Raw genomic sequence first — 144,179 nt, forward strand, 5'->3', positions numbered from 1 at the left:
TGCATTTACCTTATCTTCAGCATTTCTCCGAAATTCCTTTTATCATTTGTTGGAGGGCGGGATTTAGAAACCAAGATCTGAGCACTGTGTGCTCATTGTGACTGGGAACCATGGCTATTGAGGACTCACTGCTTCCAAGTCCTCTAAACGAACAGAGCTAAGAGAAGTCTGTATTTATCTGTATCCATGCATGCATTTATATCTACATTTACACATATATGTGTCTATATGAGTGTATTTTAAGATAAATGAGTTCATACTGATATTTGCAAAGGTAATCCAGAAACCACGGGTTTAACCCTATTCTTCCCTGAATATTGTCCAGTAAATCCTTTCTCTGACAGTGAGAAACCTGCCTCCTGTTCTCTATAGTGCATTTATTTATTTGTTCAACACTAACATATATACAAAACAACTTCAGAACTTGCCTATATCTCTTAAAAAAAAAAAAAGTTTACTAACTAGCTTGCAGTGTTTACATGCAAGTAATTTTATTCTTTGTTGTTCAGTCCTTCAGTAGTGTCCAATGCTTTGGGACTCTATGAAGTTCAGTAAGCTTCCCTGTCCATCATCTCACGGAGCTTGCTCAAACTCATGTCCACTGAGTCATTGATGCCATCAAATAATTTCATCCTCTCTTGTCCTCTTCTCCTCCTGCCTTCAATCTTTCCCGGCATCAGGGTCTTTTCCAGTGAGTTGGCTCCTTGCATCAGGTGGCCAAAGTATTGGAGATTCAGCCTCAGCATCAGTCCTTCCAAGGATTATGCAGGACTGATTTCCTTTGGGATTGATTGGTTTGATCTCTCTGCAGTCCAAGGGACTCTCAAGAGTCTTCTCTGACACCACAGCTCAAAAGTATTATTTCTTCAGTGCTCAGCTTTCATTATAGTCCAACTCTTACATCCATACATGACTTGGAAAATCAAGCTTTGACTAAACTAACCTTGGTCAGTAAAATAATATCTCTCCTTTTTAATACACTGTCTAGGCTTGTCTTTCAAAGAGTAAGTGTCTTTTAATTTCATGGCTGCAGTCACCATCTGCAATGATTTTGGAGTCCAAGAAAATAAAGTTTATCACTTGTTTTCATAGTTTCCCCATGTATTTGCCATGAAGTGATGGGACAGGATACCATGATCTTAGCTTTTTAAAGGTTGGGTTTTAAGCTACTTTTTCACTCTCCTCTTCCACTTCATCAAGAGGCTCTTTAGTTCCTCTTTATTTTCTGCTATAAGGGTGGTGCCATCTGCATTTCTGAGCTGGTTTATATTTCTCCCAGCAATCTTGAATTCAGTTTGTGCTTCATCCAGCCCAGCATTTTGCATGATGTACTCTGAACAGGAGTTAAAGAAGCAGGATGATGGGATTCAGTCTTAACGTACTACTTTCTCAATTTTGAACCAGTCTATTGTTGTGTGTCCTCTTCTAACTGTTTCTTCTTGACTTGCATATAGGTTTCTCAGGAGGCAGGTGAGGTGATCTGGTATTCCCTTCTCTTTCAGAATTTTCATAGTTTGCTGAGATCACACAGTCAAAGGCTTTAGTGTAGTTAATGAAGAAGCAGTTGATATTTTTTCTGGACTCCTCTTGCTTTTTCTGTGATCCAGAGGATGTTGGCACTATGATCTTTCCAACTTGAGTTCCTCTGCCTTTTCTAAATCCAGAACATCTGGAATTAATCAGTTTATGTACTTTTGAAGCCTAGCTTGGAGAATTTTGAATATTACTCCCCCCTCATTTTATTATTAGAATTTTTATTCAGTTGAAATACAGATTTCCAAAGTCCTTAGGTCATCTTCTTTTCTCCCACTTTCTTTGGTGACATTTTTAATGCATTTAGATTCATTTATTGCAGAATTCATTCCATCCAAGGATCCTGATATTGATTTTTTTTTTATAATTTACATGTCATAAGTTTTACTCTTTGTGATGTACATCTCTATGTGCTTTGGCAAACACATAACTTTGTTTCTAATACTTCAGTACAATACATATATATATATATATATATATATATATATATATATATATATATATATATATATATATATATATATATATTTTTTACCCTAAACATTTCCTTGTGAATCTTTATTAAGTAAATTCATTTACATTTGTTACCAAAGTGCAAGTCCATCTGCCCAATGATGAGCAGTGAAACCATACAATACCAGAATGTTGGAGTTTGTAACAGAGAGAGCTTTATTACAGCGTCTTGAAAGGAGATGAATGGGTCATGACTTAAAAGCCACAAACTCCCCTAAAACTTTTCACAAAACCCTTTTATAGTAAAGATGAGGGAGGGATGTGGTCAGTTGTTGCAAATTTCTTAATGTCAGATCCTTTGTTCTTAAGGTTGAGTTATGATCAGGTAAGGATGTTTCTGTAAATCTCTACCAAACAAATGTTATTCTCTGTTCTGACAAGTTTCAAGGTACAACTTTCACTCTCCAGAGTCCTGGTCCTGGCTTACAGGAGGTAGATCTCAGTTGGCAACATCCTCAGGGGCAGGTTCTCAGACCCTGACCCACTGTAATCTCTGAGTGAGCCAGAAGCTCAAGCCAACTGGCCCTCAGGCTCTTCAGGCCACCCAAATAAGGATGGGGGAGGACTCAAGTCCCACAGACTTGGACCAAGGAAGACTGTAACTGCCATTTTGCCGCAGAGACAGGGATGAGAAAGAGGTTCACTACTGCCTCAAATCCTGGGCCAATGCTAGTCAGTGACCTTGATGAGGGCTCTGAAACTCTGCAGGACACAGCCCCCAGTCTGTTCCGTGGTCCTCCCAGTTCACCTATTGGCCTAAGGCCAAGGAACAGGCTGGAGGGCCCCAGCAGAACGCCGGGATCCAGCTCTTACATCCCTCTCCACCTCACAACGATCTTTCCACTGCTATTGGCTGAATCACCTCGCTAATTATACCTCATTGACAGTTGGCTGCTTTTGGGTGGGGCCCACTGGGACATCAACCAATTACCTAGCATGGACTTTTGCCTGGTAACAGGGTACAGGGTACTGACACACAGAAACAGCTGCATGCTAAAGGCTGCATTCACTATATTATACTTTCATCAAACATGAATCTGTTTTCTGCCTCTCTTATTTTGACTTTTTCTTATTGTCACACAAATGTAATTAAACCATATGTAACTTTTTGGGTTTTGCTTTTTTCACTTAGGAAAATGTGTTGAATATTCACCCATGTTGCTGCTTGTGTCAACAGCTGTTTATTTCTGAATAGTATTCCATTACATGGATACATGAGAGTTTGTTTGGCTATCCATCTATGAAAGATACCTTGGTTCTTGTGAATCAATCTTCTTTAAAAATCTATGTTCAGGCTTCTGATGAAACAAAAGTTTTCAATTTTGGAGAGGGAAATGGCAATCCACTCGAGTATTCTTGCTTGGGAAATCCCATGGACAGAGGAGTCTGGAGGGCTACAGCCCCTGTGATTTCAAAGAGTCGAATGTGATTTAGCAACTTAACAACAAAAAATGTTTTCATTGAATAGGGTAAATATTAGAAAGAAAATTTCTGGGATTTATTGTAAGTATGTGTTACACTTTATAATAAATTTTCAAATAGTCGTATCATTTTGCTTTCTTACTAGTAATGGATGAGATTTCCTCTTATTCCCACATAAAATTTGATTTTTCTATTAAATATTAAAACACTGAGAAAATATTGTTTGTCAACAGTATATATTTTTAAAATAATAGTATCACTTTTCATCTTTTAAATGCTTTATGCTGCTGCTAAGTAACATCAGTCGTGTCCGACTCTGTGTGACCCCATAGACGGCAGCCCACCAGGCTCCCCTGTCCCTGGGATTCTCCAGGCAAGAACACTGGAGTGGGTTGCCATTTCCTTCTTCAATGCATGAAAGTGAAAAGTGAAAGGGAAGTCACCCAGTCGTGTCCGACTCTTCGCGACCCCATGGACTGCAGCCCACCAGGTTCCTCTGTCCATGGTATTTTCAGGCAAGAGTACTGGAGTGGGGTGCCATCACCTTCTCTGCTGACTAATTTATGTTTCAGTTCTCTCTGAATATAGAAACCCAGTGAAATGTCATAGATATTTTTATGATTGTGTACTTAGCCAGCCAGTCATGTTTGACCCTTTGCAACTCGAGCAGGGTTTGTAGCCGAGCAAGTTGCTCTGTCCATGGGATATTTTTCAGGCAATAATACTGGAGTTGGTTGTAATTTCTTCCTCCAGGGGATATTCCTGACTCAGAGATCGAATCTGTGTCTCTACTTTTCTTACACTGCAGGTGGATTCTTTACCCACTGAGCCATGGAGGATATCCAGTTATTTATGTGCTGATCAAAAGAATTGTTGATCTAGGGCTTCTCTGATAGTTCACTTGGTAAAGAAATCATCTGCAATGCAGGAGATCCAGGTTTTATTCCTGGGTCAGGAACATCCACTGAAGAAAGGAAGGATACCCTCTCCAGTATTCATGGCTTCCCATGTGGCTCATCTGATCAAGAATCTGCCTGCGATGAGGGAGACTGGGTTTGATCCCTAAGTTGGTAAGATGCTCTGAAGAAGGGAAAGGCTACCCACTTCAGCATTTTGGCCAGGAGAATTTCATGGACTGTATAATTCATGGGGTTGCAAACAGTGGGACACAACTGGGCGAGTATAATTTTCACAATGTTAAACTTAAGACTATTAACATATAAATTTGATGCATGTTTTCAGATCATGATTTACTTATCTGAAAATCAATCCCTTCAGTTAATTCAGTTCCATCACTCAGTCATGTCAGACTGTTTATGACCCCATGGACTGCAGCAAGCCAGGCTTACCTTTCCATCACCCACTCCCAGAATTTACTCAAACTCCTGCCCATTGAGTCAGTGATGCCATCCAAGCATCTCATTCTCTATCATCCCCTTCTCCTCCAGGATTCACTTTTTCCCAGCATCAGCGTATTTTCCAATGAGTCAGTTTTTCACATTAGGTGGTCAAAGTATCAGAGTTTTGGCTTCAGCATCAGTCATTCCAGTGAATATTCAGGATTGTTTTCCTTTAAGATCAACTGGTTGGCTCTCCTTGAAGTTCATAAGACTCTCGAAAGTCTGCTCCAAAACCGCACTTCATAGGCATTAGTACTTCAGTACTCAACTTTCTTTCTAGTCTAATTCTCACATCCATACATGACTAATGGAAAAGCCATAGTTTTGACTAGATGGGCCTTTGATAGCAAATTAATGTATCTGCTGTTTAGTATGCTGTCTATAATGGTCATAGCTTTTCCTCCAAGGAGCAAGTGTCTTTTAATTTCACGGTTATAGTCACCATCTGCAGTGATTTTGGAGCCCAGAAAAATAAAGTCTGTCACTCTTTCCACTGTTTGCCCATCTATTTGCCATGAAGTGATGGGACCAGATGCCATTATCTTAGTTTTATGAATGTTGAGTATTAATCCAGCTTTTTCACTCTCCTCTTTCACTTTCATAAAGAGGCACTTTAGATCTTATTTGCTTTATGCCAGAAGGGTGGTGTCATCAGCATATCTTGATTCCAGTTTGTGCTTCTTCCAGCCTGGAAATTTGTGTGATGTACTCTGATAGAAGTTAAATAAGTAGGGTGACAATTAGCAGTACAGCCTTGACAGATTCCTTTTCAACTTGGAACCAGTTCGCAGTTCCATGTCCTATTCTAACTGTTGCTTCTTGACCTGTATGTGTTTCTCAGGAGACAGGTAAGTAGGTCTAGTATTTCCATCTTTTTTCGGAATTTTCCTCAGTTTATTGTGATTCACACAGTCAAAAGCTTTGGCAGAGGCAATAAAGCAGACATAGATGTGTTTCTGGAACTCTCTTGCTTTTTTGATGATCTAGTGGATGTTGGCAATTTGATCTCTGGTTCCTCTGCATTTTCTAAATCCAGCTTGAACATCTGGATGTTTATGGTTCATGTATTGTTGAAGCCTGGCTTGGAGAATTTTGAGCATTACTTTGCTAGAATGTGAGGTAAGTGCAATTGTGTGGTAGTTTAAACCTTCTTTGGCATTGCATTTTTTGGGATTGGAATGACAACTGAACTTTTCTATCCTGTGGCCATTACTGAGTTGTCCAAATTTGCTGGCATATTAAATGCAGCAGTTTAACAGCATCATCTTTAATGATTTGTAATAGCTCAACTGGAATTCTATCACCTCCACTAGCTTTGTTCATAGTGATGCTTCCTAAGCCCCACTTGACTTTGCATTCCAAAGTGTCTTCCTGTAGTGATCACACCATCGTGGTTATCTGAGTTATGAAGATCTTTTTTTGTATAGTTCTTCTGTGGATTCTTGCCACATTTTCTTAATATCTTCTGCTTCTGCTAGGTCCATAATGTTTCTGTCCTTTATTGTGCCCATTTTTGCATGGAATGTTCCCTTGGTATCTCTAATTTTCCTGAAGAGACTCTAGTATTTCCCATTCTACTGTTTTCCTGTATTTCTTTGCATTGATCACTGAGGAAGGTTTTCTTATCTCTCCTTGCTATTCTTTGGATATCTGCATTCAAATGGATTTTTTTTTTTTTCTCCTTTGCCTTTAGCTTCCCTTCTTTTCTCATCTATTTGTAAGGCCTCCTCAGACTACCATTTTTGGTTTTTTGTACTCCTTTTTCTTGGGAATTGTCTTGATCCCTGTCTTCTGTACAGTGTCATGAACCTTCATCCATAGTTCTATAGGCACTCTGTCTATCAGATCTAATCCCTTGAACCTATTTGTCACTTGCATTGTATAATCCTAAGGGATTTGACTTCGTTCACACCTGAATAGTGTAGTCATTTTCCCTACTTCAATTTAAGTCTTAATTTTGCAATAAGGAGTTCATGATCTGAGCCATAGTCAGCTCCCAGTCTTGTTTTTGCTGACTTTATAGAGCTTCTCCATCTTTGGTTGCAAAGGATATAATCAGTCTGATTTCAGTATTGACCATCTGGTTATGTCTTTTGTTATTGGAAGAGGGTGTTTTCTATGACCACTGTGTTCTCTTGGCAAAACTCTGTTAGCACTGTCCTGCTTTATTTTGTGCCCAAGGCCAAATTTGCTTGTTACTCCAGGTATCTCTTGACTTCCTACTTTTGCATTCCAGTCCCCTATAATGAAACAAACACTTCTCCTCTGAGAACTCCAAAATTACAACTCACTGTTGAACAATTGTCAACAGGAGAAAGTTGGATCCCACCAAAAAAAAAAAAAAAAAAAAAAAGCCCCACGTCCAAAGGCAAAGGAGAAACCTCAGGAAAATGGAATGAAGGGTGAAACTGCATTTAGACTCTAACCCCAGACTCACCAGAGATGCTCAGAGGGCTCAAACAAAACGTGGTGCACACCAGGAAACCTTATAAATTGAGCCAGACCTTCCTTTGAGTGTTTGAGTGTCTCCTGCAGAGTTATGGGTCAGCAGTGAACTGCTGTAGGGAAAGGGGGTCTGAGTACAGCAGACCTGGGTATGGCATAAGCCCTCTGGGAGGAGATTATCATTAACCCCACCAAAGAGCCACTGGACTGGAGAATCACTTAAACTGGACTGGAGAATCACTAAGAATAAATAATATATTGGTTTCTTTTATTTATTTTCTGGTTAGTCGGACAATATAGGCCATAAAGCATCACTAGAATGTAATGTGTACTTATATACATAAGTTTGTAATGTAGCTGTGTACTTTTATACACACATATGTATACACACACACACACACACACACACACACACACACACACACACACATATATATATATATATATATATATATATATATATATATCTCCAAGTAACCAATCATCCTAAATTTAGATACTCCCAAGATACCAGTTAGAGGGTAACTGTGAATAATTTTGTATGATTCTTTGTAAAATTTAGGAAACAAAATAGCCACAGAGCTTACTTGTTGTGAATAAATATACTTGGAGACTACATCTGGGTCCACCAGTCATAATACATTTATAACTGAAAAATCTAAGCAGATATGACAGCTCCATGAAAAGTAAGACAAATATCCAGTAAAAAACAAAAAGAAAACTTCTATGGCTTTAATGACTTTGTATAACACCTGCACATATTAATATTCCCACCACCTACATAGTTAACTACAGTATTGTAATTTGTGTTGTTCCCTTGGTGAGGAAGTAGTATTTCAGTGAATTAGTTAGGGATTTGTTAGCACTTAACAGGCAAACACTAAAACACAATGACTTGATACAATGGAAGTTTATTTGTTTTCACAACTAGTTACATAATCAGGATTTCAGAGTAGTGAGAAACTCTTCTTTGAGTGATAGATTAAGAACACAGACCTTTTTACATTTAGGGACTACAACACTTCCAATATATGACTTGTAAGGTCATGACAGAACCCTGCATCAGAATTGAGGAAGGAGAAGAGCTCAGAGAGGAACAGGTGGATGGGCAGGGTGAGCTTTGAAAGTGGTGCAAAATTAACTGCAGGCCTAAAATTTGTAGTCTACATGTATTCTTAGAAATGAAATGAGATGGGACAGGTGTTTTCTCCCCTTGTAATCAATATAATTTTGATGACAAATACTTTCTTAAAATATTATCAAGTTAACCTAGCATCTATAGGAAGAGTAATAACCACTAGCCATCAGTCTAGTCCCAGCCTTGAATTTGAATGGAGGTAGACCCTGAAAAAAGAACCCTTGCTGTTTAGAATCCATTAGTGGCTAAACTTACTGGATCAAGTCATCAAGGGATGCTGCCCTGAGTATGTTCTGATGTATGCTTCTCATATACCCTTGGTTGATTGTTTGCCTGAGGTTATCTTATTGGTTTCTCAAGGAAAAGCTTTTAGTCATGAACTCTACTTGAGTTCTGTGCACACTCGAGAAATACTGCACTGATTCAGAAACCATTAAACTAAAACCAATAAAATGTTCATCATTCCCTTTTTATCCGCATTTATATCCTGGTAAAGCAGAATTAAAAAAAAAAAAACATGGAAATACTCCATTTTCTGAAGAGAGAGTGAAAATGAATAAAGGAAAACTCATTTAAATAGAGTTAGGAAGTCCAGTGTGTCTTGGGAGAGAAGGGGGCTCTCATTAATACACCACTCACCACAGCCTACAGAGCCCAGTAGGAAGAATGATTTCCTCTGACCCTGTCAAAAGCCACTCAATGCCTGCAGCCAATGAAAATCCCCACAGTCCTCTCCAGTTTCCTCCTTTCCTTGATAAGAGCAAGCCCCTCTCCTCTCTTCTCCAGACTCGTGTACTATTCTCCATAGTATGTCCAGAACTGAAATTATCAGGTATTCCAAAACAAACTCATTTTGTTGATAAAACGACCCACTCCTTCGCTTTTTAAATTCAACAGAAGACAATACAGCACAAATTGAGTAAAGTAAGTACCTGGGCTAAGCTTAAGGAGTTTAAGTTTTCCAGTAGGTTGCTGAAAAGGAACTAAATCTTTATATTTGAATTGCACATTAGGCTAACACAAAGAGGAGGAGCTACAAAGGTAATAATCACAGGTAAAATGTGTGAAACTTGGAATAATATATGCCAGTGTCTGCTGTCTCTCAACAGACTCAACTCTAGAGACTTATGTCCTATATTCAGATTATGAATATTTTTATCCAAATTAGGGGAATAATGTGCTCAGTCACTTAGTCCTTTACAACTCATTGCGACCCTATAGACTGTAGCCCACCAGGCTCCCTGTCTATGGGATTCTCCAGGTAAGAATACTGGGATGAGTTGCCGTTTTCTTCAAGGGGAATAATGACCAATAAATTAACCTAGAATTAGTTATAACAAAAATTTTGCAAGTAATTAAGCCAAAGAAGAAACTTGAAAAATCTTCAAAATAGTTGAGAAAGATTTGATAGATCCGCCAGTGCCCTGATTTCTCTCAGTAAGTAAAGTCCTCTTATTCAGGATCCACATTAACTTGTTGCCTTGGTGCTGGTTAGATCACATTATACTTCTTTTAGATAACTGTCATACCTGTCTTCCTCAGTTTTTAGTGATCATTCACCTAGAACCAGACATCCTGGAATGGGAAGCCAAGTGGATATTAGGAAGCACCACTATGAAAAAAGCTGGTGGAGGTGATGAAATTCCAGTTGAGCTATTTCAAATCCTAAAAGATGATGCTGTTAAAGTTCTACATGCCAGCAAGTTTGGGAAACTCACCAGTGGCTTCAGGACTGAAAAAGTTCAGTTTCATTCCAATCCCAAAGAAAGGCAACGCCAAAGGATGTTTAAACTACCACACAATTGCACTCATCTCACACTCTAGCAAAATAATGATCAAAATTCTGCAGCCAGGCTTCAACAGTATATGAACCATGAAGGTCCAGATGTTCAAGCTGGATTTAAAAAAGGCAAAAGATCCAGAGATAAAATTGCCAACATCCACTGGTTCATCAAAAAAGCAACAGAGTTCCAGAAAAAAACATATATTTCTACTTTATTGACTCTGCCAAAGTCTTTGACTGTGCGGATCACAACAATCTGTGAAAAATTTTTCTTTGCATTTTATCAGTTTTAGATATTACCTCTTAATGAACACAATCCTAGTCGCTAGAAAAAACTGAAACATTTCTCTTTTCAATTCTGCTGGTGGTTACTGCCATATTCCCAAAATGGTCCCCAAATAATCCTGATTTTAAATTAAAGCATTCAATTGCCTTATCTCAGTAAAATGTCTGGAGCATGATTAAACAGTTCTTATGTCAGCCCCTGAGCTTTGCCCTACCAGCATCTCCTGTAATAACAACTTTGCCACAAATTCTGAGGTGACTGAGAAATAATATATTGCCCCTGGCCTGGCTTTGGTTCATTTACAGAGATGTACACAAGTGACAGCACTAGTGAAGATCAGTTTCTACATTAGACCTTCTGTCTTCTCTTGATACCAGCCCACCAGTATTCTGTTTCCTTCGTCTATGTTTAAGTGCCATGTCTAGGCTGGGTTCAAGAAGCTGCTTTCCGTCCCATAATAGTTTCAAACTTCTTTACTTTTGCCACCCCTCTTCCCCAAAATCCTGACCCTGGTGCACAACCAAAGGTTCTCTAAAGAGACATGCTACTGCTGGGGATGTCCTCCACTGTGGATTGCTTGAGCTGTCGTCTGCATCTTCCTCCGTTGATGTGGAGACTCTGCGCTTATTATTCAGTCTATTCTCTATCCCTTAGTCTACCTGCTTGCCTGAACATCCTTGGTTCTTTAAGCCGGGTCTCTTCCCGAATGCTGCCCCTTATTAGAAATAACAAGAAAAAACTAAACATAGGGCTAGTTCATGCTATAAATATTAAACAGTTGGCTGAGAGCATAAATTATTTGTGAAATTTCATTAGTTTCAAAAATAGCATAATAGAAAAAAAAAGCAAAACAAAACAAAATGCACAGAGGACCAAAACTATGTTTCTGGAATTGAAAAAAATCATTCAACACAAGAACGAAAAAAGAAATGTGATAAGTTTCCCTAATCTTTGTTTTTTTCAATGTCAGAAAAAAAAAGTATTTATATAGAACACCTCCAGAGCTACTCAACTCTCCTCAGAATTGATTCTATTATTTTTTAAAAACATTTTTAAATTGAAGTATAGGTGATTTACAATGTTCTGTTAGTTTCAGATATATAGCAAAGTGTCAACTAAACATGAGTATAATTATAACATATATATTCTTTTTTTACATTCTCTTCCATTTTAGATTATTACAAGATATTGAGTAGAGTTCCCTGTGCTATACAGTAGGTCCTTGTTGGCTATCTCTTTTATATATAGTAGTGCATATGTCTTAATCCCAAACTTCTAATTTATCCTCCATCTTCCTCTTTGGTAACCATAAACTTGTTTTTTATGTTTGAGTCTTTTTATGTTTTGTAAATAAGCTCATATGTATCATATATGTTTAGGTTCCAAGTATAGGTATCATATGATGTTTGTCTTTCTCTCTCTGACTTCCTTCCTTCTGTATTATAACATCTAGATCCATCCCTATTGCTGAATATGGGATTATTTTATTCTTTTATTATGACTGTCACTCCATTATCCTTGTGACATTTCAAAGCTGTGCACCTGGACCAGCACTGCCCATTCTCTTTATGGCGGTCAGGTTTATATCCTGCTAATGGAGACAGCCGTGTCTAGAATACCTTCATTTTGGTAAATCGTTAAGCTACTTCAGCAAAAGATTTTCCAGGACTCTTTCTGTTCACTCTTGCCATGACTTATTAATTACAGAAAGAGTCAAATTAAATGGAAAGTCCAATTCATGTAGTATACCCTGACTTATTTCTGTAAGTTTTTACTTTTGTAGATTATTTTAACTGCTCTTGTAAATCAGTCCAAGATGTGCATATGTTTTCCAATGAGGTAGATGGAATTAGTGCCTGTAAAAGAACTATGACTTTCAGGTTCCATTTGTCTTTCCCATCAAATAATTACTAATGTAGAGCTTAGACTTTGACAGAATGGACAATAAGAGCTACTTGCTTAATTCACTTGAACAGGTAAAATCATTATGAACAGATGTCACCTGTCTGTGTGGAGCAGCCCAGTTGCCAGTTCAAGCACATCTATGAAAATGACAGGCTCAAGACACTGTCTTTATGTAACATTGCTGCCCTTGGTTTCCCAGCCTGGTGTAGTCATTTTCCTTGCTCTTGTGATTGAATGACTTAGGGAACACCAGACTTTTTTGGGGGGTTGGGGGGTGGGAGAAATGTGTCCTTTGTTCCTCAGCTTCTGAACTGATATACTGGTTCACATTGGATAAGGAACTTGAACTTTACTGTATTTTTGTATCTTTATTTGCAAAAAGAAAAGATGCATCTTTGCCACTTGCTTTACAAGGTATGACAGAAAAAAATAAATTTTAATATTGGTACTTTAATATTTTCCCCATGGGGGAAAATACATCCCCGCCAGCAATTCTTTGTCACCTTCTCTAACATCTAAAAATGAATTATAAGTACTATAAAAGTGTTTACAAAAGTATTAGAACTCCTTAAATAATGCTGTGTATATGTACTACTACATCTTTATATTCTAATTCATGAATAAAATGATTAAATATTACCAAAACTCTAATAGTCATATCATGGAAAGTGTTACATTTGAATTTGATGTATCACTGCTATTCTCATATGTTAGAACGTGGGATGGATTGATACATTACTTTTAACGTTTGTCATAGGAAACCAGCACGCATGGCCAGATCATCCTGAAGCACATTTAAGCACACACTGTGCTTGAAGGCTCAGCCTACAAGTATCTGCTGTGCCATGTTCTGTCTCATTTACTACACCTCTGCTTCAGAGGCTGGGCATCCAGAGTCAGGCTACCTGCATTGACCTTCCACTAAACAGTTGGTTGGCACATAAACAATATGATTATAAACTCCAGGCAGCCTCTGGAGCCATTTCATTCCATGGTGTGATGGTTAAGAAGTTCATTTCCTTTCAGCCAAAATATTTCTCTTGTTCTTTTTTTTTCTTGGAAAACAGAGCCTTTTTCCACAGCTTTTACAGTATGAGTAAAACCTTAAGGTGAGCTTGAAACCCCAAGTCAATAAGTTTTGAATATGGCTATTTTATTAGGATTCTTCAAAGAAACAGACCAATTGTATATATTCATAAGTATATATGCAAATATAATTTATATTTATAAATAATTTAAGTGTAATTTATATGCAATTTAATGATAATTTCCATTTATATATACCATCATTTATTTTCAGAGAATTGGCTTTTATCCTTTGGGGAAATAACAAGTAAATGAATACATTTATAATTTAACTATGCTTACTGCTAAATAGGCTTCCCTGGTGGTTCAGAAGGTAAAGGATTCACCAGCAATGTGGGAGACCTGGGTTTGATTCCTGGATTAGAAAGATCTCCTGTAGAAAAGAGTGGCCACACCCTTGAATATTCTTGCCTGGAGAATCCCATGGACAGAGGAGCCTGGCAGGCTACAGTCCCTGGGTTAACAGAGTTGGAAACGACTTAGCAACTAAGCACAATGCTGCTGCTGCTGCGGCTGCTGCTGCTGCTAAGTCACTTCAGTCAGGTCGCACTCTGCAACCCCATAGACGGGAGCCCATCAGGCCCTCCCGTCCCTGGGATTCTGAAGGCAAATACAGTGGAGTGGGTTGCCATTTCCTTCTCCAATGCATGCAAGTGAAAAATGAAAATGAAGTCACTCAATCGTGTCCTACTCTTCGCGACCCCATGAACTGCAGCCTACCAGGCTCCTCCGTCCATGGGATTTGCCAGGCGAGAGTACTGGAGTGGGTTGCCATTGCCTTCTCCAAGCACAATGCTAAAGGGGAAAAATAACAGGATGTTGTAAAGACGAATAACAGTGCTGAAGGAGGAACAGGAAATTAATTTTGATTTGGGTGGTTTAAGGGTATCTCTTTATGGAAAAACTTCTGGGAATTATAAAGGATGAGGATAGGCCAAACTTACTGAGAATGGAAATAAACAATTCGAGATAATTTCATATTGAAAACTGTAAGGTGAAAAAGAGCTTGAAGTTTCAAGGCATGCAAAGAGTTACAGGTTTAGATATAGGATGATAGGTAAGCCAGTGAATGACAGCTGAGCAGACTGGTCATGTGAATGATGAGACATGAGTCACTGCAGGTGTCTGGAATTAGTACCTGTATGGTTAGCTCTGTTCACTAAAATTAGAAAGATAAGGTCTGTCTTCTGAAATGCAGACCACAAAAATAGGTTGGGAGGGACCATATTGGAACTCCTAAGAAGATCAGTCCTAGGTGTTCTTTGGAAAGACTGGTGCTAAAGGTGAAACTCCAATACTTTGGCCATGTCATGTGAAGAGGTGACTCATTGGAAAAGACTCTGATGCTGGGAGGGATTGAGGGCAGGAGGAGAAGGGGACAACAGAGGATGAGATGGCTCCATGGCACCACTGACTCGATGGACATGAGTTTGGGTGAACTCTGGGAGTTGATGATGGACAGGGAGGCTTGGCATGCTGCAATTCATGGGGTCACAGAGTCGGATATGACTGAGCTACTGAACTGAACTGAACTGAAGGTTATATTTTATATAAAAAATATGTAAGCTACTCAAGTGTAGCTAACAAGGATGCACTTAGACACAGCATTCTAGATCTCAGAAGAGAGGTCTACAGGACACACAATCTGGACAGGTGTTGATAGAACAGTGATGATGTGGTCCCCCAGGAAAGGATGATCTCACCTTCCTTCATGTGGTCTATCACTGGTATGGTGAACTTGTTGCTAATATTAATTATTCATTTCTAACTAAAAACATAATTTTAATAATTATAGTTATTTTAATGAATTTTAATGATAAATCTATTAATATAGAAACTTTAAAATGAGACCAATGATCTAGGTTCAAATATATGAATTTGGGGAAATTATATTGAGACATTCACTGTCTATATTCAGGTTAAAAAATAATCTCTATCTATCTATCAAATAATTTACTAAGTACCAAACAGCTGATAGATTTTCCTCTCAGTGAATCTCATATTTTTCTTTAGAATTTGCCAAACTATCATTGACAACCTTTTTAACAAAGTATTTTATTTAGCAACATTTACTTTTTAAACTTTCAAAATCGAAGCTATATGCATACTGAAAAGTCACAAATCACGTCATTTCATGAACCCAGATACATTTGCTAAAACTGAGATCACTCAGGTAACTGGCAGTAGACAAAGAAAAAGCACCTGGAAACAGTCTTCACCTCACCACTTCTCATCAAGAGTACCCAATAGCTGGGGTACTCCGAGTCTGGGTTACTTTTGCCTTCAAATATATATGTTTGCTATGTATAAAATATACTTATTCAAATAAAATATAATCACTCCCATTTAGACTATACCTAATAACACTAGCCAGTAGAATATATTTTTCTCTTCCAAGATGATTGGGTTATAACTTTCACCTATGGAAAATTCATTATTCTAATGCTAAGATATCATATATATATATATATATATATATATATATATATATATATATATATATATGGAGAAAGAAATGATCATCCTCTCCAGTAACTCCAGTATTCTTGCCTGAAGAATCCCATAGACAGAGGAGCCTGGTGGGATACATTTCATGGGATCACAAAGAGTCGTACACGACTAAGTGACAAACACATATGCATATACATGCTAAGAGGAAAATCCAAGATGATAATTGTTATTATAAAGAACAAAAAACTTGTGATAACTTTGTCATATGAAATAAAGTGGTGAATATTTACAGTAAGAAATATTATTGTTTTTTAGGAAACTATTAAATTTTACCATACTTACAGTTCTTAAATAAAAAATTGTGCAGTAGTCAAGGTTTTACTGTGGTTTGTTTTATCCAGTAATGGAAAAAAAAAAATGCAAGATGTAACTCTCTTTGGGGTATTTCAAGTTCAAATGAAGCTGGTTCACTGTTTTCATATTTATAAAAGTGTTCCCTCGGTGCCCCGTGGATTCTGCTTGGAGCTTGGAACTGCTAATTTATCTCTAAGCCCCTATTTCTTCCTGGGTAAAAGGAGAAATAGCACCTGCTTTCAAGGGCCTTTGAATTTTTGAATTAAGCACTGTAGTGCAACACAGAAGCTTATGTTAAATTTTACATTATGAAGAGCCTATTTATTATTTTTGTAGTATATGAAGCATATTTTCCACTGAAATTCAGGTCTTATCAGAGCAAAATGGACATGTAGCTCAGGGTTTGCAATGCACACCAGTGGCAATTGTCTAATTCATATATGTGTCTGATGCCATAGAAATTCATGTCTAGCAGTAGGGGTATAGACAAGTGATGTGGAGTCTGTGTCCCAAAGGTGTTATTTCTTTCTCTCTATGATTCCATCATCCCTAAGACCAGCTCCTCTGCTACTCTTCTATCATTTAATTATGCAAATTTTAGTGATGGATAACCATTGATTCTCATAACAAGTTGGAACCAGAAACCTAGCCTATAGGAAGCCATCAACAAGAACCATGTGACATCCAGTTCCCATCTCCTCTAAATATAAGATGATGATATTTACAGCACAATTGATTTTCCTGTGGCCATGTAAGACCAAATTGCTTGCATTTTTATTTCCATATTTTCCTTTTAATAAACCTGCAGAGCATTCAAAGTTCATTCAGGTATTCTCAGCAGCCATATAAATTCAAAGAGACATTATTTTTTTCATGTTTCACTGGCCTTATATTCACAATCATAGAGTCTGTGAGCATAACAAGTTAATATAAGGCCACAATGATGTACCATTTCACACCAGTCAGAATGGTTGTGATCCAAAAGTCTACAAGTAATAAATGCTGGAGAGGGTGTGGAGAAAAGGGAACCCTCTTACACTGTTGGTGGGAATGCAAACTAGTACAGCCACTATGGAGAAGAGTGTGGAGATTCCTTAAAATACTGGAAATAGAACTGCCTTATGACCCAGCAATCCCACTGCTGGGCACACATACCAAGGAAACTAGAATTGAAAGAAACACATGTACCCCAATGTTCATGGCAACACTGTTTATAATAGCCAGGACATGGAAGCAACCTAGATGTCCATCAGCAGATGAATGGATAAGAAAGCTGTGGTACATATACACAATGGAGTATTACTCAGCCATCAAAAATAATACGTTTGAATCAGTTCTAATGAGATGGATGAAACTGGACCCGATTATGCAGAGTGAAGTAAGCCAGAAAGAAAAACACCAATACAGTATACTAACACATATATATGGAATTTAGAAAGATGGTAATGATAACCCTGTATGCAAGACAGCAAAAGAGACACAGATGTACAGAACAGATTTTTGACTCTCTGAAAGAGGGAGAGGGTGGGGTGATTTGGGAGAATGGAATTGAAACGTGTATAATATCATATAAGAAACAAATTACCAGTCTAGTTTCGATACAGGATACAGGATGCTTTGGGCTGGTTCACTGGGATGACTCAGAGGGATGGTATGGGGAGGGAGGTGGGAGGGGGGTTCAGGAGTGGGTACTTATGTACACTCGTGGCAGATTCATGTTGATGTATGGCAAAACCAATACAGTATTGTAATATATATATATATATATATAATTAAATTTTAAAAATAAACATAAAAACATTTTGTATAACATTATTTTAAAGATCTTGGTGAGTGATCAAACAGATATTAAAAGCTATTTATAAAAAAGAATGCATTTGAGTTAGTTCTAATGAGATGGATGAAACTGGAGCCTATTTTACAGAGTGAAGTAAGTTAGAAAGAGAAATACCAATACAGTATATTAACACACACATAATGGTATTTTAAAAGATGGTAATGACGATCCTATATGCAAGACAGCAAAAGAGACACAGATGTAAAGAACAGACTTTTGGATTCTGTGGGAGAAGGCAAGGGTGGGATGATTTGAGAGAATAGATTTGAAATATATATACTACCATACATAAAATAGATGACTGATGCAAGTTTGATGCATGAAGCAGGGCCCTCAAAACCAGTGCTCTGGGACAACCCAGAGGGATGGGGCGCCGAGGGAGGTGGGAAGAGGGGTCAGGATGGGGGCACATATGTACACCCATGGTTGATTCATGTGGATGAATGGCAAACATATCTGCAATATTGTAAAGTAATTAGTCTCCAATTATAATAAATATATATATATATATATATATATATATATATATATTTTTAAAAAGCATAACTATCTGAAAAGAGGTTTCCACCTAGTTTTAAGTCTTTGTGAGATCTTTCAGGTTCAGTCATAGGTAATTACAGACTTTTCCCAGAAAGGCTCATAGGAAGACTGTACTCCCCACACCTAACTCAGTGCACAGTCGGTGCCCTGCAGGCTCTGAAGAGAGCTGAAATCAGTTGAGGAATCCAGCTCTGAACTGATGATGGTCTTTATATATGCACATTAATAACTTTTCACTTTCTTTTTAATAGAAGCATAGTTAATTTACAATATTGTGTAAGTTTCTGAGTGTACAACAAACTGATTCAATTAAATACATTTGTTTTCAGATTTTTTTTCCACTATATGCTATTAAAAGATACTGAGTATAATTCCCTGTTCTGTATAGTAAGACTTTACTGTTTGCCTATTCTGTATATAGGAGTATGGATGTTAAACCTAAACTTATAATTTATTTCCCAGTTCAGTTCAGTCATGTCCGACTCTTTGTGACCCCATGGACTGCAGCACACCAGGCCTCCCTGTCAAATACCAACTCCCGGAGTAGACATTATCCCATTGAGTCAGTGATGATATCCAACCATCTCATCATCTGTCCAGCCCTTATACTCTCACCTTCAATCTTTCCCAGCATGAGGGTCTTTTCAAATGAATCAGTTCATCCCATCAGGTGACTGAAGTACTGTAGTTTGTTTCAACATCAGTCCTTCTAATGAATATTCAGGACTGATTTCCTTTACGATGGGTTGGCTGGATCTCCCTAAAGTCCAAGGGAATCTCAAGAGGCTCCTCCAAGAGGCTCCTCCAATACCACAGTTCAAAACCATCAGTACTTTGGCACTCATTTCTTTATAGTCCAAATCTCACATGCATACATGACTACTGGAAAAAAAAAAAACAAAAAAAAAACAAAGTTTGAATAGATGGATCTTTGTTGGCAAAGTAATGTCTCTGCATTTTATTATGCTGTGTAGGTTAATCATAACTTTTCCTCCAAGGAGCAAGCTTCTTTTAATATCATGGCTATAGTCATCATCTGCAGTGATACCGGAGTCCCCCAAAACAAAGTATGTCACTGTTTCCATTGTTTCCCCATCTGTATGCCATGAAGTGATGGGCCAAGATGCCATGATTTTAGGTTTCTGAATGTTGAGTTTTAATCCAGCTCTTTCATGCTCCTCTTTCACTTTCATAAAGAGGATTTTTCATTCTTTGTTTTCTGTCATAAGAGTGGTGTCTTCTGAATATCTGAGGTTATTGATATTTCTGCCTGAAATCTTGATTACAGCTTTTGCTTCATTCAGCCCTGCATTTCTCATGATGTACTCTGCATATATGTTAAATAAACAGGGTGACAATATACAACCATGACATACTCCTTTCCCTATTTGGAACTAGTCTGTTAGACTTCTGACAGAACGTGGTGCACTGGAGAAGGGGATGGCAAACCACTTCAGTATTCTTGCCTTGAGAACCCCATGAATAGTACGAAAAGGCAAAATGATAGGATACTGAAAGAGGAACTCCCCAAGTCAGTAGGTGCCCAATAAGCTGCTGGAGATCAGTGGAGAAATAACTCCAGGAAGAATGAAGCGATGGAGCCAAAGCAAAAACAATACCCAGTTATGGATATGACTGGTGATAGAAGCAAGGTCTGATGCTATAAACAGCAATATTGCATAGGAACCTGGAATGTTAGGTCCATGGATCAAGGCAAATTGGAAGTGGGCAAACAGAATATGGCAAGAGTAAAGGTTGACATTCTAGGAATCAGCCAACTAAAATGGACTGGAATGGGTGAATTTAACTCAGAAAACCATTATTTCTACTATTGCAGGCAGCTATCCCTTAGAAGAAATGGAGTAGCCATCATGGTCAAAAAAGAGTCCGAAATGCAGTACTTGAATACAATCTCAAAAACGACAGAATGATCTCTGTTCATTTCCAAGCAAACCATTCAATATCACAGTAATCTAAGCCTATGCCCAAACCAGTAATGCTGAAGAAGCTGAAGTTGAACAGTTCTATGAAGACCTACAAGACCTTTTAGAACTAACACCCCAAAAAGATGTCTTTTTCATTATAGGGGACTGGAATGAAAAAGTAGGAAGTCAAGAAACACCTGGAGTAACAGGCAAATTTGGCCTTGAAATATGGAATGAAGCAGGGCAAGGCTAATAGAGTTTTGCCAAGAAAATGCACTGGTCAGAGTAAACACCCTCTTCCAAAAACACAAGAGAAGACTCTATACACAAACATCACCAGATGGTCAACAGCAAAATTAGATTGATTATATTCTTTGCAGCCAAAGATGGAGAAGCTCTATCCAGTCAGCAAAATCAAGACCGGGAGCTGACTGTGGCACAGATCATGAGCTCCTAATTGCCAAATTCAGACTTAAATTGAAGAAAGGAGGGAAAACCACTAGACCATTCAGGTATAACTTAAATCAAATCCCTTATGAATATACAGTGGAAGTGAGAAACAGATTTAAGGGCCTAGATCTGATAGATAAAGTGCCTGATGAACAATGGACTGTGGTTCATGACATTGTACAGGAGACAGGGATCAAGACCATCCCCATGGAAAAGAAATGCAAAAAAGCAAAATGGCTGTCTGAAGAAGCCTTACAAATAGCTGTGAAAAGAAGATAAGTGAAAAGCAAAGGAGAAAAGGAAAAATACAAGCATTTGAATGCAGAGATCGAAAGAATAGCAAGAAGAGATCAGAAAGCCTTCCTCAGTGATCAATGCAAAGCAATAAAGGCAAACAACAGAATGGGAAAGACCAGAGATATGTTCAGGAAAACTAGAGATACCATGGGAATATTTCATGCAAAGATGGGTTCCATAAAGGACAGAATTGGTGTGGACCTAACAGAACCAGAAGATATTAAGAAGAGGTGGCAAGAATACACAGGAGAACTGTACAAAAAAGATCTTCACGACCAAGATAATCACAATTGTATGATCACTCACCTAGAGCCAGGCATCCTGGAAGGTGAAGTCAAGTGGGCCTTGGAAAGCATCACTACAAACAAAGCTGGTGGAGGTGATGAAATTCAAATGGAGCTATTTCAAATCCTGAAAGATGATGCTGTGAAAGTGCTACACTCAATAAGCCAGCAAATGTGGAAAACTCAGCAGTGGCCACAGGGCTGGAAAAGGTCAGTTTTCATTCCAATGCCAAAGAAAGGCAATGCCAAAGAATGCTCAAATAACCTCACAATTGCACTCATCTCACATGCTGGTAAAGTAATGCTCAAAATTCCCCAAGCCAAGCTTCAGCAATATGTGAACTGTAAAATTCCAGATGTTCAAGTTGTTTTAGAAAAGGCAGAGGAACCAGAGATCAAATTGCCAACATCCGCTAGATCATGGAAAAAGCAAGAGAGTTCCAGAAAAACATCTATTTCTGCTTTATTGACTATGCCATGGCCTTTGACTGTGTGGATCACAAGAAACTGTGGAAAATTCTGAAAGAGATGGGAATACCAGACCACCTGACCTGCCTTTTGAGAAACCTGTATGCAGGCCAGGAAGCAAGTGTTAGAACTGGACATGGAACAACAGACTGATTCCATATAGCAAAAGTATTATGTCAAGGTTGTATATTGTCACCCTGCTTATTTAACTTATATGCAGAGTACATCATGAAAAACGGTGGGCTGGAAGAAGCACAAGCTGGAATCAAGTTTGCTGGGAAAAATATCAATTACCTCAGATATGCAGATGACACCACCCTTATGGCAAAATTGAAGAGAAACTAAAAAATCTCTTGATGAAAGTGAAAGAGGAGTGTAAAAATTTTGGCTTAAAGCTCAACATTCAGGAAGTGAAGGTCATGGCATCTGGCTCCATCACTTCATGGGAAATAGATGGGGAAATAGATGGGGAAGCAGTGGAAAGAGTGCAAGACTTTATTTTTTGGGGGGCTCCAAAATCACTGCAGACGGTGACTGTATCCATGAAATTAAAACGCTTACTCCTTGGAAGAAAATTTATAACCAAGCTAGAGAGAAGATTGAAAAGCAGAGACACTACTTTGCCAACAAATTTCCATCTAGTCAAGGCTATGATTTTTCCAGTGGTCATGTATGGATGTGAGAGTTGGACTGTGAAGAAACCTGAGCACAGAAGAATTGCTGCTTTTGAACTGTGGTGTTGGGGAACACTCTAGAGAGTCCCTTGGACTCAAGGACATCCAACAAGTCCATTCTAAAGGAGTTCAGGCCTGGATGTTCTTTGGAAGGAATGATGCTAAAGCTGAAACTCCAGTACTTTGGCCACCTCATGTGAAGAGTTGACTCATTGGAAAAGACTCTGATTCTGGGAGGGATTGGGGGCTGGAGGAAAAGGGAATGACAGAGGATGAGAAGGCTAGATGGCATCACTGATTCGATGGACATAAGTTTGCATGAACTCCGGGAGATGGTGATGGATAGGGAGGTCTGGTGTGTTGTGATTCTTGGGGTCGCAGAACGTCAGACACGACTGAGGAGCTGAACGGAACTGAACTGTTGTTCCATGTCTAGTTCTAACTGTTTCTTCCTTACCAGCATAAAGATTTCTCAGGAGGCATGTCAGGTGGTCTTGTAACCTCATTTCACATCTCTTGAATCATTTTTCTAAGTTTGTTGTGATCCACACAGTCAAAGGCCTTGGCATAGTCAATAAAGCAGATGTAGATATTTTTTGGAAGTCTCTTTCCTTTTCCATGATCTAACAGATGTTGACAAATTGATCTCAGGTTTGTCTGCATTTTCTAATTCCAGCTTGAACATCTGAAAGTTCATGTATTGTTGAAGCCTGACTTGGAGAATTTTGAGCATTACTTTGCTAGAGTTTGAGATAAGTCAGTTATGCTGTATTTTGAGCATTCTGTGGCATTGTGTTTCTTTGGGATTGGAATGAAAACTTACACTTTCCAGTCCTGTGGCCACTGCTGAGTTTTCCAAATTTGCTGGAATATCGAGTGCAGCACTTCGACAGCATCATCATTTAGGATTTAAAATAGATCAACAGGAACTTGTCACCTCCACTAGTTTTGTTTATACTGATGCTTCCTAAGGCCCATTTGACTTCCTTTTCCAGGATGTGTGGTTCTACGTGAGTGATCACACCATTGCGGTCATCTGGGTCATGAAAATCTTTTCTGTATAGATCTTCTGTGTATTCTTCCCACCTCTTCTTAATACCTCCTGCTTCAGATAGGTCCATACCATTCCTGTCCTTTGTTCTGCCCATATTTGCATGAAATATTCCCTTGGTATATCTACTTTCCTTGAAGGGATCTCCCATTCTATTGTTTTCCTCTATTTCTTTGCATTGATCACTGAGGGAAGCTTTCTTTTCTCTCCTTGCTATTCTTTGAATCTCTGCATTCAAATGGGTATATGTTTCCTTTTTTCCTTTGCCTTTGACTTTTCTTATTTTCTCAGCAATTTATAAGGCCTCCTCAGACAATCGTTTTGCCTTTTTGCACTCCTTTTTCTTGCAGATTGTCTTGATCCTTTTCTCCTGCAGAATCTCACAAACCTCTGTCCATAGTTCTTCAGGCAGTCTGTGTATCAGATCTGATCCCTTGAATCTATTGCTCACTTCCACTGTATAATCATAAGGGATTTGGTTTAGGTCATACCTGAATGGTCTAGTCGTTTTCCCTACTTTCTTTAATTTGTGTCTGAATTTGGCAATAAGGAGTTCATCATCTGATCCACAGTCAACTCCCAGTCTTGTTTTTGCTGACTGTATAGAACTTCCCCATCTTTGGCTGCAAAGAATATAATCAATCTGATTTCAGTATTGACCATCTTGTGATGTATACGTGTAGAGTCTTCTCTTGCATTGTTGGAAGAAGAGTGTTTGCTATGACCAGTGTGTTCTCTTGGTAAAACTTTATTAGCCTTTGCCCTGCTTCATTCTTTACTCTGAGGCCAAATTTTCTGTTACTCCAGCTATTTCATGACTTCCTACTTATTCATCCCAGTCCCCTGTAATGAAAAGGACATTTTTTGGGGGTTCTAGAAGGTCTTATATACCTTCTTACAACCGTTTAACTTCAGCTTCTTCTCCAGTCAGGGAATAGACTTGGGTTACTGTGATATTTAATGGTTTGTCTTAGAAAAGAACAGAGATCATTCTGTCATTTTTCAGATTGCATCCAAGCACTGCATTTCAGACTCTTTTGTTGACTATGAGGGCTACTCCATTTCTTCCAAGGGATCCCTGCCTGTAATAGTAGATGTAATGGTCATCTGTGTTAAATTCACCCATTCCGTTCCATATGAGGTAGCTGATTCCTAAACTGTCGATGTTCACTCTTTCCATCTCCTGTTTGACCACTTCCAATTTGCCTTGATTCATGGACTGAACGTTCCAGGTTCCTGTGCAATCCTGCTGTTTACAGCATTGGACTTTACTTCCATCACCAGTCACATCCAAAACTGCATGATGATTTTGCTTTGGATCTGTCTCTTTATTCTTTCTGGTATTATTTCTCCGCTGATCTCCAGCAGCATATTGAGCACCTACTGACCTGGGGAGCTCATCTTTCAATGTCCTATCTTTTTTTCCTTTTCATTCTGTTCATGGGGTTCTCAAGGCAAGAATACTGAAGTGATTTGCCATTCCCTTCCCCAGTGGACCACATTTTGTCAGAACTCTCCACCATTACCTGTCTGTCTTGAATAGCACTACACAGCATGGCTCATAGTTTCATTGAGTTACACAAGGTTGTGGTCCATGTGATCAGATTGGTTAGTTTTCTGTGATTGTGATTTTCAGTCTGTATGCCCTCTGTTGGAGAAAGATAAGAGGCTTGTGGAAGTTTCCTGATGGGAGAGAGGGATTGACGGGAAAACTGGATCTTATTCTGATAGGCAGTGCCATGCTCAGTAAATTTTTAATCCAATTTCCTGCTGATGGGTGGGGCTTTTTTCCCTCCCTGTTATTTACCTGGGGCCAAACTATGGTGGAGGTAATGAAGATAATGGTGACTTCTTTCCTCCCAACCCTGCAACAGGACACCACAGACCCATGCCTCTGCAGGAAACTCTAGGACACTCACGGGCACATCTTGGTCAGTCTCTTGTGGAGGTCACTCTCCTTTCTCCTGGGTCCTGGTGTGCACAAAATTCTGTTTGTGCCCTCAAAGAGTCTGTTTCCCCAGTCCAATGTAAGTTCTGGTGGCTCTCTGGTCCAGTTAATGGCTATCTCCTCCAAGAGGACTAATGCCATACCCAGTACTGCTGCACCCAGAGACTCTGCCCCTATGGCAGTCCAGTGCTGATCCATACCTCTGCAGGAGACACTCAAACTCAGTTCTGTCTCAGTGTTTGTGGGGGTCTCTGTGTTCTGGTGGACACAATGTTTATTTGAGCCCCTGAGTGTCTCTGGCGGGTATGGGGTTTTATTCTGAACATGATTTTGCCCCTGCTACCATCTTGCTGGGCCTCCCCTTTGCCCTTGGACATGGAGTGTCTCCTCAAAATCGCTCCAGCACAGCACAGCCACTGCTCCTGTGCCTACCCACTTGCTGGGGCTTCTCCGCCCTTGGACGTGGGGTATCTCCTCACAGTTGCTCTAGTGCAGTGCAGTCGCCTCCCCAGCACCTTGCAGCCAGCGCTGCCCCATTACCCTGTTATTCCCTTTATTAATCATGTTTGTTTCCCATGTCTTTGAGTCTATTTCTGTTTTGTAAATAAGTTGAAGCTCTGCCTTCAAGGAGTTTAAAACCTTCACTTCTTTTTGGGGCCTATCTCAGGTTTAGGGCAGAGGTCTTCTTCAGGTGCTTCTGTTGAGATGAATTTATGGGGCAAAGTTGGGGGGGCATCCTGTGAACAATATTTCCCACTCTGACTCAGTACCCAGTATTTTCTACTTCTCACCTCTCCCAGGATTCAGAAAACTTCAGGAACTCTTTTATTTGGAGCTCCTCATTGGTGACAGGAGCCCCAGGTCTGGGGAGTTTTCCCTGGCCCTTAACAAGTATGCCAGGCTATAGAGATACACAGAACATCTTTAGGTTTTAGACGTGCCTGTTCCACTTCAGTGAGTGATTTTAATTATTTAATCATTTTAATAATTTAATTATTTCATTCTGGAATGTTGCTTTCATTGGCCAATCTGACACTTGATAGCTCAGCAGAGTGCCTGACACTACCAAACTACCCTCTCTGTTTTGACAAGTTGAATATTTCTTGGACATTTCTTAGTTAATATTATGGACTTGCTCAAGTGTAAATCACTAAGAAACTGAAATTCTAGGTTCTTTCTGATCTGCTGCTTCTTTAAACTTTTTATCATTTTTTATACTCACCTGTTATTTTTTCCCAGGTCAATGCATTCATTTGAATATCTAAATTTTCGACAGACATAAGGAAAACATGAGAAATTATTAAATGGAAATAAGAAAGTGAAGGAGAAAAGTCCTGGAAATTTTTAAATAAATAAATAAATAAATGTAAAAGCAACTCTCTAGCCTAAAATATCATTTACTTAACCTAGGTTCATGCAGTTAATATGAAAAATTGTTTACAATACAGGTAATAATTAATTGATTAATTAATTTATAGATAAATGAGCTTCATTGATTATATAGGTAAAATAATAATTTTGTCTTGTTGTTTAGCCCCTACGTCCTATCTGACTCTTTGTGACCCCACAGACTGTAGCACACCAGGCTCCTCTATCCATGGGTTTTCCCAGGCAAGAGTACTGGAGTGAGTTGCCATTTCCTTCTCCAGGGGATCTTTCTAACTCAGGAATAAAACCCATATCTCCTGCATTCCAGGAATTTTCTTTACCACCGAGCCAATATAGAAGACTGAAGTTAATAATACTATTTTTGATAATAATAATACATGTCCATGACTTACTCATAGACATGCTGTAAGCTAAAACTCAATGTTTTAATTGCATTTACATGTTAATTTTATGAATTTACAGTGTGGGCTTAAAAACAAGGCCCCAGGAACCAAACTGCCCATGTGTGTACAAGTCCCAGCCCTACTGAAATTGAAGGACACACTACAACATCAGCTATGGAAAGTAGAAAGTCTTTCTCAATTCCATGACAGTATTATAAGGAGCATTAAGTTAGTTACTACTAATAAATTTCCTGAAATCATTTGTTGAAGAACTTGAATATAATACCTCACTTTAGTGTGCTTGGAAGATACTGAATCTTTCACAAATTGAAAGTGCATCATAACTCTGCATTTAACAAGTCTGTTTGGGCCATTTTCTCAACAGTGTTTGCTCACTTCCTGTCTCTGGGTCACATTTTGGCAATTCTCACAATATTTAAACTTTTCATTATTCTTATATTTATTATAATGCTCTGTGGGCAGGGATCTTTAAGGCTATTATGCAAAAGGATTCTGTGTCACTGAAGGCTGAGGTGATGAATAGAAAATTTTAGCAATAAAATATTTTTAATTAAAGTCACCTATATTGCTTTTTTAGACATAATGCTATTTCATATTTAATAGACTACAATGCAGTGTAAACATAAATTTTAGATGCACTGGGAAAGCAGAACAAATCACTACTTTCTTTATTGCAATGTTTACTGTATTGTAATGGCCTGGAAGGGAGTGAGTAGCATCTGTGACACCTGCCTGTACCTGTTTGGAGCAAAATCTTTATCTATTTCTGTACTGCAGTATACTCATCTCTGCTTCTGTATTATTTTGTTCCCCAGGTGAGATTCTGAGGGCTCAAAAGTGATTTGAATTGTATGGATTATTCCAGTGACTTCAAACTTTACTTGTAGTGACATATATGATTTATATGTTTGATGCCTTATTCTTGCTTTTGATTTATAGTTTACATATATAATATATAAACTTGAAATTTATTTTCCAAAATGGGACAATTTTGAAATTGAAAGTGGGCACTACTAATACAGTCCCACTGGGATGACTAGTCTGACCAGGAATCTTTACATGTATTTACATTTTTTCCTCTACTGTATTTCAGGGTAAGTGTGACATCTATTCTTTGATGTATTCTCTTTTTTGAATCATGTAGATTAATGAATTTAAGGATGTACTCAGTGGATGCTGTCGGTGTCCTACTTACATATCCCTGGCATTCATCTTTCTACAAGTCTGCATCCTGTCCCTTCACTCATGTAAAACTCTTTGTGACTCACCAGGCTCCTTTTTCCATGGTCTCTTCCAGTCAAGAATATTGTTGGGTTGTCATTTATTCCTCCAGGGGATCTTCTTGATCCAGGGATCAAACCTGCATTTCTTACGTTTCCTTCATTAAAAGGCGGGTTCTTTACCACTAGCAACACCTGGGAAACCCCTCTACACAGTAGACTCCTGCAACTCTGCTTGATTTGTTTTTCTTTCTGCAGGGACATGCAAGCCAGAGTTTAAGATTTAGTGTTCCTAGAAACAGCTCACTGAGGGATGGAGAATTGGAGAGTAAGAAACCCAGCCTCCTCACCTCCCAGCTGGAATAGCCTGAAATCCTGTTTCCCCACATCTCCAGCAGTGTCACATGGCAGCTGTCAGGCAAGACAGTACAACCTCTTTAGCCCCTTTTTTCCTGTCTCCCTTCTCTGTGGGTCTTCCCACCACAGTACCCTTCCTCTACAGTAAAGCACATACACTGGAATCTGGGTCTTCAAGTTGGCTTCTGCAGAAATTTAAAACAAATATATTAATAAATACATGTATTGGGCAAACCTCAAGGATAAGGTCACTAGGCAACTCAAAGGAAAGCCATTCATGTAAGTTTCAGACCCATTAGTCAGGATATAAAGACATAATATTTCAGAAAAAATGATTTACGTTAAATTCAGCACTCAAATTCAAAAAATTATTTCCTGTGTGTGGTCTGTTTGAAGGTGCGTGTATGTGTGTGTAAGTGTGGCAAAGAGGGAGAGAGATCAATGATTACAGATCATTAAGAGGATAATCTTAAATTTCACTAAACTGAATAAAGATTTTTAACAAAGGATGAATTAGATTAATTTACCTAAAGAAGGAATCTGAAAAAAAAAAAAAAAAAAGAAGGAATCTGACAGCAGCCTTTCTTTTCTTTTCTGCCCCCCTTTACCTGTTTTCTCTGTTTGCATCTAATTGTTTCACTTACTACAAGCTTTCCAGAAAATAAAGATTTCAAAACATGGTGGAAGGGCTTCAAAATCCTGGGAAACTTCATGCCTCAGGAGAGAAAGGTCAGCATGTTTCTAATTTTCCTAGTGGCTGAACTATCACCTTAAGTAAAATGCAACGGAATTGGCATCAGTATCACCCAGGTTTCCTCAGTTGAAATTGTTTTGTTTTGTTTTTACTAAATTGTGATATAATTCACACACCATCAAAGTCAGCATTTTAAAGTGTGCAGTTCAAGTGTTTTTTTATTACATTCACAAGTCTGTGCAACCATCAGCACTATCTTTGCTGATGATTCAGACGCTAAAGCATCTGCCTACAATGCGGGAGACCTGGGTTCAATCCCTGGGTCAGGAAGATCTCCTGGAGAAGGAAATGGCAACCCATGTATTCTTGCCTGGAAAATCCCATTGACGGAGGAGCCTGGTAGGCTACAGTCCATGGGGTCGCAAAGAGTCAGACATGACTGAGTGAATTCACTAATACCACTATCTAATTACAGATGTTTCCTCAGACCATATTAATTTAAGGTGTAAAATATAATGATTTACTAGAAGTGTATATTGCAAAGCGATTGCCACCATAAGTTTAGTTAACATACATCATCTTACATGGTTACAAATGGGCACAGTCTGTAATTCTTTTGTGTATATACTTAGGGATGGAATATTTTTATTACATGGTAAATCATTTATTTGCCTTTCTGAGGAACTACCAAATTGTTTCCCACAGTGGGTGAAGCATTTTATATCCCCACCATCAATGTATGAGGATTTCAGATTCTCCACACCCTACTTGTGTGCTGAACTGAGTCCTCCCAAATTTATATGTTGAAGGCCTAACTCCCAGCACCACACAATGGGACTGTAGATATAGGATCTTTCAAGAGCAGATGATATTAAAATGAATCCATTAGGGTGGGTCCCAATCCATTAAGGTTGGTGTCCTCAAATGAACAGGAAATTTGGACACTGAGACACACTAGGACCCAAGTGCTCATAGGTAATGTCATGTGAGTAAACAGCAAGAGTAAAGCCATCGGCAAGTCTAGGTGAGAGGCTTCAGAGGAAATAAACCATGCTGACACCTTGATCTTGGATTTTTAGCCTCTACAACTGTGAAGAGTAAGTGTATCTTCTGTAAACCACATAGTCTTCTGTGGCTTGTTATGGCAGCACCAGCAAACTAGCACATTCCCCCTATTTTTTCATTTCCTTAAAAATAAATCCAACTTATTAGAAGTGAGGTAGCATCTCATTGTGGTTCTGATCTGACTAACAATGACTAAAAGTGTTAAGTGTTGTTTCATCTGCTTGCTAGCCATGTGCATATGTTCTTTGGAGAAATGTGAACTCAAATTATTTTATTTATTTATAACTGTATATTTGTCATTAAATATTTGTGAGAAGTCTTTTCGTTTCTGGATATTTGACCATTAGCTATAAATATCACAGATGCATTCTCCCATTCTTTGGATTACCTTTTAATGTTGCAAATAGTGTTCTTTGGCACACACAACATTTTAATTTTGGTGAAGTCCAATTATCTGTGCTTTTATCTTTTATCTGTGCAATATCTAGGAAACCATTGACATCCATAGTCAAAAGGATTTACATTTTCTTCTAAAAGTTTTATAGTTTTAGCTATTACTTTTTGCTCTTTGATCCAATTTGAATTAATTTATAGATAGATAGATAGATAGATAGTGTGAGGGATGACTTCAAATTCATTCTTTCACATGTAGATATACAGTTGTTCCAGTAACATTTGTTGAAAAGACTATTCTTTTTTCTTGAATGATTTTGGAAAATTGTCAAAAATCTTGAGTGTATTTCTGCACTTTCTATTCTATTTCCATGCTCTGCATGCATATTCTTATAACTGCTCCATTATATCAACTCCTGCAGTTTTACTGTAATTTTTGAAATGTGGAAGTGTATGAACTCATTTTTGTTCTTTTTTGTTTCCCAATATCATTCTGACTAGGCTAAGTCTCTCTTGCATTTCTACATTTATTTTTTATATCAGGTTATACCTTTATGCAAAATAACAGAATTTTGATAAGAATCACATTGGATCTTGAGAATATTATCCTCTTAAGATCACTGAATCTTCCAATATATGAATACAGGTTGTATTTCTATTTATTTAGATTGTCTTTGGTTTATTTCAGTAATATTTTGTAGTTTCAGTGCATTAGACTTGCACTTGTTTGGTTAAATGTGATCCTAAGTGTTTTACTGCTTTTATTACTTAAAATGGAATTGGTTTCTAATTTTATTGTCATATTGTTCACAAATATATATATATATATATATATATATTGATCTAGTTTTTGGCTACTTTGGTGTACTCATTTATTAGTGTAATTTTTTTTTTTTTTTTTTTTTAGTGTCTGGGGTTATTTACCTCATCCATGTTGCTCTTATTCTACCAATGACCTAAATAATCCTAGTATAAGGAATTTATCTGGTTTAGTCTAACTTTCTGGGATTCTTCTTCTTCTTTTTTTTTTTTTTTTCAGTCTACTTTTGTCTTGTGTCTTCATTCCTTGTATAATGCAAATCTGTGCTATTGCTGTTATCAGAGCAATAACACCTTACTGAAATGTATTACTGATCCTCTATTTTAACCTAACATATTAAAAGGTTAAAACTTTAGGTTAAAAACTAAGTGTTTAATTGCATTTGTGTGTGTGTGTTTGTGTGTGTGTGTGATTGGAACAGTTCAGTGATCTTCCCCATCTTGATTAGGTAATTTACTGAAGATTTTGAGGCCAATAATTGCTTTTTTATTTTTTTTAATGAGGATACTGGAAAGTGAGCTTGTAATTAATCTTTTACATTTAAGTTACACTATGCATCTTTAACTGTGTTTTACTAGATGCAAATATATCTTGTAGCAACTATCAACATTTAATTTAATGTTAACTTAAGAACTTTGAATATATATGTAATAATTTCAAATACAAATTCAAATATTCAGTTCAGTTCCTCAGGCATATCCAACTCTTTGAGAACCCATGAACTGCAGCACACCAGGCCTTTCTGTCCATCACCAACTCCTGAGTTCAACCAAACTCATGTCCATATCTTCTGTCGTCCCTTTCTCCTCCTGCCCTCAATCTTTCCCAACATCAGGGTCTTTTCCAATGAGTCAGCTCTTCGCATCAAGTGGCCAAAGTATTGGAGTTTCAGCTTCAACATAAGTGCTTCCAATGAATACCCAGAACTGATCTTGTTTAGGATGGACTGGTTGGATCTCCTTGCAGTCCAAGGGAGTCTTAAGAGGCTTCTCCAACACCATAGTTCAAAAGCATCAATTATTTGACACTAAGCTTTCTTTACAGTCCAACACTCACATCAATACATGACTCCTGGAAAAGCCATAGCCTTGACTAGAGAGACCTTTGTTGACAAAGTAATGTCTCTGCTTTTCAATATGCTATCTAGGTTGGTCATAACTTTTCTTCAAAAGAATAAGTGTCTTTTAATTTCATGGCTGCAATCACCATCTGCAGTGATTTTGGAGCCACCCCCCCCCCCAAAAAAAAAGAAAGAAAGAAAGTCGGACACTGTTTCCACTGTTTCCCCATCTATTTCCCATGAAGTGATGGGACCAGATGCCATAATCTTCGTTTTCTAAATGTTGAGATATAAGCCAACTTTTTCACTCTCCTCTTTTAGTATCATCAAGAGGCTTTTTAGTTCCTCTTTAATTTGTGCCATAAAGGTGGTGTTATCTGCATACCTGAGGTTATTGAGATTTCTCCCAGCAATCTTGATTCCAGCTTGTGCTTCTTCCAGCCCAGTATTTCTCATGATGCACTCTGCATATAAGTTAAACAAGCAGAGTGACAATATACAGCCTTGATGTACTCCTTTTCTTATTTGGAACCAACCTGTTGTCCCATGTCCAATTCTAACTGTTGCTTCCTGACCTGCATACAGGTTTCTCAAGAGGCAGGTCAGGTGGTCTGGTTTTCCCATCTCTTTCAGACTTTTCCACAGTTTATTGTGATCCACCCAGTCAAAGTCTTGGCATAGTCAATAAAGCAGAAATAGATGTTTTTCTGGAACTCTCTTGCTTTTTCCATGATCCAGCAGATGTTGCCAATTTGATCTCTGATTCCTCTGCTTTTTCTAAAACCAGCTTGAACATCTGGAAGTTTACAGTTCACATATTACTGAAGCCTGGCTTGGGGAATTTTGAGCATTACTTTACTAGCATGTGAGATGAGTGCAATTGTGCATTAGTTTGAGCATTCTTTGGCATTGCCTTTCTTTAGGGTTGGAAGGAAAACTGACCTTTTCCAGCCCTGTGGCCACTGCCGAGTTTTCCACATTTGCTGGCATATTGAGTGCAGCACTTTCACAGCATCATCTTTCGGGATTTGAAATAGCTCAACCTGAATTCCATCACATCCACTAGCTTTGTTCATAGTGATGCTTTCTAAGGCCCACTTGACTTCAAATTCCAGGATGTCTGGATTTAGGTGAGTGATCACACCATCATGATTATCTGTGTCTTGAAGCTCTTTTTTTGTACAGTTCTGTGTATTCTTGCCACCTCTTAATATTTTCTGCTTCTGTTAGGTTCATACCAATTCTGTCCTTTATCTAGCCCATCTGCATGAAATGTTCCCTTGGTATCTTTAATTTTCTTGAAGAGATCTCTAGTCTTCCCCATTCTATTGTTTTCCTCTATTTCTTTGCATTGATCACTGAGGAAGAGTTTCTTACTTCTTTTTGCTATTTTTTTTGAACTCTGCATTCAGATGCTTATATCTTTCCTTTTCTCCTTTGCTTCTTGCTTCTCTTCTTTTCACAGCTATTTGTAAGGCCTCACCAGATAACCATTTTGCTTTTTTGCATTTATTTTCCATGAGGATGGTCTTGATCCCTGTCTTCTGTACCTGTACAATGTCATGAACCTCCATCCATAGTTCATCAGGCACTCTGTCAGAACTAGTCCCTTAAATCTATTTCTCACTTCCACTGTACAATCATAAGGGATTTGATTTAGGTAATACCTGAATGGTCTAGTAGTTTTCCATACTTTATTCAGTTTAAATCTGAATTTGGCAATTTGGAGCTCATGATCTGAGCCACAGTTAGCTCCCTGTCTTGATTTTGCTGACTGGATAGAGCTTCTCTATCTTTGGCTGCAGAGAATATAATCAATCTAATTTCAGTGGTGACAAACTGGTGATGTCTGGCATAGTCAATAAAGCAGAAGTAGATGATTATCTGAAATGCTCATGCTTTTTTGATGGTTCAACAGATGTTGGCAACTTGAACTCTGGTTCCTCTGCCTTTTCTAATTCCAGCTTGAACATCTGGAAGTTCACGTTTCACATATCAGTGAAGTCTTGGAGAATTTTGGGCACTACTTTACTAAGGTGTGAGATGGATGTAATTTTGTGGTAGTCTGAGAATTCTTTAGAATTGCCTTTCTTTGACATTGGAATGAAAACTGACCTTTTCCAGTCCTGTGGCCACTGTTGAGCTTTCCAAATTTGCTGGAATATTGACTGCAGCACTTTCACAACATCATCTTCTAAGATTTGAAACAGCTCAACTAAAATTCCATCACTTCCACTAGCTTTTTTCATAGTGATGATTCCCACGGCTCACTTGACTTCATATTTCAGGGTGTTTGGCTTTAGGTGAGTGATCATGCCTACATGATTATCTGTGATATAAATTTATATTTGTATAGTTATTTAATGTATATTTGCCACCTCTTCTTAATATCTTCTGTTTCTGTTCGGTTCATAATGTTTCTGTTCTTTATTGTGCACATATTTGCATGAAATGTTCCCTTGGTATCTCTATAGATCAATTGTCTTTCCCATTCTATTATTTCCTCTATGTCTTTGCATTTATCACTGAGGAAGGCTTTTTTTTTTTTTTTTTTAAATCTCTCCTTGATATTCTTTGGAGCTCTGCATTCAAATGGGTATATGTTTCCTTTTCTCCTGTGCCTTTAGCTTGTCTTCTTTTCTCAGCTACTTGTAAGGCCTCCTCAGACAATCATTTTGCCTTTTACATTTCTTTTTCTTGGGGATGGTCTTGATCCCTGTCTCCTGTACAATGTCACGAACCTCCATCCATAGTCCTTCAAGCGTTCTACTATTAGATCTAATCCCTTGAATCTACTGCTCACTTCCGCTGTATAATCATAAGGGATTTGATTTAGGTCATACTTGAATACTCTCATAGTTTTCCCTACTTTCTTCAATATAAGTCTGAATTTGACAATAAGTTAATGATTTTAGTCACAGTCAGTTCCAAATCTTGTTTATGCTGTCTGTATAGAGTTTCTCCATGTTTGGCTGCAAAGAATATAATCAATCTGTTTTCAATATTGACCATCTGGTGATATCCATGTGTAGATTCTTCTTTTGTGTTGTTTGAAGAGGGTGTTTGCTATGACCAATGTGTTGTCTTGATAAAACTCTACTAGCCTTTGCCCTGTTTCACTCTGTACTCCAAGGCGAAACTTGCCTGTTACTTAAGGTATCTCCTTCTTACTTTTACATTCTAGTCCCTTATAATGAAAAGGACATCTTGTTTTGGGTGTAATTTCTAGAAGGTCTTATATGTCTTCATAGAGTCATTCAATTTTAGCTTCTTAAGCATTACTGTCAGGGCATAGACTTGGATTACTGTTATATTGAATGGTTTGCCTTGGAAAAGAAGAGAGATCATTCTGTAATTTTTGAGATTGCATACAAGTACTACATTTTGGACTCTTTTGTTGACTATGAGGGCTACTCCATTTCTTCTAAGGGATTCTTGCCCACAGTAGTAGATATAATGGTAATCTGTGCTAAATTCCCCCACTCCATTCCATCTTAGTTCTCTGATTCCTAAAATGTTGATGTTCAGTCTTGCCATCTCCTGTTTGACCACTTCTAATTAGCCTTAACTCATGGACCTAACTCTAGGTTTCTGTGCAATGTTTCCCTTTACAGCATGGAATTTACTTCTATTATCAGTCATATCCTCAACTGGGTGTTGTTTTTGCTTTGGATCTGTCTCTTCATTCTTTCTGGAGTTATTTCTCCACTGATCTCCAGTGGAGATATTAGGCACATACCAACCTGGGAAGTTCATCTTTCACTGTTTCTCTCTCTCTCTCTCTCTCTCTCTCTCTCTCTCTTTTTTTTTCCTTTTCATTCTGTTCATGGATTTCTCAAGGCAAGAATACTGAAGTGGTTTGCCATTCCCTTTTCCAGTGGACCACATTTTGTCAGAAATCTCCACTATGACCCATCTGTCTTTGGTAGCCCTATTCAGCATGGCTCATAGATTCATTGAGTCAGACAAGGTTGTGGTCCATGTGATCAGACTGGTTAGTTTTCTGTGATTGTGGTTTTCAGTCTGTCTGCCCTCTGATAGAAAAGGATAAGAGGTTTATGGAAGTTTCCTGATGGGAGAGACTGACTGAGGGGGAACTGGGTCTTGTTCTGATGACTAGGCCCATGCTCAGTAAATCTTTAATCCAATGTTCTGTTGATGAGTGGGGTTGTGTTCCCTCCCTATTATTTACCTGGGGCCAAACTATGGTGGAAGCAATGTGGATAATGGCCACCTCCTTCAAAGGGTCCCATTAATTCACTGCCACACTCAGTTCCCCCAACCCTGCAGCAGGCCACTGCCAACCTGTGCCTCTGCCAGAGACTCCTGAACACTCATGAGCAAATCTTGGTCAGTCTCTAATGGGGACACTGCTCCTTTCTCCTGGGTCCTGGTGCACACAGGATCTGTTTGTTCCCTTTAAGAGTCTATTTCCCAGGCCTGCGTAGGTTCTGGTAGTTGGGATTAATGGTGACCTCCTCCAAAAGGGCTTATGCCATAACCTAGTCTGCTGCACCCAGAGCCCCAGGCCCTATGGCAGTCCACTGCTGACCCGTACCTCCACAGGAGATACTCAAACAATGTTCTGTCTCAGTTGCACACATGGGTTGTTTGAGCCCTCTTAGTGCCTCTCGCTGGTATGGAGTTTGATTCTAAACGCGATTTTGCCCCTCCTACCATCTTGCTGGGGCTTCTCCTTTGCCTTTGGACTATGGGCATCTCCTCAAAGTCATTTCAATGCCATGTAGCCACCACACCAGCACTGTGCAGCTGCTGCTCCAGCTCCATGCAGCCCCCATATGAAAGCATGACCCTAGAATCAGTCTCTCCCATCTGAAAGCTTCCATTAGCCTCTTATACTTGTCCCTCAGAGAGCACATAGAATGAAAACCACAATCACAGAAAACTAATCAAACTGACCACATGGAACACAGCTTTGTCTAACTCAATGAAATTAAGAGCCATCCATGTAAGGCCACTGCAGAAGGACAGGTCATGGTGGAAAGTTCTATAAAAGATGGTCCACTGAAGAAGGGAAAGACAAAACACTTCAGTATTCTTGCCTTGAGAACAGTATGAAAATGTAAAAAGATAGGCCACTAAAGATGAAATCCCCAGGTCTCTAGGTGATCAATATGCTACCACAGAAGAGTGGAGATATAATCCCAGAAAGAAGGAAGACACTGAGCCAAAGTGAAGACAATGCCAGTTGTGGATGTGACTGGTGATGGAAGCAAAGTCTGATGCTCTAAAAGACAATATTCTATAGGAACCTGAAATGTTATATCCATAAATTAAAGTAAATTAGAAAAGGTCAAACAGGAGATGGCAAGAGTGTACATCAGCATTTTAGAAATCAATGAAGTAAAATGTATTGGAATGGGTGAATTTAATCGAGATGACCATTATATCTACAACTGTGAACAAGAATACCTTAGAAGAAATGGAGTAGCCTTCAGAGTAAGCAAGAATCTGAAATGTACTAATTTGGTGCATCCTCAATTAATGACAGAATGATCTCTGTTCATTTTCAGGCAAACCTTTCAATACCACAATAATCTAAGTCTATACCCCAATCAGTAATGCTGAAAAAGTTAAATGGTTCTATGAAGTCATACAAGATATTCTAGACTTAACACTCAAAAAAGATGTACTTTTCATTATAGGGGACAGGAATGCAAAAATAGGAAGTCAAGAAACACCTGGAGCAACAGGCAAATTTGGCCTTGGATCACAAAATGAATCAGGAAAAAGGCTAACAGAATTTGGCCAAGAGAACACACTAGTCATAGCAAAGCCCCTCTTCCAACAACAGAAGAGAGTACTCTACATATAGACATCACTACATGTCCAATACCAAAATTAGATTGAATATATTCTTTTTGGCCAAGAATGGAAAGGGTCTATACAGTGAGTAAAAACAAGACCTGGATCTGACTGTAGCTCAGATCATTAATTTTGTATTGCCAAATTCAGACTTAAATTGAAGAAAGTGGGGAAAACCACTTTCCCATTGACCATTCAGGTATGACCTAGATCAAATCCCTAATGCTTATACAGTGGATGTGACAAATAGATTCAAGTGATTAGATCTGGTAGACAGCTACCTGCAGAACTATGGTTGGAGGTTCATGACATTGTACAGGAGGCAGGGATCAAGATCATCTCCAAGAAAAAGAAATGCAAAAATCATGACTGTTGCTTGAGGAGGTCTTACAAATAGCTGAGAAAAGAAGAGAAGCTAAAGGCAAAGGAGAAAAGGAAAGATATACCCATCTGAATGCAGAACTCCAAAGAATAGCAAGGAGAGATGAGAAAGCCTTCCTCAGTGATCAATGCAAAAAAAAAAAAAAAGAGGAAAATGACAGAATGGGAAAGACAAGGGATTTCTTCAAGAAAATTATAGATACCAAGAGAATATTTCATGCAAAGATGGGTACAACAAAGAACAGAAATTACATGGACCTATTAGAAGCAGAAGATATAAAGAAGAGGTGGCAAGAATTCACAGAAAATCTATACAAAAACAAAAATGCTCATGGCTCAAATAACCATGACGGAGTGATCCCTCACCTAAAGTGAGACATTCTGAAAAGTGAAGTCAAATGGTTCTTAGGAAGTATCACTAACAACAAAGCTAGTGGAGGTGATGGAATTCCAGCTAAGTTATTTCAAATCCTTAAAGATGATACTATGAAAGTGCTTCACTCAATATGCCAGCAATTTTGAAAAACTCAGCAGTGGCAACAGCACTTGAAAAGGTCAGTTTTCATTCCAATCTCAAAGAAGTACAATGCCAAAGAATGTTCAAACTACTGCACAATTGCACTCATCTCACATGCTAGCAGCAAAGTAATGCTCAAAATTCTGCAAGCCAGATTGCAACAGTACATGAATCATCCAGATGTTGAACCTGGATTTAGAAAATGCAGAGCAACCAGAGATCAAATTGCCAAAATCCGTTGGATTGTGTAAAAAGCAAGAAAGTTCTACAGAAACATTTACTTCAGCTTTATTGACTATGCCAAAACCTATGACTGTATGGATCACAACAAACTGTAGAAAATTCTAAAAGAGATGGGAATGCCAGGCCACCTTACCAGCCTCCTGAGAAATCTGTATGCAAGTCCAGAAGCAGTAGTTAGAACTGCACATGGAAAAAAAGATTGATTCCAAATTGGGAAGGAAATATATTGTCACCTTGCTTATTCAAGTTCTATGCAGAGTACATCATGCAAAATGCTAGGCTAGATAAAACACAGTCTGGAATTAATTTGCTTTGAGAAATATCAATAACCTCAGATTTGTAGATGACACCATCCTTATGGCAGAAAATGAAGAACCAATGAGTTTCTTGATGAAAGTGAAAGAGGTGAGTGAAAAAGCTGGCTTAAACTCAGCATTCAAGAAACTATGATCATGGCATCCAGTCCTATCACTTCATGACAAGTAGATGAGGAAACAATGGAAACAGTGTGATATTTTATTTTGGGGGGCTCCAAAATCAGTGCAGATGGTGACTGAAGACATGAAATTAAAAGACGCTTGCTCCTTCTGAGAAGATCTATGATCAACCTAGATAGCATATTAAAAAGCAGAAACATTACTTTGCCAACAAATGTCCATCTAGTCAAAGCTATGGTTTTTTCAGTAGTCATGAATGGATGTAAGAGTTGGACTATAAAGAAAACTGAGTGCCAAAGAATTGACGTTTTTGAACTGTGGTGTTGGAAAAGACTCTTGAGAGTCCCTTGGACAGCAAGGAGATCAATACTAAAGGAAATCAGTCTTGAATCATTGGAAGGACTGATGCTGAAACTGAAGCTCCAGTAACTTGGCTCCCTTATGTAAATAATTGACTGATTGGAAAAGACCCTGATTCCTGGAAAGATTAAAGGCAGGAAGAGAAGACAACAGAGGATGAGATGGTTGGATGACATCAGTGACTCGATGGATATGACTTCAAAATGTCACACATGACTGAGTGAGTGAACGCACTATTTCAGAAGCTTACAGAAGGCTCTGATTCTCATCCAGCAGAGGGCAGAGAGAGGAAATATGACTTCAAAGAGTTACACATGACTGAGTGAGTGAACTGAACTGAACTGAGAGCAAGACCCACTTTTCTCCACAGTGAGTCACTACTCAGTAATACAGAAGCTTACAGAAGCCTCTTATTTTCATCCAACAGAGGGAAGAGAGAGGAAATAAAAAACTACAGTCCTGTCAGCCTCCACAACTAATACCACAATCGCAGAAAGCTTCCCAAAATGAAAAGAAATAGGAATGAAGGAAAAAGATCAATATGCAGAAGAAAAACTAAATGAAATGATCGGCAATCTTCCAGAAAAACAGTTCAGAATAATAATAGTAAAGATGATTCAGGATCTCAGAAATAAAGATTGGAGGCAAAGATTGAGAAGATACATGGAATGTTTACTAAGGACCTAAAAGATCTAATGAACAAACAAACGGAGATGAACAATATACTAGAAGGAATTAATAGCAGAGTAACTGAGGCAGAAGAAAGAATAAGTGACCTGGAAGATAGAATGATGGAACTCAAGGCTGCAAAACTGAATATAGAAAAAAAGAATGAAAAGACATCTAGAAGCTTAGCAAAACTTTGAGACAACATTCAGTTCACCCATATTCATATTGTAGGGGTCTCAGAAGGAGAAGCCAGAGAGAAAGGGACCAAGAAAATATCTGAAGATATGATACCTGAAAAATCCCCTAACATGAGAAAGGAAACAAGTCATCCATGTCCAGATACCACAGAGAGTCCCAGGCAGAATAAACCCAAGGAGGAACACATCAAGACACATAGTAATCAAACTTACGAAAATTAAAGACAAAAATAAATTATTAAAAATAACAGTGGAAACAAGGAAAAAAACGTACAAGAGAAAACTCATAATGTTATCACCTGATCTCTCAACAGAAACTCTACAAGCCAGAAGGGAATTGCATGACATATTCCAAGTGATTAAAAGGAGCCTACAACCAAGAATACCTAGCAAGACTCCTTCAGATTTGAAGGAGAAATAAAAAGCTTTCCAGACAGGCAAAATTTAAGAGAATTCAGCGCCATTAAGCCAGTTTTAAAACAAATGCTAAAGGAACTTCCCTAGGCAGGAAACACAATAAAAGGATATGATCTGCAAAAAAAAATAAACACAAAACAACTGACAAAACAGTAACAGGATCATATTTATTGATAATTACCTTAAATGTAAATAGAAAAAAAAATGCATCAACGAAAAGACATAGACTGGCTGAGTTGATGAAAAAACAAAACCCATATATATGAGTTGTCTATAAGAGACCCACTTCATACCTACAGACACTTAAGAGCCTGAAAGAGGATGGGAGAAGGTATTCCATGAAAAATGGAAATAATAAGAAAGCTGGAGTTGCAATACTCATATCAGACAAAATATACTTCAAAATAAAGACTTTTATATGAGACAAAGAATACGATGTAATGATCAAGGGTTCAACCCAAGAAGAAGATATAACAATTATAAATATGTACCCAAGAGAGAAGTACCTCAGTATATAAGGCAAATGCTAAAAACCATAAATGGATAAATCAACAGTAACACAATAATAGTGGAGGACTTTAATACCCTACTTCCATCAATGGACAGATCATCCAGATAGAAAATGAATAAGGAAACACAAGCGTTAAATGACACTTGAGATAATTGGACTTGATTGATATTTATAGGGAATTCCACCAAAAAGCACCCAACTACACATTTTTCTCAAGTGCACATGGAACACTCTCCAATATTGACCACATACGGGACCACAGGGTGAGCCTTGGCAAATATAAGAAAATCAAAATCATATCACACATCTTTTCTGACCACAACACTAAGAGATTAGAAATAAACTACAAGAAAACAACTCTAAGAAACATAAACAATATGGTGGCTAAACAATATGCTACTATCCAACCGTTGAATAAATAAATAAATAATTAACGAAAATACCTAGAGACAAAGGAAAATGAAAGCACAGTGGTCCAAAACTTATGGGATGCAGCAAAAGCTGTTATAAGAGGGAACTTTATAGTGATACAATCTTACTTCAAGAAACTAGAAAAATTTCAAACAAACATCCTAACTTTACACCTAAAACGACTAGTGAAAGAAGAATAAACAAAACCTAAATCTAGTAGAAGGAAGGAAATCATAAAGATCAGAACAGAAATAAATGAAATAGAGACAAATAAAACAGTCATAAAGATCAATGAAACTAAATGTTTGTTCTTTGAAAACATAAGAACAAGATTGGTAAATTATTATCCAGTCTAATCAAGAAAAAAAAAAGGGAGAGGACTCAAATTTGTAAAATGAGAAATTAAAAAAAAAAAAAAGTTACAACTGACTATACAGAAATACCAAGAATCATAAGAGACTACTATTAACAACAGTATGCCAATAAAATGGACAACCTGGAAGAAATGGACCGATTCTTAGAAATGTATAGTGTTCCTAGACTGAACCAGGAAGAAATAGAAAATGTGAACAGATCAATCACAAGCTCTGAAATTGAAAGTGTAATTAAAAATCTCCCAACAAACAAAAGTTCAGGGCCTGATGGCTTCACAGGAGAATTTTAGCAAGTATTTAGAGACGAATGAGCACGTATACTTCTGAAACTGTTCCAAAAAGTCACAGAGGAAGGAAAATATCCCAGGAAATTTTATGAGGTAATCATCACCCTGATAACAAAACAGACAAAGATATGACACACACACACACACAAAGAAAATTACAGGCTAATATTACTGATGAACATAGATGTAAAATCCTCAACAAAATACTAGCAATCTATATTCAATAATACATTAAAAAAAAAAAAAATCACACATGATGGTCAAGTGTGATTCATCCCAGGGATGAATTTAACAATCCCAGCGATTCTTCAACACTGGCAAATCAATCAATATGATGCATTATATGAACAAATTGAAGAATAAAAACCATATGATCATCTCCGTAGATACAGAAAAGAATTTTGACAAAATGAGTCTGAGTCTGAAGTCGCTCAGTCAAGTCTGACTCTTTTTGACTCCATGGACTGTAGCCTATCAGGCTCCTCCATACATGGGATTTTCCAGGCAAGATTGCTGGAGTGGATTGCCATTTCCTTCTCCAGGGGATCTTCCTGACCCAGGAATCGAACCCAGGTCTCCCGCATTGCAGACAGATGCTTTACCGTCTGAGCCACCAGGGAAGCCTTGACAAAGTGAAGTACCTGTTTATGATAAAAACTCTCCTGAAAGTGGGTATAGAGGGTACATACCTCAATATAATAAATGCCACATATGACAAACCTACAGCTAGCATCATACTCAATGGTGAAAAACTAAAAGCATTTCCTCTAAGATCAGGAATAAGACAAGGATGCCCACTCTTACCACTTTTATTCAACATAGATATGGAAGTCCTATCAACAGCAATCAGAGAAGAAAAAGAAGTAAAGGGACTGCAAATTGAAAAAGAAGAAGTTAAACTGTCACTGTTTGCATATGACATGATACTATACACAGAAGATCATAAGGATGCTACCAGGCAACTACTAGAGCTCATGAATGAAATTGGTAAAGCTGCAGGTTGCAAAGCTAATAGAGAGGAAACTATTGCATTTCTCTACACTAGCAATGAAAGATCAGAAAGAGAAATTCAAGAAGCAATTCCATTTACCACAGCATCAAAAAGAATAAAATACCTAGGGATAAACTAACCTAAGGAGACAAAAAAACCTGTATTCCCCAAACTACAAGATATTGATGAAAGAAATTGAAGAAGACATAGTTCAGTGACTAAGTAGTGGCTTCCCTGTCCATTACCAACTCCTGGAACTTGCTCTAACGCATATCCATCGAGTCGGTGATGCCATCCAACCATCTCATCCTCTGTCATCCCTTTCTCCTCCCGCCTTCAATCTTTCCCAGCAACAGAGTCTTTTCAAATGAGTTAGCTCATCACAGCAGGTGGCTAAAGCATTCAAGCTTCAGCTTTAGCATCAGTCTTTCCAATGAATATTTAGGACTGATTTCCTTTAGGATGGAGTGGTTGGATCTCCTTGCTCTCCAAGGGACTCTCAAGAGTCTTTTCAAACACCACAGTTCAAAAGCATCAATTCTTCAACACTCAGCTTTCTTTATAGTCCAACTCTCACATCCATACATGACTACTGGAAAAACCATAGCTTTGACTACATGGATCTTTGTTGGCAAAGTAATGTCTCTGGTTTTTAATATTTTGTCTAGGTTGGTCATAGCTTTTCTTCTAAGGAGCAAGCATCTTTTCATTTCATGTCTTCGGTCACCATCTGCAGTGATTTTGGAGCCCCCCAAAAGAAAATATATCACTGTTTCCCTTTCTATTTGCCATGAAGTGATGGGACCAGATTCCATGATTTTAGTTTTCTGAATGTTGAGTTTTAAAATGGAACGATATATCATGTTCATGGATTGGAAGAATCAATATTGTTAAAATGCCTATACTAGCCAAAGCAATCTACAGATTAAATCCAATCTGTATCAAATTACCAATGGCATTTTTCACAGCACTAGAATTTAAGAAAATCTAGAAATTTGTATGGAGACACAAAAGACCCCAAGTAATCAAAGCAATCTTGTAAAAGAAAAACAGAGCTGGAGGAAATAGGGTCCCTGACTTGAGACTAGAAAGCTACAGTCATCAAAACAGTATGATCTTAACACTAAAATAGAAATATAGACAATGGAATAGAGTAAAAAAGAAAAAAAAAAAGAAGAAGCCCATTCAACAAAGGAGATAAGACTACACAATGTTGGAAATACAGTCTCTTGAAAAAATGGTGGTTGGAAAACTGGACAGTCACATGTTAAAAAATGAAATTAGATCATTCCTTAACTCCATGCAGAAAAAATAAGTTCAAAGTGTATTAAAGACCTAAATGTCAGACTGGACACTATAAAATTATTAAAGAAAAATATATGCAGAACATTTCCTGACATAAATCACAGCAACATCTTAATCAATCCATCACCCAGAATAATAGAAATAAAAGCAAAAGTAAACAAATGAGACTTACTTACGTAAACTTGAAAGATTTTGCACAGCAAAGGAAACAGTTAAAAAAAAAAAAGCAAAGATAACCCACAGATTTGGAGAAAATATTTGCAAATATTGTGAATGTTAATGTATTAGTCTCCAAAATTTACAGTTTATGACACTTAATAGCATCAAAACAAACAACCTACTCAGAAAATGGACAGTAGACCTGAATAGACATTTCTCTAAGGAGGACATACAGATGACCGATAGCCATATGAAATGATGTTCAGCATTGCTAGCTATTAGAGAAATGCAAATAAAACTATAATGTAAATATAATAGAAATGAAATACAAAACTCACACTGGTCAGAATGGCTATTATCAAAAATCCGCAAACAAAAAATGCTGGAGAAGTGTGGGGAGAAACGATACCTCCTGCCTTGTTGGTGAGAATGTAAATTGGTTCACCCACTATGAAGAACATTATGAAGATTCCCTAAGAAAACTAAAAATAGAGCTACCATATGACCCTGTAATCCCACTCCTGGGCATATATCCAGAGAAATACATGGCTTGAAAAAAAAAAAATTATTGCAGCACTTTATATAATAGCTAATACATCGAAACGATACAAATGTCCATCAGCAGAGGAATGGAGAAATAACATGTTGTACATATATACAATGGAATATTAGTGTCATTAGAAAGAATGAAATAAGGCCATTCGTAGCAACATGGATGGACTTAGAGAGTGTCACATTGAGTGAAGTCAGTCAGACAGAGAAGGAGAAATATCATGTTTCTTATATGTGGAATCTAAAAATAAATGATACAAATGAGCTTACCTACAAAACAGAAAGAGACGCAGACTTAGAAAATAAATTCATGGTTGCCGTAGAGGAAGGGATAGTTATGGACTTTGGGAAGGTCATTCACACACTGCTATATTTAAAATGGATAACCAACAAAAGCCTATTGTATAGCATATGGAACTCTGCTCACTGTTATGTGCCAGCCTGGATGGAAGGGGCGTTTGTGTGAGAATGGGCACATGTATGTTCATGGCTGAGTCCCTTCACTGTTCACCTGAAACTATCACAACATTCTTAATTGGCTATACCTGCCCCCCAAAAAACAACAACAACAACAACAACAAACTAAACACAATTCAAAAGTCAATTTTATTTCCATAACCATGCTTTATTTTTAAATACCCATTTTATTCTCATTGTATCAGAAGTGGTACATAAAAAAAATGGAAACTACTAATTTTATTATGGCTGATTTCCTAAAATTTATTGGACTTTGAGAATCATTATTTTCCATAGAATAGCATAAAAAATAACAAAACATAAAAACTCAGAAATAAAAACATATTGTTAAATGATTACTAATGAAAAGTGATTGAGAAGGAAATAGAAGGAAACATATTTTATAAACAAAAATTAAATAATATTATTGAATTTCATTATAATAAGTAATCTGTGAAAAAGTTCTATCTTCAAAACAGAGAACATGTCAATCACTATGTGAAAGAATTATCAAGATACTGGTAATTCAAGTTTCTATAAATTTGTTCACATATAGTGTTGTTGTTGTTGTTGTTTTTTCTCTTATATGCATGAAAATTTAGGAGCAGTATTTTTTTTCAGTCAGTTTAATTAAGCATAATTTATACATAGTAAAATACAACCTTTTGAATGTATTGTTCTCTGCTTTCATAAACATGTATAATCCTGTAACTATCACCATAGTCAGATTATAGATCAGGTACATCTCTGCACAGAAAACTCTGTGGTGGCCCTTTGAAGCCAACACCAGGGTCCACATTCAGAAAATATCTATCTGCTGTGATTGAGTTGTGAGAGATCTTTGTTTATTCTGGATATAAAACTGCTATCAGAAATCTGTGTTTTATATATTTTCTCGAAGGTGTACCTTTTTGTTTCATTTTTTGACAGTGGCTTTTAAAGACCAGAATATTTTAATTTTGGTGAAGTCTAGTTTATCAAAACTTCAAATTTGCAGAAAACGTTATTGGTATTGTAGCTCAGAAATATTCATCTAACCCAAAGCTAAAATTATTTTATGTTTTGTTTTCTTCTAGAAATGTTATCGTGTTTTAGTTTTTACACTTAAGCATATGATTGATTTTTAATTTGTATTCTAAGAAATATATATCAAGGCTTGTTACTTTGCATATGGATGTCCAAATGTTCCAACACATTTGTTGAAAAGACTATCTTTTCTCCATTTAGTAGCTTTGCATTTTTGTTGAAAACTAAACAGCCATTTATGAAAACAAACATTTATTTTTTCTGGATTCTCTATTATTTTCCTTTGATTCTGTGAATATTCTTTCATTAATGTCAGACTTTCACTGTTAGAATAAGTCTTACTTGAATATGGTGCAACATATAAAACTTGTAAATTGTCTTTTTTCCCTTTCAGTTCTGTCAGTTTTTAACTCATATATGATGAAGCTCCATTGTTAGGTACATACACATTTAAGATTATAATATCCTTCTTAAGAATTGATTTATTTATCATTAGATAATCTGCCTGTTTATCTGCTGATACCTTCCCTTGATTTGAAGTCTATTCTATCTGAAATTAATATAGCTGCCCCAGCTGTGTTTTAGTTAATGTTTGTAAGGTACCTCTTTCCCTATCATTTTAACTCATTTATGTCTTTATGCTTAAAGTGGATTTTTTTAAAGTAACACTAAACTTCTGTTTTTAAAATTGGTATATTTAGATCATTTAATCTAATAAAAATGTTGGTTTATCTGATAAAAAAGCCTAATGATATGATTTGCTGTATTTTTAAATCTCTTCTTTGACCACTGATTCCCTTGTTTGTCTGCTTTTGGATTTTATGATTTAATTTTATCTCTACCACTAACTCATCACTTTTACCTCTTTATTATAGTTTTCAATTGTTGTGTCAGGATTTGCAATGTGTATTTAAATTAATCATAGTCAAACATCATGGATATTATGCTGCTTTATGTACAGTATGAGAGTCTTAACATAGTATAGTCCTTATTACTCTATGTTTTATTTATACTATTTTGTCATGTTTTATTTTTATTTATGCTACAAACCCACAAAAGTTTGCTACTCTTTTTGCTTTACGCAATTATATTTTATACAATATTTTAATTTTAATCTTATTTTAACAGTTTTCTAAAGGTGTTCATATATTTATCTTTGTGTAGACTTTTGTTCATCTAATAAAATATCTGTTTTTAAATGCATTAATTGCTTTTATCTTTTTTTTTTTTTTGTATTTTAGTTTTCTATTGTCTTCTGGGATAGATGCTTTCCAGTTTCTGCCCATTTTCATCTGTCTTCACATGAGGATTGAAGTTGTAATTTGCTGTGCTTTCTCAGAGATGTGAAGCCATTATTATGTATGAGAGAAAGGTCCAGACAGGGCTCCTGGCTGATTCTGCAGCAGTGGTCACAGCCTTCTTTCAGGCCTGTATGACAGAGGGATGCTTTCTCAGATGTCCACACCCTGTAGTGCTATAACCTAAAATTAGGTTACTATCACTGCATCAGAAATGACCTAAATTTAGGTTATAGCACTCTACACACACTAACTCATAATTTCTATGAATAGGAGTTCAGGTTTTACTTCCTGGGGCCTATGTATCAAGAGCTCTTGCAGTTTGCACTTGACAATTGTGCTGCGCTGCACTTTCACCTGAAGACTCAACCTTATTCCAAGCTCACTCCCAAGGTTGGCAGGATTGGATTCCTATAGACTGTTGAACTGAGGGCTTCAGTTCCCTGATGATAGTTTGCCAGCAAGCAAGACTGAATTAATATTCTTTTATAACCTAATTTTGGAATTCAAATCTGTTTTTCTGTTATAGCTATTGTGACAAAACATTATGGACTCAGTGGCTTAAGCAGCAATAGTTAATTCTCTCCCAGTTATGGAGGCTGAAAGCCAAGATCACGGCAGGATTCTAATAAGTGTGCTGTGCCCGCCTTGTGGATGGCCATGTGCACACTGTATCTTCACATGGAAAAAAAGAGAGGGCAAGTTTCCTGGTACCTCTACTGATTAAGAGCACTAATTCCATCATGAGGATCCCACTTCATGATCTCATAACTCTACTTACATCTTAAGGGCTCCACCTCCAAATGCCATTGCATTGCGGATTAAAGCTGACACAGGACTTGGTGAGGGGATGAACATTCAGTCTACAATAACATCCTATCACTCTTTCTGTATTTTAATAATTAAAAGCAAATCACTATATCAAGACACCCAAAAGGAGAGGTTGCTCAAGGGGGTGGATGCTAAGAGGTGGGGGATTCTTAGAAGCCAATTTAAAAGCAGTTTCCCAACACCTCCCCACAATATTTTCCATCTTTTCTAAGCACAAAATACATCACTTCCTCATGAAAACCTTATTCATCTTATTCTGGGAGAATGTTAATAATCTCAGTATTTAAGTCAAGTTCACATCTTCAAGCTGATTCATGGAAAACACTGTGAACTTCCCTTGAATCTGTGGCTACCAAGTTTACTGTACTGTCGTGCTGGTCTAAAAAACATCCACTAAAATTTTATGGATTTAGTAAATTTTTTTTTACTTGCTTATGGGTGCCATCCATGGAGAATTCCCTTTCTCTGACACAGGTGGGCCAAATATGCATTTCATAGTTGTTAGGAGGAACTTGTCTTTCCTGCGATTTCAGGGTATGTAACTGCTCTAACAGAGAAGGCAATGGCACCCCCACTCCAGTACTCTTGCCTGGAAAACAACATGGACGGAGGAGCCTGGTAGGCTGCAGTCCATGAGGTCGCTAAGAGTTGGACACGACTGAGCGACTTCACTTTCACTTTTCACTTTCATGCATTGGAGAAGGAAATGGCAACTCACTCCAGTGTTCTTGCCTAGAGAATCACAGGAACAGAGGAGCCTGGTAGGAGGCCGTCTATGAGGTCGCAGAGAGTCATACACGACTGAAGCAACTTTGCAGCAGTGGCAGCATCAACTGCTCTAAACTCCAGCTTTCTGATGGGTTCAGAAAATTATCAAGTTGCATAACATCCAGTGTTATGTGTTAGTTTTAATGGAAACCACATCCTTTCTAGCTGTCTGCATTTTTGGTAGAAGTTTGAAATTTGAGCTGTAATTTTTTATTTTATCTTACAATATTTAAAAAGAATATTCAACAGACTTATATTTCCATGTTTTTATTTTGACCTGTCTATTACTTTATGTCTTGAGTACATTTCCCCAACCTCCTCAAATAAGATTAAACATTATAGAAACACATGCCTCAGATATGGAGACAAATTGGATTGTCTTGACTTGGTGTTTTCTGAGATATTTGGTTCACTCAGCAGACTTTCTTAACAAGCATCTTTATTTGAAACATAGCTCCATTATGGAAATAAGTACAATAAAGCTTAAGTGTCAGACTAGTTAATATGTATCTTTCTATTTTTTTCCTGGAAGGATTGTGAGTATATCTGGAGTATGTTTCTCTTAAATTTCAATTTATGCTCTATTTTATTGAATACTTTTTAAAATTTCCAGTTGACTTAATTTCTTGAAGAATGGCTAAAGTGATAAGAACTTAGAATATATAATTTTGAAGTATATAGTTAGCATTAAAATTGTGAGACTAGGAACAATAATAAGGCTACATATAGTATAATTTCAGACTGAAAGTGATGAATGAAAGATTTTGACAAACTATGCAATGTGATTTGGTGATATATAATTCATAAAAAATAAATGTTAGCCATATAAATAATGTTTTTTAGTTTATTGAAGACCAAAAAATATCAAATTTGAAGCTTGTGTAATCACATGAATTCTTAAACCATTGTCTTAAAAGATCAGTTGCTATCATATAAAGTTGTCCTCTGATTAGTATTCAGCAAAGTGAAGGAAATAAGTACTCAGCAAAGTGAAATATTTAAAAAGGTGAGTAAGTTGAATAAATATTCTGTTTCATAAAACAGAATCTATGTATTAAAAATTTGGATGTTTGGGACGTAGTTGTAGGTAACAAAGCATTCCCAGTTTTTCAGCCGCTGAAACATTTGCATTTGAGTCAGACCTGTACAGTTATCTTTGGCAGATTCTGCTATGTTCAGTCTCACAGATCTTGTTGTTTTGTTTATGTTTTTATTCTTATGTATTCTTGTGGTTTAGAACATTTCTGTTAGGGTCAGGGGCAGGGTTTCTGTGGTGGTTCTTGCTTCCTGCTTAAAACTTGCAGCTACTGCCATAATAAGTAAGAAACATTGGACATTTGCATTAGTGTTAATACTCAGTCTAGGTATTTAATACAGACACTCCAGAGGTTTGGCAAAATGGCAGTGGATGTTGCATATTATTGAATTTCTTCCATCTCATCAGTGGATCATATTAATAGAATCTTGCTTGTTTCAAACCAAAGTGACCCTAAAGGAGAACTTTAAGGCCATTTTAAAATCTCCTAAGATCATTCAAAAAATTAGGGCCATTTAAAAATATCTCTACCCCTAGTAAAGATGTCATGATTCACACATCATTCTTTGCTTCAGAATCTGGCACTGTTTCTATGTAGTCTAGTGATACCTACGGTCTGCCCCTATGTCATTATTTAGTACTCATCTAGTAATTTGAACTTGCCCTCCGACTAAAATGCTATTTGCAAGTCATAACTTAAGTTCTTTATTCATACTGTGCTATATAAGCATTTCTTTCTCATTAATGAATATTCCAAATGACCATGATTGAGAAAATTAATTAGCATCATTCAAGAAATAGCTAGAAGCCTCCCATTACGCTATGAAGTAGTTCTTAAAACATTTTAATAAAATATACACAAGGGAAATATACACCATCACACTGAGCATTGTGCTGCATATATTATGATGGTATAGACAGGAAGTTCAAGTTACTAGATGAATACTAAATAATGCCATAGGGAAAGACAATAGGTATCTCAAGATTACATAGAAACAGTGCCAGAGTCTGAAGCACAGAATGATGTGTGGGTCATGACATCTTTACTAGGGGTAGAGATATTTTTAAATGGCCCTAATTGATTTTTTTAATGATCTTCAGTTCAGTTCAGTTCAGTTCAGTTCAGTCGCTCAGTCGTGTCCAACTCTTTGCGACCCCATGAACCGCAGCATGCCAGGCCTCCCTGTCCATCACCAACTCCTGGAGTTCACTCAGACTCACGTCCATCGAGTCAGTGATGCCATCCAGCCATCTCATCCTCGGCCGTCCCCTTCTCCTCCTGCCCCCAATCCCTCCCAGCATCAGAGTCTTTTCCAATGAGTCAACTCTTTGCATGAGGTGGCCAAAGTACTGGAGTTTAAGCTTTAGCATTATTCCTTCAAAGAAATCCCAGGACTGATCTCATTCAGAATGGATTGGTTGGATCTCCTTGCAGTCCAAGGGACTCTCAAGAGTTTTCTCCAACACCACAGTTCAAAAGCAGCAATTCTTCGATGCTCAGCCTTCTTCATAGTCCAATTCTCACATCCATACATGACCACAGGAAAAACCGTAGCCTTGACTAGATGGACCTTAGTCGGCAAAGTAATGCCTCTGCTTTTGAATATGCTATCTAGGTTGGTCATAATTTCCTTCAAAGGAGTAAGCGTCTTTTAATTTCATGACTGCAGTCACCATCTGTAGTGATTTTGGAGCCCAAAAATGTAAAGTCTGGCACTGTTTCCACTGTTTCCCCATCTATTTCCCATGAAGTGATGGGGCCACGTGCCATGAACTTTTTCACTCTCCACTTTCACTTTCATCAAGAGGCTTTGTAGTTCCTCTTCACTTTCTGCCATATGGGTGGTGTCATCTGTATATACGTGGTTATTAATATTTCTCCAAGCAATCTTGATTCCATCTTGTGTTTCTCTAGTCCAACGTGTCTCATGATGTACTCTGCATATAAGTTAAATAAGCAGGGTGACAATATACAGCCTTGACGTTTGAAACCAGTCTGTTGTTTAATGATCTTAGGAGATTTAAAAATGGCCCTAAAGTTTTCCTTTTTGGTCACTTTGGTTTCAAACAGCCAAGATTCTATTAATATGATCCACTTATGAGATGGAAGAAATTCAATAATGAGTAACATCCACTGCCGTTTTGCCAAACCTCTGGAGTTTTGTATTAAATACCTAGACTGTGTATACACACCAATGCAAATGTCCAAAGTTTCTAATTTATTATGGCAATAGCTGCAGGATTTAAGCAGGAAGCAAGGTTCTTTGGAAGGGATTTTGCTAAAGCTGAAACTCCAGTACTTTGGCCACCTCATGTGAAGAGTTGACTCATTGGAAAAGACTCTGATGCTGGGAGGGATTGGGGGAAGGAGGAGAAGGGGACGACTGAGAATGAGATGGCTGGATGGCATCACTGACTCGTTGAACATGCGTCTGAGTGAACTCCGGGAGATGGTGATGGACAGGGAGGCCTGGTGTGCTTCGATTCATGGAGTCGCAAAAAGTCAGACACGGCTGAGAGACTGAACTGAACTGAACTGAATTGAACCTCTACTCTAGATTTTTAATCTTTCCTTTTTAATATTTATTATGAATTTTGAACTTTAAGAAACCAATCTTCAGTACCCATTTTTACTTAGGAGTGTGATTACTGGCTTGATTGCCCTTTTAATTCTCCTTTTTGTCCTGCTGGTCACCTCTGTCTCCTCCCTCTTTCTCTTCTCTACCCAACTCTGTGAATCACTTTGGGTATTCCAGGCTGTGAGTAACACTTAGGGAACTGATTGCTGGCTAAATCTGTCTCTACCCTTGTGATTCTCCCTCTTCTCCTCTTAGTAACCTCTATCTCCTTCCTCCTTCTTCTCTTCTCTATGTAACTCTGTGAACCTTTCTGGGTGTCCCAGACTGTGAAGAGCACATAAGTAATTGATTACTGGCTAGATTGTTCTCTCCCCTTTTGGTTCCCCCTTTTCTCCTCCTGGTCACCACTATCTACCTCCTCCCTCTTCTCTTCTCCATGTAACTCTGTGAACATCCCTGGGTGTCCCTTACTGTGGAGAATCTTTCCTCCATTAACCTAGATGTTTTACCATCAGTGCTGTATGAATGGAGAAGTCTTGAGGCAACTGTAAGAATAAGACTGAAAACCAGAGGCAGGAAGTTTAATTCAAAACTTGAGAACACCAGAAAACTCCTAACTCTAGGGAATATTAATCTACAAGAGCTCATCCAAAAATCTCCATACCTACACTGCAACCAAGCTCCACCCAAGAGCCAGCAACTTTCAGAGCAAGACATACCAAACTAAACTGCAACAACACAGAAACATAACCCTAAGCATTAAAATGAAGTAAAGTGAAGTGAACTTAAGTCACTCAGTCATATTAGAATCTTTGTGACCCCATAGACTGTAGCCAAGGCTCCTCTGTCCATGGAATTTTCCAGGCAAGAGTACTGGAGTGGGTTGCCATGTCCTTCTCCAGGGATCTTCCTGACTCAGGGATCAAACCTGGGTCTCCCACATTGCAGGCAAACACTTTACCTTCTGAGCTATGAGCGAAGCCCCCAAAGTATTAAAATATAGGTGGAAAAAAGTCACATCAAACCCATAATCACCTCAAAACTTACTACTGGACACTTCATTGCACTCCAGAGATAAGAGATCCAGGTCCACCCACCAGAACACAGATGCAAACTTCCCTAACCAGGAAAACCTGACAGGCCTCTCATCCAGCCCCACCCACAGGGAGGAATAAAGATGAAGACAAACTTCTAGCATGCAGAAAGGTCACCCCAAACACAGCAATCTAAACAAGATGAAAAAGCAGATAAATATTCAGCAGGTAAAGGAACATGATAAATGCCCACCAAATCAAACAAAAGAGGAGGAGATAGGGAATCTACCTGAAAAATAATTCAGAATAATGATAGTAAAAATGATCCAAAATCTTGAAAACAAAATGGAGTTACAGAAAAATAGTCTGAAGACAAGATTGAGAAGATGCAAGAAATGTTTAACAAGGACCTAGAAGAAATAAAAAAGAGTCAATCAATAATGAATAATGCAATAACTGAAATAAAAAAAAAAACAGTCTGGAGAGAATAAAGAGTAAAACTGAGGCAGAAAATAGGATAAGGGAGGTGGAAGATAGAATGGTGGGAGTAAATGAAGCAGAGAGGAAAAATGTAAAAAGAATTAAGAGAAATGAGGACACCCTCAAAGATCTCTGGGACAATATCAAACACCCCAACTTCGAATTATAGGAGTCCCAGAAAAAGAAGAAAAAAAGAAAGGCCATGAGAAAACAATTGAGCAGAGAATAGTTGAAAGTGTACCTAAAATGGGGAAAGAAATAGCCATCCAAGTCAAACAAACCCAGAGTCCCAAACAGGATAAACCCAAGGTGAAACACACAAAAACACATATTAATCATTAAAGAAGATCAAACACAAAGAACAAATATTAAAACGTAGCAAGGGAAAAACAACAAATAACACAAAATGGGATTCCCATAAAGATAACAGCTGATCTTTCAAACTTTTGGACTCAGAGGGAGAGGGAGAGGGTGGGATGATTTGGGAGAATGGCATTCTATCATGTATACTATCATGTAAGAATTGAATCGCCAGTCTATGTCTGACGCAGGATACAGCATGCTTGGGGCTGGTTCATGGGGATGACCCACAGAGATGTTATGGGGAGGGAGGTGGGAGGGGGTTCATGTTTGGGAACACATGTAAGAATAAAAAAAATAAAAAATAAAAAAATAAATAAAAAAAATAAAAAGAAAGAAACTCTTCAGGGCAGAAGGGAATGGTAGGACATACTTAAACTGATGAAAGAGAAAAAGCTACAACCCAGATTACTGTACCCAGCTAGGATCTTATTCAAATACGAAGGAGAAATCAAAAGCTTTACAGACAAGCAAAAGCTGAGAGAATTCAGCACCACCAAACCAGTTCTTCAACAAATGCAAAAGAATCTTCTCTAGACAGGAAACACAGAAAAGGTGTACAAACTCGAACAAAAAACAACAAAGTAAATGGCAAAGGAACCATTCTTATCAATAATTACATAAATTTAAATGGGTTAAATGCCCCAACCAAAAGACAAAGACTGGCTGAATGGATACAAAAACAATATCCCTATATATGCTTTCTATAAGAGACCCTCCTCAAAGAAAGAGACACATACAGACTGAAAGTGAAGGGCTGGAAAATGATATTTCATGCAAATAGAGACCAAAAGAAAGCAAGAGTAGCAATACTCATATAAAGTAAAATAGACTTTGAAATCGGAGAATATAATGGCACCCCACTCCAGTACTCTTTTCTGGAAAATCCGATGGATGGAGGAGCCTGGTGGGTAGGCTGCAGTGCATGGGGTCACGAAGAGCTGAATACGAATAAGCGTCTTCACTTTCACTTTTCACTTTCATGCACTGGAGAAGGAAATGGCAACCCACTCCAGTGTTCTTGCCTGGAATCCCAGGGATGGGGGAGCATGGTAGGCTGCCGCCTATGGGGTTGCACAGAGTCAGACATGACTGAAGCGTGCTAAGCAGATAAACTGCTGCTAAGAAGGAGCAGCAGACTTCGAAATAAAGGCTGTGAAAAGAGATGAAGAAAGGCACTACATAATGATCAAAGGATCAATCCTAAAAGAAGATATAACAATTATACATAAACTCAACCTAGGAACACAAAAATGTATAAGGCAAATGCTAACAAATATGAAAGAAATAGAGTAAATCAATAGAATGGGAAAGATTAGAGGTATCTTTAAGAAAGTTAGAGATATAAAGGGAACATTTCATGCAAAGATAAGGACAATAAAGGACAGGAGTGTTACAGACCTAAAAGAAGCAGAATATTAAAAAAAAAAAAAAGGTGGCAAGAATACACAGAGCTGTGCAAAAAAGATTTTCACGAACCAGATAATCATGATGATGTGATCACTCACCTAGAGCCAGACATTCTGGAATGTGAAATCAAGTGGGCCTTAGAAAGCATCATTACGAACAAAGCTAGGGCAAGTGATGGAATTTCAGTTGAGTCATTTCAAATCCTAATAGATGATTCTGTGAAAGTACTGTGCTCAGTATGTCAGCAAATTTGGAAAAATCAGCATTGGCCACAGGACTGGAAAAGGTCAGTTTTCATTCCTATCCCAAAGAAAGGCAATGCCAAAGAATACTCAAACTATAGCACAATTGCACTCATCTCACATGCTAGCAAAGTATTGCTCAAAATTCTCCAAGCCAGGCTTCAGCATCACATGAACCATCAACTTACAGATGTTCAAGCTGGTTTTGGAAAAGGCAGAGGAACCAGAGATCAAATTGCCAACATCCACTGGATCATCAAAAAAGCAAGAGAGTTCCGGAAAAACATCAATTTCTGCTTTATTGACTATGCCAAAGCCTTTGACTGTGTGGATCACAATAACTGTGGAAAATTATGAAAGAGATGGGAACAACAGACCACCTGACCTGCCTCTTGAGAAGCCTATATGCAGGCCAGGAAACAACAGTTAGAACTGGACACACAACACCAGACTGGTTCCAAATAAGAAAAGGAGTATGTCAAGGCTATATATTGTCATCCTGCTTATTTAACTTATATGCAGAGTACATAATGAGAAACGCTGGGCTGGAAGAATCACAAGCTGGAATCAAGGTTGCCAGGAGAAATATCAATAACCTCAGATATGCAGATAACAGCACCCTTATGGCAGAAAGTGAAGAGGAACTAAAGAGTCTCTTGATTAAGATTAAAGAGGAGAGTGAAAAAGTTGGCTTAAGGGTCCACGTTCAGAAAATGAAGATTGTGTCATCTGTTCCCATCATTTCATGGTAAATAGATGGGGAAACAGTGGAGACAGTGTCAGACTTTATTTTTTGGGGCTCCAAAATCACTGCAGATGGTGACTGCAGCCATGAAATTAAAAGATGCTTACTCCTTGGAGGGAAAGTTATTACCAACCTAGACAGCATATTAAAATGTAGATACATTAGTTTGTCAACAAAGTCCATCTATTCAAGGCTATGGTTTTTCCAGTGGTCATGAATGGATGTGAGAGTTGGATTATAAAGAAAGCTGAGTGCTGAAAAATAAATGCTTTTGATCTGTGGTGTTGGAGAAGATTCTTGAGAGTCCCTTGGACTTCATGGAGATCCAACCAGTCCATCCTAATGGAGATCAGTCCTGGGTGTTCACTGGAAGGATCAACTTTGAATCTGAAACTCTAATACTTTGGCCACTTGATGAGAAGAGCTTGCTCATTCAAAAAAACCCTGATGTTGGGAAAGATTGAGGGCAGTAGAAGAAAGGGACTACAGAGTATGAGATGTTTGGTTTGCATCACTGACTCAATGAACATAAGATTGGGTATACTCCACTAGTTGGTGATGGAAAGGAAGACTGGCATGTTTCGGTTCATGGAATCACAAAGAGTCAGACACCTCTGAGTAACTGAACAGAACTGAAGTGAACAAGTATGAAAGGGGAAATTAAGAGTAGCACAATAATTGTGGGAGACTTTAATACCCCACTCACACCTATGGATAAGTTAGCTGAACAGAAAAAATAGCAAGGAAACACAAAGTTTAAATGATACAATGGACCGGTTAGACATAATTGATATCTATAGGATATTTCCCTCCAAAGCAATAAATTTAACCTTTTTCTCAAGTGCACACAGAATGTTCTCCAGGATAGACCACATCCTGGGCCCTATATCTAGCCTTGCTAAATTTAAAAAAGAAAGAAAGAAAGAAAGAAAGAAATCATTCCAAGCATCTTTTCTGATCACAATGCAATATGATTAGATTTCAACTACAGGAAAAAAAAAAAATATTAAAAATACAAACATATGGAAGCAAAACAACATGCTTCTGAATAACCAACGAATCACAGATGAAATTAAAAAAAAAATCAAAATATGCATAGAAACTAATGAAAATGAAAACACAACAACCCCAAACCTATGGGATTCAATAAAAGCAGTGGTAAGGGGAAGGTTCATATCAGTTCAAGCTTACCTCAAGATACAAGACAAAAATCAAATAAGTAACTTAACTCTATACCGAAAGCAAGTATAAAAAGAAGAAATTAAGAACTCCAGAGTTAGTAGAAGGAAAGAAATCATAAAAATTAGGGCAGAAATAAATGAAAAAGAAACAAAGGAGAACATAGCAAAAATGAACAAAGCTAAAAGTGGTTATTTGAGAAGATAAATAAAATAGACAAACCATTAATCAGACTAATCAAGAAAAAATGGGAAAATAATCAAATCAAGAAAATTAGAAATGAAATTGGAGAAATCACAACACACAACACAAAAATACAAAAGATCATAAGAGACTACTATCAGCAACAATATGCCAATAAATTGGAAAACATTTAAGAAAAGGGCACATTCTTAGAAAAGTATTATTCAGCCATTAAAAACAATACATTTGGATCAGTTCTTATGAGATGGATGAAACTGGAGCCAATTATACAGAGTGAAGTAAGCCAGAAAAGAAAAACACCAATATAGTATACTAACACATATATATGGAATTTAGAAAGATGGCAATGATGACCCTATATGCAAGACAGCAAAAAAGACACAGATGTGTATAGCAGACTTTTGGACTCTTAGGGAGAGGGAGAGGGTGGGATGATTTGGGAAAATGGCATTGAAACATGTATACTATTAGGCAAGAATTGAATCACCAGTCTATGTCTGATGCAGAATACAGCATACTTGGGGCTGGTGCACGGGAATGACCCAGAGAGATGTTATGGTGAAGGAGGTTGGAGGGAGGTTCATGTTTGGGAAAGCATGTGCACCCGTGGAGGATTCATGTCAATGTATGGCAAAACCAATACAGTATTGTAAAGTAAAATAAAGTAAAAATAAAAATTAAAAAAAAAATAAAAAAAAAGAAAAGTATAGCTTTCCAAAACAGGAATAAATTGAAAATCTTAACATACACATCACAAGCACAGAAATCAAAACTGTAATCAGAAATCTTTCAGCAAACAAAAGCCCAGAAGCAGATGACTTCACAACTTAATTCTATGAAAAATTTAGAGAAGAGCTAATACCTATCCTACTTAAACTCTTCCAGAAAATTGCAGAAGAAGTTAAACTTCCAAATTCATTCTATGAGGCTACCATTAGCCTAATACCAAAACCAAAGAAGCCACACACACACACACACACACACACACACACACACACACACACACAATGAAAACTGCAGGCCAATATCACTGATGGACATAGATGAACATAGATGAACATAGAATCCTTAACAAAATTCTAGCAAACAAAATCAAACAACATATAAAAAAGATAATAAATCATTACCAAGTGGGCTTTATCCCAGGGATAAAAGATTCTTCAACATTTGCAAAATAATCTATGTGATATACCACATTAACAAATCTCAATAGATGCATAGAAAACCTTTGACAAGAGTCAACATCCATTTATTATAAAAATCCTCAAGAAATCAGGCATAGAAGAAACATATCTCAACAAAAGAAAAGCCATATATGATAAACCCACAGCAAACACTATCCTCAATGGTGAAAAATTGAAAGTGTTTCCCCTAAAACCAGGAGCAAGACAAGGGTGCCCAGTTTCACCACTCTTATTCAGAATAGTTTTGGAAATTTAAGACACATCAATCAGAGAAGAAAACAAACTAAAAGTAATCCAGATTGGAAAAAAAGAAGTAAAACTCTCACTATTTGTAGATGACATGATCCTCTACATAGAAAAACCCTAAAGACTACACCAGAAAATTACTAGAGCTAATCAATGAATATAAAGTTTCAGGATGTAAAATTAATACAGAAATCCATTGCATTTCTATACAGTAACAATGAGAAAACATAAAAATAAATTAAGGAAAAAATCACGTTCACCATTGCAATGAAAATAATAAAACACTTAGTAATAAATATACCTAAAGAAAAAAAAAGTTATATCTATAGAAAACTATAAAACATTGAAGAAATAAATCAAAGATGACACAAATAGATGGATAAATACACCATGTTCATGGATCGGAAGAAACAATATAGTGAAAATGAGAACACAACCCAAAGCAACCTAAAGATTCAATGCAATCCCTATCAAGCTACCAATCGTATTCTTCAGAAAAATAAAACATATGATTTCACAGTTTGTATGGAAATACAAAAAAACATTGAATAGCCAAAGCAATCCTGAGAAAGATGAATGGAACTGGAGGAATCAACCTGCCTGACTTCAGACTATTCTACAAAGCTACAGTCATCAAGATAGTATGGTACTGGCACAAAGACAGAAATATAGATCAATGGAAGAAAATAGAAAGCCCAGAGATAAATCCATGCACCTATGGACACCTTATCTCTGACAAAGGAGGCAAGAATATACAATGGAGAAAAGACAATCTCTTTAACAAGTGATGCTGGGAAAACTGGTCAACCACTTGTAAAAAACTAAAACTAGACCTTTTAACACCATACACAAAAATAAACTCAAAATGGATTAAAGATCTAAACATAAGACCAGAAACTATAAAACTCCTACAGAAAAACATAGGCAAAACACTCTCCGACATAAATCACAGCACAGTCTTCTATGACCCACCTCCCAGAGTAATGGAAATAAAAACAAATATACATTAAACTTAAAAGCTTTTGCACAACGAAGGAAACTATAAGCAGTGTCAAAATACAGTTTTCAGGGTGGCAGAAAATAATAGCAAATGAAACAATTGACAAATAATTTATCTCAAAAATATACAAGTGGCTTCTGCAGCTCAATTCCAGAAAAATAAGCAACCCAATCAAAAAATGGACCAAAGAATTAAACAGACATTTCTGCAAAGAAGACTTGAAGATGGCTAACAAACACAAAAAAGATGCTCAACAGCACTCATTATCAGAAAAATGTAAATCAAAACCACAATGAGGTACCATCTCACGCCAGTCAGAATGGATGCTATCAAAAAGCCTACAAACAATAAATACTGGAGAGGGTGCAGAGCAAAGGGAACCCTCTCACACTGTTGGTAGGAATGCAAACTAGTACAGCTACCATGGAGAACAGTGTGGAGATTCCTTAAAAAGCTGGAAATAAAACTGCCATATGACCCAGCAATCCCACTGCTGGGCATATATACCAAGGAAACCAAAATTGAAAGAGACACATGTACCCCAATGTTCATTGCAACACAGTTTACAATAGCCAGGACATGGAAGTAACCTAGATGTCCATCGGCAGACTAAAGAATAAGAAAGCTGTGATACATATACACAATAGAATATTCCTCAGCCATTAAAAAGAACGGGTTTGAATTAGTTCTAATGAGCTGGATGAAACTGGAGCCTATTATACAGAGTGAAATAAGCCAGAAAGAAAAACACCAATAGAATATAATAACGCATATATATCGAATTTAGAAAGATGGTAGCAATGATCCTATATGCAAGACAGCCAAAGAGACACAGATGTATAGAACAGTCTTTTGGACTTAGTGGGAGAAGTCAAGGGTGGGATGATTTGAGAGAATAGCATTTAAACATGTATGTTATCATATGTGAAACAGATTGCCAGCCCAGGTTCGATGCATGATTCAGGGTGCTCAGGGGTGGTGCACTAGGATGGACCAGAGGGATGGGATGGGGAGGGAGGCAAAAGAGGGGTTCAAGATAGGGAACGCAGTACACCTGTGGCTGATTTTGTCAATGTATGGCAAAAACTACTAAAATTTTGTAAAGTAAGTAGCCTCCAATTAAAATAAATCAATTAATTTAAATTTTAAAAATATGCAAAGAAATAACTTTGCCAACTAAGGTCTGTATAGTCAAATCAATGGTTTTTCAGGTAGTCATGTACCATTAACAGATTTGAGAGTAAGACTCTAAAGAAGGCTGAGAACCGAAGAATTGATGCTTTTGAATTGTGGTGCTGGAGAAGGCTCTTGAGTGTCCCTTGGATTGCAGGAAGATCAAACTTGAATTATACAACTAATGCTGAAGCTGAAGCTACAATATTTCAGCCACTGATATGAAGATCCAACTCACTGGAAAGGCCCTGATGTTTGGAAAGATTAATGGCAAAATGGAGAAGGGGGCAGCAGAGAATGAAATGGTTAGATAGCATCACTGACTCAATACATAAATCTGAGAAAATTCCAGAAGCTAGTGGAGAACAGATGTGCCTGGTGTGCTGTAGTCTATGAGGTATCAAAGAGGTAGACAAGATTTAGCTACTGAATAACAACAAAAATAGTTAATTATTAGTTTATATATAACTTTAATTTTTATTTTCCAGGCCTATATTATGAAGAAAAATTTAAACATTTGATTCTTCATCTTTTCCTCTAAATTAAAGTCTTTGGTCATATTTCTGCTAAGTGCTGAGAAAACTCTATTCTTGTGAAACTGATTGACTTCTCAAGTCAGGCTACCAAGTTTCTTTGGAAAACTTCACTAAAAACCCCACTTTATGCTTTTGTAAATTTAGGATGACAGATTCTTCTAGGCCATTCTGTCACTTAGCGATTTTTATTTGGCAAGTCACTTGTCTCCCTCATTGTCCAATCATATCTCTGTTTTTCTTTTTTTTTTTTTTATAAGCTTTTCATATGAATTTTTTTTATTTTAATTTTTACTTTATTTTGCTTTACAATACTCTATTGGTTTTGCCATACATTGACTCTGTTTTCCAAATCCACACATTCTCTCTTTATTCTTAGCTAATGAGCATAATTTCTCTGCACTTAAACTATATGGAATCTTCCAAAATTTCACTATCAACTGAAAACTCATCTTTAAATACCATCTTTTTCTTTGATACAACTAAAAGTGTCTTCTATGCAAGGTAATCATTTCTTTTGCTCTTTGGACCTAATGCCTTCCTAAGTTTTGCAATAATCAGGCCTCCTGTGACAGGATACTTCCGGTGTAAATTCTACTTCATTCTGCTTCTTTTCAGGTTACTTTGTCCTCAGCTTGTCCTTCAGTTGTCCTCAGCTTGTCTCTCAATGGTTTCTCCAGTCTCTGCTTCATGCTCTCCTGCTTTGTCCTTAATTTTCTCCTTGAGCAATTTCACCTACATCCTTATCTTCAATTACCACCTGTAGATACATATCTCTCTTACATTTCTCTAGACATTCTCTTCATCTATATATTAAAATTGCCTTTTCTATTTCCATACCTGGATGATTTTCATGCACCTCAACCTGTCCAACACTGATTCACCTTCTCTCTAAAATCTACTTTTCTGATTCCTACTGTGATGAATGGCATCACCATCTCCAAGTTTGCCCAGTTAGCAACAAGTAAGTGATTTTATCTCTTTCCTCTCATTTTCCACATCTAAATAATCTGCTCTGCAATTTTTTTTTCAAATTCTAAGTTTGAATATGATTTTTATATCCATCCACTTTATTCACTTACAACAGACACTGCCATCTCTCACTTAACTTTGTTCAACATACTCATCACTAGCCTATGGTCTCAGGTATTTTTTCCCTCATTCTGCCACTGACTCCTAATACATCCAGAGAGGTCTACACTTAAACACAATATGCAACCTTCACTTTTAAAACACTATAATGTTTCTTTAGCCTTCAGATGCAAACATGACATGGTTGACAATGGTTTGTGTAGACCTGCTTCTTTTTATCACATAGATTGTGATTCACCATTGTTTTCTCTACACGCTATTCCCAGATACACCTAACTATGAATTAAGTCCTTAGGTTTATCTTACTAACATTTATTTTGAGGATTTGCTATACACCTTGTTTGTCCTTCAGTCATGTCCAGCTCTTTGCAACCCCACGGACGTAGCTCACATGGCTTTTCTGTCCATGGAATTCTCCAGAATACTGGAGTGGGTTGTCATTCTCTTCTCCAGGGGTACTTCCCAACTCGGGAACTGAACCCAGGTCTCCTATACTGCAGGCAAACTCTACCATATGAACTACCAGGGAAGCCTCAAAGTTTGGCCTGTTGTCTTGGCTGAGAATCAAACCCTGTTCAACTGCTTGGAAGGTAGCTATGATCACCACTATACCACCAATGCAACACTTTATGTCAGCTTAAAATATTTCTATCCCTCCTTCTCAACAATCACTGATCATATCTGGACATGTTTACTCATGATATTTGGGTAGATGTGGGTTACATTCTCTTGTTCTGTGCCTCTCTAATACTTAGTTTATCCCCTACCCGTTTTTATACTTGTTTTGCTTGAAGAATTATTTGTTCAAATGACAATATTGTAATCTCCCTGAGAGCAGGAGCGTTGCCTGTTTTATGCATCATGTTTATCTTTATACACTGACAGAAAGGAGACACTCAACAATTATAAGTAGGATGAGTTAACTGATTTTTTTCTTCAGCTAGTGTACATAAAGCATATTAATCTTAAGGAGATATTTAACTCTACTAAATATTCAAATAACTTTCAAAAATAACATTCCAGAAAAATAAATTTATTGTATGGTTTTAGAGTACAGAATCAGAATTAGAAAGAAAATCTTATGAAGAAAATTGATTCACTTGAATTCATTGAAGTACTTTCCTCATGGTCAAATGTGTCACAAAATAGAATGTCTGAATTCGGGAGAGTAATCCTCCAAATTAAAGGATGGATTATGACAGTGGAGGAACAGTGTAGAAGGAATTCATTCTTGTATTCAGTCTCACCCACCAAGATTTCACAAAATTATGCTGCATTGTGAATGGTTTTGAGGCATGAGAAAGGTATTGAGTGATTTAAATAACATTATTTCAAATCTTCATTTGGTTTTGACAAATGCAACACTGCAATCTTAATATATATATTTAAAGAAAAACTGTCAGTTTATCTGTTGGTTTACATTAATAGTGGTGTCCCAAAGTTTCAGACTATGACGGCACTACTGGGAATGGAAACACTTATACAATTAAGTCTGTACTGAGACATCACCCAAACATCCACAGTTGAATTGTCATCTCCATGTTCTGGAGATTATTTTTGAGGAGAGTGTTTCAGCTTTTCCAAGACAATGGAGGATATATACTCAAGGCAGGATAAGCGTCATAGGTTGTGGCCAAAGCAGTCACACAGCAATGTAGGCTGAGAGGGTCTCATGCTTATGATTGGAATGCTGTTTGGTTGTTGTCTTGAAACTTTAGTGATTTATCTTTGAGTTTGTGTTTTTTATCTTAAATCTAATAGAACAGTGGAGCATGTGTTAGGCACTCAGAGCCTCAACTTTTGTGTAGTCCTAGATCTTACTGTCCCCTTCCTGCCCCTGCTCTATGACTACTACGGCACTCCACCAGGAACAGTGACCAGGCAGTCTGGGGTGGACACAGCCTGATTCCATCTTCTGCCCCTCTGTGAAGATATGGTCTTCTAGAGGCATTGGGAATCAGGTGTGATACCAGTGGTAGTGGCTATCCCATCCTAGGCTGATGGGGTAATGATGTATGGATCTCTCACCCATTCAAGATGCAAGTACCAAGAGTCTCAAGCAGGGAGGTTGCAATGCCTTGAGGTCAGCTCTTCATCATGGGTTGGAATAGTCGAATTTTGGAAAGGAAATATTAACTTCCTACCCCCCAGCTTGGGTCCAAAATTTTCATTTAGCACTAGGCCTGCAGATTGGGTAGCCAAGAATATATTTACTTAAAAAATAGCTTATAAGTCAATGGAGGCAGGTTAATGATATGCATAGATGTGATTAGATATCCAAATGCTACCTTTTGGGTATAATGAAACACAGTTTCAAATTAATAAGTTTGGAAAGACAAATGGGGAGTCTGAAAATGTTATAATAATGATAGACTCTGTAAGGAAAGAAAGAATCAGAAATATGGACTATTTTCATGCTTGAATTTGACAAGAAAATAAATTCACAAAATATATCTGTTTTAATCAGTCTTTTAGCCAAGGACACTGGAGACATTTGTGGTACTTTTATACTGTGATCCTAAGCCGTTTCTCTGGTTTGTGTTTCTTAGCGATGTTATTTCACAGGAACAGTGTCTTAATTGCACCTGTGGTTTTTGCTATTTCATATTTCTAGAAGGTTATTCAGTTACATAAAGTAATTTCCCAGGTGGCAGAACTGATATGATAAACTTTAGATTATTGAGCCTGTTTCTAAAAATTCATTAAAAAAATAACCTTTAGTTGTTTTGCTGTAGATTATTTTTGCTTATGAGAACCCAAACATTGCCTCTCTATTGCTCTCATCCTCATCTGTGAGGCTTAAAAAAATTGGGCCAACTCCTATGAATACAAATAAACCAGAATTTGTCTGGATAATGTGCATTCCTGTAACTTCCTGTGGAATACTAACTGATTAAATTTCAAGTGCCCAACCACTTTTTCAGTCCATTAGCTCTTGGGAATAATTTGTGGAAATTAAATGATACATTAACTTATAGGTCAAAGTCAAATGTGCCACCCAGACAGGATTTTTGCTTCAGTTTGCCATTCTGCTTTAAAAAAAAAAAAAAATCGATCTTCTTACACTTCTGAAGTCTGAGTCCAACTCCTAAACTCCACGGACACAACATCATAGCCTTCAAGGTAATAAGTTCTCCCAGACAGAGAGCCATGTGCTCTCACTTCTCAGAAAACTTGCTGTTATGAATGTTACCTATTATAAACAGCGGCTTTCCTATGAACTGACCAATTACAAAGCTTTTGTACAAATCAGAATCATGTAGCCAGGCTTGGGAAAGTTTAATTCACCATAGATATTGCTTCTCTTATAATTTTGTTGCTGTGATGCTTTGCAAGACAATATCTACAGAACTATGGAAAGGTGAAGTGTAAAAGCAAACACAGGTTAGCCAAGACTCCCAACAAATTTAGCACTAAAAAATGTATCTTTGTGTTTAAAAGTAGATTAGGTGTACAGTATGGATATAATCAAATATGTAGTAGTGTAGTAGTGTAGTGAAGTCGCTCAGTCGTGTCTGACTCTTTGTGACCTCGTGGACTGTAGCCTACGAGCCTCCTCCATCCATGAGATTTTCCAGGCAAAAGTACGGGAGTGGATTGCAATTTCTTTCTCCAGGGGATCTTCCAAATCCAGGGATCAAACCCAGGTCTCTCACACTGTACGCAGACATTTTTGCTGTCTGAGCCACCAGGGAAGTCACATATATAAACATGTTTAAAAATAATGATAAAGCCATAGAAAGGGACGCTTGAATACTCATCAGTTCAGTTCAGTCACTCAGTCTTGACCGACTCCTTGAGATCCCATGAATTGCAGCACGCCAGGCCTCCCTGTCCATCACCAACTCCCAGGGTTCACTCAGACTCACATCCATCGAGTCAGTGATGCCATCCAGCCATCTCATCCTCTGTCATCCCCTTCTCCTCCTGCCCCCAATCCCTCCCAGCATCAGAGTCTTTTCCAATGAGTCAGCTCTCCACATGAGGTGGCCAAAGTACTGGAGTTTCAGCTTTAGCATCACTCCTTCCAAAGAAATCCCAGGGCTGATCTCCTTCAGAATGGACTGGTTGGATCTCTTTGCAGTCCAAGGGACTCTCAAGAGTCTTCTCCAACACCACAGTTCAAAAGCATCAATTCTTTGGCACTCAACCTTCTTCAGAGTCCAACTCTCGCATCCATACATGACCACTGGAAAAACCATAGCCTTGACTAGACGGACCTTAGTTGGCAAAGTAATGTCTCTGCTTTTGAATATGCTATCTAGGTTGGTCAGGACTTTCCTTCCAAGGAGTAAGCATCTTTTACTTTCATGGCTGCAGTCACAATCTGCAGTGATTTTGAAGCCCAAAAGAATAAAGTCTGACACTGTTGGAATAAACAAATAACAGAATAATATCATATCAACTTCTAATTACAGAGCTGTATTCCCTTCAATGTAGAAACAGCATTTTCCTAAATGACATTTCTTTGCTTCAACACTTACATACACTTGGTTGCTTCTACTAGTGTAGGATGACTCTCACAGACATTCTTCAAACAAGTGGTGATTCCAACATCTGGGAAATTTCACTCCGTGTGACTTAAGGCTTTGGAGCCTCTCTTGCAGGATGATGAGATTCTCATGCCATTTTGATGTTCACGTGTGCAACTTCTTCACTGGTTAAACCCCTTTGTATTTTCCAGATCTTGTTTTTCTTCTTGAAATTCAACTCAAATATTTAAATTGCTAATTTCCTACACTCCACACTTTATTAATTTACATGCATCTATTTAGCTACCATAATTTGAATAGATTTTTCAGGAAGAAGTAGGTGAGTTATATCATGCACATTTGATTCCCTGAATGAAATCCCCTCTGGTCAGCTCTGGGCTTGGTTGAAGTTTAGTGAACAATTTGCTAAAGTGCAGACCCAGGCTCTGAGCATCATAACTCAGGGACAATCATTTCTGCATACGAATCACCTCCAATCTTCCGTGAAACATGCTCAGCACATTGCAGAAAACAATTCAGAAAATGGAAGAGGCAAAATTTTGAATACAACTCTTTGTAGATAAATGTGTCAGTTTTCTTTCTTCACAATCATGATTCTAAGAAGCATAATGTCTAGTATAGTTAATTATGGATCACCATATGATCCATAGTTTCATATCATCTACATCTATGGCATCACTGAGGTGCCCTAAAGCCCCACTTATTGTTTCTGGTGATTGCCAGGAGGGAGAGGAGAGATAAACCTCAGCCTGGCTCATAGATGGATCAGTTCAATAAGTGTCAGGTGATCTGATGATATGACTACCTGTACTAATGCTTAATAATAAGGTAAGATTTAAATTTCAATGGTGAGCTGAAAAACTCAAAACAGGTAAAAGGATGAATGGTATATAGCAGTCACCTTCTTTATATGGAGCAACAAATAGATTGAAATAAGTGTACACAAGGACTTCTGGGCTGTGGCAATAGTCTGGCTGTTTACTCAGGGTCCTGGAATGAGCAAAATTAATGAGAGTCTGAGATAAAATGAAGAAGCTTGTAGACAGACCTGGAAGGTACATACACGGAACTTGGTTGTTAGGTTCTATGTTGATGCCCATAGGAAAATACTGCTGAAAAGGAGTTCAGCCACTAAATGGTCATACTATCCAGAATGTTAAACTCTGTCTTTGGCTACCCAAGGGCTTGCAGATGGACTCATAAATGGAGTGGCCATAGTAACAGAGATGACACACAGGCCCTGAAAAAACTTTCTCTTACTAAGGCTGATTTGTTCATTATTAAGAATTGACCCCTGAGGAAACTAGTAGCAGATTGGAAATGTAGAAAAGGTTAATCAAGAAATTTTCCACTGAGTCTGAATGTTACAGCATCTATCTAGGTCATCTGGTCTTATCCTGATAGTGGAATTGTAAGCAAATGATAATAATTATTTGAGTTCAGTAAAGCCTTAAATTGATAATAGTTGCAATTAACTCTGATTACTATGTGGAACCAGAGTTTCTGCTACTTAGTATGGTCTGAGAGAAGTATGTTCAGAACCCAGGGCATTCACTTGGGCATTTCTTGTGATTCCTAGTGTGACAATCATTGTGAAGATAATATTTCTCAGCCATGGTTTGATGAGAGCCAGGCAACAAAAGATTTTATTACTTATGAAGAAACACCAGTTTCACCCCACTAAAAATATAGACCAGTTGAAAAGCTGAGTGAATTTCAAGAGTGAGATGATAGACTTCACTATAGCGTGGGCCCTTTTAAGCAATAGAAATTAGATAGTCTCATTAAATCTCCCAAAATTTAAAATGAAATCAGTGAGTCACCATCTCAAATAGAAAGTGATATTGTGAACATAAATACGTACATGAGCCCTGTAACTATGGACTGACCTACAGATGTTTGGCAATTTGATCCCAGATTCCTCTGCTTTTTCTAAAACCAGCTTGAACATCAGGGAGTTCATGGTTCATGTATTGCTGAAGCCTGGCTTGGAGAATTTTGAGCATTACTTTACTAGCCTGTGAGATGAGTGTAATTGTGCGGTAGTTTGAGGATTCTTTGGCTTTGCCTTTCTTTGGGATTGGAATGAAAACTAAGCTTTTCCAGTCCTGTGGCCACTGCTGAGTTTTCCAAATTTGCTGGCATATTGAGTGCAGCACTTTCACAGCATCATCTTTCAGGATTTGAAACAGCTAAATTGGAATTCCATCAGGTCCAATAGCTTTGTTCTTAGTGATGCTTTCTAAGGCCCACTGGACTTCACATTCCAAGATGTCTGACTCTAGATTAGTGATCACATCATCATGATTATCTGGGTTTGAAGATATTTTTTGTACAGTTCTTCCATGTATTCTTGCCACCTCTTCTTAATATCTTCTGCTTCTGTTAGGTCCATACAATTTCTGTCCTTTATCGAGCCCATCTTTGCATGAAATGCTCCCTTGGTATCTCTTATATTCTTGAAGAGATCTCTAGTCTTTCCTAATCTGTTGTTTTCCTCTATTTCTTCGCATTCATTGATAAAGAAGGCTTTCTTATCTCTTCTTGCTATTCTTTGGAACTCTTCATTCAGATGATTATACATTTACTTTTCTCCTTTGCTTTTTGCCTCTCTTCTCTTCACAGCTATTTTTAAGGCCTCCCTAGATATCCATTTTCCTTTTTTGCATTTCTTTTCCATGGGGATGGTCTTGATCCCTGTCTCCTGCACAATGTCACAAACTTTATTCCATAGTTCATCAGGCACTCTATCTATCAGATCTAGGCCCTTAAATCTATTTCTCACTTCCACTGTATAATCATAAGGGATTTGATTTAGGTCATACCTGAATGGTCTAGCAGTATTCCTTACTTTCTTGAATTTATTGACTATGCCAAGGGCTTTGACTGTGTGAATCACAATAAACTGTGGAAAATTCTGAAAGAGATGGGACTACCAGACCACCTAATGTGCCTGTTGAGAAATCAATATGTAGGTCAGGAAGCAACAGTTAGAACTGGGCATGGAAGAACAGACTGGTTCCAAATAGGAAAAGGAGTAGGTCAAGGCTGCATATGGGCACCCTGCTTATTTAACTTCTATGCAGAGTACCTCATGAGAAACGCTGGACTGGAAGAAACACAAGATGGAATCAAGATTGCCGGGAGAAATATCAATAACCTCAGATATGCAGAAAACACCACCCTTATGGCAGAAAGTGAAGAGGAGCTTAAAAGCCTCTTGATGAAAGTGAAAGAGGAGAGCAAAAAAGTTGGCTTAAAGCTCAACATTCAGAAAATGAAGATCATGGCATCTAGTCCCATCACTTCATGGGAAATAAATGGGGTAACAGTAGAAACAGTGCCAGACTTTAGTTTTTTGGGCTCCAAAATCACTGCAGATGGTGACTGCAGCCATGAAATTAAAAGACACTTACTCCTTGGAAGAAAAGTATGACCAACCTAGATACTACATTGAAAAGCAGAGACACTGCTTTGCCGACTAAGGTCCATATAGTCAAGGCTATGGTTTTTCCTGTGGTCATGTATGGATGTGAGTGTTGGACTCTGAAGAAGGCTGAGCACCTAAGAATTGATGCTTTTGAACTGTGGTGTTGGAGAAGACTCTTGAGAGTCCCTTGGACTGCAAGGATATCCAACCAGTCCATTCTGAAGGAGATCAACCATGGGATTTCTTTGGAAGGAATGATGCTATAGCTGAAGCTCCAGTACTTTGGCCACCTGATGCGAAGAGTTGACTCATTGGAAAAGACTCTGATGCTGGGAGGGATTGGGGGCAGGAGGAGAAGGGGACGACCGAGGATGAGATGGCTGGATGGTATCACTGACTTGATGGACGTGAGTCTGAGTGAACTCTGGGAGTTGGTGATGGACAAGGAGGCCTGGTGTGCTGTGATTCATAGGGTCGCAAAGCGTCGGACATGACTAAGTGACTGAACTGAACTGAACAGATGTTTGGTTTCTTGTATACGTTGCCCTGGTCCAGCTCTGATTTCAACTGCAGCTATGGTATACCATTTATGGGATGTTTGCTGTTCTTCAGTCACTCAGTCATGTCCAACCCTTTTTAACCCTATGTACTGCAAGATGCCAGGCTTCCTGTCTTTCACCATCCCCTGGAGCTTGATAGAACTCCTTCCATTGGTCCAGTAATGCCATCTCATCTTCTCTTATTCTCTTCTCCTCCTGTCATCAATCATACCCAGCATATATGTCTTTTCTAAAAAGTTGGCTCTTTGCATCAGGTGGCCAAAGTATTGGAGCTTCAGCCTCAGTCTTTCCAATGAATAGTCAGGGTTTATTTCCTTGAGAATTGACTAGTCTGATCTCCTTGCAGTCCAATGGAATCTCAAGAGCCTTCTCAAACACCACAGTTCAAAATCTACAATTCTTTGGTGCTCAACCATTGTGGTCCAACTCTCAGATCCACATGTGACTATTAGAAAAACCATAGCTTAAACTATACAGACCTTTTTGGGCAAAGTAATACCACTGCTTTTTACGATGCTGTCTAGGTTTGTCATAGCTTTTCTTCCAAGGAGCAATTGTCTTTTTTTTTTTTTTTTTTTTCCTTTTTTTTTTTTAATTAAATTTTAAAATCTTTAATTCTTACATGTGTTCCCAAACATGAAACCCCCTCCCACCTCCCTCCCCAAAACATCTCTGTGGGTGATCCCCATGCACCAGCCCCAAGCATGCTGTATCCTGCGTCAGACATAGACTGGCGATTCAATTCTTACATGATAGTATACATGATAGAATGCCATTCTCCCAAATCATCCCGCCCTCTCCCTCTCTCTCTGAGTCCAAAAGTCTGTTATACACAGCTGTGTCTTTTTTCCTGTCTTGCATACAGGGTCGTCATTGCCATCTTTCTAAATTCCATATGTATGCGTTAGTATACTGTATTGATGTTTTTCTTTCTGGCTTACTTCACTCTGTATAATCGGCTCCAGTTTCATCCATCTCATCAGAACTGATTCAAATGAATTCTTTTTAATGGCTGAGTAATACTCCATTGTGTACATGTACCAAAGCTTTCTTATCCATTCATCTGCTGATGGACATCTAGGTTGTTTCCATGTCCTGGCTATTATAAACAGTGCTGCGATGAACATTGGGGTACATGTGTCTCTTTCAATTCTGGTTTCCTCGGTGTGTATTCCCAGCAGTGGGATTGCTGGGTCATAAGGTAGTTCTATTTGCAATTTTTTAAGGAATCTCCACACTGTTCTCCATAGTGGCTGTACTAGTTTGCATTCCCACCAACAGTGTAGGAGGGTTCCCTTTTCTCCACACCCTCTCCAGCATTTATTGCTTGCAGATTTTTGGATCGCAGCCATTCTGACTGGTGTGAAGTGGTACCTCATTGTGGTTTTGATTTGCATTTCTCTGATAATGAGTGATGTTGAGCATCTTTTCATGTGTTTGTTAGCCATCCGTATGTCTTCTTTGGAGAAATGTCTATTTAGTTCTTTGGCCCATTTTTTGATTGGGTCGTTTATTTTTCTGGAATTGAGCTGCATAAGTTGCTTGTATATTTTTGAGATTAGTTGTTTGTCAGTTGCTTCATTTGCTATTATTTTCTCCCATTCAGAAGGCTGTCTTTTCACCTTGCGTATATTTTCCTTTGTTGTGCAGAAGCTTTTAATTTTAATTAGATCCCATTTGTTTATTTTTGCTTTTATTTCCAGAATTCTGGGAGGTGGATCATAGAGGATCCTGCTGTGATTTATGTCTGAGAGTGTTTTGCCTATATTCTCCTCTAGGAGTTTTATAGTTTCTGGTCTTACATTTAGATCTTTAATCCATTTTGAGTTTATTTTTGTGTGCGGTGTTAGAAAGTGATCTAGTTTCATTCTTTTACAAGTGGTTGACCAGTTTTCCCAGCACCACTTGTTAAAGAGATTGTCTTTACTCCATTGTATATTCTTGCCTCCTTTGTCAAAGATAAGGTGTCCATATGTGTGTGGATTTATCTCTGGGCTTTCTATTTTGTTCCATTGATCTATATGTCTGTCTTTGTGCCAGTACCATACTGTTTTGATGACTGTGGCTTTGTAGTAGAGCCTGAAGTCAGGCAAGTTGATTCCTCCAGTTCCATTCTTCTTTCTCAAGATTGCTTTGGCTATTCGAGGTTTTTTGTATTTCCATACAAATCTTGAAATTATTTGTTCTAGTTCTGTGAAAAATATGGCTGGTAGCTTGATAGGGATTGCGTTGAATTTGTAAATTGCTTTGGGTAGTATACTCATTTTCACTATATTGATTCTTCCAACCCATGAACATGGTATATTTCTCCATCTATTAGTGTCCTCTTTGATTTCTTTCATCAGTGTTTTATAGTTTTCTATATATAGGTCTTTAGTTTCTTTGGGTAGATATATTCCTAAGTATTTTATTCTTTTTGTTGCAATGGTGAATGGAATTGTTTCCTTAATTTCTTTTTCTACTTTCTCATTATTAGTGTATAGGAATGCAAGGGATTTCTGTGTGTTGATTTTATATCCTGCAACTTTACTATATTCATTGATGAGCTCTAGTAATTTTCTGGTGGAGTCTTTAGGGTTTTCCATGTAGAGGATCATGTCATCTGCAAACAGTGAGAGTTTTACTTCTTCTTTTCCAATTTGGATTCCTTTTATTTCTTTTTCTGCTCTGATTGCTGTGGCCAAAACTTCCAGAACTATGTTGAATAGTAGCGGTGAAAGTGGACACCCTTGTCTTGTTCCTGACTTTAGGGGAAATGCTTTCAATTTTTCACCATTAAGGATAATGTTTGCTGTGGGTTTGTCATATATAGCTTTTATTATGTTGAGGTATGTTCCTTCTATTCCTGCTTTCTGGAGAGTTTTTATCATAAATGGATGTTGAATTTTGTCAAAGGCCTTCTCTGCATCTATTGAGATAATCATATGGTTTTTATTTTTCAATTTGTTAATGTGGTGAATTACATTGATTGATTTGCAGATATTGAAGAATCCTTGCATCCCTGGGATAAAGCCCACTTGGTCATGGTGTATGATCTTTTTAATGTGTTGTTGGATTCTGATTGCTAGAATTTTGTTGAGGAATTTTGCATCTATGTTCATCAGTGATATTGGCCTGTAGTTTTCTTTTTTTGTGACATCTTTGTCAGGTTTTGGTATTAGGGTGATGGTGGCCTCATAGAATGAGTTTGGAAGTTTACCTTCCTCTGCAATTTTCTGGAAGAGTTTGAGTAGGATAGGTGTTAGCTCTTCTCGAAATTTTTGGTAGAATTCAGCTGTGAAGCCGTCTGGACCTGGGCTTTTGTTTGCTGGAAGATTTCTGATTACAGTTTCAATTTCCGTGCTGGTGATGGGTCTGTTAAGATTTTCTATTTCTTCCTGGTTCAGTTTTGGAAAATTGTACTTTTCTAAGAATTTGTCCATTTCTTCCACATTGTCCATTTTATTGGCATACAACTGCTGATAGTAGTCTCTTATGATCTTTTGTATTTCTGTGTTGTCTGTTGTGATCTCTCCATTTTCATTTCTAATTTTATTGATTTGATTTTTCTCTCTTTGCTTCTTGATGAGTCTGGCTAGTGGTTTGTCAATTTTATTTATCCTTTCAAAGAACCAGCTTTTGGCCTTGTTGATTTTTGCTATGGTCTCTTTTGTTTCTTTAGCATTTATTTCTGCCCTAATTTTTAAGATTTCTTTCCTTCTACTAACTCTGGGGTTCTCCAGTTCTTCCTTTTCTAGTTGCTTTAGTTGTAGAGTTAGGTTATTTATTTGACTTTTTTCTTGTTTCTTGAGGTATGCCTGTATTGCTATGAACTTTCCTCTTAGCACTGCTTTTATAGTGTCCCACAGGTTTTGGGTTGTTGTGTTTTCATTTTCATTAGTTTCTATGCATATTTTGATTTCTTTTTTGATTTCTTCTGTGATTTGTTGGTTATTCAGAAGTGTGTTGTTCAACCTCCATATGTTGGAATTTTTAGTAGTTTTTCTCCTGTAATTGATATCTAATCTTAATGCATTATGGTCAGAAAAGATGCTTGGAATGATTTCGATTTTTTTGAATTTATCAAGTTTAGATTTATGGCCCAGGATGTGATCTATCCTGGAGAAGGTTCCATGAGCACTTGAAAAAAAGGTGAAATTCATTGTTTTAGGGTGAAATGTCCTATAGATATCAATTAGGTCTAATTGATCTAATGTATCATTTAAAGTTTGCGTTTCTTTGTTAATTTTCTGTTTAGTTGATCTGTCCATAGGTGTGAGTGGGGTATTAAAGTCTCCCACTATTATTGTGTTATTGTTGATTTCCCCTTTCATACTTGTTAGCATTTGTCTTACATATTGCGGTGCTCCTATATTGGGTGCATATATATTTATAATTGTTATATCTTCTTCTTGGATTGATCCTTTGATCATTATGTAGTGGCCTTCTTTGTCTCTTTTCACAGCCTTTGTTTTAAAGTCTATTTTATCAGATATGAGTATTGCCACTCCTGCTTTCTTTTGGTCTCTATTTGCGTGGTATATCTTATTCCAGCCCTTCACTTTCAGTCTATATGTGTCCCTTGTTTTGAGGTGGGTCTCTTGTAAGCAGCATATAGAGGGGTCTTGTTTTTGTATCCATTCGGCCAGTCTTTGCCTTTTGGTTGGGGCGTTCAACCCATTTACATTTAAGGTAATTATTGATAAGTATGATCCCGTTACCATTTACTTTATTGTTTTGGGTTCGGGTTTATACACCCTTTTCGGTTTCCTGTCTAGAGAATATCCTTTAGAATTTGTTGGAGAGCTGGTTTGGTGGTGCTGAATTCTCTCAGCTTTTGCTTGTCTGTAAAGCTTTTGATTTCTCCTTCGTATTTGAATGAGATCCTTGCTGGGTACAGTAATCTGGGCTGTAGGTTATTGTCTTTCATCACTTTAAGTATGTCTTGCCATTCCCTCCTGGCCTGAAGAGTTTCTATTGAAAGATCAGCTGTTATCCTTATGGGAATCCCCTTGTGTGTTATTTGTTGTTTTTCCCTTGCTGCTTTTAATATTTGTTCTTTGTGTTTGACCTTTGTTAATTTAATTAATATGTGTCTTGGGGTGTTTCGCCTTGGGTTTATCCTATTTGGAACTCTCTGTGTTTCTTGGACTTGGGTGATTATTTCCTTCCCCATTTTAGGGAAGTTTTCAACTATTATCTCCTCAAGGATTTTCTCATGATCTTTCTTTCTGTCTTCTTCTTCTGGGACTCCTATAATTCAAATGTTGGAGCATTTCATATTGTCCTGGAGGTCTCTGAGATTGTCCTCGTTTCTTTTAATTCGTATTTCTTGTTTCCTCTCTGATTCATTTATTTCTACCATTCTATCTTCTATTTCACTAATCCTGTCTTCTGCCTCCGTTATTCTACTATTTGTTGCCTCCAGAGTGTTTCTGATCTCATTTATTGCATTATTCATTATATTTTGACTCTTTTTTATTTCTTCTAGGTCCTTGTTAAACCTTTCTTGCATCTTCTCAATCCTTGTCTCTAGGCTATTTATCTGTGATTCCATTTTGATTTCAAGATTTTGGATCATTTTCACTATCAATATTCGGAATTCCTTCTCAGGTAGATTCCCTACTTCTTCCTCTTTTGTTTGGTTTGGTGGGCAACTCTCCTGTTCCTTTACCTGCTGAGTATTCCTCTGTCTCTTCATCTTGGTTATATTGCTGCGTTTGGGGTGGTCTTTTTATATTCTGGTAATTTGTGGAGTTCTCTTTATTATGGAGCTTCCTCACTGTGGGTGGGGTTCTATCAGTGGCTTGTCAAGGTTTCCTGGTTAGGGAGGCTTGTGTTGGAGTTCTGGTGGGTGGAGCTGGGTTTCTTCTCTCTGGAGTGCAGTGGAGTGACCAGTGATGGGTTATGAGACGTCAAAGGTTTTGGAATAATTTTGAGCTGCCTGTATATTCAAGCTCAGGGGAGTGTTCCTGTGTTGCTGGAGAATTTGAGTGATATGTCTTGTTTTGGAATTTGTTGGCCCTTGGGTGGAGCTTGGTTTCAGTGTAAGTATGAAGGCATTTGATGAGCTCCTATTGCTTAATGTTCCCTGAATTCAAGAGTTCTCTAATGTTTTCAGGCTTTGTATTTAAGCCTCCTGCTTCAGGTCTTCAGTTTTTACAGTAGCCTCTAGACTTCTCCATCTATACAGCACCGATGATAAAACATCTAGGTTAAAGATGAAAAGTTTCTCCACATTGAGGGACACTCAGAGAGGTTCACTGAGTTACAAGGAGAAGAGAAGATGGAGGGGGTAGTTAGAGGTAACTGGAATGAGATGCGGTGAGATCAAAAGAGGAGAGAGCAAGCTAGGCAGTAGTCACTTCCTTATGTGCGCTCTATAGTCTGGCCCGCTCAGGTATTTACGGAGTTATACAGGGAAGAGGAGAGGGAGGAAGTAGACAGAGGTGACCAGGAGGATAAGAGAGAGGAATGAGAAGGAGAGAGACAAATCCTGCCAGTAACCAGTTCCTTAGGTGTTCTCCACTGTCTGGAACACACAGAGATTCACAGAGTTGGATAGAGAAGAGATGGGGGAGAAAAGAGACAGAGGCCACCTGGTGGAGAAAAAGGAGAGTCCATAGGAGAAGAGAGTGGTCAAGCCAGTAATCTCGCTCTCAGGTAAACTTGGGTAGTGAAGTTTGGGTTTTTAAATGAACATAATTGACAACAAAAACCTAAGAGCAAAGGTTAAAAATCTAGAGTAGAGGTTGGATTTTCAAAAATACAATATTAAAGAAAAGAAGCAGAAGGAAAAAGCAGGAAAGAAAGAAAGAAAAAAAACCAAGAATTATTAAAAAAAAAACAAGCAAACAAAAAAAACAAAACAAACAAACAAACAAAAAAAACCCACCAACAACCATCCAAAGGCTATATATGGTGTTTGCCTTGAAAAAAAAAAAAAAAGTCTTTTTTTTTTTAAATAGTAATAATAGGTTATAGTAATAAAAATTAGAGGAGAAATAGAAGACTTAACAATTAAAAAAAAGGTTAGAAAATAAAAAGAAAAAAAAAAGGAATGATTTTTAAAATAGTAAAAATATATCTGGCTCTTCTCTGATGTTTTGGGCTGTGTGGGATCACTTCCAAGGTGGTTCCCTCTGTTTAACTTCTTCCGCTTGCTGGTTTTTCAGGCTCACTAGTTCAGTCGCGCTGTGGGGAGGGGGGATGCCGCAAACAAATAGCGCTGTCGTGTGCTCACAGTGTCACAGCCCCGCTTGACCTGTCCCTTCTCGCAGCGCACAAACCGCTCCGGCTCTACGATGCACAGCCGGGAACCGTCTGGGGCCGTCCCTAGGCTGCGTGCATTTCCCAGTCCAAGCCGCTCATGTTTGGCGCTCAGGCAGCCCTCAGAGGCACAGATTCGGCTGGGACTGCGCTTTGTGCCCTTCCCAGGTCCGAGTAGCTCAGGAGTTTGGCGAGCGTGATCGCCACGGCTTGTCACCTTTTCTGTCGCTGCTGCTCAACTTTCTGGGTGGACCGCTGGCGTCCCCCGTGAGGCAGATTGTGACTGTCCAGCACCCCCAGAAGTCTTAGCAAAGAAGCCCGCTTGCAGTTAGGTAAGTAAAGTCTCTCCGGGACTGCAATTGCCCCTTTCCAGCCCTTACGGCTCTGGCTGCCTGTCCCCGGCGGGGGATGGTCTGCAGCCGGCTTTTTCTGTTCCGTCCTTTGTTCTGTGCTTGGTCCTGGCGGCGTCTTATGTTCGAGCTTTTCGTGCGGTAGCTATCACACAGTCTGGTTTGCTAGCGCAAGTTAGATCATTCTGGTTGCGCGTGGGGCGTTCCTGCCCGATTCTTACAAAGCACTGCAGCCCGCGCCTCCCGCGCGTCCCTGCCCTGCCCCCACTTCCCAATGGCGGATGCAGGCGTCTGTGCTGCTTTTCCGCTGGGGGAGTTACTGTTGGGCTTGTAATCTCTTGGTTTTAATTATTTCTTTATTTTTCCTTCTTGTTATGTTGCCCTCTGGGTTTCCAAGACTCGCCACAGACTCAGCAGGGAGAGTGTTTCCTGGTGTTTGGAAACCTCTCTTCTTAAAATTCCCTTCCCGGGACGGGCTTCCCTTCCCGGGACGGAGTTCCCTCCCCACCTCCTTTGTCTCCTTTTTCGTTGTTTATATTTTTTCCTACCTGTTTTTGAAGACAATGGTCTGCTTTTCTGGTTGCCTGCTGTCCTCTGCCAGCCTACAGAGGTTGTTTTGTGGAGTTTGCTCAGCGTTGAAATGTTCTTTTGAGGAATTTGTGAGGGAGAAAGTGGTCTTCCCGTCCTATTCCTCCGCCATCTTTATGCTCCTCCGCAATTGTCTTTTAATTTCATGTCTCAGTCACCATATGCAGTGATTTTAGAGCTTAAAAAAAATAAAATAAAACAAAGTAAAGTCTGATAGTTTCCCCATCAACTTGCCATGAAGTGATGGGACCAGATGCCATAATCTTCATTTTTTGAATATTGAATATTAAGGCAGCTTTTTCACTGTCTTCTTTCACCTTCATCAAGAGACTTTTAGTTCCTCTTTGCTTTCTGCCATAATGGTGGTGTCATCTGCATATATGAGGTTATTGATATTTATCCCGGAAATTTTGATTCTGGTTTGTGCTTCATCCAATCTGTCACTTCACATGATGTACACTGAATAGAAGTTAAATAAGCAGAGTGACAATATAGAGCCTTAACTTAACCTTCTTTCAATTTGGAATCAGTCTGTTGTTCCATGCCTGGTTCTAACTTTTGCTTCCAGACCTGCATATAGGTTTTATAGGAGGCAGTCTGGTTTTCCCATATATTTAAGAATTTTCCACTGTTTGTTGTGATTCACAGAGTAAAAGACTTTAGTATAGTCAATGAAACAAAATAAGAGGTGTTTCTGGAATTCTCTTGCTTTTACTATGATTCAGTGGATGTTGAAAATTGATCTATGGTTATTCTGCCTTTTCTAAATGCAGCTTGAACATCTGGAAGTTCGTGGTTCATGTACTGTTGAAGAGTAGTGTGAAGAATTTTGAGCATTACTTTGCTTGTGTGTGAAATGTGGTAGTTTGAACATTCCTTGGCATTGCTTTCCTTTGGAATTGGAATGAAAACTGACCTTTTCCAGTCCTGTGGTCACTGCTGAGTTTTCCAAATTTGCTGGCATATTGAGTGCAGCACTTTCACAGCATCATCTATTAGGATTTGAAATAGCTCAATTGGAATTCCATCACCTCCACTAGCTTTGTTCACAGTGATGTATCCTAAGGTCCATTTGACTTTGCACTCCAAGATGGTGGCTCTAGGTGAGTGATAACACCATCATGATTTTCTGGATCACTAAGATATTTTTGGTATATTTCTTCTGTGTATTCTTGCCACCTTTTTTTATATATTCTGTTTCTGTTAGGTCCATACCATTTCTTTCCTTTATTGTGCCCATCTTTGCATGGGCATATTTCCAATTATCTTGAAGAGATCCCTTGTTTTTCCCATTCTATTGTTTTCCTCTGTTTCTTTGCATTGATCGCTGAGGAAGGCTTTTTTATCTCTCCTTTTTATTCTTTGGAACTCTGCATTCAGATGGGTATATCTTTCCTTTTCTCCTTTGCTTTTCTGTTCTCTGCCTTTCTCAGCTATTTAAGCCCTCCTCAAACACCATTTTGCTTTTATTTAACAAGGATAGGAGCTTGTGGGTAGTGCCCCAGTCTCCCTTCTTTAGATTGAGACCTTCTAAAAGCATCTTGTAAGTATGTCAGAAGTCCTGGTCAGATTATGACTCCATTGACTACTGCAGCAAACTTAATAATTTATCTTTACCTTGATTTTCATCTTTTCTGCCATCCCCCTGCTTCATGGCATCACCTCACCATAGCCCATATGATCCCAAGTCTATGTTTGAGGCTCAGATTTCAGAGGGCACTAATTACTACTCAAAATATGTGCTTTAATTTGCTTGCCTTTATACTTAACAGTGTGCACTATATGTTATTTATTGTTTTTAATAAATTGTCACATATCAAGAAAAATAATAGTAAGATTTTTAATATATTGCATGCCCGATTGTTTCTTGTTACTGATTTCTTTTTAATTGTAAAAGCTATCAAATTTTTTTTTTTTTGGAATGAGATGCTGTTTAACAAATACATTTAAAAACTAAAACTAAAAATAATAAATCAAAGTTCATGTCGGTCCTGAAACACATACATACTTGTTTTAAAGTGAATGTAATGGCTTATGTGTCTGTTTCTCCTTTTTGAGTAAAAATTCCTTGAAGCTGGGAGAATAAATTATTTATCCTTACTTCCATTAAATTGCCAGTCAATGCAATTGTTTTTGGTGTGAAATTCAGTAGGTGGCCTTCATCCTAGAAAAAGAAAACTAACAAAACTTAAGTTAAACTTATTGAAAATTCTTACTAAAGTCTAAAATAGTAAGGTTAACTATTTTAATTTAAAGATTAAATATTCTCATCCAAATTATTGATGAAACAAAATAGTATTATTTGTCTGAATTAAAACACAAAACAGAAAAAAAAAAAAAAAAACTTGGGGGGTGAAAAGAGCTACTCCAAAACTTTCAGAGAATGGAGAATGGAAAATTTTGTACAAAACATGATGAAATTCTAGAATGCCAATAGTTCTAGAGAAGTTGTTACTGAGAAAACACAACAAAACACTTGAATTTAACGCCTAATTTAGACCAGCTCATTTAAATTCCTAGGCTTGGTCTTGAGATAGTTGGAATTAAGCAGTAAAATTAAACTTGGCTATCAAGCTACTTTTATCATACCATAATTGTGTTTTTTTTTTTTTGCTAGAAAAAAGAAATAAGCTGGCCTATAATCACTTAGATGTGGCAAATCTAACATATTTTGTTAAAGCACCTTAAATTTGAGCAGTGATGAAACTATGAAAAGAAAAATTATGACACAAAATGGATGGTTATAATGTTGTTTAGAATGAGAAAAAAAGAGAAATACATTTTTATCATGGGCTAGGATAGAAACAAAATAATGTATTCAAAATAAATTAAAATGAATAATTTTGAAAAGGAATGCAGAAGACAAGGGAACCTAAAGAAAAATATTAGAACATGTATTTAGAGTGCAATAAATAATCTGAACTCAAGGAAATATTTGTAATATTTAGTGATGGAAAATATAAATTGATACAAAGAAAATTTACAGTTGATGTTGAAAATCACATTCGAGAGGGATGTACTTAAGGCGACAGTAGTATCAGTGTTATCTAGAGTGAATAAACATTTATTGGTCCTCTTGAGAGTTGATATTGGAGATAACCAAAGGTAACTACTGGTTTACAGTGGTGATACTGGTAGAACGGGACATCAGTGACAAAAACACCAGAGTTGCAGAGGCAACCAATGATGGGCAAAATTAAAATTCCTATCTAAAAAGTGTACCCTGGATTCATAAATTATAGACGTAAGCAATAAGTGAGAAGAAAGGCTGGAGACATTTGTCATCCTAATTTAGAGGTAATAGTTAAATGCATACAAATAATATATTAATGAAGTAAATAAAACCATAAGATCAAAAGAATAAATTTAAAACCTCAAGCAGTATGCCTATTTGGAAAGAGAAAACACAACAAAAACGCTGGAGAAATAAATTTTAAAAAGTACTAAGAAATATTATTTTTCAGCCATCAAGTTGTATCCAACACTTTTGCGACCCCTCATACTGAAACTCAAGGGTCCTCTGTCCATGGTATTTTCTATGTCATAGAATTAAATCTGAAAAGTGAACAAAGTAAAATCAATCCATACCTTATGTAAAACAAAAATAAATTATGGAAATGTTAGGAACTATAGAGTGCACACCTATTGGATTACATTAAGTATCTATTTGTATTTATTTTGATTTTTAAGGAATATCTCACTAAGGATGCAGAGTGAAAATGTTAAAATCATTAAAAATAAGCAATTTTATCTAAAAACAGATTACAAAATTCATACGCAGATGAATTATTTTAGTTTGTCTTAAGTTGAAAGATTGCTTTTTTAAGTTTGTACAATTTTATTGAATATATAAAACACTCAGCTTTCATGAAAATGCAACTGTCTTTTAGCTGTTATTGTCCTTGTTTTCAATTCAGACATTTAAGTATCTAATTTCATTACTTATGTATGTTATTAGTTCACCATTTATTAAGCAATGTATCTTGGCCAAAGTGTATTTTTACCCATCTGTAAATGCCCTTGTTGCATTTCTTTGTGAATCTAACACTTAACTGTTTAGTATACACCATTCATTGTATATAAAATTTCAGTAAGTTTTGTGTAATATTAAAGGCCAGCTCAAATAGATTCTCAGGTTCTTTGGCAACTCAATTATATATGCAGATTTCATGAAAAAGTAGGCTTGGAATAATTGAACCAGTCATTCTTCATTCACACTCCACTCTGTACAAAAGTTACATAACAGCTTGAAACAGGCAATGTGTTACAACTGACTGGTTTATGATTGCTTAGTGAGGCCACTGATTAAACTTCATCTTGTTGACGGGAATCCATTTTATCTTAAAAAAAAAAAAAAAAAAAAAAAAAAAACAAAAAACTGGGGCAAGTAACTAGTATTTGTGAGCACTAAGAATAAATAATTTCAAGTTTAGGAGGGTAGGCTGAGGTTTGGATAGTGGTCTGATTTTAAACGCCCCTAGTGAACTTCAAGGACAATTGACATAAAGAGAAGAGTGATATCCCTTTGGATTGCCACAGGCATGGATAGTATTTAGCAGTACATACTCTCGTGACTGGTAGAATAGGGCTTAAAGAGTTGCCTAAACACTAGAGAAGGAAAGCACACAGTAGGAAAAAGCACTTAGGGATTTGATTACTGGCAGATTGCTCTCTCCCATTTTGGCTCCCACTTTTCTCCTCCTAGCCACCTCTATCTCCCACCTCCCTCTTCTTTTCTCTATATAACTCTGTGAATCTCTCTGAGTGTTCTTTCCTGTGGAGAATTGTTTCACCATTAACCTAGGAGTTTTATCTTCTGTCCCATATGGATGGAGAAGTCTCGAGACTACTTTAAGAGAAGGTATGAAAGCCATAGGCCTGAGGCTTAACTCCAAAACTTTAGAACATCAGAGAGCTCCTGAGTCCAGGGAACACTGATAGACAAGAGTTCACCCAAAAGTCTCCATTTTACACTGAAACCAAGCTCCACAAAAGAGCCAACAAGCTCCATTGCAGGACACGCCATGCTAATTCTCCAGCAAAACAGGAACACAACATTGAGCATTAAAAGATGGGCTGCCCAGTCATGCCAAACCCATAGAGACCCTAAAACTCACAACTGGACACTTCTTTGCACTCCAGATAGAAGAGACCAATCTCCACCCACCAGAAAACAGACTCAAGCTCCCCCAACCAGGAAACCTTTACAGATCACTGGTAAAAACAAGACACCTATACTATATATGCTGTCTACAAGAGACCCACCTCAAATCTAGGGACACATACAGACTGAAAGAGAAGGGCTGGAAAAAGATATTTCATGCAAATGGAGACCAAAAGAAGCAGGAGTTGCAATACTTATATCAGATAAAATAGACTTTGAAATAAAGGCCATGAAAAGAGACAAACAGGGACACTCCATAATGATCAAAGGATCAATCCAAGAAGATATAATGGTTATAACTATATATGCACCCAACATAGGAGCACCACAATATATAAGGCAAATGCTAACAAGTATGAAAGGGGAAATTAACAGTAACACAATAATAGTGGGATACTTTAATATCCCACTCACACCTATGGATATATCAACTAAACAGAAAATTAGCAAGGGAAAAAAAAAAAACTTTAAATGATACAATGGACCAGTTAAACCCAATTAATAGCTATAAGGCATTTCACCCAAAATAATTAACTTCACATTTTTCCAAGTGCACAGAGAACATCTCCAGGATAGATCACATCCTGGACCATAACTCTAGCCTTGGTAAATTTAAAAAAAAAAAGAAAGAAAGAAATAAAATAAATTCACTTCCAGCATCTTTTCTGATCACAATGTGGTAAGATTAGATACCAACTACAGGACAAAAAATCCATTAAAAATACTAACATATAGAGACTAAGCAACACAGTTCTAAATAACCAACAGATCACTGAAGAAATCAAAATATGCATAGAGACAAATTAAAATAAAAACATGACAACCCAAAACCTATGGGATTCAGTAAAAGCAGAATTAAGAATGAGGTCCATAGCAATGCAAGCCTACCTCTAGAAACAAGAAAAACATTAAAAAAAAAAAAAAGTAACTTTAAACCTTCAGGTAACTAAAATTAGAAAAAAGATGAACAAAAGAACTCCAAAATTAGTAGAAGGAAAGAAATTAAAAAAAAAAAAATCAGAGCAGAAATAATCGAAAAATAAGTGAAAGAGACTATAGCAAAAATCAATAAAACTAAAGGTTGGTTATTTGAGAAGACAAATAAAATAGATAAGCTGTTAGCCAGACTCATCAAGAAAAAAAGGGAAAATAATGAAATAAATAAAATTAAAAATGAAAATGGAGAAAACACAGCAGACAACACAGAAATTACAAAGAATCATAAGAGACTGCTATCAGCAACACTTGGAAGAAACGGACAAATTCTTGGAAAAATATAACCTTACAAAACTGAATAAGGAAAAATAGAAATTCTTAACAGACCTATCACAGGAATGAAAATAGAAACTGTAATAAAAAATCCTCCAACAAAAGCCCAGGACCAGGTGACTTTACAAGTGAATTCTACCAAAAAGTTAGAGAAGAGTTAACAGCTATCCTACTCAAACTCTTCCAGAAGATTGCAAAGGAAGGTGAACTCCCAAACTCACTCTTTGAAGCCACCATCACCCTAATACCAAAACCAGACAAAAATGCCACAAAAAAAGAAAAGAAAAGAAAAGAAAACTACAGGCCAATATCACTGATGAACATAGATACAAAACTGCTCAATAAAATTCTAGCAAACAGAATCAAATAACGTATTAAAAAGATCATACATTATGACAAAGTGGGCTTTATCCCAGGAATGCAAGAATTCTTCAATATTTGCAAATCAGTCTATGTGATACACACCACATTAACAAATTGAAAGATAAAAACTATGTGATTATCTCAATAGATGCAGAGAAAGCAACTGAAAAACTTCAAGACACATTTATGATCAAAACTCTCCAGAAAGCAGGCAGAGAAGGAACATACCTCAACATAATAATAGCCATATATGACAAACCGACAGCAAACATCATCCTCAATGGAGAAAAATTGAAAGTGTTTCCTCTAAACTCAGGAAAAAGACAAGAGTGCCCAATCTCACAATTACTATTCAACATAATTTTGGAAGTCCTAGCCACAACAATCAGAGAAGAAAAAGAAATAAAAAGAATCCAGATTGGAAAAGAAAAGTAAAACGCTCCCTCTTTGCAGATAAGAGGAAAATCTTCACAGAAAACACAAAAGACACCACCAGAAAATTATTAGAGCTAGTTAACAAATATAATAGAATTGCATGATATAAAATTAATACACAGCAATCCCTTGCATTCCTATACACTAACAATGACAAAACAGAGAAATTAAGGAAGCAAATGCATTCACCATTGCAATGAAATGAATAAAATACTCAGGAATAAATTCACTTAAAGAAACAAAAGACCTATACATAGAAAACTATAAAACAGTGATTAAAGAAATAAAAAATGACACAAATATGATATCATGTTTATTGATCAGAAGAAACAATATAGTGAAAATGAGTATATTATCCAAAGCAATCTATAGATTCAATGCAATTCCTATCAAGCTACAGATATATTTTTCATGAAACTAGAACAATAATTTCACAATTTGTATGGAAACACCCAAAACCTCAAATAACCAAGCAATCTTGAAAAAGACGAGTGGAACTGGAGGAATCAACCTGCCTGATTTCAGACTATACTACAAAGCTACAGTCTAAAAGGCAATATGGTACTGGAACAAAGACAAAAATATAGATCAATGGGAAAAAAAAAAAAAAAAAAGCCCAGAGATAAACCCACACACCTATGGAAAATTTATCTTTGGCAAAGGAGGCAAACATATACAATGTAAAAAAGATTATCTCTTGAACAAGTGGTGCTGGGAAAACTGGTCAACCATGTGTAAAAGTGAAACTAGAACACTTTCTAACACCATACACAAAAATAAACTTAAAATGGATTAAAGATCTAAAGGTAAGATTTAAAAAAATCTAAAACTCTTAGAGGAAAACACAGGCAGAACTCTCCGACATAAATCACAGCAAGATCCTATATGACCCACCTCCTGGAGTAATGGAAATGAAAGCAACGATAAACAAAAGGGACCTAATTAAATTTAAAAACTATTTCACAATGAAGGAAACTATAAGCAAGGTGGAAAAGCAGCCTTCAGAAAGGGAGAAGACAAAGCAAATGAAATGACTGACAAAGAATTAATTGCCAAAATATACAAGCAGCTCATGTAGCTCAATACTAGAAAAATAAATGACCCAATCTTCAGTTTAGTTCAGTTCAGTCACTCAGTCATCTCCGACTCATTGCGACCCATGAATCACAGCACGCCAGGCTTCCCTGTCCATCACCAACTCCCAGAGTTCACTCAACTCATGTCAATCAAGTCGGTGATGCCATCTAGCCATCTCATCCTCTGTCGTTGCCTTCTCCTCCTGCCTCAAATTCTTCCCAGAATCAAGGTATTTTCTAATGACAACACTTTCCATGAGGTGGCCAAAGTATTGGAGTTTCAGCTACAGCATCAGTCATTTCAATGAACACCCAGGACTAATCTTATTTAGGATGAACTGGTTGGATTTCCTTGCTGTCCAAAGGACTCTCAAGAGTCTTCTCCAATATCACAGCTCAAAAGCATCAATTGTTTGGCACTCGGCTTTCTTCACAGTCCAACTCTCACATCCATACATGACCACAGATAAAAAACATTGCCTTGACTAGACAGACCTTTGTTGGCAAAGTAATGTCTCTCCTTTTCAATATGCTATCTACATTGGTCATAACTTTCCTTCCAAGGAGTAAGTGTCTTTTAATTTCATGGCTGCAATCACCAGCTGCAGTGATTTTGGAGCCCCAAAAAACAAAGTCTGACACTGTTTCCACTGCTTCCCCATCTACTTCCCATGAAGTGATGGGACCAGATATCATGATCTTCGTTTTCTGAATGTTGAGCTTTAAGCCAACTTTTTCACTCTCCTGTTTCACTTTCATCAACAGGCTTTTTAGTTCCTCTTCATTTTCTTATATAAATTTTTAGTGGTTGCCCTGGGGATTAAGATTAATATCTTAAACTAAACCAGTATAGTTCAGATTATTACCAACTTTATTTCAAAAGTATACAAATCTTCATTCAATATAGTAGTCACTTGCCTACCTCTTTCCTTTGTGACATTAGTTTCATTTAACTTATATCTTTGTATTATCATAAGCTCATCATCTCGGAATCATTACTGCTTTATGCCTCTGTGGTACATATATACAATGTAATGTTATTCAGTCATCAAAAAGAATGAAATAATGCTACTTGCAACAACATGATGGACCTAAAGATTGTCATACTAAGTAAGTCAGACAGAGACCTAAAGATTGTCATACTAAGTAAGTCAGACAGAGAAGAATAAATATTGTATGGCATCTCTTATATGTGAATGTAGAAACATGATACAAATGAAATTACTTAAAAAGCAGAGAAAGACTCACAGACTTGCAGGATGAATGTATGGTTTCTGGGGGTAGGGATAGGAGGAAGGAATAGCTGAGTTCAAGATGGATATGTCCATACGGCTATTAAAATGGATAACCAACCAGGACTTACTGTATGGCAAAGGAAAAAAAAAAATGGATAGAAGGAAATAATTACAAGTAAATACACAATTACACTGTCTTTTATCTTTAACTACATAAAATACCCTGATTCTGGGAAAAATTGACAGCAGGAGGAGAAGGGAGCAACAGAGATGGTTGGATAGCATCATTGACTCAATGGACATGAGTCTGTGGAAACTCAGGGAAGTAATGATGGACAGACAAGCCTGGCGTGCTTCAGTTTACGGGTGGCAAAGAGTCAAACACAACTTACCGACTGAACAACTACAAAGGTAGCAACATAACTGTGCTTACTAGTGATCTTTAATGCACTATGTGATTTTTAGTTGCTGTCTACTACAACAGTTAAAACTAGACATGGAACAATCGACTGGTTCCAAATAGGAAAAGGAGTACGTCAAGGCTGTATATTGTCACCCTGCTTATTTAAATTTTATGCAGAGTACATCACAAGAAATGCTGGGCTGGAGGAAGCGCAAGCTGGAATCAAGATCGCTGACAGAACTATCAATAACCTCAGACACCACTGTTATGGCAGAAAGTGAAGAAGAACTAAAGAGCCTCTTGATTAAACTGAAAGAGGAGAGTGAAAAAGTTGGCTTAAAGCTCAACATTCAGAAAACGAAGATCATGGCATCTGGTCCCATTACTTCATGGAAAATAGATGGGGAAACAGTGGAAACAGTGGCTGACTTTATTTTTCTGGGCTCCAAAATCACTACAGATGGTGACTGCAGCCATGAAATTAAAAGACACTTACTCCTCAGAAGGAAAATTATGACCAACATAAACAGCATATTAAAAAGTGAAAGAAAGTGAAGTTATTCAGTAGTGTCCGACTCTTTGTGACCCCATGGACTGTAGCCTACCAGCCTCCTCATTCCATGGAATTTTCCAGTCAAGAGTCCTGGAGTGGGTTGCCATTTCCTCCTCCGGGGATCTTCACAACCCAGGGATCTAACCTGGGTCTACCACACTGCAGGCAGACGCTTTATTGTCTAAACCACCAGGGAAGCCCTATTAAAAAGCTGAGACATTACTTTGCCAGCAATAGTCCATCTAGTCAAGGCTATGGTTTTTTCAGTAGTCATGTATGGATGTGAGAGTTGGACTATAAAGTAAGCTGAGTCCTGAAGAATTGATGCTTTTGAACTGTTGTGTTGGAGAAGACTCTTGAGAGTCCCTTGGACTGCAAGGAGATCCAACCAGTCCATGCTAAAGAATGCCAGTCCTGAGTGTTCATTGGAAGGACTGATACTGAAGCTGAAACGCCAATACTTTGGCCACCTGATGTTAAGAGCTGACTCATTTGTAAAGACCTTGATGCTGGAAAAGTTTGAAGACAGTAGGAGAAGGGAATGACAGAGGGTGAGACGGTTGGATGGCATCACCGACTCAACGGGCATGAGTTTGGGTAAGCTCTGGGAGTTTGTGATGGACAGGGAGGTCTGGCATGCTGAGGTCCATGCAGAGTCGGACACGACTCAGCAACTGAGGTGAACTGAACTGAATACTCATCTATGCTATTTATAAACACTGCTATTCATATTTAATATTGTTTTAATTTAATATACATTGCAATTAATTGTTATTTAGAATAGATAGTATTAGGATATGAGAATCAGGGAAGAATAAAGTGAATGCTACCACAGATGTTGGTGTGTTTTTGTTCAAGTCTATAACGTATTTTAGAAAAATATCACATTAAAAATTGGTTTTGTTACAAAATTCATGAAATCTACATTGAGATGGAGAAGATTTGATATAATCAGTGATTTAAAGGAATCAAGTTAGAATTTTCAAGTAGTTTCTACTCTACTAAAAAGTAAATTGCCATAGAAATAACGGTCAATATAACCCTCTGATTTGGGGAAACTTTGACATGGAAGCTTCCTTGTTAACTCTGAACACCTGATTAAGTTAAAACCTACAGGCAAACTAATCTGTGACCCATGTCCTGGTATCAAAGACAATTTTTGTTCTTTGAGTTATTGGAACATGTACATGATGGATAATCACTACAGGAGCAACATCCATAGAATGAACATTGTATTGTGTATTGTACTAAAAGTAGCATAAGATGTATTAGAGTGAATTGCCTTAATAAGGTATTATAATTTATTATTTGTGGCTGTTATTCCAAAAAAAGCTAAATCATATTAGAATGAAAATTATAGAAACTAGTAAGTGTTTTGAAACAAACTCTATAAAGTTATAATTCAATATATAATACACACATAAATGAGACAGAGTTCTAATCAATCCCACTTCAAGTTATTCCCATAAAGAAAAGATGAAAAGAACACTACCCAGCTCCCTCCATCTCCTATTAATGAGCAGTTACGAAGTGGGCATTAAATATTTTGGACACTCAACAGTCCTGGTTTTACAGCTATTTTCAAAACACCATTTTCTATTTCTGAGTGATTTTTAACTTGTCTCCCTACAGAAAATAACAGACACAGCTCTGACTTCACATCTTTAAATTCCTAAGGCACTGTGTGATTGTTGTAAATCAACATGTCTGTCAGATTGATGGCAACCCCAGCCTTGGACACAATTTAATGAGTCAGGATTGTGGCCTTGAGGATTCTGAGAATCCCCAAGCAAAAACAAAAGAACATCTTTGGACTTTCAAAGCTAAAACCCACAATCTTCTGGACATCTCTTAGAGAACACCACTATCATGTCTGTCTCTCTACTTGCACTGAATTTCAAAATTTCTCCTACTCATTAAATGAGAAGAAACAACTGTTGTTTCAACAACACACACACACATACACAAATACAAAACTGAAAGGAAACAGAACAAATTATGTATTATTTAATGCATATAAAAGATGATGCTAAAAGTTCACATTCTAAATCTTCAGCATAAAACATGGTTTAGTTTTTTGTCAAAATATATAATTTGGGCTTTTTCTTATAGCTGATTGATAAACAACTTTATCATTGACTTTTTTCTTATAAGGGATAAAAGTATTTTAGGAATATTCATTTTGGAACAAGGTTATATAAAAATTAAGCTAAATAATATTAGAAATTGTCAAGCTTGTGACAAATAGCAAAAATGAGATGAGCAAACATTTTACAATATAGAGATAAAAAATAAAACTCAAGGGACATGCTTTAAAATTTTAGGAATTTCATCACTGTTTTTAACAGCATTAAGGGTCACCAGACATTATTTTAGGGAAATTATAAAATAATGGTCTCACATTCTTCTTTGTTATAATTTAATCCCAAGCTCTGGTTTATTACATTATTATTTTCCACTTAAAAGGAAAAAAAAAATCATTAATATGTGGGCATTAACTTTCATCGGTTTTATTCCTTTATTTTTTAAATTGCTTTTATGAATGCTACATTAAAAACTATTTTTGATCTTTATTCATGGAAATACACATAAAATTAAATTTCTTTTTTTATTTTATATATATTTTTAATTTTTATTTTTACTTTATTTTACTTTATAATACTCTATTGGTTTTGCCATACATTGACATGAATCCACCATGGGTGTACATGAGTTCCCAATCCTGAACCCCCCTCCCACCTCCCACCCCATATTATCTCTCTGTATCATCCCCGTACACCAGCCCCAAGCATCCTGTATCCTGCATCGAACATAGACTGGTGATTCATTTCTTACACGATAGTAAACATGCTTCAGTGGCATTCTCCCAAATCATCCCACCGTCTCCCTGTCCCTAAGAGTCCAAAAGTCCGTTCTATGCATCTGTGTCTCTTTTGCTGTCTCACATACAGGGTTATCATTACCATCTTTCTAAATTCCATATATATGTGTTAGTATACTATATTGGTGTTTTTCTTTCTGGCTTACTTCACTCTGTATAATCGGCTCCAGTTTCATCCATCTCATTAGAACTGATTCACATGTATTCTTTTTAATGGCTGAGTAATACTCCATTGTGTATATCTATATACCTGATTAAAAATAATTCAAGATACTGATTTCAGGGGACCACAATTAAGCCCACATCTATGATGCTGGAAAAGTGTAAATGATAAAAATTATGAGAATTTTTTGTTTTGAAAATTAAAAACTTATTTGAAAATTTTGAAAACTCCAACTTATTGTGACTTGGATAACTTTCTAGGTGGTAAAGAATCCATCTGTCAATGCATGAGATGCAAAAGACACGACTTCATTCCTTGGGTCAGGAAGATCCCCTGGAGCAGAAAATGGCAACCCACTCCAGTATTCTTGCTTGGGAAAATTCTACAGACAGAGGAGACTGGTGGGCTACAGTTCACGGGATTGCAAAGAGTCAGGCAGGACTGACTGACAGACTGTGAGTACATTGAGTGTGAATTTGATAGAATTTAAAGATACAGATAGTTCTTGAATTATGCAAACTAATTCAGAGTTTAGAAATGAAAACATATTGAAATTAATGTAACAAAACCAACTTACTCTGATTATTATACTAAGCAATGATATGTTAAACTAAAAACAAGATTCATTCAGTTTTCAAAATTATTCAAATTTAAAAAAGAAAAAAACAGATTCTAATTTAATAAGGGTTTCTATCAAACAAATGACACTTTTTTATTTTTGCAAATTTGTTTACAATTATCTTCTTATAACTAGTAAGTAAATTATTTTCAAATGCAATAAAACATATGAAGTGTCTTCATGATTTAAGTGTAAATAAAAAATTAACATATGAAAGCCAATAGCTTGTTTATAATTAGAACATTTAGGTAGAAAATAAAAGAGAAAAAAATATATATATATTTTTTGGTCACACATGGGAAAAAATATCAGAAATAAGTTTGACAAGAAATATGCAAGCTTTCTATGTCCAACAGCAGATGAATGGATAAGAAAGCTGTGGTACATATACACAATGGAGTATTACTCAGCCGTTAAAAAGAATTCATTTGAATCAGTTCTGATGAGATGGATGAAACTGGAGCCGATTATACAGAGTGAAGTAAGCCAGAAAGAAAAACACCAATACAGTATACTAACACATATATATGGAATTTAGAAAGATGGCAATGACGACCCTGTATGCAAGACAGGAAAAAAGACACAGCTGTGTATAACGGACTTTTGGACTCAGAGGGAGAGGGAGAGGGTGGGATGATTTTGGAGAATGGCATTCTAACATATATACTATCATGTAAGAATTGAATCGCCAGTCTATGTCTGACGCAGGATACAGGATGCTTGGGGCTGGTGCATGGGGATGACCCACAGAGATGTTATGGGAAGGGAGGTGGGAGGGGGGTTCATGTTTGGGAACACATGTAAAAATTAAAGATTTTAAAATTAAAAAAAAAAATAAAAATAAAAAAATAAAAAGATAAAAAAAAGAAATATGCAAGGTTTCTAGAGATTAATCTTTCTTGAGAGTCATAATAAGCATTGATGCTATATTTGCCAATTATACCTCAGTAAAGTTGAAATTTTAAAAGACAAATTTTCCAAAATTAACTTATCAGTGTAAAACATTTTGCATTCAAATACCAAAACTATTTTGGGGGGATACTAAATAATTATTGTAAGTTATTTCTTCAAAGTTAACAAACCACGCAGGAGATGGCTAGGAAAATGTTAAGGATGGAAAAATATTGACAGACGGAGAGAGAAGGGGGATATATATTGAGAATTTAAATCAGGACAGAACCTTACTAACAACTACTGATGCTAATAGTGTTGTCTCTGTGTGTGTGTATGTTAGAGTGTCCATAAAATTAGACTGGGGAATTTTATTTAAAGAAAGAATCTTTTAAGACTCAGTTATTGTTGCTATTACCTGCACTACTATCTTAAAACTTGAAAGTCTTTAATTTAGATAGATTATTTTGTTTGAAAAGTCTTTTCTGATAATACAAGATTACTTGGCATCTCTTTATCTTAAAAATGATATATAGTTATACAATTATTTTCTCATTAATTCCCTGCTCTCCATGTAAGCACACTGTTGTAAGAATCACTCCTTTGTTGGAATCTTTTGTTGGAATTCCTTTGTTGGAATAAATCAAACAAAATGTTTGAAGGTCTTTGGACTACTGAATGTGTAAGTCTGCTCTTTCTCTGCACTGACAGCTAAATATCCTTTCTTTCTTCATTTTTGAACTTGTTCCTTCTTTGTAGGATATAAGAAAGAAAAATGGTGTCTTTATAGATGAGGATATCCCTTCCTTTCCTTAATAATGATAATAGCAACTGCTTAATATTTATAACAACAATATAAAGCAGGCACGATTTTTAATACTGACCTGTTAATATTGCTTTGTTGGATGTTTAGTTTGTACACAAATGTTTATGTTAGAGCAGCAGACAAGAATAACCATTGAAAATATTTTAAATGTTGCATTTTATGTTATTATATATTTACTGAATGTCTTCTGTATCTCATCATAGAGTTAAAATTTTAATAAGTTGCTCTGCACTAATTTTCCACAAAGGATGATATTTTCTCCCTGTTCAGTTCAGTTCAGTTCAGTAGCTTGGTCGTGTCTGACTCTTTGTGACCCCATGAACTGCAGCATGCCAGGCATCACTGTTCATCACCAACTCTCAGAGTCCACCCAAATTAATGTCCATTGAGTTGATGATGCCATCCAACCATCTCATTCTCTGTCATCCCCTTCTCCTCCTGCCCTCAATTTTTCCCAACATCAGGGTCTTTTCAAATGAGTCAGCTCTTCTCATATGGTGGCCAGATTATTGGAGTTTCAGCTTCAGTATCAGGCTTCCAATGAATATTCAGGACTGATTTCCTTTAGCATGGATTGCTTGGATCTCTTTGCAGTCCAAGGGACTCTCAAGAGTCTTCTCCAACACAACAGTTTAAAGGCATCAATTCTTCAGCACTCAGCCTGCTTTATAGTCCAACACTCACATGATCACAGGAAAAACCATAGCCTTGACTAGATGGACCTTTGCTGACAAAGTAATGTCTCTGCTTTTCAATATGCTGTCTAGGTTGATCATAACTTTCAAGGAGTAAGCATCTTTTAATTTCCTGGCTATAGTCACCATGTGCAGTGATTTTGGAGCCCCAAAAAATAAAGTCAGCCACTGTTTTGCATCTATTTGCCATGAACTGTTGGGGCCGGATGCCATGATCTTAGTTTTCTGAATGTTGAGCTTTAAGCCAACTTTTTCACTCTCCTCTTTCACTTTCATCAAGAGGCTCTTTAGTTCTTCTTCACTTTCTGCCATAAGGGTGGTGTCATCTGCATATCTGAGGTTATTGGTATTTCTCCTGGCAATCTTGATTCCAGCTTGTGTTTCTTCCAGCCCAGTGTTTCTCATGATGTACCCTGCATATAAGTTAAATAAGCAGGGTGACAATATACAGCCTTGACGTACTCCTTTTCCTATTTGGAACCAGTCTGTTGTGCCATGTCCACTTCTGACTGTTGCCTCCTGACCTGCATACAGGTTTCTCAAGAGCCAGGTCGAGTGGTCTGGTATTCCCATCTCTTTCAGACTTTTCCACAGTTTATTGTGATCCACCGAGTCAAAGGTTTTGGCATAATCAATAAAGCAGAAATATATGTTTTTCTGGAACTCTCTTGCTTTTTCCATGATCCGGCGGATGTTGGCACTTTGATCTCTGGTTCCTCTGCCTTTTCTAAAACCAGCTTGAACATCTGGGAGTTCACGATTCACGTATTGGTGAAGCCTGGCTTGAAAAATTTTAAGCATTGATTTAGTAGCGTGTGATATGAGTGCAGTTGTGAAGTAGTTTGAGCGTTCTTTGGCATTGCCTTTCTTTGGGATTGGAATGAAAACTGACCTTTTCCAGTCCTGTGGCCAATGCTGAGTTTTCCAGATTTGCTGGCATAGTGACAGCAGGTATGAGGTATGAATCTGGTAGCGAAAGATGGATAGAATTGTGGTCCTGACTTTATTTAATAAGATAAAAATCCTATGACAGATTCTTATACACAAAAATGTTTTAGTTTAGAATTTAATAGGAGACCCCCCTTTTTTTTTTCCTGACTTAAAATGTCAAAATAATAAAGAGTATCTGTTTTTGCGGCACTGTCATTTATGCTTATTTATATCTAGAAGAGACAGGGTAAGTAACAACTACTTAATAGTTCAAAACATACACAATCAGGACCCACATAAACAGAAAATTACTTTTTCTCTATGTATCTAGGCAGAAATATATATACCTTTATATTTTTCTAAGCCATCTTATAAGAAAATTTATTTGGCTATAACTGTTTCCTGTTACATTCATTTTAAGTATTTTATAATTCATTTTAAAAGGATTTCTATTTTATTAATTTTATATTTACTGATTTATTTATATAACTTTCAAATATAGAAGATATAACTAACTCTAATAGGTTGCTGGTTATTTTAGTTCTTCCATCAACAAATTTAACTTAAGAAAATAATGATAATGTTGCCTTCATGTTTTCCTCAACTTATTATATTGGAAGAACATTGAAAATAAAGTTTATCAGTGGAGTAATGTATGAATTTTAACAAACTATGTCAGCTTTCCTGCAATTAATTTATTGCTTGTTCAAGCAACTGTCAAATTATCAAATGCTTATTAAGTACCATATATTATATGTGGAATTGATGAGACTTAATTTGAGTCATTTTTAGAAATCTATATTCTTTACCAAAGTGAAGAATTGTGCTTCTACTTCACATCTACCATATATTTTTGAATAGTAATAGATAATGAATATAATGTTTGGCCATTGATCAAAATGATTAATAACTGAAGTAATTGTTTCTTTTATCATAATCATGCAATTATAATTACACCAAAGTAATGCTGAAATATTACTACATTATTATAACAAAATTTATCAAATATAATTTATGAGTTAGTTGGAGTTTCTTTCTTTACTATAGAATTTAAAGGACACATGGCTAGTTGTTTAGTTGTTACATCACATCAGTTCACTTCAGTTCAGTTACTCAGTCATGTCCAACTCTTTGCTAACCCATAAATCACAGAACGCCAGGCCTCCCTGTCCATCACCAACTCCTTGAGCTTACACAAACTCAAGTCCATTGAGCTGGTGATACCATTAAACCATCTCATCCTCTGTCATCCCCTTCACCTCCCACGCTCAATCTTTCCCAGCTGTTCGAATCAGGTGGCCAAAGTATTGGAGTTTCATTTTCAATATCAGTTCTTCCAATGAATACCCAGGACTGATCTCCTTTAGTATGGATTACTTTGATCTCCTTGCAGTCCAAGTGACTCTCAAGAGTCTTCTCCAACACAACAGTTCAAAAGCATCAATTCTTCAGCACTCAGCTTGCTTTATAGTCCAATTCTTACATTCATACATGATCACTGGAAAAACCATAGCCCTGACTAAACGGACTTTTGTTAACAAAGTAATGTCTCTGCTTTTCAATATGTGGTCTAGGTTGGTCATAACTTTCCTTTTAAGGAGTAAGCGTCTTTTAATTTCATGACTGTAGTCACCATCTGCAGTGATTTTAGAGCCAAAATAGTCAGCCACTGTTTCCACTGTTTCCCCATCTGTTTGCTATGAAGTGATGAACTGGATACCATGCTTTTAGTTTTCTGAATGTTGACCCTTAAGACAAATTTTTCACAAACTCTTTCAGTTGCATCAAGAGACTCTTTAGTTCCTCTTCACTTTCTGCCAATAAAGATGGTGTCCTCTGCATATCTGAGGTTATTGATATTTTTACTGGCAATCTTGATTCCAGCTTGTGCTTCATCCAGCTCAGTGTTTCTCATGATATACTCTGCATAAAAGTTAAATAAGCAGGGTGACAATAAACAGCCTTGACGTAATCCTGTTCCTATTTGGAACCAGTCTGTTGTTCCATGTCCAGTTTTAACTGTTTCTTCCTGACCAGCATATAGATTTCTCAAGAGGCAGGTCAAGTGTTCTGCTTTTCCCATCACTTTCAGAATTTTCCATAGTTTATTGTGATCTACACAGTCAGAGGCTTTGTCATAGTCAATAAAGCAGAAATAGATGTTTTTTTCTGGAACTCCCTTGGTTTTTCAATGATCCAGCGGATGTTGGTACTTTGATCTCTGGTTCCTCTGCCTTTTCTAAAACCAGCTGGAACATGTATAATTTCACCGTTCAATCCTGTATTGGATTTTTTTTTTTTAGCATTACTTTACTAGTGTGTGAGATGCAATCTCAAAAATGACAGAACAATCTCTGTTCGTTTCCAAGGCAAACCATTCAATATCACGGTGATACAAGTCTATGACCCAACCAGTAACACTGAAGAAGCTGACATTGAACCATTCTATGAAGACCAACAAGACCTTTTAGAACTAACACCCCCCAAAAAATGTCCTTTTCATTATAGGGGACCGGAATGCAGAAGTAGGAAGTCAAGAGACACCTGGAGTAATAGGCAAATTTGGCCTTGGAGTACAGAATGAAGCAGGACAAAGGTTAATAGAGTTTTGCCAAGAGAACACACTAGTCATAACACCCACCCTCTTCCAAAAACACAAGAGAAGACTCTACACATGGACACCACCAGATGGCCAACAGCAAAATCAGAGTGAATATATTCTTTGTAGCCTAAGTTGGAGAAGCTCTACACAGTCAGCCAAAACAAGACCAGGAGCTAATTGTGACTCAGATCATGAACTCCTTATTGCCAAATTCAGACTTAAAATGAAGAAAGTGGGGAAAACTACTAGGCTATTCAGATATGATGTAAATCAAATCCCTTATGATTATACAGTGGAAATTAGAAATAGACTTAAGGGACTAGGTCTGATAGACAGAGAGTGCCTGATTAAGTATGGACAGAGGTTTGTGGCATTGTATAGAAGACAGGTAGCAAGACCATCCCCAAGAAAAAAGAAATGAACAAAAGCATTGAATACATATAATATACATATAAAGATATACATATTACATTGAATATATATAATATATAAGTATTATAAAATACCATAAGTATATATCAACGTAAATCATAATACAATGGTAGTTTCCCTAAGCTGCTGCTGCTGCTGCTGCTGCTGCTGCTGCTGCTGCTGCTGCTGCTGCTGCTGCTGCTGCTGCTAAGTCGCTTCAGTCATATCCCACTCTGTGCAATCACAGAGATGGCAGCCCACCAGGCTCCCCCATCCCTGGGGTTCCCCAGGCAAGAACACTGGAGTGGGTTGCCATTTCCTTCTCCAATGCAGGAAAGTGAAAAGTGAAAGTGAAGTCGTTCAGTCATGTCCAACTCTTAGCGACCCCATGGACTTCAGCCTACCAGGCTCCTCCTTCCATGGGATTTTCAACCAAGAGTACTGGAGTGGGGTGCCATTGTCTTCTCTGTACCCTAAGCAGTAGAATTATAATTTGTTTTCAACTTTTAAAAGCTTATGTTTATTAAAATTATACAACAAAGTTTAATTTGTTTTAAAAATTATTTTTACTCCACAAGAAACCCAATGGTTGTAGTTAGAAAATTGGACAGATGAATAAAATGATAATTTACCAAAAAAGTTGTAATATAAATATATGAAAGTGCTTAAGTTTATAGATAATTCAGAAAATGAAAGTGGATTATAACAAAATGTCCATGCATCTAACTAGGGACTTAAAAAGATGACCAACTATAAAAAATAATTTTGGGGAAATTAAAACTATTTTGCTCAGGAAAAAGGCAAAAGCAGTCTTTTATGACATCTTTTGAACATCCAACTAGAAGCCCTAGATAATGCAATAAAATAAAAAAAAGTAGTTAAAGGGTACAGAGACTGAAAAAGATGAAACAAAACTATTTTTCTTCACAGATGGTATGATTTTCTATGTGGAAATTCAAATGAATTGACACAAAGTACTATAACCAATAAGAAATTAGAGCAAGGTCACAGTATACAAGATTAATGTAAAAAGTCAATAACTTTCTTATACAATAACAATGAACAAGTTAACTTTGAACTTGAAAACCTAATACTGTTTCCTTTAGCATCCCAACATTGAAATGCTGAGGTATAAATAAACAAAATATATACAAGAGCCATATGACTAAAATTATAAAACTTTAATAAAATGAATCAAGAAAAATAAATAAATGGAGAGATAATCTATGTTCATGGATAGGAAGATTCAACATTGTCACAATCTGTTTTTCACAAATTGATCTATAGATCAAAGTCAATCTCAACCCTAATCTCAGGTTCCTGTTTTGTAGATATAGATATTTGACTCTAAAATTTCTATGGAGAGTCAAAACACACAAAATAGTTAACACAACATTGAAAGAGAAGAAAAAAGTTAAAGAATTGAGACTACTTGACTTCAAGACTTACAATAAATCTACAATAATCAGGACTCTATGGTGTTGGTGAACAGACAAATGATTAGTAAAACAGAACAAAGAGTTTATAAATGGACCCACACTTTTAATAAAGGCATTTGATACTTGACAAAGTAACAAAGGCAATTTAATGGGAAAATGATAATCTTTTCAACAAATTATACTGGGACAACGGGATGTGTGTACTAAGTCATGTCCAACTCTTTTCCAACACCATCGACTGTAACCCACCAGACTCCTCTGTCCATGGGGTTTTCCAGGAAAGAATACTAGAGTGAGTTACCATTTCCTCTTCCAAGGAATAGTCTCAATCCAAGGATTGAACAGGCATCTCCTATGTCTCCTGCACTGGCTGGTGAATTCTCTACCACTGAGCCACCTGGGAGGTCTGGGACAACTGGACAACTGCATACAAAATGTGAATCTAGACACAGATCTTATATCCTCCATAAAAATAAATTCAAAATGGATCAAAGACATATGTGTAAAAGCAAAACTACAAAACAGAAAATAACACAGGAAAAAAATTGACATGAACTTATGTTTAGTAATGATATTTTAGATAGAACACCAAAGACACAATCCATTGAATTGATAACTGATAAGCTTGACTTCATCAAAATAAGTTCTGTTCAACAAAAGATTATTTCAAAAGCAATGAACTTTTAGAGGGGAAGTGAAAGCTTTAAGAATAGTACTAAAATGGTTGATATGTGTCATTGTACATTTGTCAAAACCCATAGAATTTACATCGTGAGTGGACCCTAATGGACTTTGGGTAATAATTATGTGTTATTTGTGATTCATCAATTGTAACAAATGTAACTATGGTGTGGGATGTTAATAACGGAGGAAACCATTCAGATATGGGGAAAGAAATATATGGTAATTGTGTACATTCTGGCTTAATTTTGCTGTGAACCTAAAACTATTCTTAAAAATAAACTCCATATTAAAGTAAAACTTAAAAAAAAAAAAAAAAAACACATTTCCTTGCTCATATAAAAACCTTTAGAATCATTTATATTATTTGAACATAACAATTAGATTTTCATGAATGCAATTGTGAAGAGTTATCCTCAGAAATATATTTATAATAGGAAAAATTAAAAAATTATGTGAGTACCAAAAATGGGAGATAGGCTATTTTAATTAGCCTTATACACATATTAACATTATAAGTTAAAAATATTTAGCTGCATCAGAAAATAATTTTTATATAGTTATAAGTATAAAAGGTAATACTATATAGCAGAGTCCTTTATGACCCACCTCCCACAATATTGGAAATAAAAGCAAAAATAAACAAATGGGACCTAACTAAACTTAAAAGCAACTGAAAAACAACTAATTTCAAAAATATACAAGCAACCCCTGCAGCTCAATTTCAGAAAAATAAACGACCTAATCAAAAAATGTGCCAAATAACTAAATAGACATTTCTCCAAAGAAGACATACAGATGGCTAACAAACACATGAAAAAAAGATGCTCAACATCACTCATTATCAGAGAAATGCAAATCAAAACCGCAGTGAGGTGCCATTTCACACCAGTCAGAATGGCTGCAATCCAAAAATCTACAAGCAATAAATGCTGGAGAGGGTATGGAGAAAAGGGAACCCTCTTACACTGTTGGTGGGAATGCAAACAAGTACAGCCACTATGGAGCACAGTGTGGAGATTCCTTAAAAAACTGGAAATAGAACTGCCTTATGACCCAGCAATCCCACTGCTCTGTAACACACGGAGGAAACCAGAATTGAAGGAGACAAGTGTACCCCAATGTTCATTGCAGCACTGTTTATAATAGCCAGGCCATGGAAGAAACCTAGATATCCATCAGCAGATGAATAGATAAGAAAGCTGTGGTACATATACACAATGGAGTATTATTCAGCCATTAAAAAGAATATGTTTGAATCAGTTCTAATTAGGTGGATGAAACTGGAACCTATTATACAGTGTGAAGTAAGCCAGAAAGAAAAACACTAATACAGTATACTAATGCATATATATGGAATTTAGAAAGATGGTAACGATAACCCTGTATGTGAGACAGCAAAAGAGACACAGATGTATAGAACAGTCTTTTGGACTCTGTGGGAGAGGGAGAGAGTGGGATGATTTGGGAGAATGGCACTGAAACATGTATAATATCTTATATGAAATGAATCACCAGCCCAAGTTCAATACATGATACTGGATGCTTGGGGCTGTTGCACTGGGACGGCCCAGTGGGATGGTAAAGGGAGGGAGGAGGGAGTGAGGTATAGGATGGGGAACACGTGTATACCTGTGGCAGATACATGTTGATGTATGACAAAACCAATACAATAATGTAAAGTAATTAACCTCCAATTAAAATAAATAAATTTATTTTAAAAAAGAAAACAAAAAGGTAATACTATACTTTTAAATTTTATAAATTTGTAGTTCTTATAAAATACTATTTACTTACTACTTATTCATAGATGGTGTTTCTAGGAATATTATTTTCTTATTTATATATCTATATTTCATGAAATGCTTATAATTAACAAATACATTATTTCTAATTAGAACAAAATATTTTATAATTAGAACCTTACTGGCCTTTAGCTCAGTTAAGAATACTTTTTATTTTCTGAAAAATTTTGCATACCTCTGAGTCTTTTTGGGTTTGATATATCTACTTTCACACATGTTCAAAAACAGATAACAAGAGAATGTATGTGGAAGTTGTCCGTAAACTAGTGCTGTAATAATTTTAATGAAATGGTCACTCAGTTTCACAATCATTAAAGTTCTCCTTATGAAGTTAAGTTGAAAGTGCTCAATGTCTCCTGCTTTCTTATTGCTCTGGAGTTACTCATAATTGATGTCATTAGCTATATAATCTGTTTAGATTTTTTAAAGACTGTATAATCATGGAGTTATATTAAAAAGTCATATAATTGTGAGTAGCCCTATGTATCAAATGGTTAAATTGCTGATTGAAAGAAATATTCTTATCAAGCTATCAAACACAAGGAAAAAATTTAAATTTGACATACATAGTTCTCTTAAAAAAAATATTCACTTTTCAATATCACATGATTCAAAGATAAATTATACAAGGAGAAGGAATGACAAACCACTTCAGTATTCTTGCCTTGAGAACCCCATGAACATTATGAAAAGGAAAAAAAAAAGATAGGACACTGAAAGATGAACTCCCCAGGTCAGTAGGTGCCCAATATGCTACTGGAGATCAGTGGAGAAATAACTCCAGAAAGTATGTAGAGATGGAGCCAAAGCAAAAACAACACCCAATTGCGGATGTGACTGGTGATGAAAGCAAGGTCCAATGCTTTAAAGAGCAATATTGCATAGGAACCTGGAATGTTAGGTCCATGAATCAAGGCAAATTGGAAGTGGTCAAACAGGAAATGGCAAGAGGGAACATCAACGTTTTAGGAATGATCCAACTAAAATGGAAAAGAATGGGTGAATTTAACTCAGATGACCTTTATATCTACCACTGTGGGCAAGAATACGTTAGAAGAAATGGAATACAGATCATCATCATAGTCAATAAAAGAGTCCAAAATGCAGTACTTGGATGCAACGTCAAAAGTGACAGAATGATCTCTGTTCGTTTCCAAGGAAAATCATTAAATATCACAGTAATCCCAGTTTTTGTCCCAATCAGTACATACTGAAGTTAAAGGGTTCTATGAAGACCTACAATATCTTTTAGAACTAACACCCCCAAAAGATGTTCTTTTCATTATATGGGACTGGAATGCAAAAGTAGGAAGTCAAGAAAAACCTGGAACAACAGGCAAATTTTGCCTTGGAGTACAGAATGAAGGAGGGCAAAGGTTAATATAATTTTGTCAAGAGAACGTACTATCATAGCAAACACCCTCTTGCAACAACACAAGAGAAGACTATACATGGACATCACCAGTTGGTCAACACCAAAATCAGATTGATTATATTCTTTGCAGACAAAGATGGAGAAGCTTTATCAGAAACAAGACCGAGAGCTAACTGTGGCTCAGATAATGCCAAATTCAGACTTAAATTGAAGAAACTAGGCAAAATCACTACGGTATTCTGTTATGACCTAAATCAAATTCATTATCATTTATACAATGGAAGTGATACATAAATTTAAGGGACTAGATCTGACAGAGTGCCTAATGAAATATGGATGGAAGTTCATAACACTGTACAGGATACAGGTATCAAGACCTTCCCCAAGAAAAAGAAATGTAAAAAAAGCAGAATGTCTGAAGAGGGCTTACAAATAGCTATGAAAAGAAGAGAAGCGAAAAGCAAAAGAGACAAGGAAAGATATGCCCATTTGAATACAGATATCCAAAGAATAACAAGGAGAGATAAAAAAGCCTTCCCAGCAATCAAAGCAAAGAAACAGAGGAAAACAATAGAGTGGGAGAGACTAGAAATCTCTTCAAGAAAATTAGAGACACCAAGGGAATATTTCATGCATAGATGTGCTCAATAAAGGAAAGAAATGGTATGGACCTAACAGAAGCAGAAGATATTAAGAAGAAGTGGAAAGAATACACAGGAGAGCTGTATAAAAGATAACTTCATGACCCAGGTAATCATGATGGTGCAATCACTCACCTAGAGTCAGACTTCGTGGAATATGAAGTCAAGTTGGGCTAAGGAAGCATCACTATGAACAAAGCTAGTGGAGGTGATAGAATTCCTGTTGAGCTATTTCAAATCTTAGAAGATGATGCTGTGAAAGCACTGCACTCAATATACCAGCAAATTTGGAAAACTCAGCAGTAGCTGCAAGACTGGTAAAAGGTCAGTTTTTATGCCAATTCCAAAGAAAGGCAATGGCAAAGAATGCTCAAACTACTGCACAATTGTACCCATCTCATAGGCTAGTGATGCTCAAAATTCTAAAAGCCAGGCTTCAGTGATATATGAATTGTCACCTCCAGATGTTCAAGCTGATAACTATTTTCTAAGGCAGAGGAACCAGAGATCAAATTGCCAACCTCTGCTGGATCATCAAAAAAGCAAGAGAGTTCCAGAAAAAAAAAAAAAAAATTCTATTTCTGCCTTATTGACTATGCCAAAGCCTTTGGTGGATCACAATAAACTGTGAAAAATTCTGAGAGAGATGGGAATACCAGACCTCTCGACCTGCCTCTTGAGATATTATTATGCAGGTCAGCAAGCAACAGTTAGAACTGAACATAGAACAGACTGGTTCCAAATAAGAAAAAGAGTATGTCAAGGCTGTATATTGTCACCCTGCTTATTTAACTTATATGCAGAGTACATCATGAGAAATGCTGGGCTGGAGGAAGCACAAGCCGGAACCAAGATTACCGGAAGAAATATCAACAATTTCAGATAGACAAATGCCACCACCCTTATTGCAGAAAGCGAAAAAGAACTAAAGAGCCTCATAATAACAGTGAAAGTGGAGGGTGGGAAGTTGACTTAAAGCACAAGATTCAGAAAACTAAGATGATGGCAGCTGTTTCTATCACTTAAGGGCAAATAGATGGAGAAGCAGTGGAAGCACTGTCAGACTTTATCTTGGGGGGCTCCAAAATCATTACAGATGGTGACTGCAGCCATGAAATTAAAAGATGCTTAATTATTATTACTGATATTTTTAGAAATTTAGTTAGTATTTTTTTTTTATTTTACTACATAGTTTTCTATACAAATTGTTCCAAAATAAGTTCCTCCCTGCTACAAATAGTTTTACTCCACACTTTTCCTTGCACATTTCTGATAATAGCATATTGTTAAATTCTAGGGTCTCTTTCAAACTAACCAGAGAAAAATGGCATACCATGATCATTTCTATTACATTTCATATCTTTGCCCATTTTTCTGTTGGATATTTTACAAATGTTTTTGTATGAGTACTTTGTGAATTAGACAAGCTGTGGCTTTTTATATAATAGGGCCTCAATATTTTTTTCTTATTTAGTCTCTTTTTCTGCTTGGTTTACGACACTTTTTTTTTTTTTTTTTTTTTTGCAGTTTTATATCTGTAATGTAAATTAATCAAAATTCTCTTTTATATGTTATTGATTTGAGCCTAATGATAAAATTGAAACTATAACTAGTATGTTAGCATTCAATTTTTATTATTTCATACAATTGTTTTCTTAGCATTTTTAAATTAAGAGATTTGCATAAAACTTATTTTTTTTGTTTCAAACGTTTCTTGACTATGCAAACATGTTTATATTAAAGGAAACTAATTTTTTGTCCTGATTCAGATGCTAATTTTATTATACTCCAGAGTTTATATTATTTTTGCCAGGTAAGTCTTTCATTTTTGTTTCCAGTGATCCCTGTTGATGTACAAGTACTACAGTGGCTTTCTTTAAAGTATTCCTGGGAGTTTTAAACTTTCCATAGTTTATTAAGTGTATATGTTAATATTTTATAATTTTTGGAACCATATAAATGGTATTTATTTTTCTAAATATCTTAAGTATGTGTTGATTACATAAATAGTATTTATTTATATTAATTTTGTGCGTTATCTAATTTATTTATTGTTTGAAATGAGTTTTCAGGTTTCTTTTTTCTCTTAGGTTTTTTTTTTTTTTGGTAAAATATATGTCATGTGTAAATAGTCATACATTTACTTTCTCGTTTTCAGTTTGTGTATTTTAATTTTTTTATTCTGTTTATTTTGGAAATACCCCAGCACAGTGTTTGATAATAGGAATAATGAGTGATTATTTTTAGTAGTCTTCTCTATAGCACATAAACATTAATTGTTATTCCATTACACTTAATGGTGAAGTTTGGACTGAGTATTAAATTTTATCATGTTAGATATCAAAGGATAACTATTTTGCTTGATGTAGGGAAAGAAACTCCAACTATAAGCACATTAATGTTCAATCAAAAGATAGAAAAATAAGTATAAACCAAGTTTAGTATCTTCTGATTATTAAAATATCATAAAGAGAAAAGTTGAGTTATAGATTGGAAGAATACAAGCATTTCTATCTAGAATATATTATAGACAAACCAGGAAGAACAGACAACTCAATTGAAAAGAATGAGCAGGACATTTGATCTGGTGTTTCAAAGAAGAGCATGTTCAAGTGATGAGAAAAATATGTGACAGGTTGCCTAATCACAGTCATCAGGAAAACACAAATAATAATAATAAAAATAAAGATTAATAAGAATCATTAAAATGTATTGATACCAAATATTGACAGTAGTGATAAAACATGTTTTGACACAATCATGCATAAATGATTGCTCATATTATGTTGGAAGGAGTTTAACTGATAAATAAACTGATACTTTGGAAAACTAAGTGAAACTAATAAGTTAAATGCATCCTTGAGTATATACAAATCACATGAGTCAGCAATTTAATTCCTAGTTAAATCACTGACGAAATCTATATTTCCATGCAACATAATATATGTACAAGAATGTTCAAAGATGCAGTATTTAGAGTAACGTAATAAAAATTATCCAAATGGCTGTCAACAATAGAACAAATATATACATTACTATGCAATGTCACTTTAGTCATGTCTGTCTCTTTGCAACCCCATGGACTGTAGCCTACCAGGTTCCTCTATCCATGGGATTCTTCAGCCAAGAACACTGAAATTGGTTGTCATTTCCTTCTCCAGGGGTTCTTTCAAACTCAGGGATCAAACCTGTGTCTCTTATGTCTCCTGCATTGGCAGGTGGGTTCCTTGTCACTAGTGCCACATGGGAAGTTGATAGAGTTACTGATAGGAAAAATGTACAGCCATAAAACTAACTGAATTTGAATATCTTATAACAATAAGTACAAATCTCACAAACATTGTTGAGATAGAGTACCAGACAAACAATAATATGTGTATACTGTGTGAGTCCATTCATGCAAATCTAAAAATAAGCAGAACTAAGCTCAGATGTTAAAAAAAGTGGTCACCATAGTAATGGACGCAAAGAGTTGGACATAACTGAGCGACTGAACTGAACTGACAGTAATGGAGAGACAGAAAAAAAAAAAATAGCATTAATAACTGGAAAGTAGTGTGTGGTGTTGGTTGTTTGGTTTCTCATTCCAGACAGAAATTGTGTAAGTGTTCACAAGGCGATAATTTTGTGTCAGGAAACCTTCTGTATGTGTAGTAATATTTCAATTATATTTAATCTCAACACTGAGATTATACTAACCTGGAGCAATTTATTCTAGGATACAAGGTACCTTTTAATATTAGATTTATGTTTGAAAAATATCATAAGTTATCTAATTAAATAATTGTCTCACATTTAAAATTTATGCTTTCTCTATTACAGTCTCCAAAATTTTATGATGTCTTTAATTTGTCCTTTCTTTTCCTCTAAAATTATTTAATATTTTTGTTGTCTATTAATGCTTTCCTTGGGTCCATCTTTTAGCATCTTTTTTTCAGCATTTCATAGTGATTATTTTTCCTATATAATTTTCATATTAATTTAAGCAGTTAATTTTCCATTTTTTTCTCAGTTCTACTGGCTTCTACTGCATATATACATGTATATATTGTTATAGTTTTTCCTAACTGGTTTGTTGACTTATTTACATATGTGATTGATGCACCATTATTAAACTTGAGACAATGTTTTAATGTCATATAATTTTTCTTTACTGTGTTCTGTTGATTAGTTTTTCTGTACTTTGTCCATTACTTCATTTTGATATTTTAGTAGTTTTTTAAACATTTTCTTTGGTGGATACATGTTGATGTATGGCAAAACCAATACGACATTGTAAAGTAATTAACCTCCAATTAAAATAAATAAATTTATATTAAAAATAATAAAACAAAACAGTTTTCTTTAAAGCTATTTTAGTAGTTTTTTAAACATTATTTTTAAAACAAAGGGATTTTTCTGTATCCAAATCTTTGGAGTTTTAAGAAAGGAGAAATTCAGACTATTATTGCTGACTGTAGAATTTTAATAAAACAATCTACTTTCATTTCTTATTTGCTTTCTGAAATGCTACCATGTTCTCCTCACAGGTAAAAAATAGTAATAAGTGAATAAGTTCTGGTGCCAGTCTACTACCAGGCCATAGATAAATTTTTATTATTATTTATTTATTTTTCATTCCATGCAATTTTGAGCATCCTGTTGCAAACAGATGCAGGGTTTTAACCTCAAGCTGGGCCTTTCAATTTTAGGGAGAATATTTACACTGGCTTCTTCACTATGTCATATCTCACCACTTATTTTTCTCCATCTGAAATGTATGTCCTCTCAAGTCCTTTCTACATAAACCCTCTTAACTGTGCCCATCTGTACCCTTATTTGATGTGTAAGAAGTTTCAAGTTTTTCAAGTTCTCTTGTATTCTAAAAATAGGAGTATGCTGCCTTTCTTCTTTGTTCTCAAAGAATTATCAGTAGTTGAAAATGTAAACAATCAATTTAAGAGAATGTACAAACCATAAATCTAAAGTATATTTTATATTAGTTAGAAATTCTTGCTGAATTCTATATATCATCTTTCAAAAAATAACTATTAGAATTATTTCTTCAATTGTACATCTCAAATGGATTATAGACTGTATTTTATCTATCTATATACATCTATCATTCTATCTATATACATACACAGAGACAGACTAACTGTGCTATGGTATTTGTAAAAGATGTCGCATGGTAAACCATCATATTTCTGTGTGTTTGCTGAATAATTGTATTCCTCTCAAGGGGAGTAAAAGGGGGTGTATATCACTAATTTATATTACTCTATACATATACGTTATGTAATTATTACTGGAATATGTTTTAACCAATGAAAAAGATTAAGATTATCAAATCCTTAAAAGATAGCTAAGAGAGATCAGGGAACTTTGAATATTAACATTATATAGCAATTTGTATTAAAAATAAGCAAAAATAAGTAAATGTAGTATAGCACTTTATCTATAGTTTTCTTTTTCTAAGTAAATAGTCTGAAATTCACAAATTTATTCTCCTTAAAAATAAGGTCTTGAAATATGAAAATACATTAGGTTAGTTACTAAGATACTGCCTTAGAGAAAAGAAGAAAGCATTTTCAGTCTCCAGGGCAAATGCTCTAAACACTATAGATGCTTTTATCTATGCCATTTTATAACTACGTCAATTTAATTAAAATTGTCATGTGTGTGTGTGTGGGGGGGGGTGTATGTGTGTAGTGCAAAGCTTATTTGAATATACCACTCACACTTTTAGTTTACTTGCAATATGGCTTTTACAAATAGCTAACAAAAGAAGAGAAGCAAAAGTCAAATGAGAAAAGGAAAGATACACGCATTTGAATGCAGAGTTCCAAAGAATAGCAAGGAGAGATAAGAAAGCCTTCCTCAGGGATTAATGCAAAGAAATAAAGGAAAACAAGAGAATGGGAAGATTAGAGATCTTTTCAAAAAAAAAAAAAAAATAGAGATACCAAGCTAACAATTCATGCAAAGATGAGCACAATCACTTCAGGTCAGTCACTCAATCCTGTCTGACTCTTTGAGACCGCATGAATTGCAGCACACCAGGCTTCCCTGTCCATCACCAACTCCCAGAGCTCACTCAGACTCACGTCCATCGAGTCGGTGATGCCATCCAGCCATCTCATCCTCTGTTGTCCCCTTCTCCTCCCGCCCCTAATCCCTCCCAGCATCATAGTCTTTTCCAATGACTCAAGTCTTCGCATGAGGTGGCAAAAGTATTGGAATTTCAGCTTTAGCATCATTCCTTCCAAAGAAAACCCAGGGCTGATCTCCTTCAGAATGGACTGGTTGGATCTCCTTGTAGTCCAAGGGACTCTCAAGAGTCTTCTCCAACACCACAGTTCAAAAGCATCAATTCTTCAGCCTTCAGCTTTCTTTATAATCCAACTCTCACATCCATACAAGACTACTGGAGAAAACAAAGTTTTGACTAGATGAACCTTTGCTGGTAAAGCAATTCTCTGTTTTTTAATATCCTGTCTAGGTTGGTCATAGCTTTTATTCCAAGGAACAAGCATCTTTTAATTTTATGGCTGCAGTCACCATCTGCAGTGATTTTCGAGCCCCCCAAAATAAAGTCTCTTACTGTTTCCATTGTTTCCCCTTCTGTTTGTCATGAAGTGATAAAACCAGATGCCATGATCTTAGCTTTCTGAATGTTAATTTTTAAGCCGACTTTTTCACTCTCCTCTTTCATTTTACCAAGAGGCTCTTCTAGTTCTTCACTTTCTACCATAAGGGTAGTATCATCTATGTATTTGACATTATTGGTATTTCTCCCAGCGATCTTGATTCGAGCTTGTGCTTCATCCAGCCCAGAGTTTCTCATGATGTACTCTGGATATAAGTTAAATAAGCAAGGTGACAATATTCAGCTTTGACATACTCCTTTCCCTATTTGGATCCAGTCTGGTGTTTCATGTCCAGTTCTAACTGTTTCTTCTTGACCTACATACAGATTTCTCAGGAAGCAGGTCAAGCAGTCTGGTATTTCCATCTCTTTAAGAATTTTCCACTTTGCTTTGATCCAACAGTCAATGCTTTGGCATAGTCAATAAAGCAAAAGTAGTGTTTTTCTGGAACTCTCTTGCTTTTCCAATGATCCAGCAGATGTTGTCAATTTGATCTCTGGTTCCTCTGCCTTTTCTAAATCCACTTTAACATCCAGAAGTTCATGATTCAGGTACTGTTGAAGCCTGGTTTGGAGACTTTTGAAAATTACTTTGATAGTGTGTGAGATGAGTGCAATTGTGCAGTAGTTTGAACATTCTTTGGCATTGCTTTTCTTTGAGATTGAAATGAAAACTGACCTTTTCCAGTCCTGTGGCCACTGCTGAGTTTTCCAACTTTGCTGGCATACTGAGTGCAGCACTTTCACAGCATCATCTTTTAAGATTTGAAATAGCTCAACTGGAATTCCATCACCTCCATTAGCTTTGTTCACAATAGTGCTTCCTAAGGCCCACTTGACTTCACATTCCAGGATGTCTGGTTCTAAGTGAGTGATCAAACCATTGTGATTATCTTTCTCATGAAGATCGTTTTTGTATAGTTCTGTGTGTTCTTGACACCACTTTTTAATATCTTATGCTTCTTCTAGGTCTATACTATCTTTGCATGATATGTTCCCTTGTTGTCTTTAATTTTCTTGGGTCTTTAAAATATAATTAAGTTAAAGTGTGACCTCTAGATTGGTCCATAATTTAATGTGAATAGCAAATTTAGAAAAAGAGGAAATTATGACCCAGATTTGTACACAAAGAAAATCATATGAAACATAGAGAGGAAAGACTGACAGAGAGAAATCTCAGAAAAATCCAATTTTGTATATATATTGATCTTGAATTTTTGTAGGAATAAAGGCTCTTTGATGTAAGATACCCAGCGTCCTACTATTTTTATGGCAACCTTAGCAAATTCAGTTTTCAGGTAGTGTGCTAATATGGCTGTAGATTAAAGAAACAAAGGGGTAAATGGATGGTCAATGAAAATGAAGGACAAAAGGTAGGGGTTCTCAAGAGTCTCAGTGGATGAGTTCATGTCACTTCTTTCTACATTATGAGTAGCAATCTGATGTAATCCTCAATTTCTTGTGACCTTCATCCCCATCCCATGCTAGCCTCCTTGTGTGCATGTGTGATTATTTGCTCAGTCATATTCAACACTTTGCAACCCAATGGACAGTACTCTGTCAGACTCTTCTGCCCATGGGATTCTCCAAGCAAGAGAACTGGTATGGGTAGCCATTTCCTTCTCTAGGGGATCTTCCCAATTCAGGGATTAGACTCAGGGTTTGAATTGGATCCCACATTACACTTGGAGTCTTAACATCTGAGTGACCAAAGAAGCCCATTCTAACTTCTGTGTGTCTCCAAATCAGTTTATACTGATTTCAGTGAAAGTAAAAGTGAAGCCGCTCAGTCGTGTCTGACTTTTTGCGGCCCCATGATCTTTAGCCCTCCAGGCTCCTCTGTCCATGGGATTTTCTAGGCAAGAACACTGGAGTGGTTTGCTATTTCCTTCTCCAGGGGATCTTCTCAACAAAGGGGTCGAAGCCAGGTCTCCCATATTGTAGGCAGAGGCTTTACAGTCTGAGCCACCAGGGAAGTCTGGGTGTAAGCCAAATATATATGATTTATGTATTCGGGACAAACATATGAAGTCTCAGTTTTGGTCAAGGGTCTCACTGCCATGCTATTTAGGAATGTGGGTATGTGTATTTAAATGTGTTATTGGGTTACTTGGGCCAGCTGTGACATTAGAATGATCACAATCCTAATGACTACCCAAAGTTCACTTTCTATATAACTGATACTATAGCAACTTTATTCAAAAGAGACAGAAAAAATGAATGCACTCATTGTCCTAATGCAATCACTAGAATCAATTGCTTTCTGTTCACCCTTCTATATTCCCCAGTTTAATAGTTTTAATAATATTTTTACAACTTTACATCTTCACATAGTATAATGAAACATGTTTTCCTCATTCTTAAATAGTTTCTTATTTGTTTAGTTTAAAAGTAAACTAATATCTTACCTAAAATACAGGCTACAATATTAAACTGTCCATCTATTCATGGGTATTTAAAACAATTTGGTATTCTAGTTATAACTGCAATGAACAGATGGAAGGTCTTTTTACTGTTTTCAAGATGTGTCTGTTAATAATCCATGTCTTCCTACACTGGGAGGCTGAGTGCATTTCTCCTGTCTGTTTAACCATGATACTAGATGCATGGCCACTCAACAGGAGATAATTCTTGACAAATCCTTTTTACTATATGTCCATCAAAAAGTGAACTCTAATTATCCTAAATTAAATTAGGGGAAGGTTAAAATTTAGGAAAAATTTATAATTTCCTAAATTATATTTAGGAAAAATAAATGATATATTACTTGGCCAACAAAGGTCCATCTAGTCAAGGTTATGGTTTCTCCAGTAGTCATGTATGGTTATGAGAGTTGGACCAAAAAGAAAGTTTAGTGCTGAAGAATAGATGCATTTGAACTGTGGGGTTGGAGAAAACTCTTTAGAGTCCCTTGGACTGCAAAGAGATCAAACTAGTCAATCATAAAGGAATTCAGTCCTGAATATTCATTGGAAAGACTGATTCTGAAGTTGAAACTCCAATACTTTGGCCACCTGATGTGAAGTGTTGACTCATTTGAAAAGACCCTGATGCTGAGAAAGATTGAAGGCAGGAGGAGAAAAGGATGACAGAGGGTGAGATTTTGGAAGGCATCACTGACTCAATGGACATGTGTTTGAGCAAGCTCCAGAAATTTGTGATGGACAGGGAAGCCTGGCGTGCTGCAGTTCATGGGATCACAAAGAGTCAGACACAACTGAGTGACTGTACTGACTGAAATGTTATATATTAATAACATATCTCTAGAGATTACTTTGCCAACAAAGGTTAGTCTGGTCAAGCCTATGTTTTTCCAGTGGTCATGTATGGATGTAAGAGTTGGATTGTGAAGAAAGCTGAGCGCCAAAGAATTGATGCTTTTGAACTGTGGTGTTGGAGAAGACTCTTGAGAGTCCCTTGCCTGCAAGGAGATCCAACCAATCCATTCTGTAGGAGATCAGCACTGGGATTTCTTTGGAGGGATGATGCTGAAGCCGAAACTCCAGTACTTTGGCCACCTCAAGCGAAGAGTTGACTCATTTGAAAAGACTCTGATGCTGGAGGGATTGGGGGCAGGAAGAGAAGGGGACAACCTAGGATGAGATGGCTGGATGGCATCACTGACTCGATGGACGTGAGTCTGAGTGAATTCCAGGAGTTGGTGATGGACAGGGAGGCCTGGCTTGCTGCGATTCATGGGGTCGCAAAGAGTCGGACACGACTGAGTGACTGAACTGAACTGAACTGATGCTTATCAGGAGACTAAGCATAGAAAAATAAGCTCTTCAAAATAGAATAAATGCACTATATGAAACATGTTATATAATATGTATATATTTTACATCTTTCAGTAGAATAAAAATTGAAAACAAGTTTATTTGTTAAATTATAGCAAATTATAACAATTATAAATTACAACAAATATAAGCTAGTATTTTGGTGCTGAAATCCATGTGGTCACAAAGAATCAGACACAACTGAGTGACTGAAGTGAACTGAATATATACAGTAGAATATTATTCAAACAAACAAAAAAATATATATATCCTTTGCAGAAACATGGATAGACCTAGAGTTTAGTATGTTTAATGAAAGAATTCAGAGAAAAATAAATGCTTTGCTATTACCTATATGTGAAATCTAAAAATAAAATAAATGGGCATAAACAACAAACAGAAACAAGAACACAGATATAGAGAATAAGTTAGCATTTGCCTGAGTGAGAGGGAGAAGCAAGATAGGGGTATGAAATTAATAGATATGAACTATTATGCATGTAATAGATAATCTAGAAGGAAATATTGTACAGCACAAGGGTTATAGGCATTATCTTGTAATACCTTTATATGAAACATAATCCGTAAAAATATTGAAGCACTGTATTTTATACCTGAAATGAATATGATATTGTAAATCAACTATACTTCAATTTTCATAAAGTAAAAGTGTTAGTTGCTAAGTCATGTCTGACTTTTTGATACTCCAGGATCCCCTGACTGTGGAATTCTCCAGGTAAGAATACTGGAGTGGGAAACCATTCCATTCTTAAAGTCATCTTCTTCACCTAGGGATCAAACTTGGGTCTCCAGCATTGCAGGCAGATCTTTACCATCTGAGCCACCAGGGAAGCCAATTATCATGAAGAATCACATAAACACATAAAATGAAGTCTAGCCAACCTGAGGTAATTTCTTGTTTATAAGGTTTAAAATATATTCCAGAAACTTTTAATTCCTATCTCTATTAGTATTTCAAATTGGCCAGTTAAATGTAGACACATTTCAAATATTAGCTATAAACTGTTCGGTTCAGTTTAGTCACTCAGTTGTGTCCGACTTTTTGTGATCCCATGGAATGCAACACTCCAGGTTTCCCTGTCCATCACCAACCCCAGGAGTTTACACAAACTCATGTCCAATGAGTCGGTGATGCCATCCAACATCTTATCTGCTGTCGTCCCCTTCTCCTCCACTTTCAAACTTTACCAGCATAAGGGACTTTTCAAATGAGTCAGTTCTTTGCATCATGTGGCAAAAGTATTGGAGTGTCAACTTAAATATCAGTCTTTCCAATGAACACCAAGGACGGATCTCCTTTAGGGCGGACTGGTTGTATCTCTTTGCAGTCCAAGGGACTTTCAAAAGAATTCTCCACATCACAGTTTATAACCATCAATTCTTCTATGCTCAGCTTTCTTTATAGTCCAACTCTCACATCCATACGTGACTACTTGAAAAACCATAGCCTTGACTAGACAGACCTTTGTTGACAAAGTAATGTCTTTGCTTTTTTAATACACTGGCTAGATTGGTCATAATTTTCCTTCCAAGGAGTAAGCGTCTTTTAAATTCTTGGATGCAGTCACCATCTGCAGTGATTTTGGAGCCCCCCCAAAATAAAGTCTGTCACTGTTTCTATTATTTCCCCATCTATTTCCCATGAAGTGATGGGACCACATGCATGGTCTTAGATTTTTGAATGTTGAGCTTTAAGCCATCTTTTTCCACTCTCCTCTTTCACTTTCATCAAGAGGCTCTTTAGATCCTCATCGCTTTCTGCCATAAGGATGGTGTCATCTGCATATCTGAAGATATTGATATTTCTCCTGGAAATCTTCATTCTAGCTTGTGCTTCTTCCACCCCAGTGTTTCTCATGATGTACTCTGCATATAAGTTAAATAAGCAGGGTGACAACATACACCCTTGACATACTCCTTTTCCTATTTGGAACCAGTATGTTGCTCCATGTCCAGTTCTGTTGCTTCCTGACCTGCATATAGGTTCCTCAGGAAGCAGGTCAGTTGATCTGGTAATCCCATCTCTTTCAGATTTTTCCACAGTTGATTGTGATCCACACAGTCAAAGGCTTTGGCATAGTGAATAAAGCAGAAAGAGATGTTGTTTTCTGGAATTCTCTTGCTTTTTTGATGATCCAGAAGATATTGGCAATTTTATCTCTGGTTCTTCTTCCTTTTCTAAAACCCACTTGAACACCTGGAAGTTCACAGTTCATGTATTGTTGAAGCCTGGCTTGGAGAATTTTGACCATTACTTTACTAGCATGTGAAATGAGTGCAGTTGTGTCATAGTCTGAACATTCTTTAGCATTGTAGCTTTAAATATTCTGAAAATAAAATAATGTGATTAGTATATTACACCAAAATGATCAAAATAAGGTCCAAGGAAATACCTTTGTTGATAATAATCCAATAGAGTCACTAAGGTGTTTGATATATAAATATGAAGTTGATGTTGTTTACTGTTTTGTATTTTTGATCAGATCTATGGGAAAATCAAGAGTAATGAGACTTGTCTAGAATAAATGAGACATTATCTATAGAGTATGTTCCTTAAACTCTCCTTTTTTTTTTTTTTTGTATCAGTCATAAAACTAACAAATCTGGATCTTGAGATGGATAAATTTATAATAGTATGCATATTATGGAAAAATGCCAATGACACTATCTTATTTGTTACATCCCTCAAGAAAATCACTCTGACAGTTTCAAGACATCAGAGCTATAAATTCTGTCTCATGGAAATAAGAGAACCTCCTCATCTTTCCTGCTGCCTTTAAGATAATCAGCACTATGTTGAATCGTTCATAAAGGGCAGGGAGAATATCGGATCAATGATGGATATTTTTTAAGGCAGAATAATTTATGAGTATATTTAGATATTTATTTTTAATTAATACACTATAAGGAAAAGATATTGAGAAAAATAAGATCTTCATATATTGAGTATTTATTAGCTTTTTTTTTTTTTTTTTGCCTCTAAATTATGAGGAAAATCTCAATGTTGGTAACAATTTATGTCACATTTAACTTAAATTCTTTGTCTATTATCATTTGTCATTTCTGCTTTTTCACTAAAATACGTAGAGAACAATAGGAATGAGTTGCCAGACATACTATTATTACACCGACTAATGTTTATGATTGAGGTTAATATATATGCAGAAAGAAGTTCACATAACCAAATTGCTTTCACAGAACATATTTATCATGAACACAGAATGAGAAAAAAATATTCTTACAAATTGTTAAGAACTAAAAATAAATAAATAAATAAATAAAAGTAAAATTGAACAAGGCAAGAAAAAGACTATAGGTTGTGACATTCAGTATAGGGTCATGCATCACAGCTATTGCTTTTTTCCAGTGGTAATAGTCATGGTGGAGAGTATGCTTTCTTGTATATACTTTCTTTTGGGGCAGTCTAATAAGATAGGAGGTTACAGAATATAAGTTATAACATCATTTTGAAATAATATAATATCAATTATGTTCTCATGTGAGTTAAAACAGTATTAGTTATCCAATTATCATAGAAAATAAAACATATCCACATAGTCACTTAAATGTCTAAGAGGGCCATGAAATAATTTCATGCCAACATTTAAAGAAATAAGACAGGAATCTGAAACCAAGCACCTTTTAATTTGGGAAGTTACTAAACCCTCTACTCCCATCAACTTCTTTTTCCACAGAAAGAGATTAATAATGTTGTCTTTCACTGCACCTGGTACAAAGGAGAACAGTACTCTATGGAATTTATAGGCAGCACAGTTGTTTCAGTAGAAGATATCTATCTTAAGTGAAATTACATGATTGACAATCAGATAATTTTCTCTGCCTCCTGTGTGTATTTTCCAAAAGACAAAAATAAATTTTCCACCTTCCAGAAACTTCTTGCAACTCAGTTCCTGGCTATAAGACAGTAGAGTAGAGGTAGGGTAGATATGACCCTTTTTTAAAGATATGCTGACTGTGATCTAGGAAACGAGACATCTCAAGAGTTAGGACCAAATATGGTGGGATAACTTTTGTGCTTTGATTGGCCAGATAAAATCTAGTCACAGGCCAGAGAGACATGGATCTCAGGTGGAGAGGCAGATTATATGAAGGAGATTTACCTGGGATGAAGACTGGGAACAGCATTGATAGACCAGAGAGGTTAACAACCAAGTTCTAAGAAAAATCCTACCAAGGACAGCATTATTGCTTATTGAAGGCACTGAAGCAAATAATGGCTCATTTTCTGTAATACAAGTGCACACATTTTTTGTTTTCTTTCAGAAGCGGCTAGGTCTGTTAAAAGCAACCATACACTTTAGGGTTATATCATCCCCATGGCATTGCATACATCCCTTGCCTTGTACATTCATTTCTTCTGTGTATTAAGTGGGTGTGTGTGTGTGATCTTTTGAGACACTTTTGTCTTACCGCTTGGATGCTTTCTCCCAAATCCAATTATTCGTGTTTTGATACCACACTCAATGTTAATATGCTTGTATGTATATTGTGCTATAACTAACAAAGGTCAGCTTTCTTTAATGCTATATATAGCACATAAATGCAAATAGAGCTGAGGGCAAGAGGATGAGCACATGATTTTGTTGATGAATCAATTCCATATGCTCGCTGCTCAAAAATCAGTATTCTAGGGAGATGAATTTGCTAGAAAGGAAAGTTGCTTCCAACAGCCATCAATCTAGGGTGATGGTAGTCTCAGGGTCCTCCAGAAGCTACCTCCCAAGATTCTTCTCAGCCATGAAAATGTTTAAAAGGAAAAAATAAACAATCTCAGTTGACCACCAAGATGGGGGATCAAAGTCATCACCACCTCCCACTATATGCAGGCTTATGTGCAAGCTTGCTAACCTCTTATGATTTTAATTTAGAGGTTATCTTGTTCATGACTCACTGGTGGCTCAGTGATAAAGAGTCATGTTTGATCCCTAAGTCAGGAAGATTCCCCTGTAGAAGGGAATGGCAACCCATTCCAGTATTCTGGCCTGGAGAAATTCATGGACAGAGGAGACTGGAAAACTACAGTTCATGAGGTTACATAGAGTCAGACACAACTGAGCAACTAACACTCACACACACACACACACACACAAAGACACACACATCTTGTTTACATAGTTTGTTCATGAAATTTCTGAAGGGGAGGCTAGAGAAGATGTTTGGTCATCTGTTAATTACTTATTCTTCATTTCTACTTTGGTCTATAGACAGAACCAACAGATTAAACACATTATTGTGTGATGAAAAGTTTTGAAAGGGCCTAAAATGAGTAGATCATGGGGTGCCTCATTTAAGTTTAGTGATAAGACTAAGGGGATCCTGTAAAGAACTCTTTCCTGCAAAGAGCTCTTTCTTGCCAAAAGCTAATTATAAATCCCCACTTGTCAGATTATCATTCCATTTCTATGGAATTATGGTTTAAGATCCATCTTCGGTATCTTCTTCATGATGACATGAAGGTGCTCAGTTTTTACAGTGGAGTATGTCAATTTGTAGCTTTTTTTGCTGACAACTGTAGTTGCACATTTACATTTATCAGGCAGAACAAGCTACAATTATTTTGATGTCCACAAAGATATGGATTATTGTGAGCTGTAGTATCAATACCATTCTCTAAAGGCTAGTTCTTAGAATGGTGCTAGCCATAGACACAGGACTGCCCAGGGCAGATCAGCTTTTGTCATGGCTACAGTCTGGTCATCATGCAACTAGCTATGTTCTGACATTCAACACAGACAAGGTTTATCTCAAGTTAAAGGAGGATCCCAGGGATGGGGGAGTCTGGTGGGCTGCCGTCTATGGGGTCGCACAGAGTCGGACAAGACTGAAGCAACTTAGCAGCAACAGAAGCAGCAGCAAGCCCTCTCTTACTTATTACATATTTGAATATTATTTTCCTTTTTATTTCTTCAGATATTAGTAGATCCATACACTCTTTTTTTAATTTTTATTTTTACTTTATTTTACGTTACAGTACTGTGTTGGTTTTGCCATACATTGACATGAATCCACCACAGGTGTACATGTGTTCCCAAACATGAACCCCCCTCCCACCTCCCTCCCCATAACATCTCTCTGGGTCATCCCAGTGCACCAGCCCCAAGCATGCTGTATTCTGCATCGGACATAGACTGGCGATTCGATTCTTACATGATAGTATACATGTTTCAATGCCATTCTCCCAAATCATCCCACCCTCTCCCTCTCCCTCTGAGTCCAAAAGTCCGCTATACACATCTGTGTCTTTTTTTGCTGTCTTGCATACAGGGTCATCATTGCCATGTTTCTAAACTCCATATATATGTGTCAGTATACTGTATTGGTGTTTTTCTTTCTGGCTTACTTCACTCTGTATAATCAGCTCCAGTTTCATCCATCTCATCAGAATTGATTCAAATATATTCTTTTTAATGACTATAACAACTATTGGTTCAAAGATCTTTCCATGGTTATAACAGTTTGAAATTCTTAAGAAGAGATAAACTGGAAGTGTCATATAGCTATATAGTCAATAAATACAAACTTTATGGGAGTGATATTATTCCTTTCATATTTCCTATTCTTTTTCCATATAATATATCTGTCTTGATGGCCATTCATTCATCCTCAGTAACAAATAACAGAAATAGACAATTGGCTTTTATGCATCTTACTTGTCATCAATTTTCATAACCCAGGACAACAATGATATTTTTCACTTAAATACATTAATGTAGATGACACAGATCAAACAAGTCAAATTAACAGATTCAGTTAATCCCACCTAAATAATTGCTTTAAATAATTTTGCTAAATGATACTATACTCTAATTTTCCTCCTGCTTCTCTTGGTATTATTTCTGAATCAACTTTCAGAGTATTTTATTTTTCCTTTTTTGGGTGTTAGTTCTAAAAGGTCTTGTAGATCTTCATAAAACCATTCAACTTCAGCTTCTTCACCATTACTGGTTGGAGCATAGACTTGGATAACTGTGATATTGAATGGTTTGCCTTGGAGATGAACAGAGATCATTCTGTCATTTTTGAGATTGCATTCAAGTACTGCATTTTGGATTCTTTGGTTGACCATGATGGCTACTCCGTTTCTTCTGAGGGATTCCTGCCCACAGTAGTAGAAATAATGGTCATCTGAGTTAAATTCACCCATTCCAGTCCATTTTAGTTCACTGATTCCTAGAATGTCGACTTTCACCCTTGCCATCTCTTGTTTGACCACTTCCAATTTGCCTTGATTCAGGGACCTGACATTCCAGGTTCCTATGCAATATTGCTCTTTATAGCATCGTATCTTGCTTCTATCAACAGTCACATCCACAGCTGGGTATTGTTTTTGCTTTGGCTCCATCCCTTCATTCTTCCTGTATTTATTTCTCCTCTGATCTCCAGTAGCATATTGGGCACCTAATGACCTGGGGAGCTCCTCTTTTGGTATCTTATCATATTGCCTTTTCCTACTGTTCATGGGGTTCTCAAGGCAAGAATACTGAAGTGGCTTGCCATTCCCTTCTCCAGTGGACCACATTCTGTCAGACCTCTCCACCATGACCCGCCTGTCTTGGGTTGCCCTGCAGACATGGCTTGGTTTCATTGAGTTAGACAAAGCTGTGGTCCTAGTGTGATCAGATTGACTAGTTTTCTGTGAGTATGGTTTCAGTGTGTCTGCCCTCTGATGCCCTCTTGCAACACTTACCATCTTACTTGGGTTTCTCTTACATTGGACGTGGGGGTATCTCTTCATGGCTGCTCCAGCAAAGCACAACTGCTGCTCTTTACCTTGGATGAGGGGTGTCTCCTTATCGCCACCATTCCTGACCTTGTACGTGGGATAGCTCCTCTAGGCCCTCCTGCACCTGCGCAGCCACCGCTCCTCCGGTTTCTCCTCCTGGCTGCAGGCCTTGGCCTCTGGCATGGGTGGCTCCTTCTAGCTGCCGTCCCTAGCCTCAGAGTCAGGGTGGCTCCTCAGGGTCACCTCCCCTGGCCTTGGGAGCTAGGTGGCTTCGCCCGGCCACCCCTGACCTCAGACACGGGGTGTCTCCTCACGGCCACCCCTGACCTCGGAAGCTGGATGTCTCATCTTGGCCGCCACTGGCCTCGGGCATGGGTAGCTCCTCCCAGCCGCCACCCTGACCTCGGATGCAGGGTGTCTCCTCTCAGCGGCCCCTGACCTTGAACACGGGGATGCTCCTCTTGGCTGTCGCCCCTGACCTCGGACGTGGATAGCTCCTCTTGGCGGCAGAGCATCACACGAACAAAGCTAGTGGAGGTAATGGATTTCCAATTGAGCTGTTTCAAATCCTGAAAGATGATGCTGTGAAAGTGCTGCACTCAATATGCCAACAAATTGTGGAAAACTCAGCAGTGGCCATTGGACTGGAAAAGGTCAGTTTGCATTCCAATCCCAAAGAAAGGCAATGCCAAAGAAGGTTCAAACTACCACACAATTGCTTTCATCTCACATGCTAGTAAAGTAATGCTCAAAATTCTCCAAGCCAGGCTTCAGCAATACGTGAACAGTGAAATCCCTGACATTCAAGCTGGTTTTAGAAAAGGCAGAGGAACCAGAGATCAAATTGCCAACATCTGCTGGATCATGGAAAAAGCAAGAGAGTTCCAGAAAAACATATATTTCTGCTTTATTGACTATGCCAAAGCCTTTGACTGTGTGGATCACAATCAACTGTGGAAAATTTTGAAACAGATGGGAATACCAGACCACCTGAGCTGCCTCTTGAGAAAGCTATATGCAGGTCAGGAAGCAACAGTTAGAACTAGACATGGAACAACAGACTGGTTCCAAATAGGAAAAGGAGTACGTCAAGGCTGTATATTGACACCCTGCTTATTTAGCTTCTATGCCAAGTACATCATGAGAAACCCTGGACTGGAAGAAACACAAGCTGGAATCAAGATTGCCTGCAGAAATATCAATAACATCAGATATGCAAATGACACCAACCATATGGCAGAAGGTGAAGAGGAGCTAAAAAGCCTCTTGATGAAAGTGAAAGAGGAGAGCAAAAATTTGGCCTAAAGCTCAACATTCAGAAAATGAAGATCATGGCATCTGGTCCCATCACTTCATGGGAAATAGATTGGGAACAGTGGAAACTGCGTCAGAATTTATTTTGGGGGGCTCCAAAATCACTGCAGATGGTGACTGCAGCCATGAAATTAAAAGACGCCTACTCTTTGGAAGAAAAGCTATGACTAACCCAGATAGCACATTCAAAAGCAGGGACATTACTTTGCCAACTAAGGTCCGTCTAGTCAAGGCTATGTTTTTTCCAGTGGTCATGTATGGATGTGAGAGTTGGACTATGAAAAAGGCAGAGCACTGAAGAATTGATGCTTTTGAACTGTGGTGTTGGAGAAGACTCTTGAGAGTCCCTTGGACTGCAAGGAGATCCAACCAGTCCATTCTGAAGGAGATCAACCCTGGGATTTCTTTAGAAGGAATGATGCTAAAGCTGAAACTCCAGTACTTTGGCTACCTCACAAGATGAGTTGACTCATTGGAAAAGTCTCTGATGCTGGGAGGGATTGGGGGCAGGAGGAGAAGGGGACGACCCAGGATGAGATGGCTGAATGGCTTCATGGACTCGATGGACGTGAGTCTGAGTGAACTCCAGGAGATGGTGATGGACAGGGAGGCCTGGCGTGCTGCGATTCATGGGCTCGCAAAGAGTTGGACAAGACTGAGCGACTGAACTGAACTGATTTAATAGAATTCTTTCCTATATTACTTTCTTTCATTCCTTCATCATGAGTTTAATTCCAGAGACTTTTTTGCAATATATGTGCTCATGACTCACCCCAATCTTGATGCTCACTTATTTCCTGGGACTTAACAAGATATACTCAACTTTCACCATTATTTTTACAAGGGTACCCAGAAAGTACCCCAACTCAGCATACTGCAAATTGAATTCATAGTCAATTTAAATGTCTCCTCCAATCGTTCCCATTCACACCTAGTTTTTATATCAGAAAAGAGGAGTCATACTGGTTTCCTCCCTTTCCTTCTATATCTTTAATTGTATTCATCATGACTGACTCTTAAATTTATCTTCACATACCTTTATTATATAGTCACCTCTTTATCTATGTTTCTAGAGCTACAGACAGCATAGTCCAATCCATTTTTCACCAGGAGAAGAACAGACTATTGATCTTCAAGTCCTATCCTCTCCACCTCAATTTCCTCTTTGAAGCAAGAAGGTATCTCAAAGACCACATTGGTGATAGGGTTCTCACTGAGAATTATTCAATTGGACATGATTTTTTTTTTACATTAAATCTTTAATTATTTTACTGTCTCATAAAGTTGTCTATGGCGTTTTGTCTCTTTAACTATCCAGGCTACATCTAATAACCCTGACCTTCCAACTGCATACTTAATAGATGATAGTGTTTCATTTCATTTTTTGCTCTCTGCTTTATCTTGCATGGAAGATTTATACATGGTGAATTGTTTACTGAAACACTCACATTTGACATTGTTCTTTATAACTCTCTGTTATTCTTTATCCTCAGTTTATAGCTCACTTTTCAAGGATGGCTTTTTTTTTTTTTTGCCATCTTGAAGAGTTAAGGTTTCCCTAGTATGTATTTCAATAATTGTTATTTTTCTTCATACCATGGACAATATTTTTCAGGACCTATTTAATTATTTCAATTATCTAATTATATATTATCTTGTGAGGGAAAAACCTCTGTGTATCATGTTTACCATAGTAACCTTAAAGCCTAGATCAGTTAATGACACTGTGTGTGTGTGTGTGTGTGTGTGTGTAAGTTATTTGATATTTTTCAGGGAATTCTTTGAGGGAGCTTCTAAACTTTTAAATTTCCCAAAAAGTTTAAATATAGAGTTACTACAGAATTCAACAATTCCCCCCATATGTATATTTCTAAAAGAAAATATAGGGGCAGGGTCAAGACGGTGGAGTAAGAGGACATGGAGTTCACGTATCTTCACACCTAGGGCACCAACCAGGCACTGCAACAAAAGCAATAAAATAAATAGGAATATATCCTAAAGAAGGCAAAAGACCTGTACCCAGAAAACTATAAAAAACACTGATGAAATAGATAAAAATGACACAAACAGATAAATGTACCATGTTTTTAAATTTGAAGCATCAGTATTGTGGAAATGACTACATTACCCAAAGCAGTCCATAGATTCAATGCAAGCCCTATCAAATTACCAATGTCATTTTTTTTTCACAGAGTTAGAACAAAATATTTTATGATTTGTGTGAGAACACAAAAACCTTGAATAACCAAAGCAATCTTGATAAGAAAACACTGGGCTGTAGGCATCAGGCTCTCTGACTTCAGACTATACCACACAGCTGCAGTTGTCAATAGAGTATAGTACTGGCACTAAAACAGAAATATAGATCAATAGTATAGGAGAGAAAGGTAAGAGATAAACCAATGCACCTATGGTCAGCTAATCTATGACAAAGGAGGTAAAAATAAATAGTGGAGAAAATATAATATCTTCAATAAGTGGTGCTGACAAAACTGGACAGGTAAGTGTAAAAGAATGAATTTAGAACACTACCTTTCAGCATACATAAAAATAAATTCAAAATGGATTGAAGATCTAAATGTAAGACTGGATACTATAAACTTCTTAGAGAAAAACATAGGAAAAACACTCTTTGACATAAATCACAGCAATATCTGTTTTGAGCCACCTCTTAGAACATTAAAATTAAAAAAAAAAAACATCCCAGTGCACCAGTGGGGAGGGAAGTGGAAGGGGGGTTTAGGATGGGGAACACATGTATACCCATAGAAGATTCATGTTGATGTATGGCAAAACCAATACAATATTGTAATTAACCTCCAATTAAAATAAATAAATTTATATTAAAATAATAATAAAAAATATAAAAATATAAACAAAGCAAACATAATTAAACTTAAAAGCTTCTGTACAAAGGAAACCATAAACAAGACAAAAAGAAAACCATCAGAATGAAATAAAATATTAGCAAAGGAAGCAACTGACAAAAAAATATTAATCTCCAAATTATACAAATAGCACATAGTGCTATTTGTCTTACTGGCTTATTTCAAAGAAGATTATTTATTTCACTCTGAATGGCAGACTCCAGGTCCATTCACATCTCCACAGATGACCCAGTTTCATTTATTTCTAAGGCTGAGTAATATTCCATTTTATGTATATACCATTTCTTATTTATCTATTCATCTGTTTATGAACATTTAGGTTGCTTCCATGTGAAAAACCCAATCAAAAAATGGAAAGAAGACCTAAATAGTCATTTCCCCAAAGAAACCATACAGATAGATGGCCAAGAGGCACATGAAAAGATGCTAAACATTACTAAGTATTAGAGAAATGCAAGTGAAAACTACAATGGCATATCACCTCCAATTGGTCAGAATGTGCCATCAATAAATGATGAAGAAGATGTGGAGAAAAGAGAAACCTCTTGAACTTCCGGTGAGAATGAAAATTGATACAGCCACTACAAAGAAGAATATTTTTTTTAAAAAATGAAAATTGAACCTCCATATGACCTAGCAATCCCACTATGGGGCATATACCCTGAGAAAAATGTAATTCAGAGAGACACGTGTATGCCAATGTTCATTGCATCACTGCTTGAAATCACCAGGACATGGAAGCAACTTAAACACCCATCGACAGATGAATAGATAAATAAGAGATAGTACATACATACAGTGAAATATTACTCAGCCTTAGAAAGGAATGAAACTGGGTAATTTGTGAAAATGGACTTAGAATCTGTCATTTAGAGTGAAATAAGTTAGAAAAAAAAACATATTATATATTAATGCATAAATATGGAATCTAGGAAAAAAACAGTAAAATTGAAACTTTTTTCAGGGCAGGAATAAAGATACAGACATAGAGAATGGACATGCAGACACTGGAGGTAGAGGGGATAGTAGGAAAATTGAGAGATTAGGATTGACAAATACACACTACCGTGCATGAAATAGACATTCGAAACCTACTGTATAACACAGGGAGCTCATCTCAGTGCGCTGTGAAGACATAGGTGGGTAGAATGGGGGATGGCATGGAGGTTGAAGAGACAGGGGTATATGTATATAAGTTTATTCACTTCTTTGTATAAAATAAACTAGCACATTCTAAAGCAATTTAAAAAAAAAATAGATATATACCAAAGTGTGTGCAGTTATGTTCACAGCAACATCACTCACAACTCCAAAGTAGAAACAACTCAAAGATCCACCCAATGATGGGTAAACAAATATAGTACATGCATTGAATTAAACATCATTGTTATAAAAGGGCTTCCTAGGTGGTCCAGTGGGTAAAAAATCTGCCTGCAATGCAGGAGATGTGGGTTCAATCCCTGACTCAGGAAGATCTGCTGGAAGAGGGCATGGCAACTCACTCCAGTATTCTTGCCCAGAAGGTCCTATGGATAGAGAAGACTTGTGGGCTACAGTCCATAGGGTCACAAAGAATGGGACATGACTGAGGTAATGATACACATGCACACATGCTCAAGTTACAAAAAAGACTTGAAGTCCTGATATATGTTCAGTACAGATGATACTTTAAAACACTATCATAAGTGGGAAAAAAAAAAAACTAATCACAAAAGATTACATACTGTATGAGTCGTTATACATGAAATGTCGAGTAGGTCAAAATCTACAAAAATATCTGTGGTTGACTAGGACTAGAGGAATTGGAAGAAAGTATGAGAGCACTTGTGAAGGGGACAGGGTTTCTCTTAGGGTTCATGAAAATATTCTAAAAATGATTTTGGTAATTCTGTGAATTGACTAAAAAATCACAGTTATACACTATAAATGGGCAAATAATATGGTATGTGAATTATGTCTCAATAAAGCTGTTACACTCTCTTCCTCCTCTGACTGCCAAAAAGGAACCTGTTCTTACACTATGGAACTCCACATCTTTTTTCCCAACATATGTATTACTGGAGCCCCTTTCACTCTTAGAAGTGTTGTGGTTTAGATGAGAAGTTTATGTCATTACACTTTCATTATGTGATATCAGGCAAGTGGCTTTTATCCTCTCACTTGACTTTCTCCATCTGTTAAACAAGGTCTCACAGTTCTGATCCCCCCTAAAGCTTCACTTTCTTAAGTTGTAGGAGTGTCTCTGTTATTCATGGTAGATCCTTTGAGAATACCTGAGTTTATGCTTAGTAGATGACTCAAAGATGGGACCAGAAGGATTAATCTTGTGATTAGAGAACTGGGGCTTGGAGCCACATGGCATTGACCTAACCTCCTGGAAAAGGAGAAGCTGAATATTGGGTTCAATAATGTGACTAATGATTCACTTGGTCACATCTCCCAGTTGAAACCCACTTAAAAACATTGAAGCTTGTGTGAGCTTACTGGTAATGAACATATCCATGTACTGGAAGAGTGAATGTTCTGGTTCCACAGAGACAGAACTCAAAAGATCTGGGTTTCATACTCTCCCAGATTTTGCCCTATGTGTATCTTTGCCTAATCATTTCTGATTTATATCCTTTATATTAAAATTATAATAATAAATATAGTACTTTCCTGAATCCTGTCATTCTATCCAATTTTCAAATATGAGGTGTTTATGAAAACCCCAGAATTCGTTGCATCTCCAGTGAGTGAGGTCTTGTTGGTGACTGTGTCAAAATCCTGGAGACTCTGTGCTAACTTCAGGTACTTAGGATTAGAATTGTGCTGTAGCATTGCAAAGGCATTTTTAAGTCTTTATTGAAGGGAAGAATAAGCATATAAATTAATTGGGAACTAGAATCTCTAAATTTTCATAGAGAATGAGAGTTTTCAAGCAAATTCTTGCAGTAAGCAGACTTCTAAGATGCCCACCAGTGTACATGTTCCTCCCTTTGAGAGTGTCAAGAACTGCACACATGAAAGATAGCACCCTTTGATAAGCTTACACAGCAAGACAGAGGTGATGGGATAGATTATATGACTTCATTTTAAAAGACTAGAGTCAGATTCTCCTGTTGGCTTTCAAGCAGTAAGCCACTATTTTATAAGAAGGTCTTTTGTCTAGAACCTGTTTAGCCTCTAAAAATATAAAAATATCTCCTGGCTAACAGCCAGTAAGAGAGCAGAGATCTCACATCTACATTTGCAAGGAATTAAATTCTTCCTGCAACCTGATGAGCTGGGAAAAACATGTCATGCTCCAGATAATACAGCTTGCAGACACCTTGGTCTCAAGCTTTAAACCCTGTAGAGGCTGTGTCTAGATATAGGACCTACAGACATTGTTAGATAATTGGGCCACCACCTACTGACTTGGCAGCAATTTGTTTTCCCAGCAGAAGACTAGCACCCTTCTACAGAAACCCAAAAAGAAAAAAAAAAAAAAATGTTGGCAACTTTGATGTTTTGTTTTACAACAAAAACTTAGAAAGCAATTATTTTATGTTGTTAACTAAAGGAAATTCTATGTGTTTTGATATTCAGCCAAGCTTTGGACAAAGTTGATAACTTTATATGAAAGCTAAAATGAACTTTTTGTTTTTCTCTGTAGCATCTTAAGTAGCTCAGAACTGAACAGTTATGTACAGAGTACCTTCTACATGGAGAGAAATACGGAGGGGGCAAAAGGTAGTCTTACACACAGTGCTTTCCTTCAAGTGTCTGGTGCTTCCAGTTAGAAATTCTTATTTTAAAAAATAACCAAAGTTAACAGTAGTGCAAGTGTGCAATTTAAAACTCATGCTTTCAGAGCACCAAACTAGATATTCCATCATGTCAATAGTACAAAGCAATGAAAACATAGAAACAAATGTTTTCTAAGAATAAGAAACACTTTGAGTAATAATAAGAATAATTAATTAGAAGGTTTTATTAATGTTAGAACTCATATTTATGTGATTATGGTATTCACAATATTAACCACCTTCTTAAACCTTTTTACTTAAAAATCTTTCAATAAATGAATTATCACTCTTTTTTTCTGAAATCTATGACACAAAAATTAAATGTAAAATCAAGGAGATACTTGGTCAGATAATTGCCCAGAAGGTTTCTGCTTCACTGAATCTTTTTCATATAACTCTTTTTTTTTTTTTTTTTCTGCTAATGAAACTTGGATGATATTTAGGATTTTGTAGTGTTTTTTTCTTGGGAGTAAAGGTCATTTCATTAAAAAAATCACTCAATGTGAATAACACTCTTGCACCTTGTTTAGCTATTTGAAACTGTTCATTCCTGTTGGGCCTCCTATAATTGGATAAGCATGTCATCTATGCCTTCTATGATTTCATAAAAATGTTGAGCAGAATAAAGCTAAGAATGTTAAAGTAACTCCATAGAGAATCCCATTTAGTTGAACAATTTTTTTGTTACTCATTATTATGATTGCACAACCCATTCTGTATTAGTATTACCACAAGTACAGCAACAAAGAAATCCTCAGGGAACTTTAACAATTGTTGAAATTCAAATAAGCTACAAAATTCAATAGTTCCTGAATAAAATTGTAGACTTATGCAAATTTTCTGAAATAGACATAAAAAAAAACTAACCAAAATAGACCTGGCTTCAGCATTCTTTTGCAATTTACATAAGTCCTGTGTGGACCCCAATTTCATTCTTGTAGGTAAAGACTATTTGTTGGTCACATCAGCATAACTGTCTAGGTTCAGGTATGTATCCTTTTTCAAATATTTTTCTTATCCAGTTATATGTATTTTTTCAACCTCATTCTAGTCCCTAGAAACCAAGGGGTAGGGGGTGGAATTATTGCATTAGCATCCTAATTAAAAAGTTTTCCTAGTTTGTATACAGTTTAATTTTGTTATATTATTAATTTTAAATGTTAAAGTGTATATTTTTTTCTGTATTATGTAACCACTTTAAATAAAAACTTTCAGTCTGATGTCATAATACAATTTGGACTAAGGAATGGTGCCTGAGCAGGCACAGGAGGGCCTAGAGGAGCTATCCCACGTTGAAGGTCAGGAATGGCAACAGTAAGGAGATACCCCTCGTTAAAGGTAAGGAGCAGCGGCTGTGCTTTGTTGGAGCAGCTGTGAAGAGATACCCCACGCCCAAGGTAAAAGAAACCCAAATAAGATGGTAGGTGTTGCAAGAGGGCATCAGAGGGCAGACACACTGAAACCATACTCACAGAAAACTAGTCAATCTACTCACACTAGGACCACAGCCTTGTCTAACTCAATGAAACTAAGCCATGCCTGCGGGGCAAACCAAGACAGGCGGGTCATGGTGGAGAGGCCTGACAGAATGTGCCCCACTGGAGAAGGGAATGGCAAGCCACTTCAGTATTCTTGCATTGAGAACCCCATGAACAGTATGAAAAGGCAAAATGATAGGATACCAAAAGAGGAACTCCCCAGGTCGTTAGGTGCCCAATATGCTACTGGAGATCACTGAAAAATAACTCCAGAATGAATGAAGGGATGGAGCCAAAGCAAAAATAATACCCAGTTGTGGATGTGACTGGTGATAGAAACAAGACCAAATGCTGTAAAGAGCAATATTGCATAGGAACCCGGAATGTCAGGTCCATGAATTAAGGCAAATTGGAGTGGTCAAACAAGAGATGGCAAGGGTGAACGTTGACATTCTAGGAATCAGCAAACTTAAATGAACTGGAATGGGTGAATTCAACTCAGATGACCATTATACCTACTACCGCAGGCAGGAATCCTTCAGAAGAAATGGAGTAGACATCATGATCAACAAAAGAGTCCAAAATGCAGTACTTGGATGCAACCTCAAAAATTACAGAATGATCTATTTTCATCTCCAAGGCAAACCATTCAACATCACGGTGATCCAAGTCTATGCCCCAACCAGTAACGCTGAAGAGGCTGAAGTTGAACGGTTCTATGAAGACCTACAAGACCTTTTGGAACTAACACCCAAAAAAGATGTCCTTTTCATTATAAGGGACTGGTTTGCAAAAGTAGGAAGTCAAGAAAAACCTGGAGTAACAGGCAAATTTGGCCTTGAAATGCAGAAGGAAGCAGGGCAAAGACTAATACAGTTTTGCCAAGAAAATGCACTGGTCATAGCAAACACCCTCTTGCAACAATGCAAGAGAAGACTCTACACATGGACATCACCAGATGGTCAACACCAAAATCAGATTGATTATATTCTTTGCAGCCAAAGATGGAGAACTCTCAACAAAAACAACTTAAGGAGCTGACTGTGGCTCAGATCATGAACTCCTTATTACCAAATTCTGACTCAAATTGAAGAAAATAGGGAAAACCGCTAGACCATTTAGATATGACCGAAATCAAATCCCTTATGATTATACAGTGGAAGTGAGACATAGATTTAAAGACCTAGATCTGATAGATAGAGTGCCTGATGAACTATGGAATGAAGTTACTGACATTGTACACGAGACAGGGATCAAGACCATCTGCATGGAAAAGAGATGCAAAAAAGCAAAATGGCTGTCTGGGGAGGCCTTACAAATAGCTGTGAAAAGAAGAGAGGTGAAAAGCAAAGGAGAAAATGAAAGATATAAGCATCTGAATGCAGAGTTCCAAAGAATAGCAAGAAGAGATAAGAAAGCCTCTTCAGTTATCAATGCAAAGAAATAGAGGAAAACAACAGAATGGGAAAGACTAGAAATCTCTTGAAGAAAATTAGAGATACCAAGGGGACATTTCTTGGAAAAATGGGCTCGAAAAAGGACAGAAATGGTATGGACTTAAAAGAAGCAGAAGATATTAAGAAGAGGTGGCAAGAATACACAGAAGAGCTGTACAAAAATGATCTTCAAGACCCAGATAATCATGATGATGTGGTCACTAATCTAGAGCCAGACATCTCTGAATGTGTAGTCAAGTGGGCCTTAAAAAGCATCACTACGAACAAAGCTAGTGGAGGTGATGGAATTCCAGTTGCGGTGTTTCAAATCCTGAAAAATTATGCTGTGAAAGTGCTGCACTCAATATGCCAGCAAATCTGGAAAACTCAGTAGTGGCCACAGGACAGGAAAAGTTCAGTTTTCATTCCAATCCCAAAGAAAGGCAATGCCAAAGAATGTTCAAACTACCACAAAATTGCACTCATCTCACAGGCTAGTAAAGTAATGCTCAAAATTCTCCAAGCCAGGCTTCAGCAATACGTGAACCATGAACTCCCTGATGTTCAAGCTGGTTTTAGAAAAGGCAAAGGAACCAGAGATCAAATTGCCAACATCTGCTGGATCATGGAAAAAGCAAGAGAGTTCCAGAAAAACATCTATTTCTGCTCTATTGACTATGCCAAAGCCTTTGACTGTGTGGATGACAATAAACTGTGAAAAATTCTGAAAAAGATGGGAATGCCAGACCATCTGACTTGCCTCTTGAGAAATCTGTATGCAGGCCAGGAAGCAACAGTCAGAAGTGGACATGGAACAACAGACTGGTTCCAGATAGGAAAAGGAGTATGTCAAGGCTGTATATTGTCACTCTGCTTACTTAAATTATATGCAGAGTACATCATGAGAAACGCTGGTCTGAAAGAAACACAAACTGGAATCAAGATTGCTGGGAGAAATATCAATAACCTCAGATATGCAGATGACACCATCCTTATTGTAGAAAGTGGAGAAGAGCTAAAAAGCCTCTTGATGAAAGTGAAAGAAGAGAGCAAAAAATTTGGCTTAAAGCTCAACATTCAGAAAACGAAGATCATGGCTTCCGGTCCCATCACTTCATGGGAAATAGATGGGGAAACAGTGTCAGACTTTGTTTTTATGGGCTCCAAAATCACTGCAGATGGTGATTGGAGCCATGAAATTAAAAGACACTTACTCCTTGGAAGAAAAGTTATGACCAGGCTAGATAGCATATTCAAAAGCAGAGACATTACTTTGCCGACTAGGGTCCGTCTATTCAAGGCTATGGTTTTTCCTGTGGCCATGTATGGATGTGAGAGTTGGACTGTGAAGAAGGCTGAGTGCCGAAGAATTGATGCTTTTGAACTGTGGTGTTGGAGAAGACTCTTGAGAGTCCCTTGGACTGCAAGGAGATCCAGCCAGTCCATTCTGAAGGAGATCAGCCCTGGTATTTCTTTGGAAGGAATGATGCTAAAGCTGAAGCTCCAGTACTTTGGCCACCTCATGTGAAGAGCTGACTCATTGGCAAAGACTCTGATGCTGGGAGGGATTGGGGGCAGGAGGAGAAAGGGACAACCGAGGATGAGATGGCTGGATGGCATTAAGGACTTGATGGACGTGAGTTTGAGTGAACTCCGGGTGATGGTGATGGACAGGAAGGCCTGGCGTGCTGCGATTCATGGGATCGCAAAGAGTCAGACACGACTGAGCGACTAAACTGAACTATTTAATTTTACATTATAAAATTTACCTGATAAAGTAAGTGTGAAAGGAGTGTAATCTCCTCAGTATTGTTTCGTCACAAGCAGAGATTTGAAGGAAGGACGTTAAAGCCCTCAGCATGTCACAGCTCTCGGACAGTTCATGTTATAGTTCTCGTACAGATCAGTTTTATTTAGAAAATAAAGGAAAATGCATCCTCGTTGCTTAAGGGCATGCTGACCCAAAAGACATGAAGAGAAGAGTGAGACAGTGGAGAGAGACAAAGAGCACGTGCGGGAGAGAGAGACATACCGGCCTTTGGCTCCTCATTTTACTTACTTTTTCTTCCCCCTGGGCCAGCCCTATGTAAATTGAGCTAGGCAGGAGTGCTGTTTGTTCCACCTGAGGTCCTCACTCAGGTCCTCGGACCTTCCTTTGTTCTATTTTAGTGCACTTTTCTCTTGTCTTTCAGCCACAGCCATTCTGTACTCCTTTGTCCTATTCTAAGTACCAAACAGTAAACATGTATTGATACACAGCCCCATAGTTTCCCATACTTAGGCTAAGGAAATGAAGCTACTAGGACAATGGTGTTATTTATTATGTCGCATGAAAGAATCACACTGCCCCTGAATGGATCAGGGTTTGTAATAATGCAATGAAATTATTTGAATGAGCCAAAGGTCTAAGTTAACCACATAAACAAAGACTGCCACGGCAGTGTGTTAATCCATGCTCATTAATTTTTGAATTCATATTCTGCAAGTACATCTAAAAATTTATGAAGCACATCACAGTTTGGCTTCCACAGTAATACAGACATACTGAAACATATGGCTAGGGGGCAAAAGAGAGTCCTTGGTAGTGCTACTGAGGGCTAGGTGAGTTGCACAATATCAAGACCTGCAACATGGCTGAGAGTCCAGCCACAGAGGAGAGACACTGTGCCCTGTGTCTGAGATCATCAGAGACAGAGACTCATTTACAGTTATTCCCCAAGACAATATCATTGCCTGAATTCCATGGCTTCTGTTTCTTAGAGCATATCTGTATGCAAGATTATTTAAATAATGCAAAATCCATGTACCTTAATTTTGTTCCATGTATACACATACACACAGATATGACAAATATGCATTAATAAATCATTGTTCTGATATATTCAATAAATTGTAAAAACTACAAAATCTATTTCTAAAAACTGTTTTGCCAAAAGTTTTCACTTTCATCTCAGGCTCAAAGGATTAGTTAAGAAAATAGTTCAGTTCACTTCAGTTCAGTCACTCAATTGTGTCCGACTCTTTGAAACTCTATGAATCGCAGCACGCCAGGCCTCCCTGTCCATCACCAACTCCCGGAGTTCACTCAGACTCACGTCCATCGAGTCAGTGATGGCATCCAGTGATCTCATCCTCTGTTGTACCCTTCTCCTCCTGCCCCCAATCCCTCCCAGCATCAGAGTTTTTTCCAATGAGTCAACTCTTCGCATGAGGTGGCCAAACTACTGGAGTATCAGCTTTAGCATCATTCCTTCCAAAGAAATACCAGGGCTGATCTCCTTCAGAATGGACTGGCTGGATCTCCTTGCAGTCCAAGGGACTCTCAAGAGTCTTCAACACCACAGTTCAAAAGCATCAATTCTTTGGCACTCAGCCTTCTTCACAGTCCAACTCTCACATCCATACATGACCACTGGAAAAACCATAGCCTTGACTAGATGGACCTTACTTGGCAAAGTAATGCCTCTGCTTTTGAATATGCTATCTAGGTTGGTCATAACTTTTCTTCCAAGGAGTAAGCGTCTTTTAATTTCATGGCTGCAGTTACCATCTGCAGTGATTTTGGAGCCCCCCCAAAAAAAGTCTGACACTGTTTCCACTGTTTCCCTATCTATTTCCCATGAAGTGATGGCACAAGATGCCATGATCTTCAAGCTATAGTGAATAGCAAAACTGAGGTTAGAACCACACATTATATACCAATATATAATACAGATATTTATTAAAGAATTATCTAGCTTACTTTCACTATACTACCATTGAAATTAAAGGGAAAGAGCAGAGAGGAAGAGTACATTACCAGATTGTGTTTGACCAACATCCAGACTTAAACAGTGGTGGGAAGTCCCATGTCACAGCACATCTGGAGTCCTAATTGGAACAGGGTCCCAGGCAGTGGGTCTGCTCATGGGTGAGACTTCAAAGATTTCGAACTCGAGATTCCAGTTTATAATCCCAGGATGGTCACAAACTGATATCATCAATCTGTGACCAAATTGCATCTGTAGTTTTCTGTTGATACTATTTCTTAGTCTTATAAAGCTTGGAATGCTGCTAAGCCTGGGGCTTGGTTGGCCAGGTCCCCTCCAGAGGCTCAACAGTCTCAAGATTCCTCCCCCATCTTATCCAAGGTGCTGCAAGTCTTGCACTCACAGCAGTCAGTCTATAGACTCACAGTCTATTCTCAGTCAGGGTAGTGTCCAGGCAGGTTAGAAACAAGGTCAGAGGCCTGTTCTGCTTCTCTGTTTTGTCTCTGAAGCTTAAACAAGACTATTTATTCATTTGCCCTAACAACAGTAAAAGTCTATTTAAGTTTATTTTACAATTTGATAATAGTATAAACATTGTTGACAATAAAATATTATTTTTAACAATAAACTTGTAAAATCTTGCTTTAACTCTTAGTGTGGTTATTTAAATGTCACAATTTTTCCCCAAGGACTATCCTACCTGAAATGATAATTCACAAAGATATAAAGATCAAAATGGAAGACTGACTCTTAAAATGAAGGTCAAAGGATCCAACCCCATCATTTCATGGCAAATAGATGGGGAAACAATGGAACAATGAGACATTGTGCTTTTTGGGGTTCCAGAATCACTGCAGATGGTGATTGAAGCCATGAAATTAAAAGATGCTTGCTCCTTGGAAGAAAACCTATGACCAACCTAGACAACATATTAAAAAGCAGAGACATTGCTTTGCCAACAAAGGTCTGTCTAGTCAAAGCTGTGGTTTTCCCAGTAGTCATGTGTGGATGTGAGAGTTAGACTATAAAGAAAGCTGAGCTCTGAATGAATGATGCTTTTGAACTGTGGTATTGGAGGAGATTCTTGAGAGTCCCTTAGACTGCAAGGAGATCTAACCAGTCAATCCTAAAGGAAATCAGTCCTGAATATTCATTGGAAGGACTGATGCTGAAACTGAAACTTCAATACTTTGGCCACCTGATGCGAAGAAGTGACTGGTTGGAAATGATCCTGATGCTGTGAAAGATTGAAGGCAGGAAGAGAAGGGGATGACAGAGGATGAGATGGTTGGCTGGCATTACCAACTTGAGGGACATGGGTTTGAGCAAGCTCTGGGAGTTGGTGATGGACAGAGAAGTGTGATATATTGCAGATCATGGGGTCACAAAAAGTTGGACACAACTGAGAGACTGAAGTGAACTCATTCATCTTCAGTGATGTTGGAAAAAATGGGAAATTGCTTTAATAAACAAAATGTGTATACAAAAATTTTTTTTCATTTGTTTTAAAGCAGATTAGAAAAGTAGAAAATTTTCACTTAATTAAGTGTTGAGGTATAAGTCTTTCCACTGACAACATGTTCATATGACTGCCCACTGACATCCTGTGCCTCACCTCTGTGCCTTACCTCCTTATCTGGAGCTGCATGCTCCAGATGCAGCTCTATACCCTGTGCCTATAGTTCTCTCTGATACAGACAAATTAGCCTGGTTTCAGTTCCTAATATCCAACCTGCATTTCCTTAACTACTGTCATACATTTTGCTTGATGTTCCTTAAGTATTATTTTCTTTCTGTCATCTTGCCACTGTCCTCCTCAGGGGAGCCTTCCTGAACACTTTGGCCTGGGCATATGCTTCAGATTGTCTCCCAGTGTTTCCAAACCTCAGTTTCTGTTCACTGGTACCAAATAGAAATATGGAGACAGAACTTTGGATGAAGTAGGAAAGAGTTGCTTTTACTGTTTTGTGAGGAAAGTAGACCACAGTAGGTAAATGCCCCTGAGACTGAATGACACACTCTGGAGGGGACAGTGAGGAGTCTTATTCTGTTAAAGGAGCAGGGCGCGGTCAACTCATTGACATTCTCCTGACTAGTTGGTGGTTAGGTGACTGGGAGTCATCATTATTCTCCTGGTTCCAGACAGTCTCGGGTATTTGTGCTTGTGGACAGCATCTAGTTAACTTCTTCCACCTGGTGAAGATCTTCAAAATAGCACAAAGACATGGCTCAGAATATTATTCATTGTATCTGAGGAAGAGCTAAATGTCCTTGACTTTGTTTAATGACTGAGTATTATTTTGTCTTGGTTGATTGTTTTCCTTTTGTTCTATATTTTATCACATCCTTAATTAAATTTGTTCTTTGGTTAAAAGTTTTTCTACAAATGAAAGGCAGGTGGAGGACATAAGTGGGGGTTTATTCTCAGAAGGTCCTGTAGGTTCCTGCTTGGTTACACCAGGATCCAACAATTATTCACTTGTGGTCATTGTGAGTATCCACAGTTGGACTATAAGCAGAGTGAGGACAGAGACTGCCATGTTT

Source organism: Capricornis sumatraensis, chromosome 5, assembly GCF_032405125.1.
Source record: "Capricornis sumatraensis isolate serow.1 chromosome 5, serow.2, whole genome shotgun sequence".
Classification (NCBI taxonomy): domain Eukaryota; kingdom Metazoa; phylum Chordata; class Mammalia; order Artiodactyla; family Bovidae; genus Capricornis; species Capricornis sumatraensis.